We start from the raw sequence: 107,757 nt of genomic DNA, 5'->3' as shown, positions 1-107,757 counted from the left end.
GTCAGGGCACATGCCTGGGTTGTGGGCCAGGTCCCCAGTGGGGGCAGGTGAGAGGCAACCACACATTGATGTTTCTCTCCCTCTCTTTCTCTCTCCCTTCCCCTCTCTGATAACAAATAAATAAAATCTTTAAAAAAAGAATACAACGAACTTATTTTAAAATTCAAATTTAAGAAATACTAGTTTTCCAATATTTCTTCTAGAATCTTCCAATAAATTTTTGTGGCAGAAAGTTTTAAACTCGGGGACGTACCTTTAAAAGCTTTTGGGTCCCTCGGACTCAGTGGGAAACCACCTGGTCTCTGCAGGCCGAGACCGTGTCCCTCCACTGCCCAGGTGTTCACATGCCACTGTCGTGGTTTTTGCCAGGTGTTTACCATTTTTCTCTGTGTACCACCTGCACTTACTACTTAAGATTTTTCTTTCTAACATATTTTAAGTGTTTCTAAATGTATTCATTTTTGAAGCAAACATTTTATCACTAGTGCAAGTAACCAATCAGTAAATATGATGTAAACAAAAACTATTAACTTGCTAGATACAATCAGACTCAGAACGTGAGGCCTGCTTTCTAAATTTAGAGAGAGAGAGAGAGAGAGAGAACCATGCAAGTAAGAAGGAATGAGGTCAGTTGTGTTTGGTCAGTGCTCGCCAGTGCTAGGCAATGCAGGAGGTAGACTGTCGCCTCCACTTGACACGGGAGGAATCGGAGGCTCCAGGTAAAGAGCTGACAGAGTCAGGACTCTCGAGGTGGCTGTCTGGAGTGAGTGCTCGTCTGGAGCTTGTAACCAGCACGCCACCCCCCACCCCCCGCCCCCTCAAACATAACAGGTCTGCAAAGAGAACTCTCTATTGGTAGACGCCATGGTGGCCTCTAGGGTCGCACTGGAGGGACACGTCCTGGTGCATTTTTAAATTAACATCTGGCTCCTACAGAAAGCCTCTTTTTTAATCCAGTCACATGATCCCTCTTTTGATTGAGTTGTTTAACTCACATTTGATGTTATTAATGATACAGTTAATGCAAACCTCGTGGGGTGCACTTTGGGGGTGCTGGTCTCAGAGGACGTCCACAGACAACTCCTGGGAAATGCTCCCCCCCACTCATGCACGTGGAAATGCTGCATTCCACCCCACTTCGGATACTCGTAAGTTACATCAGTATCTAAAAGGTTCTGAGGCCTGCAGCAACGCTTACAAGCTTTATTTAATGCAGCATTTCTCGAGCTTATCTGATCTTAGAACCCGTTTACAGAGGAATGAGGATTGGTATCTCAGGGGACAGGGATGTTTCGTGGAGCAGTGGGGAATCACTGCTCAGTGTTTAGGATGAAATTCATGTCATTCAAAAATCTTTCCCTTACTTGTGCTTAAATATTCAAACAGGGTTTCTGTGACCAGGTGAATTTCCTCGTGCCCTCACCCCAGATGACGTCAAAGGGCCATCCGCTTTCTAACACCTCTTCCAGGTCCTGTCCCTGCCCGGGGCGCAGCGGCGGCAGCAGCAGGTTCTAGCAGGGGGTGTCGCTCCTGGCTCCTGGGACCGGGAGGTGACACACGCAGTCACAGGCAAAAGCAGCCTGGGCCTCTGAATTCAGCACCTGAGCAACCACCTGGGTACTCAAGCAAACCTGGAATCCACTTCACAAAGCTCACAATTAAGTAAGAGAGACAGACTGGGGAGGGAGCAAATCAGGAACTGTGAATTGTCACCACAGACACCTGGTGACCAAATTTAGGGAACTCCACAGGTTCTCCGTAAAGGAGAGCCTAGCCCACGACGGTGGCTCTGCTTATAGGGAGAGACTCGGGGCTGAGCACGGGCCCCACTCACCTGGACCGGCAGGTAAGGGGAGGCCCCTGCTCTGCCCGCCGCATGGGTGAGGCATTTCGCTGGCACAGGCACGTTTGGATTCAGAGCTCCCAGTGGCTCCATCCACCTTCCCAGGGGTCTCATGGTGAAGCCCCCTGGCCAAGGGGGCCCCTTCTTCCCTGTGCACCCCCATGCCCAGCACCCCAGGGCGGGACTTCTCTGCCCTTTGTCCCTCCCTAAGGGTGTGGCTTCAGCAGGAAGCAGCCACGCCCCTTTCCCTTCCTCATCTTCTCAGCCATCCTTTCAGTCCTTCCTAACTCACAGAGAATCGAGCCTCGGACCCTGGCACGTTGGGGTCAGCTCCTTCAGCTTCCCCAGTCGTCCGTTACAAGGAGGTGGTGAGGATTTCTGCAAGGAGCCCAGGGAAAGGGAACTTGCAAGCTTACCATACACTCATAGCTTTGATTTAGGAGTAGTGCAGACCACTGAAAGAAAGGATCTGATTTAAGAGGCCAGAGCCAACATTCAGGAGTTGAGTCTCCAGCCTGGAAACAGAGGGCAGAGTTTTCCACAGTTTTCCTCTTCGGGACTCAAACCCCCAACGGCTGCCACCATCCACCTCCCATAGCTCCAAAGTGACTTCACTAAACATATGGAAGAGTGATTCCTTAACGGATAAAACTAAAACTAAAACAAAGAAAGACAAACAAACAAACAAACAAAAACAACCAGAAATAACTAAATTCTGAAACTATAATCGCTTGAACATTTATATTTTTATTGAAGTTTTGATTTTTTTTTTAAAATTTCTGCCCGGCTATGACAATTAAATAGGAAGCCGCAATGACAACTCACGAACTGTGGCAGGAAAAAGAACACACCCCCCCATCGGGAATGACACCGAACCCTTTTCACTGTCTTCATTCAAAAGAGTCCACCACACAAGTGTCGAATGTGAGCCCTGTCCTTTTTTTCATGGGAGGGCAAAAAACATTTATTCTGGCAGCACTTTCATAATTCCAGGAAGTGGTTTTGATACCACAGGTTGCAGGAATAGAAACCATAACAAACTTGGAGGGTTTTGTTTTTTTGGGTTTTTTTCTTTTCAGGCCAGGCCAGGGACTACTGGCTGGAAGGCTCCCCTTGTGCTTAGTGAACCACCCGTCCACCTCGCTGGCTGGGTCTTCCCAGTGCTGAAAGAGGACGGATTGTCCTGCCCAGACTCGAAAATTCCCGGGGAGCAGAGTGTTTTCTGTATCGTCAGCCCTCCCCCCAACCTGAAGCAAGGTCTCAAGCTTTTCTGGAGCTGCTGTCGGTCATGTGACCCTCTACTGCGGTGACTTTCACTTCACCACACGGAACGCCAAGATCCCTCCTCACTCTGCTTCTCTAGGGTTCAGCTGACAGCACAGCACATCACTGCCAAAACACGGCAGACACTGAGAACGTGGGCACTTATGACCACGACACCAGCACACACTTTGCAGGGCACGTCACCCACAGGACACTCGTTTTCTCATTTAATATGGTCCCTTGGAGAACTAGCTCAGAGTCACACACGTAAGCGTCTTTTCCAAAGACAGGTCAAAATCAGTTAATTGGACAGTTTAGGACCCATCTCTGGCCAATGAAAAAACTTCCAAGCCCAACGATCCACTGGTCTGTAAAGCAATGAAACGCTAGCGTTCGGTTCACACTCACACACACCGGCACTCTCACACGCGCACACGAGAGCTGCGACAAAAGGACTAGTCCGATTAATTCCGTGACCGTGGTTCCTAAGACAACGAAATCGCAGACCGGAGGTGTCATCTTCAAGTATTTAAAAATGGAGAAACAATCTGACTCCCCTTGATTTTCTGACCCTAAGACATCGTACTTGTTGAACTGCAGGTTCTAGAGTTAGGAAAGTTACCTCCCGGGGCACAAACTATTCTGCAAAAATCGCTTTGTGATGTTTTGCGGTGTAGCTGCTTGCTTGTTTGTTATTTCTTGTAAAAAATCTTTTGAGGCTTTGTGTGCCGTGGCATTGCAAGAGGCAACACTTGATACAAGAACGCTATCGGCTGACTCGAGTTCCCTGCCTTACACTGGTGCGGAACGGCCTCGCACGTTTTCGGCCAACGGCGCAGAGACGGCAGGGACAGACAGTCCTTCACGCTCCTCGGACACAGTGTGTCGCTGCACAGTGTGTCACAGTGCACAGTGTGTGCACAGTCCTGCAGCGCCCGCTGGGTGGCCCCCTTAGGGTCTGAAGAGAGAGCAGTACGTTTGGTTTACTTTTTGAGTTTTGCTTCATGGAGATTTTAGAACAAGACTTTTATTAGTTCTTGGCAGTAGGCTGACCAATCTGAGGTCCTGTGTTTTCATAAATAACCAATGGGGGACCATGCTCTCCAATTTGGCCGTTTACTGTCGTAAGGTCTGACAGCCAGACTGGAGGGCTTTCCAAGTGCTCTGCTCAATTTCACAGGCTCTGTCCTTGGGGGCGGGGGGTGGGGAAGAAAGCACTCATTATCAGAGTTCTTTGCATGTTTCAGAACTGACTCCTGATTATCTGAAGCTACGGACAGACTCAGGTTTCCCATGGGCTCGGCGACCCCTTTGCCTTCCTCTGCTGAAGAATCCTAACACCAGCCCTCGATCTGCAAATCACCCAGGGACGAGGCACAGGCAGCAGGGGAGCCTGGAGCCAGGGACGCTCTGCTTGGAGACGGGAAGAGGAAAGGAACAATCCCCCGACCCTGCCCGACCTGAACAAGGGTTTCCAGGCTGGGTCCTTTCATTAGAAGAAGGAGAGGAGGAGGCATTGCCCGAGGTGCGCCTTGAAGATTCTTGCATATTATTGGCAACCTCTAGCAACCAACACTTAATCCATGGGCAGAGAGAAATCTTTTTTTTTTTTCAATCTGAAAAGGATCAAAAAATAAAGAATGAATAGGTCTTATGCTAAAGTAGGAAATCAGCCCCATCTTGGCACAGTTCTCATGCGGAATATTGCACCCAGTGTTAACTAATGCTAGAAGCTTCCAACTGTATAAATTTAAATGTATTTGCATATTATAAAAATAAAGATAAACATATACATATTTTACACTCGTGACGGAACAGCAATGAATGGTCAGTCGATCCCTCTTTCACATTTAACAGAACTGAAGTCCGCATGCTCTGGACACTGCCGCCTGTTCTGGAACTATGGCTTGTATGTGCACAGAAAACAAAATCCCTGAGAAGCCATTCGACTTTTTTTTTTTTCCTTTTCTTCAAGTAGCGCTCTCCTTGGAGGACCACAGTTCTGAGGTTCGGGTTGTAAAGCGCTTGCTCCATGTTCTCTCCCTTCCTCCCCCCACCCCTCGTGACCTCGTCGGCAGGCCAGGCGCACTCCTTCCTCTGGAAGCAGCTGGACACTGTGCGTTTTCAAGTTCATGGAACACACTTGGGAGCGTGGCAGGTGTACCAGGAAGGAAAGACGGTCCGGGTGAGTTCTGAGGCTCTCTTTTCTCCTCCACGGAAATTCCACGGCCGGAAAGGTCACTGGTGTCTGTGCTTTTCGCCAACGTTCTTCCTGTGTGGGCAGAGGAGAGGAAAGTCCAGAAATGACCATGGGTAATGATTCTCACTTACAAGGACAGGGGGTGATAGTCTGCATCTATATTTGCCTGTGCAAATTTCATTTCTTTCATCTCTATTTCTAGAACTCCTTCTAAATACGGAAATGTCAGGCAACTAACATTCCTATAAAGGAAAGAATTCTCTTACCAGAACCTGTCAAGCATTTCTGTTGGTGACATGAGGTTCAGACACAGATGACACTGATTAGACAGAAGCACTTATTCCACTGTGATCTCACCGCGTCACCAGATTTCTCATCAAGAGCCCCAGACTCACACACAGAGCTGCATCCCTTCCGAGACTCAGGCAGACACAGAGAGACACGCCCTGGATAGGCCTCCAGGCGTGGGATAGGCACTGAAAAGTACAGCTGGACATCTACCTGGACTACACGACATGGTTTCGCATCAAGTGTTATAAGCAAGGCTGTCAAACTCAACCCTGGAGTTGAATGAATAAGAATGAAGAAACTGCTGTGTCTTCAGCTCATTAAACGGAGTGACATTCAATTCAGACAAAATGATTCCAGGAGCAAATGGCAAGGGTCCCCCCCCACACATCCCTTATTTCAGCTTTCCTATAATGAGAAGCAGCACAGTAACATTTTAAGAACTGTTTCAGCAACACTGAATAAAACATACAAAGGCATAAAGGGGTTACGATCTGCTTGCCTCACTCTCTGCCCTCCATCTCTCGTGAGGCTACTTGACTTTGGGGGGAACTGATGATTTAGTATCGACCTAATACATCTCTCCAGCCAGTGGAAGAATCTGCTGAACATAACATGAATAATAATGATAATATCACCAAAAATGTGCACTTCCCACTTACTACTGACTTACTACATGCTGGGAATAGCGCCACTCACTGTCCTGCATTATTCCCCGAGCCATCAGCTCCTCAGTCCCACCAGGCAAGTGCCACCTTCCCCTGCATTTCACCAGGAAGCAGACCAAGGTTCCAAGAGGTTACATGAGCTCCTGGAGGGTGCACTCCAGAAAGTGGCACAGCCAGGCCCTCAAGAGGGTGATCTGCCTCCAAACCCTGTCAACAGCGGGGGACAGTCTGGGCCCCAAGGACAGTGCCCTGTTTCTATGGCACTCAGCCAGGAGGACTCTTTGAAGACCTGTTAATACAGTAACTTCACGGTGGAGAGAGGTTTGAAGACTGCCTCAGATTCAGGTAACAGTATAATCCATCTCCCTGCACAGGGGACGGCAGCGTGAACATGCCCGGTACAGCCAAGCAGGCACCTTCGGTGGTGGGAGAGGTGGGCTCGTGGGAGGGACGCGCTACGTCAATGCTCTTCTCACCGACTCTAGGGACCCTCGGACATGCAGACAGCTCGTCCGGCTGTCTGCTGCCCCGAGCCACGCGTCAGGCTGAGAAACACAGGACACCCCGATCGAGGGCGCTCACAGGGAATATTCCAGTGCTGAAGGATGTGAAAGGAAAACTGGCTTGAAATTCCTTCACATTAACACCACTCTTCACATTCAGGCTCTTAGAGAGGAAAGATCCGTCAAACCACCCCTCTCGCCGCGTCCCCATGCTGACACTCGTCCTCCTCCGTCAGTCGGGACCCACTCAAGTTCCTCAACCTGGCCCCGGTTCTGGCTGGTAGCATGCTTGCTCTCTCTTCTCTGTGCCTTCAAGAGTCTGGTGATGCCCCTATCGCGGCAGGTATCATGTTTTAGTTGTCATTACTCACAGGGTTGTCTGGAGCTATCTCCTGTTCTCATTCTCCCCAAGGAGGTATTTGATTCCTGAGGGCAGGGTCTACTCAAGTTATTTCTGCATCCTCAACACCTGGCGTGACGCCCAGTAGAAGGCAAATACTCAGCAAAGATCTGCTGAATGAATGATTAATAAGATAGCATGAAAGAGTCATAGGTAAAAAAAATAGCCAAGCTACTATGAGCTCATCACTATAATGGAAATGTATACACAAGAAGTACTGAAGAGATGTTTAGAGGGACCACTTATAGTTAGAAGGGCTGGGGATGGCTTTTCAGAAGGTAGCACATGACCTTGGCCTTAGGAGTAATGGGCCTTCACTGGGCAGGCAAGAAGTGGTGGCAGCCGGCTGAGGACTGAGACCCAGCCAGGGGCGCGGCATGGCTGACCCCGCCCACAGTAAGGGAGTATTGCACGTGTCAGCAAGGTGGCTGGGGTCTGATAGTGAGACATGCCCATGAGTTTGAACTTGAGACTATAATCACTAGGACGCCATTCAAAGCTTTTAAACAGGGAGAAAGGGATAGGGTCTGAGTTGAAAGATAATATTGGTTTGAAGGACAAAAAGACTAGAGGACAGGAGGCCAGTTGAGACTCAACCACGGGAATCTTGGCAGACAGGTGGGAAGATGGAAAATATGGAAACAGGTTCCTAGCTTCACAGGTGGGGACAGAGCACAGGCTGAGGAAGACAACAGCTCATACCTAGGAAGCCTGCAAGACACCCAAGGGGGCTGCTGGGCAGGAAGCTGGAAAGACAGGCCTGGAGGTCAAGGCAGAGGTCAGCTTGGGGGTCCCAGACCCAAATCCTCTCTGGCTACTGCTGAGCATGTGTTTCTGGGATGCAGCAGAATTATTCAAGGTATTCCGGAGCTTAGGCTGACACGGAAGCCATACCTTGATGTACTGACCAGTTCTTTTATGTCCTGCATCCTGAAGCTTTGGCGTCCAGGGCCCTGCTGCCCCCGGAGGGTCTGCCCTCCCAGTGCTGGCTGGTTCCCAGAGGTAGTCAACACCTCCAGCGTGAGCACGCCTCTCAAATACTGTACACACCCCTGGTCTGGAGCCCACGCCCCAGCCACCTCCTTTATCGGCTCTCACACACCTGCCCTAATCACCCCAAGCACCCGGTACCAGCAACCAGGGACAGTCCCTGTGCCCCAGAGCCCGCTGAAACTATCCAAACTGGCTGGTCCTAGGCCTGTTCTCCCTGCTTTGTCCCTGCCTTCCCACAGAAACCACAATACAAGCTCTTGGCCACAGTTCCTCCCTCTCTCTCTGCCTCATGACAGGCCCGGTGTTCCCCCTGTAGCCCCCCCCCGCCCCCCCATGGCACATCGGTCCTCCAAGGACACGTGAGTAATAAACTATCTTTCCACAGCAGCCACTTCCCGATCTGCCGGCCGCACTGTCCCTCCGGCGTTCCAGTGATGCGCCGTGCAGTGAAGCAAACGTGAAGGGAAGAGTCTACTGTGTGGACAGCACCGACCCGGCAGCCATGGCGTGGACTTCAGGCCCAGCCGCGCACTCAGGAGCCCGGGCTGTGGGCACGTGGCTCAGTCTGGGGCTCAGTGCTCCCTGCCCTTGGGATGTGTGGGGTTGCCGGGAGGAGCAAATGAGTCGGGGTCCCCTTCCGAGTTTATCCAGGCACAGTAGTCACATGTGACTATTAAACGACAGACATGCTACCACTCATCTCCTCCTCGCTCATGGAGGCTGAGCTGGGAGCTGGTGTTCTCTGCGTGACTGACTGCAGGGGGCCTTATCCGCAGCCCTTCATGGGCTCTACCTGGACCCCTGCACGGTCATGGGGGGGCGCTCACGCCGACACCCTGCCCTGTCTATCACTCACGTGGGCCTTCCTTGGGCAGGCACCTCATTAATAAGCTAAATGCTGCTAGTAAGTCAGAGGGTGGCTTTTACTCAAGTATCTCTATTTGCATTTTGACATTTGGTTCCTTGCTATTACCTTCGTACATCGTCTGCAGTGTGCACCACTAATAATTCTGAGTAGCAATGGCAGTGCCTGAATTTACTGAGCGCTGTTGACTCAGTGTAGGAAATGATGCTACATGCTGTCCCTGCAGGAGTCTCTGTTCTGGCTCAGTGACCCCACGAGGCCTGCACCTGGCAGGTGCCTGCCCCACAGCGGAACAAGTCGGGGAGACCCAAGCTCGGGAAGTTAACTCCAGAGCCCATCAAACTGCCCGGAGAAAATAAATACAAACACTGCTTTTAGAATGCTATTTGCTGTGCTAATCAACTGGAGCTTTTCCTGCTGTTATTATGCTCTTGCATAATATTTGTGTCATTTTTTAGATGACTTCTTTTTTTCCCCACAGTGAGCTGATTACTGATTTATGCAATGTTATAGTAAATTAGGCAAAAGAATCAAGCAGTTCCCTCATCCCTAATTCCCAAATGCATCTTGATCCTGGATAAGTAAAAGATCTGTCACCTGTCCTGCCCTATAGGATCTGTTCATCCCAAACCCTATCCCGCCCCCTTTCCCTAAACTCTCCAAGTCCAGAGGGAGCCCTTGTCTATTTAAGAAACCCTCTCTGCTTCCCAGAGACTTACCCTTAAAAACTGGTGCTCCTAAAGTCACAGATCGGGCACAGTAAAAATGATGGCATAGGGAAAGTAGCACTATCTTTTCCACTTAATTTTCCAAGAAAGTATGGAGATACCTAAGCAGAGAGGGAACAAAGTCCAGCATCAGTGCGGCTGATGGGGGACTGAACGGTCAGAGAAACCCTCCTCCTGCTCACCTGTGAGAGCCACAAAGGACAAGCCAGTCAACGCAAGTCGACACGCTGCACGCCCACGGGGCACCCTTCTCCGCCCCCCACGTTCCCAGCATCCTGTGGCCAGCGACAAAGCCCCCGCTGTGATACAGCCACATTGCCCCCTCACTCCGCTGTTTTAAAATTTTCTTTTATCATGTTCGTATGAATCTGAGTGCGGTTAAACATACTTTGCCTGTTTATCTGGCGAGATAAAGGCCACCAACTCTTCACCCTACTTTTTATAAAAGGCTATTTCAATAATATCCCTATGTCACAACAATATAACTGCCGACATCCCTATGCAAAGTGACCGCTACATATCTGAGAATACGTAGAGCAGGCAGAACTGGGGGGGACTTGGGGGGCCTGGCCTGAGGGGGAACGCCACCACGTGCACACAAGAACCCCCGGTGAAAGGGCAGTTTTGGAACGTGGAGGTCTCAGCCTTGCCGTTTGTTATCAGCAGCACTTTGTGGGAAAGGAGAAAGCTTAGCCCAGCAACGTTCAACCCAGCCCCCCTTTTTCTTCTAATTCTGCAATGCACGACCTGCCAAAATCAGAATGAAGTCCCTCTTTCAGCCCCACTGCTCCGCATCAGATGGAGCCCAGACAGACATGCACCAACAGCACAAGAGAAATGGCAACTGTCAGCAAACGAAAGGGACATATTCCCATCTCCTGAGCGTTCGACAATTGGGCCACCGAGAAGTCATATGGAAGGACATGGGCTGTACCACCCCCAGGTAAAGTGTTTTCATATGCTCACCTATTGTGTTCTGTCTTCTAAATGAAAATCAGCAGATACCTTGGTATCTAGCAGATTTTTCAGAATACATACTTCAGTTGGTAGGAGGTTGGTGTGTTCTAAACCTCTTTGGAAGTGAGAGAGAGAAACATTCTACAGGGCACTAACAACGAGATGCGTAAGCTGCCCTTTGCCCACAGCTCACACCTTCCCTTCTGAGTTGGAGTTTTAAGTGGCTCGACCTGCAGGGCCAGAGGATGGAGACATGAACTCACACATAAACATTTTTAAATAACACTTGAAAACCATCCTCCTACTTTCTCCTTGCTTTTCCCACAGAAAGGGTAGGTTTCCCCCTTATGACTCCTAATGTCCCAGGCTCAGCATCCCTTCCTGTGAAGGCTGGGGACCGGCGAGGCCGCCATTCAGGAGTCCCGAGGGACCAACTTGGGAGGGGGTGGGCGTGTTCATTCACCGGGTGGGAGAAATCCTTCCGCAATGTACACATGTGTTAAATTGCTGCAGCGTGCACTTTAAATATCTTACAGTGTTGCCTGACAATTATTTACCTGATAAAGTCGAAAAGAAAGAGATCAGTGGTTGCTCAGGGCTAAGGGAGGGGGGATAAACACAGGAGCACAGAGGACTTTTAGGGCAATGAAAATCCTGTGGACGACACTGTAATGTGCGTGACGTGAGTCATTACATGTGTATCCAACCTCGCGGAATGGGCGCCACTGAGAGGGAACGCCAATGTGAACCCTGGACTCCGGTGTGATGTGTCAGTGCAGGTTCATCAGCTGCGACAAAGGTCCCACTCTGGTGGGGGCGTTGATGGCGGGGGAGGCTGTGCATGTGTAGAAGCAAAGGGCATACGGGACCTCCCTGGACCTTCGGCTCGAGTTTGCTGTGAACCTAAACTACTCTAAAAACAACGTCCATGTTTGAAATTGCTCTCCCCCCGAGCACTTCTAATTCCCCTCTATCGTCCAGGAAAGAGGGGGCTGCCAGTGGAGGGTGCGAGTCACTTCGCTGCCAGCCATTAGACTAAACTGGGCCAGGGTTAACAGTGTTCGTAAGAATTTCTTTAAAACTACAACCCTGTTTAATACCAACACATTCCTGATACCTGTTTAATACCAAAACCATTCCTGAAAGCGATACTGAAAATGCGCATTGACTGCACGGAGGTAGGTGTTGTGTTGGCCACAAGTGACTACAAATGGTGGGTGTTTCTCTTTGCAGTGATGAAAATGTTCTGAAATTAGATTGCGTTGACAATTGCAAATATATTAATAATCATTGAGTGGGCCAGGGTATACCTTACTAGAGCTTTTAAAAATGTATCAAGGTCTGCCTGAGTGGCTCACTGGGTTGGAGCATCATCCCATACACCAAAAGGTTGCAGGTTTGAGCCCCGGTCCAGGTGCATACAATCCCAGTCCAGGCATGCACAGGAGACAACCGATCAATGCCTCTCTTCCTTCTTCTCCCCCTCCCCCCTAACACCCCCCCACACACACACACAAATCAATAAGCATATCCTTGGGTAAGGATTTTTTTAAAAAATGTATTGGAATCTATATCCTTAAGGAAGTCAACATTTTTAGAGCAACCCAGCAAATCTGCCGCTAGATGAATTTTCATCTCATCTCCAATGCAAATGTCCTCGAGAATCAGCCCAGGACAGCCAAAGTACGGAAATTACTTACGTCTCTATCTGATAACCCGCCGAGGGGACGAGAAGCCCCTTGGCACCGAGGTTTCCCCCTGGAGGAGAAGGTGCGGGAGGAGAGGCACTTCCCTCCATCCAGGACAGGCAGCCCCTCCCCAGGGGAACATCCATACGGACCTCAACCACCAACCGCTGAGACAAGTTACGAGAGTAAACGACATTCTCTAAAAAGTCACTGCCTACTTCTTACTCTCTGTCACTCCTGATTGGGGAGTAAGACACCTAGAACACTTTTAAAATGAGCAATGGAGATGTTTAAAATCCATAAGGAATATCCAATCGAATAACAGCACCGTTATTGTGTGCGTGGTCACAGGCAGGCACCTGAATGGCAAGCCTCTAGCTTGGCCTCCAGGGGAGAGCAGAAAACTGGTCAAAGAAGAGCTTGTTTTAGAATGTTGTTTTAGAAACCACCCTAAGACCCAGATCGATGACCTGAGAGCAGGGTGACTACTCTATGGCCTGCGACAGTTCTGGTTGATGCCTACCGTCCTGGCATCATAATTACGGCTGGCCTGTCCCTCTCAGGCCTCCCCTGATTCGAACAACAAATTACATGTTCAGCCCTCAAGGTGAACTGCAGGTGGGACGGGTTGTGCTGACCCCGGCAGCGTGGATCGGCTCAGCTCGGCGCTGCCAATCGGTTGTTGGCCAGAGACGCTCTGCAAGGTCCACCAGCCACGGAGCCCGCGCTTAGGGCCCCCCACCTGCACATCATGGGATGACATTAGTCAACGATCACTCTACAGTGACCTGCTCAAGTTAACTTGGCTGGAGTCGCAAGCCAGGGAAACAGCCCCGGTCTCCCAGTCTCTCGTGCCTGCTGGGACCCCGAGTCTAACCCTCAGGCCCAGACGTGTGGAGGTACGACCACCTCCCATAGCAGCTTTCCTCATCAGTCTCCTAAGTCCCCTGCTCCCAATACACTGCCATCTACTTGTAAGTTCGACCTCCCCCGGGGCCTGGCCTGTAGCTGTTTGTTTCCGCAGATGTGCCTTCACTGAGAAATTGAGACCTCACTACAACCTGCCATTCATGGTATGACTTTTTTTTTAATCCATTTCAAAATAAAACCATTCACACAGGTCGGTGGAAAGCAGTTCAGTCCTAAAGGCGCTCCCTCCAGCATCCAGATGTCTGAGGCCAGGTGGCTCTGGTCACTTGGGACTTTAAAGACTTGTTCGTTTAGGCAGAATAACCTGTGTGTGAGAGAGAGGGGCCGACAGCATGCTTTCAGGCTGGTGTAGGGTGTGGGTGTCTTTCTGCGGCAGTACAACAAGGAGCCCGTGGGAACACACCGATAGTGCTATGGCGCAAGGCCGCGTCACTGCGATTTCTGTGCAAGCAGAGATGGTACGTTCTAACTCTGTCTTGCCTAGTACATGCCAAGTGTCTACGGCAAAATAGGTTAATGTCTCTCCTGGCTCAGGAAAGTCTACACCAAGTGCAAAGTGTATTGCACAACTGTTTCTCTCCATGCCACATGCTGCTGTTTCTGTAATGGCTCCTCGTTTGCACCCTGATGTATCTGGAAGAAAGAGACCAATTCAAAGAACAGCACGGTTTCTGCCGTTTGATGTATTCAGGACAGGGAGTTTTCTGGTTAACATGAAGTTACTGCGTAATCCTGCTTAATGTTTAAGAAGCACTTCAACATTTGACCATGTCTTTGGGTCGTGTTAGTGAGGAATTATCTATACTCGCGTTAGCGAAAATGGTATTCTGGACGTAATCGCATGAGATAAGAGTTCGCTTTGGGTGTTCAGTGATATTTCCCAGAAAAGAGAGATTAGGGGTGTTTTGTCTAATGAGTGACCCAGTTTGGAGAAAAAGGACAGCAGTCTGCCCTGGCAGCTGCTGAGGCAGGCCTCCCCCACCCCCCACCCCCCACCCCGCTCTGCAGGGAGCAGGCAGAGGGCAGGGGAGCAGGCACTGCAGGGACAGGACGGAGGCTTGGACCCCATCACAGAGCTCTCTGGAATGCAGCTGCGAGCAAGCCTCTCCAGGTGAGACGGCAGGTCAGCGTCCTCAAGTGCAAACTTCCCAGCCTCCCTGTAAACACTCACATGTGAAAAAAGTGTTCTGTGTAGGAAGACACACGCAAGTGTCCTGCATGGACACTTGGCTGAGAAGACAGCGCCCAGATGCAAGATCTGCTCCAAGCAGACCTGTGGCTGCGATTTGTCAAGATGAGTGGTAAGATACTTATCTTGGTTTAAATGTGGTTTTAGTTTGGTTCTTAATAGTACCAAAAAGAAAAACCAGGAAGAATTTTATCTATAACACTAAGCTAGTGAGGAGTCCCAAAGTGCATTCACACACAAACGTCCTCCGTCATTTGGGGGAAGATGACAGCAAACCGTACAGCCTCTGATTATCAAGGACCGATACAGACTCAAAGACCCAGGGGAAAAATAATCTACCACAGATTTTTCCGTGAGCTTGTTTTATTTACTGGGCCCTCACTGTTCCTTGAAGGGGGGCCCACTCACTTCTGCAATGCCCAAATTAAGACTATCCGTCAAAAAAATGCTCTTTTTTTTGTGGTTGTGTATATCTGCCAATATACTAAATGATATATGGTATATAAATGATATCTCAATAAGGCTGTTAAAAGTGCTCTGGCTTTTTTTCAGCAAAAGTTAAAAAAAATCACAAATAAGAAAAAAATAAAAGCTCCTTGTTTGCTACACAAGCCATGGCGGTGATTTCATCCAGACAGCTAGGTCTGTCTGGGGTGGGGGTGGGCTGCTTTTCAAGGTCTGCTGAGATACACTTTCACTTGGCTTTCTGTTCTCACAGCTACTGAGGCAGGACCGGGAGTTCAGGACAGCGGCCCCCACGGCGGGAACTCACTTGGAACAGGGGCTGATCACAGTCGGTGTAGGTGGGTAAACCAAGGCAACATTCACTCGCTCACTGCCATTCTTGGGGCAAATGATCTCTGCCACGCCCTCCGGTCTGGGCTGACTCAGCAGCTCCCCTGCAGGAAGAGAGAGAAAAAGTGCATTAGTGACATTGGCCTTCACAATGGGACGGGGAGACAGAGGGACGCAGAGCTGGGGTTGAAGGAAGTGAGGGGAAGGGAGGGCAGGTGGTGAGGAAGCATGGGGTCCACAGACAACGGGCCCCCGAAACAAAGGTGCAACCAACCGGAACAGCAGCCTTGGCTCGGCTCCCACGCGCACTGCCAACACACTCGTCGGCATCGTCACGGGGAGCATCCTGGGGGTCACGGCAGGGAGGCCCCCGTTCTGGACAAAGACAACACCTGCCAATATTCCCACCTTGCTTTTCACAGACTGACTGGACACCTTTGTCTATGTGTCATTGGGCAGGCAGAGCCAGGGCCCCCAGAGTCCCGAGGAACACGGGTGTTCCTGACGAGGACGGGGCAGGCGGGATACGGGCCTTTCAACAGAGCCCCAGGGAAGGACCTGGAGATGCAGCCACAAGGTGTTACCCAGGCAAACACCCAGCTTCACTCCGGCAAGAGGATTTCCTGGGGAGGGGGTCTGTGTGCACATTTGAAAAGACCAAACAATCCAATCTCATTGTCACGGGGTCTAGTAAAAACAGTTAACTAGCACAATGGGTTAACTATCACCATGCTACAAGGAAATCTGTGTACTCTGCATGACCTGGATGGAATTTCTCTCCAACTAGATCATTAAATCCCCGAGTCAGCAGCAATGACTTCTGTTCCTTTGTGTCCGCCCCCTTGCCCAGCGGCCCTTCCTCTTGGCCACGGCCGACACGGTGCTCTCGCTCCGGCAGAGATCAGCAGCTTCTGGCCGATGACGGTGCCCGTTATTGCGTAAATTTGCCTCCCTAAGCACAGGAAGTGAGTAAACAAACCAAGGACACAAAATGCATGATGGGAGAGAGGCGCTACTGAAATCAAAGCCAACTCTGTGGTAGCCATCGCTTGCTCCGCCGATTAAAAATTCTAGGGGCCCCAAAGTTCGTGATGTGATGACACAAAAATCCTTTGCCTCAAAAATCCCGTGTCTCTGAACGTCTCCCCTTCAGCAGAACCCACGCTAATGGACGTTCTCTCACGCCAGCACTGAACCGAGAGCTTGAAATGTACACCTGTTCCCATCCTGACAGTGTCCCTGTGGGGTTCACCCCCATTTTACAGACATGAAGCTATGGCTCAGGCAGGCTCTGTGGCTGGCGTACCACACGCCCAGAGCCAGCGAGGGGCAGACCTGGTGTGTGACCTTGGGGACCCATCTCACGGGTGCTCACCCTTCGCTACCACCCCCTAATTCCTCCCCCAAGTTGGGGGCTGCTTCTTTATATCAGAACACATCTTTCCCAGAAGAACAATCTAACAACACTATTTTTAAATAACGAACTAAGCATTGACATGGCTTTTATGAAAGACATTTACTTCCCAATTGGAACATTTTTTACACGGCTCTGCACCATAGGAATCAAATGCAATTTGAGTTCCTTGACCAAACTATGGCAAACACCAAAACTTACTGCAAAATTTAATTTACCATGACTAGCACATATCATAGATAGCTGAACTATACTCTAATACCAGTGAAGAAAAGACCCCAAAATGTAGAAGTGCAAGTTAAAAATGTGAACAGTAGGTGCTACCTCTGTGAAAAAAAGAAGCCGCAGTAACAGCATGTTAGACCGGCACTGAAACCTGGAAGTCCCCCAGTCCAAACAGCACTTGACGAGTCGGAAGCTCTCTGGGCTACACAGACTTGCTCCGAGGCCCAGAGAGAGCGGTGCATCTTCACACCGGCCAAGCCGCCATGAGCCATGGAGCTGGACCCGCCACGGGAAGGTGCTCTGGGCGCCCCAGGCCTCGTAACAGCCCTGGTCCTGGACTGCCCTCCCCTGAGGCCTCACCTGATATTTTCAATGTGCACGTTCTGTCCCACGAGTGCCCACAAGGCCTGAACATAGCCCGGCTGGACCTCTCTGGTTTCTCCCGAACTTTGCGCTCTGCCCGTGGGCCCAGGGTACAAATACAGATGTTGAGCCTGACCCCAAGCACCTCCCTGGCACCAGCCTGGCTCGGCAGGCTCCCTTGCTGGGCATGTTGTGGGTGCTGGGGAGCAGGCCAGATGCCAGAGCATTTAAAATAAGTTACAGTGGACTATTAAGCATTGGTTATTCATTTTTACTGCACCAGCAGCCTTACTGTCCCTGCCCCCACCACCCAGACCCCCAGCCAGTATCACGCAGCAGCACCAGGCAGCCGGTCTGGTCTGGGTCCTGTGCCTCGGAGCGTGGCCAGCCACCGAGATGGAGAACACTCATCGCAGGCACCAGGAAGTTTCATGCACGTGAGAAATGCACTCGACACTGCAGAGAACTGAGCAGCCAGCAGGACAGTTCATGATCTTTGGTACAACTGTGCACGCCAAAAAACTATGGCACGGAGACAGTCATTTGGGGGTTTAAGAAATGTGCCCAACTGCTCGATTAAGAAAATAACAGAAACAGCTTTTTCCTCTCCACACAAAACCTATCTTATCATGAATACAAAGTGTGGTTCATAGCATGTAAAAAAAAAACCCAGAAGCTCATCATCTCAAATTTCTTTAACAAAAATTTGATTAAACTACAGGACAGCCACGCACTGAGAATCCACATAGGGAGCCCTTTCTGTGCGCGAGGGACTGCAGAAGACGGGGGATGCGGGAGTCCACGGCAAGGTCCCAGATGTGGAGGGCCTCAGCTCTGGAAAACCAAATAAGCAAAAAAAAAGAACCCCAGTCCTGCACCATGGACGCCCTCAGGAACATAGAGAGGTAATGAGGACAGGCTGATACTAATGTGCAGGATTGGAAAAGACCTTGAGGAGTGAGGAATACTGACCCAGAAGACCCAGTCACATTCGGGTCAGAATGGAAAATAATACGAGTGCTTTTCACTGGGACCGTGGTGTCGTACAGATCAACCTGAAAAACGCCGATTAACCTCAGAAGAAAAAAATAATCACAATATCAGCTAATACTTATTGAACATTTATTTATTATATATTTTTACCATTTACCGTAAATGCATTATCTGAGTCCTGCTCACAACCCTCTGGAGCAAGTGTAACTCTCATCCTCATCATAAAGAGGAGAAAAGTGAGGCTCCGAGGGGTCATGTACTCATCGGCGACAGTCACAAGGAGGGAGTGGCAGTGCCAGAATCCGAACCCAGGACTGTGTGACTCCACTCTTACCCTCCAATGAGGACTGTCCTGTCTGTAGCTGGGATGTCGTATGCTACATTAGATGACACATGCAAATCTCAACATCGTATCCGGCATCTAGTAAATTCCTGACACTATTATTGCAGTGATCAGATTTTATAAGAGCTTACTGTTCCAAATATATAAAGAATTCCCATGAATATGTGATTGGTGCCCAGATTCTTAATGGCAAAGCGATACACAACAATTAGGCCGTAAATTAAGTGCAAAACACCGCCTCACCAGAAATTTGAAAACTTCACAAGAAAAAAATTTAGAATTATTTACATGTGTCAGCACAACCAAATAAAAAAGATCAATGCCTAAGTTACATTTACCAAAAAAAGAGAGAGAGAGAAAGGAAGGCGTATACAGTAACCTGGTACATTTCCATTTTCAGGAACTTGCTTCAAGAAGCAGGCCGGGCTTTCTGACAATAATTATCCGACAACTCATAGCAACACTGTTTATAAAACAGTGAAAACTTGGTAACCCTCCCACATGTAACAATGGGGAAATGATTAAAGCATGACACATTAATCAGATGGAATTCTCTGTCATCATTAAAAATTACAAGGCTGACATTTCGCTGTGGAAATGTAAACTTGAAAGTACATCCTAATTAGAAACATAAACTGACAGAGCAACACAAATGAATTTCGAGTGAAATGGGTCATTCCAGATGAAGAGGTCCTGAGACCGTTTGTTCACTTTTATGTTTGAGTGAATAACAAAAAAAGGCTGAAGCGTGCCAGTTTTAGCTGCTGGGGCCCCCTCCGCTGCTGGAGGCTTCCTGTGCATGCGCAGCTACGACGCGATCGGCCTTCCTGGCGGTGCGGGAATGTGGCCTGAGGAGCAGACCACAGTCTGCAGTGACTGAAGCTGTGTTAGGTCCCTGAACGGTTTCCTCGTGCCCGTTAAACCTATGGAAAGCTATTCTTAATTACGCTTGCTCAAGATTTCCAGCAGGAAGATGCTAGCAAACTCATCAAACTGCCCAGCTCCAACCTGTGAAAGAACACCAAGTTTTACCATGATTTTAAAAAAAAGCAACCAAGAATAAGTGAAACAAGCTCCACTTTCTCTGCTTATCATCAGAACTCTCAAATGTTAGACACATGCGAAAGTACTAAAGATTTATCACACTGATGACCCAAACCACAATACTAAAAGCCCCAAAACTTTCTTTCCAGTGCAAAAAAAACCCCCACTTCCTACTCCAGGATAATGATCTAGGTTATGACCAGCCCTCCAAACAGCAACTGTAGTCTTGAAATTGAAATAGGTATGTAGGTTCTATTAAATAAGATAGTCTCTAGGCGTTTTAAGGCCTCTTCCAGCTCTCATATTCTACAGCTCACACCCCTCCAGCCCGGAGTGCACTGCTGTCTGTTTATTGAGTGTGAATCTGAAGTGGCTCAGGGGAGACACCGACAGCACGTGGTGTCCCAGGCCTCCTGGGGATGAGGAGGCCGCATCCTGTGGACCAGGGGCAGGAAGGCCCCCCCCTTTGCAAGCCCAGCAGGTGTTCTGAGACAGCAAGGACAGGAGAACTCCTTGGTCACCTTTATACAGAACAGGAAATCCAGGTCGAGATAAAAGGACACTTTGTCTTCAGACAAAATAAAGTCCAGAAAGTACATATACACATGGGAGAAGTAAACACTGAACATCTAAAAATGTGCCACTGGGCCCACTTACGAGCACGCACAAAGGAAGCAGAAATGACGCAATGACGTGAGACCTGTTGTAAGGAGACCTCTGGCTGCTGTGCAGAGAGGCAAGCCGAGGGCAGGGACACCGTCGGGGGGCTCACGCAGGAGGGCAGGCAGGAGAGGGCGGAGACCTGGCCTGGAGAGATGGCAGGGAGATGGAGAGACCTGTGTGTTTTGTGGACAGTCGAAAGGACTTGCCAATGAAGTGGATGTGGGGGTCAGAGGCAGAGAAGGTCAAGGATGATTCCACATCTTTGGTTTGAGAAACTGGCAGATGGCGGCACTATTTGCAAGACTGAAAGGAAGGGTGGTTTGTGGGAGACGTGGAGACTGACTATTAGACAGAGGTGGGAATAGGTAATTACATGTGCTATTCTGACTTTCCAGGAGAAGGTTAAAGCTGGAGGCAGAGATTTGGGAGGGATCGGCCAATTAGGTGATAGTTAAAGGCATAGGAGTAGATGGCATTGCCTAGAAAAGTGAGTAGATGAAGAAGAGAAAGGACCCGCAGACAAAGCCCTGGGGGTCGGGGTGGGGGTCTGAAAATTTAGAGGCCCGAAGAGGGAACTGCCAGGGGGCAGAAGGGAAACAAGAATGTGGCTTCACAAAAGGGGGAAAAAAAGTAACCGGCTGTACCAAGTTCTGCTCAGCGGACAAGCAAAATAGCAGCAGACAAGGGAGCCCCGGCGGGAGGTCCCCGGGGGCTGTGGTAGCAGCAGCCTCAGCAGGAAGGTGGGGGTGAGGGTGCAACTGGCTGAAGAGTCTCCGCCTCAGTGAGGAGTGGGATGTGGATGGAGACCTTGACCAAAGATGCCGTGTCTTGCGTCGAGACGTTGTGACTTACGCCGTACTTGTCACTGGTGCTCCGTGAGCTTGGTGTACCACCACTGAAAACAAGTTAGGAAAGTGGACTCGTTCCTCGGGGTTTCCCCAAGGCTCCGTGTCTGAGCTACCAGAAAAAATGGGCGGGCAGATGGAGGCGCGAGTGGATGAGCGAAGGGGAGGACCCATGAAAGATCCCGAGGCTTGGGAGACGAAGACGACGAAGGACCCTGGCGGGCAGGCGATGACTGGACCGCTGTTTCGAAAAGATAGCCAGACCGTCCACTCCTTTGCTGTGATGCGCTTTATGAGAAGAGAGCCAGCTGCGTGGTAGGCGACTCCATCTTTAAAAATAGTGACAGTGAATAACAACTGCTACTTAAAATAGGTTTTTATCAAAAATGTAAAAGCAAACTGACGCATTTAATCACACTAATCAACCAGACGCACTTGCTGGTCCTTGGGAAACAGCAGGACGCAGTGGACTCTAGGGGCCGTCAGCCTTAGTTCCACTCCTGACAAGGTTTACTGGCCACACAGGTCAGTCAGGGTCTCGCCAGGAGACAGAAGGCACAGAGTGGGGCCTCGTAGAAACAGTTAGAGACTTTTTCACAGGAATTTACTATCAAGAGGAAAGGGTACTCTAAAGAACACCCTCAGGCAGAGGGGGTCTGTCTAAGGAAGAAAACCTTGGATGTGGGGGAGCCCTCCCCAGACCCGGTTGGACAGGGCGTGGCACAGCCCCCTAGATGGCGGGGAGGTCGGCTGGGTTGCCCCAGGCCGGACTAGTCCACAGCCAGCTGACAGAAGCTAGCAGGGACCTGTCCTCTGGGGGCCAACAACGTTCCCAGGAAAGCTGGGTGGGGTACCCGCAGATCCGACAGGAATCTTCCAGCTGGGCCACTGGGAAGTCAGATGGCGTGTCCACAGATGTTGTCCAGAACTCGGTCACATACACTCTTAGGGAGTTCTGGGATTCAGGGAGTGGTCCCCCAAACTGCAGGGATGCTGCATTCTCTCTGTGAGCACAGTTTGCTGTTGGCTCAGTTAGTTCCTCCTGGAAATGCGTCACACTGATAGGACCTCTTCACTAGCCACATCCTACGGGATGAATTCCAAAGGCAGCTGCAAACACATGCACCATCAGAAACCGTGAGCCTCTTCCAGAACTGCACTTTCAGTCTCCCCACACGGCCCTGCAGTTCTTCAAAAGGTCAAAATCCAGCCGGTTCTAGGCAATGTACCAGTGTCCGGCCATCGGTAGAATTCTCAAGTCCAGTTTTGATTGTGAATGCCGCGACTTCTTTTTTAAAAACACTCAGAAATGCTCTTGTGTGCCATGATCATTGGGGACAATTTGTAAAGTCTTATCAGTAAGACAGTATCATCTATAAGCCAAATAGAAGCAGGCCAATTGGGGTTCTTAAAGGTGCCCTTGAACTAGGGGCGGAACTCAGTATCTGTCTCCTGCGAGTTTGCACGGCCTGGTCATCAGCTACACGAAACAAACTAAACTGGAACACTTCGCTTCAACTTCTTCCCAACATCCTCCAAGGTGGTGGTAGTGGTGACAATTACGGGCAGAAAGAAAGACGAAGATCACACCCTGGACTACCTCTGTGACTTACAATGACCCCCACCTGTGACACCCTCGGACCCTCCTGACGGATAACGCAACTGAAGCCACACGCAGGCCCCATGGGGGCACAGATGACAGCTTAAATTTTTCCTCTGACGGCGTCTGCACTGAAGAAGCTGAACTTTCCCCTGTTCAGCCCAGTTCCTCACAGAGAAGACGGTCCTAAGAGTCACATCGGCTTATCATTACACAAAGCTTTCTTCTCGTTGTTGGTCTGAGGGACAGAAGATGCCCGGGTGCCTCAGGTAGGCCAAGCCAAGCCAAGAAGAGTGGGGTTTGGTCCATGGGGCGCCTCCCTGATCAATAACCACTCAGGTCTCTTCGGGATCACAAGAGTTGCGACCTCAGGCCACAGCACCTCTTCCAAAGCATCTGACTAAAGGTCCGACCCAGGATAAGAAACATACCTGAGTTCAGTCATGTCCTCCTCATAATAAGCTGACATGCCACTTTCCTATGTCTCTTCTTGCCTTTATTTGCACACGTCCAACTTTCTTTCCAATTGCTACCTCGTGCTCGGCTATCTGAAACCCCCTCTCCTGCAGCCCCGCCCCCTCATTCCGACACCTGCAGTGGGACGAAAGCCTCCCCCACGCTGTTCCGCCTAGACCCTCTCCACCTGCGGAAAAAGCCTCAGATCTCTGTATGTTTTGGGTCCCCCAGAGGTTTCCTTCCCCAAATCACAGCACTGGGATGAAGAGAAACTTCGGGAAGATTCCACTCTGAAGTGTGAGGCTCTCGCTGACAACAAAATGAGAATCCCGGGGCCCGGAATAAACACCTGGGGCGGCAGGAGAACCTGGCTCGTGCGGCCTTTATTAGTCTGTAGGAGAAATCACCCCAGGGAAGTCGCAGGACGCTAAGGCGCCTTCCCGGGAAGGGCTTCACTTTGGGTTCTAAAAAAGGGAACAAGAGCAAAATAAAAGATGGCTGGATATCAAAGTTCTCCCTACTTCCTGTTCTCGGCATCTTCATCAGCTTCACATTAGACCAGATAATATACCCACTGCAATAACCCCAAAACAAGAGATCCTGGCTTTAGGTTCTGTGTGAGGTTTTTCTAGAAGGGCTAAAAATGAACCACCCCGTGTCCTAGAAATGTAAAACCATGAGGCGTCACTTGAAGCTTAAATGAGGTGGTTTTATGACAAGAAAGCCTTCGTATCCATGGCAAGTGCACTTTCAAAACTCACTACCCAGGAGATGTGGGAAGGGTTAGCCCTCCAAGGTTAGCCCTCCAAATCCATGCAAGTAAATCAAGAGCGGGTCGCGTGGTGGGAAGGGAAAGCTTCCTTCTGAGGCTGAGTCAGAGACATCTCAGGCCTCCTACAGCACTCTTCCCTCAGTCACGACAAAGGAATGAGGTGAATGAATCATTCACATACATGCAGGGTGGGGCGAAAGTAGGTTGACAGTTGTTCGTACGAAAAACTAGACAGTAACTAATAACACAAGAGCAAACTCTGTGCTTCCCAACTGTCAACCGACTTTGGCCCCACCCTGTGCACACAGCTCACTGGAGGCAAGACCAGGAGTTAGCGGACGGGCTGCTGGCTCAGCCTCCGCTGTGCTGCAGTGGTCCTGCACAGAGACGCGCCCTTCAGAGAATGCGCGGAGGTCCTGTACCACCCTCTCCCCTGACCCTTGAGAGGTCAGACATCGTCTGACCACCGTCCAAGCCGACTCAGGGCAGAGGCACAGGCCGCCCTGCCTCTTCCCGCCATTCATTTGCTCCACCTCGCCTCCCCTCAGATGTGTGTGCCTGCCACTTGGATCCATTTTCATTGCTCAGGGTTTATATAAATACAAATCCACCCAAGAAAGGAAAAATATTTCCCTTTTTCCTGCTCTGGATAAGGTTCCAGCAGACTTGGCCGAGGATTAGACACGCTTCACAGATCAAAGTGTGTTTGGGAGAGGGGGCGGGAGGGAGATCAGAGTCCAGGCCCGGCCTGGCCTTCCCGTTCTCGAAGTGCAAGTCAGGATTGTGAAAAGCCCAGCGGCTGGAATGAAGTGCTTTCAGAAGGCCACTCTTCATTCGGATGGCCTGTCACCTCCTCCTTGCTGGAAGCGGCTCCAGGCTCAGAGACGGTAATGCAGACAGCATAAAAGCATCCAGACTGAAACCATCTCCCTCCCACATTAGTTTTCTTTTCAACTGAAAGTGGGAGGAACTTTTATGACCTCAACTGAAATTCGAAACACAGCCCGAGAGGCCTTATCGAAACCGGCCTGATTCTGAAATACTCAGGGAGCCATTGGACGGCCTCAGAAACGATCAGAAACCGTTCATTTTCTTCTTGTCTCCTAGCAAGGAAGAAGACACGAGTTTCTGCAAAGTCGTTTTCTCTGAGGGAGGGAAGGAGGAGGAAGAGGGGTGAATGTCAGGCTGAACGGGGAGCGGGGGAGCTCAGAAGGGCCACGGAAGTGAGAGTTGGACGGACAGCAGAGCTCTAAGGCTGCAGGGAACCTCACGATGGTTCGGCTTCCCACTCTGCACGTGAGCAGTATCTCCCACATGCACAGCCCAGCAGCACAGGGGACGTGGTCCAGCTGGGGCCTCTCCCAGCAGGAGGTTTTCTTCATCCACTCCCCCACCCAAGCTTCATTCCCAGAAGGTCCAGCCAGGACTGGAGGCCACTTGCAATGAGCAGAAAGCATCTGTGATGACTTGGAAAGCAGTAAATTGCACGGACAATCAAAACTGAGGTCTCCTTAGCCTCTCCAGCCTCTTAAAGGTTGTAATTATGCACAAGAAAGAGTTCTTTGTCCATTGCCATCCACCTGCGAGCCTATACCCAGGCAGACAAAGAGAAGGAAGGGTGCAGCCACGGCAGCATTACAGCCCGTTACCAAGGACGCCATGGCCACATAGGACTGGCTTCGTGGGAGGCAGGAGCAGTGCCGGGGGGGGCCGCTTCTGGGGGCAGCTCAGTACACAGCAAAACCACCACCTCACAAGGCCACTGGCCTCGCCACGGCCTCAGTTTACCTCCAGTCCTGAACTCTGGCCTGAATATTAGACTGAGATCAAAAACATCCATTGAACATCGCCGCCTGGATGTTGAAGTGTCTGGTCCAAGTCAAGCTCTTCTTGCCCACGGGCCCCGTCCCCTAAAGTCAGTCCTTTCCCAGGATCCCAGAGCCCAGCACACAGCAGGCCCTAGACAGACAGTGAATAATGGAGCCGACCACTTCATGTCGAAACAGCCTAAGTGCCCATCGGTAGATGAGTGGATTAAAAAACTGTGGTACATTTACACAGTGGAATACTATGCAGCAGAAAAAAAGAACCATTCCTACCTTTTGCAATAGCATGGGTGGAACTGGAGAGCATTTTGCTAAGTGAAGTAAGCCAGTCAGTGAAAGACAAATACGATGTGACCTCCCTTAGAAGAGGAATCCAGTGAACAAAATAACCTAATGAGCAAACTAGAACCAGAGACATGGATGCATCGAACAGACTGACAGCTGCCAGAGGGGAGGGGCAGAGGGGTAAGAGTGGCAAGAAGGGGACGGGGACAGTCAAAAACATGTATGAATGACCCCTGGACACGGACAACGGTGTGGGGCTGGGCTGTGGTGGGGGGCTGGGGGGAGGAGGGCAAAAGGGAAAAAACTGGGACAACTGTAACAGAAAACAATAATAAAAAAATAATAATAAAAGGAAAAATAACCCACTAAAGAAAACCGGGCCAAGGTCTGAACAGATACTTCACCGAAGAAAGCGTACCGATGGCACATAAGCCCAGGAAGAGACACTCAGCGTCACTGATCATCGGGGAGCGCCAACACACCCGCCGCGAGACCTCGCTCACACCTGCGAGGAGGCCGGGAGCCTGGAAGGGGCTGACGCACCCGGTGCCAGAGAGCGTGTGGAGGGCGCACGCTGCTGGTGGTGCTTCTTAAAAAGCTGACCTATACACCTACTATGTGACACGGCTCTTTACTCCTGGATATTCACCCCAAAGAAAAGAAAGCGTAAATCCATCCCAAGACTTAGACGTGCGTGTTCACAGCAGCTTCATGCGAAGTGGCCAAAAACAAACAGCAACCCGGACGTCCGTTGAGGTGGGCCGGTGACGAGCCGTGGTGCAGGGTGCAGTGAAGTGCTGCTCAGCAACAAGGGGACGGACTGCGGGTGTGTGCAGCACGGTGCATCTGGAGATCACGGTGCTGAGTGAACAGAGCCAGACCGAAAAAGGGTCCCTACTGTACAACTCCATTGTATGAAACTCCAGAAAGTGCAAGGTAACCCGCAGTGACAGAAGGCAGGTCAGTGGCTGCCTGGGGTGGGGGCAGGGGACAGGAAGGGACAAGGGAGAGGAACGAACAGGAGTGAGCGAGAGAAAACTCCTGAGGGAGACGGAATGGTTCATTACCTTGACTGTGGTGACGGTGCTGTGGGTACATGCGGATGTCTAAGCTTACCAAATTGTATCCTCTCCAATTGTGCATCTCCCTGTAGGCCAATACATCTCGACTCTGTCTCAGCTGCAACCAGACAGAGCCCTACAGTTAACCAAGGACCTAAACCATCACTGAGGAACATCAACTGGCGCCTCAGCACGAGCACCCTTCCCAAGCACAGGAGAGACCTGACAGAGCTCAGGGAGGGCGAATACCATTACCATATCCAAGGAGTTTCAGGCTAAAGAATCCAGGAATCTCATAGGTCAATCCACAAAGGCAGAAATGCCACAGGCGCATATACTGTTTGCTGAGGTACTTTTTTCAACTTATGATTATTTCATTTGTGCCTCACTGTGATATATAGAAAAGGAAAAAGTATAGATTCTATTAGATGAAATTCAAGCTGAAGCTCTACTCCATCATGTTGAAAGTTCTAATATTAACAATACTAGATACTACCAGTACCTAATAATAATTGGTAGGTGGTGCTACCTGCTAACAGCTATTGAAGCAGTAGGTCAGAGCAGGTAAAGAAAATTGGTGGCTATAAACTTCCAGGGAGCACCAACAACACAGAAATGTCCCAATGACCACCGCTGAAGGACACCAGGTGAGACCTACCACGTGCAGTAGGGTAAGTCAAGGTCAACACACTTGCACCGGCTCTGATCAGCTAGAGACACACGAGCGTGGCTTCCTCCTCCTCCTCATCCTCTTCCACTTCGGGAAGTCACTCTCCGCCCACTGCCAGGTGGGAAGTGAGCCGTGAGCTGTAGCCCACCCAAGCCCACCCCACCAAACATTCAGGTGGAGACGAGGCTGAGGCTGGGAAGCCACAAGGACGCTGGGCACTTCCGTCTGGAAGCAAAGCAGAACCGAGTGGCCAGCTCACGAGATTGGCTCAAAGGGCACCATCGTCTCTCCGTCTAGCCTGGGAATGACACCACTTTTGGTAAAACAAACAGAAAAATGAAGAACGACCATAATAATCCCTATCATCTATGAAAAAATGTATCCTGGCTTTTACGGGAGGAAGAAATCTCTTTATGTCTTGAGCTGAAAAATGACACCAAATTATATCCAAGCTCTTTCATCGAACCTCATGTGCATCAGGAGTTAGTATTCGTTTAATAAAGCCACTTGAAACCCAAAGTGGAGGCAGTTGCCAACCGACACACTTCTAATTTTTAAAGTAGTGAGTGGCCCGTTCCCCACGCAGAGATGTCTGTCACGCCCAGGCAAGCCCCTGCCACCCTCTGTCCTGTGTCCTCGGTCCCAGCCGCCCACCTCATTGCAGCCATGCCCCGTGTAGTACAGCTATCCACTCCCCGGTATGTTCCCGAGAGAACGTGGGCGCTCTCGCTGCTCCCGGCTTCCTCATCGCTGCGGCCCTGGCCCTGTGGACCGAGCGCACCGAGGAATGAAGTCCTCTGTCGCAGCGTCGTGGGTCGTATGTGCCCCTGTGGTTCGGCCCAGAAGCAGACGAGCCTTCAGAGCATCGCTGCTCCGGGGCGGCCTTTTCCCTCACAGGTAGTCGATGAAAAATAACTTTTGGAACACAGCCCTTTGTAGGTTAAGGACAATCCTTATAATCCAATGGCAAGTTTCCTCTTTATACCCCACAAATGTATGAAAAGGGACTTCTGAGGCACAAGCCATGTCAACGTGATAGGCCAACCATATGCCTAGTTCACTGCCCAGTGAAGCCCCAGGTTTTCCACAGTGCAAGAGCCACAGAGATTTCTAGTTGGGAGAGAGAGAGGAAAGGAGAGAGAGAGAATGAATCAGAAAGAGCATGAGTTCTTTGACAAAGTCAGAAATCTGCTTCTCCTCTCAGCATATCTATCCACTGTGTGACCTAGGGAAGGTTACTTAGCCTCTCTGAGCCTCCTGCTTGTCCCCTGTGAACTGTGGCTAGTGTGTCTACACACACACACACTTCACAGGAGTGCTACAGGAAGTCAGTGACGACATTTGTAGCGGACCTAAACCTAAGCCTGGCACATAGCAGCATCTCACTAAATGTTTATTTCTTCCTCAGAAAGCTTTCATCTGAAACAGAAAAACCAAGGTCCAGAGAGAAGTGCCTATCGGATGTTCCTGACACCTTCCAGAAGTCCCCGTCGCTCCCAGGCAGCGCTTCTCTCGAGAACACTGGTCCTTTCATTCGCTTCGGAAGGAAGTGCGCATTTCACCTCCCCTCTGGGGAGAAACGTGATGATTCCGCTTCAAGATATTTGTCCATGGACGTACCACACACGTCACAGGACACAGGCGTACGCATTTACTGTGGTGCTGTTTCTGAAGCAAAAGACCAAAAAACAACTCAAGTGCTCATCAATAGGAAGCTGGTCAAATAAAACCAGCGTATGCAACTGACTACTACACAACTGATTAAAGAAACAATCAGACAGCTCTGTATGTATCACTATGACCAGTGTGCAGTTTCAGTGAAAAAAAAAAAGATACAAAACAGTATTTCTATCATGTTACCATTTTGGAGGGTTCTCTCTTCTCCATTGTGTAAATATATACAAATATGTATGTGTAAAAACATACAGCATCTCTGCGATGACCCCACAAATCTGGCTAAACTGGCCACAGGGGGGCCAGTGGATGGCCATGGGTGGAGAGAAGACTTCCTTTTCCCCACGGAGGCTTTTGTGCACCCTGAATTCTGCACCGTGAACACAGACTACCCCTTACACAGAAAACAAAATAATCTACTCCAGTGTGAATTGCAATCTTTTCCCTGTTTTTCCTCCCTAAAATGGCTCTCTTGGGTTTTTTTTAAGTCTTACATTAAATTTATTTATTTTTAATTATAAGAGTCAGCCTGTGCTCATTTGAATAAGTAGATTAAAATAAGATGGGTAAAGCAGAGGCACCATTGCTTCCCCATGCTCCCCTGGGCAAAGATGCAGGGAGGAGCCGGTGGGCGGCCCCCACCACCTTCCTCCTGCTCAGACACACGGAGGAAGCTCTCACCCCAGTCAGGCTTTCCTTGCTCTCTCTGCCACTAGGCTGACTCGTGCTTCTGCCTTGGGCATAAGTGCCACATTCCTTCCTTTCGTCAGATAGTAAGTTATCTCATAGCCCTCTTAGAGTGAGAACTACCTTCTTCCCTATTCCTTCACTCCTCAAATCTCAGCCCCTTCCTCCTCCCTGTGCCTCCTCTGCATGCACTCACGCATGCACACACACACACACACACACGAACAATTTTATATAAATGGACTCATGCCACATGTTAATTTTTTAATAGAGTCCTTTCATCTGTTTGGCTTTTACTACCAACACTCCCGTTTCTAAACAACCTCGTGTCCCCTGGGAGGGTGAGTCTCGTGCCCACACCCCACCTGACCTGTCGCTGGTCCCCTGCTGGGCCTGCTTCCTCCCCTGAGGGTGGCTGAGGGCCAGGGTCACCCAGGGGCAAACTGCGGCCAGCCGGCCCATCAGGGAAACTGGGCTCAGGCGACATGGGCGTTGTGATTCCAGACTCAAGCCCAGGAGCCCTTTTGGCATCATGGAATCAAAGGATCTAAAAGGAGAATCCACAGGAAGCTTTTCATAAACCAAAATCACACATCTGATTAAGACAAAAAATAGCACAAGTGACAGAGAAAAGCTCCTCTCCGGCAAACCAAGCAAGCCTTCGAGTTTCAGCATCCCGCCCGGGCCCGCTTCCTCGAAAAGCCAACAGAGATGAGTGTCCAGTCAGGGACGGCACCTGGGTCCAGCTACACAGACCTCCCTGCTGACCACTCCCCAGGGTCCACAGCCACTCCCTGCCTGGCCTTGGCTGTGACTGGGAGCAGCTGCTGTGGAGCCACAGTGAACTGTTAGGGGATTAGCGGCTTCTGTGCAGAGTTGCCCGGAGGCCCGCGGGGCCCGTGGCAGGAGGTCAGAGCAGGGGGGGCCGGGGGAGGAAAGGAGAGCTCACTGGCTGCTGAGCCCCTTTCCACCCCGCATTTCTTGGTTCTTAGTGTTCATTGCAGCAAATTTCACGGCAGGCAGAAAAGTACTTAAAATCTTTGTCTGCAAGCAAGATGGTGCAGAAACGATGGCCGACCTCCCGAACAGACCTGCAGTTCTTGTGTCCGAACACAGTCTTCGGGGGCGGACGCCCGGGCTGTGCCAGACACGGGTCAGCCACCACTAATTCATCAAAGTCTGACTGATGCCAGAGCTTCATATTTTCTCTAAAAGGGGTGGAGGGGATATTTCAAAGCCAGCTAGCAAGGTTTAAATGTTTAAACCTTACTTTAGGGTTTCTGAAGGACTTGACTTACATCCAAGAAATCCTCCTCAGACCCCAAGCATGTGAAGCTGCTAGTAGCTACCAACCAGGGTTTCAAACAAAGTTTTCATAAAATCCTACTCATCTCAAGCCTAAACCGAGAGCTCAGGCGCCTTAACAGTACCTTCCACGCATGTGCCACAGACAGGTGGGCCTCCCCGGCATCAGAGCGCCTGGGCGTGTCCGGAACACCTGACTCATCTCCCGAAAGCCCAGGGCCGGGACCACGGGGCAGTGCTCACTCCAGGGGCTGGCTCCCAGCGCCACCCCCTCTGGGTAGCGGGACCCTGAGCTGATGGCCCTCAGGGGACAAGGCCTGAGTTTCCACATCCCCAAGGTTGTTGTGAGGCCTGAATGAGACCCCATACAGGGGCATTTTGCACAGGACCGGCTGCCCCTCCCAGCACTCCTGCAGCCCCCGCACCCCTGCTCCCAACAAGAGCAGGACTGGCCACCTGGGCGGGGGCAGCCAATTCCAAAATGTGGGAGGAACACACTGCGCGGTGAGAAAAGGCGAGGCGGGTGGACCGGAAGGCTGCCCGGGGAATTGGAAATGGGGTGAGAGACAGAATTAGCGTGTGGGAGTGGCTGAAGCAGAGAGGCTGGTCTGAGGGGACGAGGAAAAACAGGGCAAGTCGTTAGGGAGACACGGAAAAGGCACTGAGAGGTGACTGCACCTGAGGCGGAAGGACAGAAGACAGGAGGGGGAGCAGCTGGGAGACAGGGGACCGAGGTAGGTACCGGGACAGAGAGACAGAGGACGGAGACCAGGTCAGAAGGGCGATGGGCAAAGAGAGTGACAGACAGCACAGGAGGTCTAGGGCAGGAGATGCAGAGAGACCCCAGGAGAAAGGGACAGAGTGACCCAGACCAGTCCCGGGTTCCAGTTCACACACGGAAAACCCGCACTTCGCTTCCTTCCCTTGGACTCTGGGGATTGCTCTACCCTTGACATAACCCTGCTTTCCCCCCTTAAATTAGCTCAAGAGCTCTGACTAGAGCACAATCATTAATAAGTGGCTTTTTACTGAGCACACCCATTTCTTCCATTAACTATAAATTATTATCATTTGCAACTGATTATAGCTCTAATAAATTATTATTAAAAATGACTCTTGAAACCTTGACTTTAACAATAACAGCGGATTTCTCCGTCTCCAGGAAAACGCTCTGCCAAGGCTGGGCGAGCACGTTTGCAGGGCGGGGAAGGGCGAGGAGCAGGCGCGAGTCCCAGGTCCAAGGCCAGGGCTGCACCAGCTCCCTGCGAGGCCCAGACACCGCGCGACTCCTCTGGGCCTCAGCCCTCCAGCTGCAAAAGGAAGGAGCTGAACTGGTTTATCTTCAAGGTCTGCTCAGCTCAAAATAGTCTGTTCCGGCTTAACATACTGTGAAAATGTATTTTCTACTGAATTTTCTAAGCTTCTCAAGTTAAACTCTTTGCAAATTTAGCATGATATAAAGCAATCTCTTAAATAGGCCAAACAAATATGTCCTGGGCTGTCCCCAGCCACCCTTCCGCCACTTCCCCGACTCCCCACCCGGACCTTGGACCCCAGGGGCTGCATCCCCACAGCACCTAGGAGAGTGTCACCCGATCCACTTCCTCCAGAGACGTGCATTTTCCTACGAGGTTTGTTTTAAGTCAGGTGCAAAAACACGTTGTATGTAAACTCAGATATTAACAAGTTTAACGGCATGTAATATTTTAAATGTCTTAATTTAACCCTAAATAATTATTACTACTAATAAAACAAAGGGTACTTACAAAGCAGAGCTCCCTAACAAAGCTCATCAAACCAAACAGGTGACATCTCCTTAAGGGTACTTGTTACAAGTACTGACGGTGGCTGCACTTTTTGTCATTCCGTGGGAACAAACCCACCACAGTTGAAACACTCACTCACTCCCCTCAAGTAGCAATGCAGGGGCAGTGGGAACTAGCAAGGACCTTGTTGGACAGCCAAGTTGAGAACCCTTACTGAGACAAGGTAGTGCTAAGGCCCAAAGGGTTTTTGGTGGCTCACCCCAGGCTGCATGGACTGAACAGGAATGAGAAGCCCCTGGTTCTCTGGTTATTGCGGCCCCACCACGCCTCCCTGACCCCGACGACACCCCATCACTTTGTCTCCTCCCGGTGAACGGTTCAAAAGCCTTGATCTTGCCCCTCTGATCCTGGACTTGTCACCCCTCCCACCGCTCCACAGTACTGGGATTCATGCCATCCCGCCTTGGCAACCCTATGTAGACTTCCTGCATTTGAAGGAAGAGGGGTGTGTATTCTGGATCAGCACTGGAAATACAACCCCTCCTCCGTCTCAGCAAGGCGTGCAGTTACAAATAATCAAAGCCTAATTGTACGATGAATGAGGGAAATGAAGAGCGAAGCCATGTGGGAGGGGGTGTGAGCAGTCACTTCTGTTTCAAGGACTGATGCAAGTAACAGGACAGATGGACATCGGTTTAAAAGGGCTGCCCCGGAGGAAGCACTGCCCACCCTCTCATCCTCCTGAGCCTGTAATCTCAGAGATCAAGTTTGAGATACTACTAGCACTTCCTCGGTACACAGTAAAGCATTCAACTTCAAAACGGCTTGGGAGGCTGGTGGCACTCCTCCCAGAAGCCCGTCTCCTACAGCTGCTAACCAGCGTGGTCTGCACCAGCAGCACCGTGGCCCCTGGGACTCCGTTAGGAATGCAGAACCCAGGGCCTTGCCCCAGACACCCTGCAGCTGCAGCCATTGGAACAAGACACCTGGGGGACTCCCGTGCACAGACCTGATTGGGGAGCAATGACACAATTCTGGTAACCACTTGCTTTTTGCAAAGAAATCACTGGATGCTGCCTCATATGTATTCCCAGCTCATGTTCCAGAACATAAGGACACTCAGGGCATTCCCTGTGATCTCTCAACTTTCTCTTGTATTTTGGAAATTCTGATTTACAAATTAGGACCCGTCTTAACCAATATGAAAACAAGAAAGTAGGCATCCGGTTTGCATGTAGGAACATGAGAGAGAAAGGGGGTGTGTGAGAGCAAGAGAAATAAAAGGAGCGAAAGGTGGGTAGGTGCAGGGTAGATGGGGCAAGGCAGAGAGGGGAGGAGGAGCGAGAAGGGAGGGTAGAGCTGGCATCTTTCCCCAGCCCTTGGACTTGAAGACTTCACCTTGCGCCCCCTCCCCGCAAACACTAGCAAAGTCATCCATATTTCAGAGACTTGCAATGAACAACTAGCATTCCTCTTGAATTTAGCTTTTACACTAAGGTCAGTGCTAACGAACCAAACCCGGAAGGGAATTCTCTCTGCGTTTTATTATTATCTGAGGCAGAATTAAATTAAAGAGCAGAAATCTATTTTATAAGTGATTGTAGGAGCAGCTCACTACAACAACCTGCTCTTCTCCGGACTCTGCCTGCGTGGATGGCGTGCTGGAAGAAGACATGGAGGCACAGGTGCTAAGCACCTGGACGAGCGTGACGATGGAGAGGACGGGAAGCCGGGAATCAGGGAGGCCCGGGCTGCAGTGCCAGCCGCCTGCTCACCGGCAGGGCGACCTTGGGCTCAGAACTCAGTCTCGGCTTTGCCATTCAAAGAAATGGAGAAGTCAGATCCGATCATTTCCAAAGGTCTCTCCATTTCAGCCCTGATAACCACACGGCTCTGAGACACACACTCCTTGTCCCAATATTACTGCATCTCTTAAAAATGGGGAGAATAACCCACAGATGTTTTCGCCAGATGCAGGCTTCAAATGTATTATTTGTTCAGCTTGGGAAACAGGACAGCCCTCTTCAAAACAGGACTCTATTCATGATTAACCATATTTCTTTACAAAAATACAAATAAAATATGCATGGGCACGCACATCACTCCTGTCATTGTTTGAAATTAGCATGACTCTTGCACCAGCTTCCTGTCCAAAAAGATCTGAAACAACACAGTGACGCCAGCTTCCACCCACCGTCTCTATCATAACCCAGGAGGCTGGCGTGAGGTCAGATCTCAGCCTCAGGTGCCTTCTGCGCAGATAACCCCACTCACTGCTCCGCACCCCGACTAGGTTTCCAGACCCTGGGCCGCGGGGCTGCCGCCTGGCTCTCTCCACAGCTGGCACACACAGGCGCCCCACAAACACTGCTCCACAAGCACATGTAAGTTCCAACCCTGGTCACCTGGGAAGGCCCAAACACTATCAGTGTAACAAAGCACCTCTTGGGTAGAATTAAGAATAACAACCACTCCAAAAAGTAAAGATGGAAACAGAAAAAAAAGAATTTATTTTACTTGGAGTAAGAGGAGGACCATAAAGACATTCAATATAGACGAAGCTATAATCTCCCTCAGTATCGTGAATGAGGACACGTTTGTTTTCCCGTAAAGCTAGGGACAGGGGTCTAAGCTGGCTGCTTTCATCCATGTGCGCAGAAAATGATGCGGTGTTTGTTGTTGTTTTTTACATTGTTTCACTTGCCTTTCTTTCTCAGGCGCAATCAGGTGAACAAATAATAAAGCTTTCTAGGATAGTTTGTATGGAAGTCAGAAACAGTTCCATTAAAAAAAAAAAACAGAATAGAAAAGCTTCGTTTACAGTGAATACCAACATTGGCAAGACGACAGCTGATCTCTGACACACCCAAAAGCCCCATCTACTCCTTTGTGGTAACATCAGCCTCATCACATGGCACGCCCGGTAGCCACGTGCGAACCCGGGTGCACTCGCAGCCCGAGCCAGGCACAGCAACAGGAGATCGTCAAAGACACCTGTGAGGCTGTCAGGGACAAGGTTTTCAATTAGAAACCGAGTTTAATTAAATTGCCTGGTAAAGAGCCTCCTGCTGGGGCCCGTCATAGTCCTGGGGTGGGGGGGGCTTCTCCTAACTAGCCTTTTCGGGGCTTTACCATGAGCTTTTCTTTCCATCTTAATGTTTCCATACCTACAGTTAGTTTTGCCCTGAGATTTATTAACATAAGCACACTGATCCCTTTCTTTTGGAAAAGCATTGGGAAGGCTAAATGAGACAGTAAGAGTTTTTAAGAACCACCACAATAAAGAACTAGACAGGCCCTGTACTCAACTTTCGCTTTTTTAGTCTCCTCTCCCTGTCTTTCCCAGCTCAACAGATGGCGATTCCATCATCCTGGCAGCTCAGGCCAAAGACCTTATGTCTTCCTTTACTTCTTTCTCTCAAAATCCACAGCCGACCTGACCACAAACACTTTAGCTGTCCTCCAAACAGATGCAGAATATGACCACGTCTTCCCCGCTCCGCTGCTAGGACACGGTCAGTCTCGGGGCCGTGGGCCCACGCCTGGACTCCAGGCCGGGACTGCGGCACGTGCCGCACCTCCCCTCCCTGCTGTCCCTTGCCTACCCACCCCCACACCCTCCACGGCCTTTTAAAAGTATTAAAAATTGCCCTGACTGGTGTAGCTCAGTGGATTAAGGGTGGGCTGCACACCAAAGGGTCGCCAGTTCAATCCCCAGTCAGGGCACTTGCCTGGGTTGTGGGCCAGGTTCCCAATGGGGACATGGGGGAGGCAACCACACACTGATGTTTCTCTCCCTCTCTTTCTCCCTCTCTTCCCCTCTCTTTAAAAATGAATAAATAAAATCTTAAAAAAAAATAAAAAATATATTCAAAATTTTCTCAGCTCAGAAACCCCAATGGGCTTGCCAACTCTCAGAGACTTGGTGAGAGTACAAGCGACTCTTAATTTCCTTTCTGATTCTATGCGCTGGTATAAATATATGTACTGTCCCTGGAAGGGAGAGCCACAGGGTTTTCGATTTTTGTTTCCAAGGAACTCATTAAAAATGTCGTGAGAGAAAAAGATTTTTGGAAGTAGATAATTTATTTAAATTGTAGAGAGAAAATGTGGGCTAGACTAGGAATTCATTATTGATAAGACAGGTAGTGATTATACAGTAAGAAATAAAAACAACCTATATTTAAAATTCTCAGGTGTTAACCCCCTAAATGAGGACTCCTCATCACATAGGTACTGTACAACCAATTTTGCAGCCAATTCCTCGCACAATCTAGACCTTCAGAAAACGTGCAGTGACTAAAATTCTGTCATCATAAAGGGTGAAGGGAATATCTCCATTCTCAACCACTTCAAATAGCAGATGTCGAAAGTCCAATGAGGGCATGTCCACTCAGTATACTAAGCACACTAAGGACCGAGCAATACTCGGTGTAGCCGGAGTAGCTGAGTAACTTCCCAGCACGTTCATGCATAAGAAAAAAGCTTGCAAACCTCGAGGGGGTGTCTATCAGGCATGGCACAAACAGGTAAGATACATATAGAAAGGCTACACAGATACCCCTTCCTATTTGGGGATATTTCCCCCATCTCGACAAAAGGGGAGCAAGGGCAAAGGACAGCCCAGACGCGGGTTTAACTGGACCGCTCAGAAACTCACCTGGGGGCGCACGGCCAGACACTCCACCTGGTCCCTGTGCCTCTCCGTGTCCCGGAGCTGGACACAGAGGGTGTCCCACACGACACCAAAAGGCTTGAAAGGGCCACTTGTGTCCTGCTGAACTCGGATCTTTAATAATTTCCAGCACATTTATCATAACAGCACCCCTCCTAGGCTTTAAAGAAAGGATTATGGCCCCAGTTTACACACAGCTGAGCGTGTTAGCCATGTTGAGGGAGTGACTCTACTTTTCATTTGATAAAGAGCCAGTCAGGCTTAAAAATGAAAGGGAAGTCATCCAATTCCCTTCCCTTCGCCATCCCAGGCAGAGGAATAAAAGTGAAAGCCATTAATGTAAAGAGGCACAAATATAACAGCAAATGGAACTCAAAATGTCCTCGTTAAATCTGTGAAATCGAAATATTAAAATATTCATGAGATGAAGAAAGCCCTCTGACTAATAACAGAGCTGGATAATCATTTTGAAACAATAGTAAAATATTTAACAGAGAACTGAGGAAGCTTTTTGTCCTTAGACGAGGCTTTTTTTTCAAGCAGACAAATGAAAAACCCAGACCAAGTAGCAAGCCACCAGCCCCCAGGCTACGTTCCGTATTAACTTAGAAATGAACAGCCACAGAACTGCTTTTATCAAACGCATCACAATGCCAGCTTCCACCCAGAAGAGTAGTTTTGGGAAAAAGTGCTTCAATCAAACAATCATTGTCTTCGTGTGTGTGTTGGGTGGAGGGAGATTGACTTCTGATGTCAAACCACCACTGTGCTGACTTTCCTCTTTAAGTGCTGACTGGCTGATCTTACCACTTCCCCCCAAATACCACATTGGAGGTACTGCACAGAGCTACACACGGTGCAGCGTGCTGGAACGACTCCGCAAGCCAGTTCGGTGGGTTTTCTCTCTTCACCCACCCACGTATGAGTGTGCGTGTACATTCTGTCAGTACTATTGATTACTACAATGGCATAGTAGTAATACAGTAAGCTAACATATAGTAATATATTTGGTAGTACCCATTGCTAAATAGTAACATTATATATTTTTTTCCACGTCAGAAAGAAGAATGTGGGTTTACTGTAAAGACACATATCCAGTTGCACATTTACGCCTTCCCAGTGCCCTCAGAATTCAGCCCCAGTCTGGCACCAGAAGGGGCTCCCAGGAGCTGCAAATGCGTCTCCTGGACACAGAGCAAGGGGCGGCTTTACTGTGGTTAGGGAAGCTGTGCTTTTTTATAAATAGACTTTCCCTTTCTGCAAACCGCGAACAGGTAGGCGTAGAGAAGCTTCACTTTCTAGCAAGAGCAGCTGTTGTCTCCGCTGTCTTTCCCCCAAAGGGAGCCAAACCCTGGAACAGCTCAAAGTCCCCGCTGCCTGGCATGACCCACCCAAGGAGAACTGCATTTTGGGAAAAAGTACTTTCCTTAAACACTTTGGGGCACAAAGCAGCAGATCTCTGAAGGAGCCAGTGGGCTTTCTCAGGATGGTAGAAACTTTTAGAAAAACAAAGCAAATTAGGTCATTAACCTACTAACAACAGAGTTTCAAGTCCTTACCTTGAGCAACCCTGATAGCTAAAAAACTATGCCTGCGCTAATGAAGATAATTTTATATGAACCATCTGTGCTTGACTAGGTTTCAGGCAACAAAAACTAAAAATCAGTTGTAAACTTTTAAATCTAGTGGCAACTACCAGGTATTAAAACTAGTTAGCACTTATAAACTATCAACTCTTGGTTACACCTGTTGGTAAATGTTCACAGTCACTCCAAGTTCTCTTTCATTTACTGAAATGCAAACAGCTTAACATGGGTGTGACAATGCACTCTAATAATTTCCCACTTTTTAATAAAGTGCAAACAGCAACAGTAACTCTACCCTGGAAATGCTTCCCGCATTAGAGAGGTAGCAGTGGGTAGACCTCGGTGCTAATGTTTTCCTAGTGTATGTCCAAAGGACAGCAGAGGCTTTGAATTGAAAGACACTCTACAGATCACTTAACCCAACCTCTCATTTTAAAGATCAGGAGACAGGGCCAGAGAGTTCATTAGCAGAAATATCAAAAGACCCTGGAGTCCCAGGCCATCGCACTCCACACCCATCTGCACAACCTTGCACCACTCGGGCAACTGCAACAGAACTCTTTTCCCTCTCGTCCGTCTCCAACTTGCCACTCCCTCTTCCAGAGGGTTCCATACACATCCCAACAGCCCCATCAAGGCTCGCACTGCCCTTGAAACCGATCACCTACAGCCGGCCAGCTTTGCCTTAGAGTGAACCTCCTCTTCTTCACACTATAGAAGTCTTATCTAGGTTATGTCTATATGTTTCCCTCCAGGGCTTAGAAGAAAATTCCAGAGCTAGATGAATTACTGAAAATGAAAAGTACAAAGTCTACTGTCCCATTTTTATGAAGCTTGGGTTGTTTGCAAGATAAAACTCTACCAAAAGGAGGCTGCACCTTTCATCTGTGCTAGGATTTAGACCTGAGTGTCTCATTAATGGGAACTAGATTGTGTCGTCTGATCCCAAAGGTTGATCTTTAGTATTCTTCCAGTGCTTCATCTTGGCACAGTTTCTGCCACTCAAATGAGGAGGACACTTGGCAAGCAAGGAGGACACCGAGTCTCACAGGGACTCGTGACGTCAGCCAACAGCTGCTCCGTGGACGCCCGAACAGGCGCGGGAGAAACCTCCTGAGAGTGAGGTCCGGAGGCGACAGATCAGCCTCTGCAAGCTCCGCAGCAGAGCTTGCCATCTAAACAAGACACCTGATCTGTGGGCAGTTTAGCGAAAGCCATCATGTCACGTGGTGCTACAGAATGGGGTTTTAATGTGCTCTTAAGAGACCAGAAGATAGAAAGTTTACAGGACTTACCTACTGTTGCAAAACAGATGGAAACAAAACTACTCTTTAATATTATGCCCCTCCCGCTTGCCTTATTTTTCCCTTTCCATTCACTAAGGGACACTGTAACCAAAGAATGCACTTCAAATTAAAACAAATACAGGAAACTAACCTGAAGACACCCTAGCAGTGATGTTAAGTTAACGTAATGGGAAATAGGAAGTTTTGATGCCTTCCATGAAACAGGTTTTCTGACCTGTGAGACTTCAGGGCCCTACCTGACCTCCTTTCTCGGTAAGTCCTCAGTGATAGCTAATAGTTTCTTTTTTATTTTGTCTCATTTATTTATTTTTTAATATGCATTTTTTAAATTATATTTTATTAATTATACTATTACAGTTGCCCCAATTTTCCCCCCGTGCCCCCCCCACCCAGCACCCCTGACTCCCTCAGGCAAGCCCCACAGCTTTGTTCAAGTCCGTGGGTCATGCGTACAAGTTCCTTGGCTGCTTCAGCTCCTACCCTGCACTTTACATCCCCAGGGCTATTGTGTAACTACCTATTTGCACTTCTTCATCACCGCACCTCTTCACCTACGCGCCCCCTCCCCCCTCCCACCTGGCAACCATCAAAATGCTCTCTGTATCCATGATTCTGTCTCTGTTCTTCTTTTTCACTTAGTTTTTTAGATTCAATTGTTGATAGATATATATATATTTGTGCCATTTTATTGTTCATAATTTTGATCTTTTTCCTAAATAAGTTCCTTTAACATTTCATCTAATAATGGTTTAGTGATGATGTACTCCTTTAGGTTTTTCTTGTCTGGGAAGCTCTTTCTCTGCCTTTCAGTTCTAAATGATAGCTTTGCTGGGTAGAGCAATCTTGGCTGTAGGTCCCTGCTTTCAATGACTTTGAATATTTCTTCCCAACCCCATCTAGCCTGTAAAGTTTCTTTTGAGAAATCAGCTGACAGTCTTAAGGGAACTCCCCTGTAGGTAACTAATTTCTTTTCTCTTGCTGCTTTTAAGATTCTCTCTTTACCTTTAAACTTTGGTATTTTAATTACGATGTGTATTGGAGTGGGCCTCTTTGTATCCATCTTGTTTGGGACTTTCTGGGCTTCCTGGACTTGAATGTCTATTTCTTTCCCCAAATTAGGGAAGTTTTCTTTCATTATTTTTTAAAATAGACTTTCAATTTCTTGCTCTTTCTCTTCTTCTTCTGGTACCCCTATGATGCAAATGTTGGAATGCTTTAAGTTGTCCCTGAAGCTGCTTACACTATCCTTGTTTTGGGTGATTCTTTCTTTCTTCTTTTTGTTCTGACTGGTTGTTTTTTACTTCCTTATGTTCCAAATCATTGACTTGATTCTTGGCTTCATCCACTCTACTGTTGTTTCCCTGTAAATAGTTCTTTATTGCAATTAGTGAATCCTTTGTTTCTGACTGGGTCTTTTTTATATGCTGTTGAGGTCCTCACTAAGTTCCTTGAGCATCCTTATAACCAGTGTTTTGAAATCTTCATCTGATTGATTGCTTATCTCCATTTTGTTCAGTTCTTTTTCTGGAGTTTTCATCTGTTCTTTCATTTGGGCAATGTTTCTTTGCCTCCTCATTTTGGCTATCTCTCTGTGCTTGTTTCTGTGTATTAAGTAGAGCTGCTATGACTCCTTGTCTTGGTAGCATGGCCTAATGTAGTAGGTGTCCTGTAGGGTCCTGTAGGGTCCAGTGGCACAGACCTTTGTGTGGACTGAGTTCATCCTCCCCTTGTAGTTGAGTCTTGATCGCTGTTGGCAGGTCAATGGAAGGGATTTACCCAGGCCAGTCAGCTGTAAACACTGGCTGTGACCACTGACCACCAACCTCCACCCTCTGTGGAGGATCAGCTGTGCAGGGGCAGGGTGGTGGTGCTCTGACAAGGTCTCTAGCTGTCCACTGAGTGCATAGGCTTTGGGGTTTCCTGGGTGGTGCAGGCCAAGGCCAGCCCCCACCTGTGTTTTGCCCAGGGCCACCCTGCCTGGGCTATAAAGCAATCTGAGATAGTTGCTACTTTGCTGGACTTGGAGATTCCCAGGTGAGGCCAAGCTGCAGATCTAGGCTGGCTGCTGCTAGTGCTGAGCCTGGGGCCACATAGTAAGGGGAATGAGGGCTGGGGGCTCACTGAGCAGCATATAGTTTCTCTGGGCACAGATGAAGCTTACATGTAAATTCCAGGTCAGCGAGGGCATCCCTACAAAGCACTGAAAGCTCCTCTGAAACCCACGTAGAGCCCAGTTTCAGAGGTACAGGGAGCGGGGTGGGACACCAGCTTTCTCTCAAGGACGGCCAGCGTCAGGGCCAACACTATGTGAACCAGCCCCCACTGGTCACCCTTTCCTCCAGGGAGCCGAGGTTCAGAAGTGCCTGGCACGTTACACCTGTCATTAGGAAGACCCCTTAAAACATATCACACGAGGTTTTGAACCTCGCATCTGCTGGTTTCAGTGGCTTCAAAACCAATGGAAACGTTGTGTTTCTTTTAAGTGCTGTGCCCTCCACTAAGGCTGGGACTCCAGCCTCCGTGGCCACTTGCCACCAATGCTCTTAATCACCACACATCAATTTGGTTCTGAAGTCTAGAGAAAAAGCTTTCTATTTTTGTTTCCTCTAACAGGGAACAGGCAACAGAGCGCCCAACCCACCATGCAAAGCTCCAGAGTGACTGACATCAGAACAAAATCTGTTAACTGGTTTCTTACATCAGGACCCTGTTGTTTTTAGTCCTAATGAGACGAATTACATTCTGGAAAAGGGCATGGGTCCTCATGTCCAAAAACTTACTTTGTGGATGGGAAGAGGACCTAAAAACACCCTGCACCCCAAAGGGGGGGAGGTCTGGAGAGTACTCTCGGCAGTAACGACTGCCTGCCTTGGCCTTTGGACCCGCGCTCACACCCCTGACCTCACCCCTACTGCTCCACTTTCTCCTGCTGTCAGTATGGGGTAGGGCCACCCACTGGTACTCACTGAGTTATATTGTATATTTGCACTGACACATGCACTCACATCCACACACCCCACACAAAACCAGAGACTTAAAATACCCCATGCTGCCCTAGCTTGCTCTGAAGGTCTCTCCCTCTAACTCAGCAGATGGTGGGCCCCAGTCCTGCTTGCCCCTGCCCACCTTTTGGGAAGGTGGAATCAGAAACCAGAGTCCCATACCCCCAGACAACTCTATTATCAGGTAATATGTACGACATCCCAAGATAGCTGGTCACTGCCGGATGAGGAGCACCTGGGTCCTCAGGAGGAGGGCAGATGCACTAGCAAACTGACGAATCAGGACCTCGCTGCGCATTTCTGTGGCCCAGGCTACCCAGTCACTGTGGTGGAATGGTCTGTCTTCACTGATACTGTTGGTGAAGGAGGTAATCACCCCTGTTTACAGTTCCCGTCCTACATCCCACGGAAGAAACCAAGCCCAGTGAACACCTTGGTTTGTGTTAGTTGTGATCACATTGTACAATTACACCATAAGGTTCCAAAAAAAAGTTTCTAAGTAATGAAGTTTATATAGGGTTACCCGATTTAGCAAATATTGTAAAAATACAGAATGCCCAATTAAACCTGAATATTGCATGGGGGTATACGTATATTTATATTAAAAAGTTATTTGTTGCTTTACTACTGTAAAATGCAAACTTAACAACATATGTATATACGGGACAAATTTAGGATAAAACTTAGTTGATTTTTATCTGAAGTTCAAGTTTAACTAGCACCTTATATTTTATCTTGCAACCCCACCACTGCAGAGGACCTGGGAGAACAAAACGAGTAAGACGCGGCCCCTGACTCCTCTGTCTGGTGGGACCCAGACCTGAGCAAGAACAGCAACGCTTCCAGGGGAGGGTTGGAGGTGCCTACCGAGTGCTTTCGGGCACACAGGCAAGGGAGCCGTCAAACCTGACTTCGGCACCCAAGTCCCTATTCTTAGAAAATGAACGTTATGGAATTTCTTATTCGAGAACTCTCTATATCCTACAGATTCTATCATCCCGATTCGTGCACTTACTAAGTGTTCTACATGCCCTTCCCTGGCAGGACATCAGCCCCCTTTGGGAGTGGTACCCACGGCAAAAGCATTTTCTGAAACTTGGGGAGCTGTCTCCTTACCCACAGCTGTCTTGGTGACCCCACACGAGAGCCAAGAGCCATGTGGTTTGCATGCGGTGGGTAAGGGTCATCTAGGAAGGGTCACCTGGGTAAGAAAACCGAACTGCACTAACACCACGCATCTTCACATGTAACCGGGACAACCGTGAAGACCATGCATTATGCTTCCTGCCATCATGTCCATCTGAATCAGGTGACGGCACGGTCATCTGAAAGGAGTCAGAGAACACCAGCCACGGAGCAGGTCTGCAAAGACAGGTCAGAAAACACGCGGAGTTGTGGACACTGCCACAGGGGCCTCCTCGCTGGCACGCGTTGAGAGCCAGCGTGGTTGGAGAGCCGGTCCGTTCCGGATCCAGCGCAGAGGAAGTCCTCACCGTTTCTGCTGAGACGAGGGACTCCCCACATTCTACTCACATGCACAGTTCTGAAAGTAAGGTTTTGGGGCCCATATTTGGACAACTAACTTTCCTTTTATGTCTGGAGCTCTTTTTTGAGCCAGCAGCTGCGGGAGAGCCAAGCAAGGCACACAGCTGACTGGTCAGGTGAGGTCAAGCAAGGACAGCGCCCGGGAACCTGCCCCGGGCTCACATCGTTCTCCCTCCACGGCGCTCGGCCAGGCGTGGCATGCAGAGCCGGCACAGGGACAGCTCTTGCCTGAAAATCACCCGGACCATCTCGTGAAGGGCTACCTCCTTTCCCCATGATTTCAAGATCGTGGGAGAGAAAGCCAAAGGGGGACAGGGGAAAAAGGAGGCAAGGAAGCTAAGGAATAGGCGGTCTGGGCCCATGCTCTGCTAGGATGGCCAGAGGCCACGGAAAACAGGGCATGACCACTGCCAAGTGCATTTGGTACGGCCTTGGGGCCCGTGGTGAGAAACCTAGGACATATTTCATACCAAAGACATTCATTCGAGAACTTAAAATTGGATAATTAGCTGAATGTTACTTTACTTACAAGGTCTCAATGTGCCAGTATTGAAAATACTAACACTTTCAGGGTCCGGCTGCTGTGGCTCACTGGTTTGAGCACTGGCCTGAGAACCAAAGGGTCACTGGTTCGATTCCCAGTCAGGGCACATGCAGGCCAGATCCCCAACTGGGGGCATGAGAGAAGCAACCACACACTGACGTTTCTCTCCCTCCCTTCCCCTGTCTCTAAGAGTAAATAAATAAAATCTTTAAACAGAACATACTAACACTTTCAAAAATAAAATTGGCCTTCCATTCCTCTCCTACTCAAGTTTGCACCCCCAGCACTGAGCACCATCAGGGAGGACACTTAGCAGACACCCCCGTGATGTCTGGCCAGCTGACGAGTTAGTGGGTGGTGTCCGTGAACATTCGATCCCATGAGCCTCACCCCTACCATGGGAGCTCATTGGCTTACTACCGCACACGGGAAGCCTTGCGACCACGTGGTTTTGTTTACACGTTTTCCTAAGAGCCAAGGTGATTGTCCAGGTGACACAAAGAAATAAGTATACTCAGATTCTCAGCTTTCACGGCCCAGCATGGAAACTCACTCAAAACAAGATACTTCTACAAGTTAGAAGAGTAAAAACACTTCCACAGTACATCAACAACAACAACAAAAAGGTTAGCCTGGTTATAATTTTGTTTTGAGGGCAGTGCAGAAGAAAATATTTTGAAAGCACTGCCAAACTCTTAAAAAAAACTGTACAAGACCCCAAACTAAAAATTTACTCCATTAAACAAAGCATTAACAAACACACACACAAAGAAACCTGTTTCAATTCAAGGCAATAAAGGTTTAGACAGAAAGTTCATAAAAGATTAACAAGTAAATTCCAGATACGGCCCCACTGCTTAACTATTAAACAGCCAATCCAATACAGGGCAGGTTTGCTTCTAATTCAACACCCCGGTCACGTCTCTGACTTCACAGCGAGATCTTCCACGTCAGAACATGCCAGCGATGTCTGCCTTGAAATACACAGGTGAACTTTCTGGGTGTAGGCACTTTCCTCTTGCTTTTCATCCAGCCACGAATGCTCTAGCCACCCCAACCGCATTTAAGAGTATACGTAAGTAATGTATGCGTAAAAACATACGTCTGTGTACAGTAGCCCCCCCGCCCCCATCCACGGTTCCGCTTTCCACAGTTTCAGTTACCCACCGTCAATTGTGGTCCAAAAAATACTAAATGGAAAGTTCCAGAAGTGAATAATTTGTAAGTTTTAAATTGCACACCATTCTGAAGAGCACGATGAAATCTCAGGGCACACCCCCGTACCCCACATGGGACATGACTCAGCCCTCTGTCCCGAGTACCCACACTGTGAATACTCCCCACCCGTTCACCACCCCACGGTGGTCTTGGCGGAGCAGAGCTTGTGTGCCAGCCACCCCTGCTTCACTGAGCGGTGGCCCCGAAGCGCATCAGTGATGATGCTGACCGGTCAGACATGCCACAGAGGAGCTGTCAAGTGCTTCCTCTGAGTCAGGGGTGTCCAACCTTTCGGCGCCTCTGGGCCACACTGGAAGCAGAAGAGTTGTCTTGGGCCACACATGAAATACACCAACACTGACGAAAACGGATGAGCCTAAAAGGTCCGTGCGTAATTTTCATGATATCCACCACCGCAGAGAAGCAAAAGGTCCTCCCATAGTAACTCTACTTATGCAGCGGCCCTTCCGATAATCTTTTAAAATCATCGAGCAGGTCCCAAGTGTGTGATCACTAATATAGAAGATGTACATATCTGAGCAATAAAACTTAGCAACAAAACTAAGTACACTAAATTTACAGTTTTGTGTTGGGCCTCATTCACAGCCGTCCAGGGCCACATGCGGCCCAGGGGCTGGGGGTTGGACACCCCCGCTTCAGTGAAAGAGCCAGTACAGTATGTAAAACAAGATCTTTTAAGAGAGAGAGGGAGATCACACTCACGTAAGTTTTATTCCAGTATATGTTGGATTTCTTCCATTATATTATTAGTTGTTGTTAATCTCTTACTGTGCCTGATAGGCTAATGGTAATTAAAAAATTATCAATTACTGCACTTTTTTCAGCTAACAGGTTAAAAGCCCAGGGATGTGATGTTGGCTGTAGAAGGAAAAAGACCATTTGTAACTTCCTGCACTCAAGGCAGGCCCTTCTTACCACTAGTAAACGGAATTCTAGTTTCTCCGAGACCCAGTCCGTGGAAGGGGCCTCTCTCTCTCCTGAACTCCCGCGGGCACTGTGTCCAGAGCCACTGACAACGCACTGCAGCTGCGCACGAGCCCCATCTCGCTTTCTGGACCGAGGACCTCGAGGACAGGCTCTGAGGGAGATTCCTGCTGAACCCCCCTTGGCGCCCGCATGTGGCTGGAAGACGCCAGTAAATTCCTGCTGAAGGAAGATAGGACTCAGCAAATAAACCCCCTCATGCCTTCCTGCGCGTTGACTCTAAATGTTACCCCATCTCTCTACATGGCCTGAGCACCACGTGGTTGGTGTCTTTTAGTTAATAATACCGGCAAACGAAGTTAAACAAGTTTTCTGGCCAAGACTCTTTCTGTCCAGCTAGTGTGAGCTAAAACCATAGGGATCCCTGAGAAAGAGCGCCCCAGCATTTCTCAGCTGGCTGTTCAGCTGGGAACTGTGACGTGAGAGGCAGTTCTCGGCAGACTTGGACTTCCAAACAGAGGGAGCCTAGGCCTTGCGTTCCCCTCGGCCCCGACTGCTGGGATCCCGACCTCTGACCGTGCCACAGACGATCCTCTTAGGGAAGGTGAAACAGCTCACCAGCCCACAGTGCAAACCCTGGGAAGCCCGTCCTGATTAATCCGGATGGGCCAGGCGTGACATCTGCCTGGCAGGCTCTTCCCTCACAAAGTAGGTAGTCGTGGTCACCACAGAAATAAGCAACGTTATCAATGACTAAAAGAAGCAATGCTACAAGTGGCTTCCGCAGAGAGTCATCATTGCTTCAAGTACGATATTGAAACAGTACCTCTGACCGCATACTCAGACCCTAAAGGCATCATCAGGGGAGCGGGGAAGGGGGGCAAAAAGGACACACTAATTCTCCGCTGCATCCCATGTTTTTAAATCTCTCCAAGGGCAGCTAGAGTCCAGAGAAAATGAGTGGGAGCAAACATCTTGAGCCTGTTCTTAATCACTTATTCCAATCTCTGTTGTTTTATCGTGATAGGGTTAAAAAGCAGCTAAGGCTTAAACTGTTACTGTGCAGATGGCATAAAGATCTTCCTGGGTGCAGGGAGGAGGAAGAGGAAGGGGGCAAGAAGGGAGCTGCTGTAGAGCTGCCTGCTGGCAGCCAGGAGGAGGGGTGCCCGCTCACGCCAGGTCATTAGCCCAGCTGGCAGCTGTTAACACCCCAGGGGCGGCTCCTCCCACGCCCCCCCCCATCCTGCCCTGTGGCAGACCAATCTGATAATGAATAAACAAAGCGCAAACAAAAGCAACTAACAGAATAGGATGGCAAAAAGGGACCTTCCTACACCAAACAGATTTCTTTAATGGATTTGCTTTGACCTCTGCTTTCACAAGCACCACCACTGAAAACACGCTGGAACAAAAGAGGATTGGATAAGCACAGCCATGAAGAACTCCAGGGCGCAGGGCATGCATAATTCAGGAGGCAAAGCCAGCCGCCATCCACCGCACGCACCTCTCAATATTTTAAAGTGGTGACAGGTTACCAGATACTTATAAAGTCTCTTATTCTACACAACCCTTCCAAATTTAAGAATGGCGGGACTTCATCATTCTGCAAATGACATTCCTTACAAACAGGAGGCAATAAATCTGCTAGAATTCACTTGGAATCCATTATAGGAGGGCGGCTCCGCAACCCTAACAAACCAATTAAGTCAGCAGGCAGTACAGGTCAGCCCTCTGGAAATGAATCTTATCAAATCACTTCTGCTTTCTGTTTCAAAAACAAAAGCCCCAGATTTCTTCCCCCTGTGGTTAAAATTCATCCCACGACATCCACACACGTAGACAGGACTCTGAGGCCAGAAGACGTTCCTTGCTTGGCACGTCCAAGACCTCACAGCCGGGCAGAGGCCAGGGCTGCTCCTCCTCAGCATCCGGCAGTGCTTCCTCCAAGCCAGGACCCGCCCCTGGGCCTGGGTCACCATCCATCGACTGTGCGAATTATTATCTCAGGGGGCCGACTACATGCACACTCCCTCCCAGCCCATCTTCCACGCTGCCGCCCTCGGTGACCTTACCACCTGGAAGTTGGACTTTTCCCCACTTAATCCTTCAATATTTCCTTCTCACCCGAGGAAAAAAAATTCAAATCAAATGAAAATATTTTAGCTTTATATAGAGCTGCCAAGAGTTCTGTTCTGGTGGGGAAAAAAAATGTTAGCTGACAGGGTAGACAGGCTAAAAAATATTTACATGGAGTGTACACTTACGAGGAAAACTGCTGATTGCCAGTCAGTCGTCCGACCCTCTGCCCCCCACCCCACCCTCCATGGCCATTCAGGGGCCCTGGCGGTTTGCAGAGGGTCCCTTCGCATCCGCTCTGCTTCGTGGAGGCCTGCTCCTGTCCATCCAGCCCCGCCCGCCCGCTCCAGAAGGCTCCTTCCTCAGGCCTCGCCAGGCCCCTGAGGATCTTTTTATCTCAGCATTTCTCACCCAGCCCTGCAACTGCAGGCTGCTGCCTGCCCCCTGCCCCAGACCGCAGCTTCCCAGAGCCAGGGCCTGCTCCCCCCCAACTCCCCGTGACCTGCTCCGTGCCTCTCATTGCAGATTTCCAGTTAATGTCTGCCCAGAGATAATAAACACATGCCTTTCACACACACTATTCTGCTTTTTATTCAACTGGCCACCCAATTTTGACAGGTGGAATGCTATCGTTTTCCCAAGAGGCATTGTGTACAGGGTGGGGGCTGAGGGTGTAGGCTCTGGGGGAGGACAGCCCGGGGCCCTGCCAGGAACTGTGTGCCCCGGGTCGAGTCTCTCAGCCCTCCTGTGCCCCAGTGTTCCTCCGCTGTGGACGGCATCGTGGTGTTCAGAGCTATCGTTTATCAAGCGTTCCGTAAAAACCGCTCTGGACACGTGGCATCCGTTCATTCATTCATTCAGCCCTCACGACATCAAAGGCGGCTCTGACAGCAGGAGCAAGTGCTCAGGAACTGGCAGGATGCTTTCTCTTCTGTTTACAGATGAAGAAACAGAGGCCCGGGCTTCTTCGCTCCCTATTCCACCGCATTTAGGAGATCAAAGATGTAAGGCCTCTCTCTCTGAGGCTCCCTGTGCATCAGGCAAGAAAGCCGCATGGCAGTATTCATCTGCAGCTATGCAGAGGACATCTGTCCTCTGTCCCCCTCCCCGGAGAACTATGTGCACTCCTCGGGGTGCAGACCCGTCCTGTCCCAGAAATGAGCTGTGTTAGAGCAGGAGGAAGTGGGAAGCTATTCCTGTCTTAAGCAGAGCACACACCCAGATTCCGAGCATTAGCAACTCATCTGTGTAATTCCTGTAACTCGTGCACTTGTGTCCTCAGAAGGCCAGACTGTGTGTCTGTGCACGGCCCTGAACAAAGCCACCAACACGCCAGCAGATTCTCCAAAGGCAAATTCTGGTCTACAACTAGGGACACAGGATTCTTTCCTAAACAAAGAACAGCGCATGCCCTTTTCATTCCCGGTTCTCCTCCGACTTTAATGGAAATCCCCCCACGAGTTCGAGTTAGCATGCCTTGAGTCACAAATGGCACGATAAATCAGGAGATTTATGAACTGTAAAAAGGGACAGCGGGCGTGCCCCGGCCTTCCTGGGAACACCGGGGCCAGCTGCGCCGCCCTGGGTCACTTCCTGGAAGCAGTACCTGCTTTTTGGCTCAGCGACAGAGTTTGAACAGCCCCGGTAAGCAGCCAGGTGCAGTCATCCCTGCGACTCGCGCTGCCCCCTTTCGCACACAGAAGGCTCGGAGGGAGGCAGAGACCGTTCTCAGGAAGCGGCCAAGTGGTTCACACAGCCTCAAGGAGCCTGGCCCCAGGGCCGCAAATGCAAATTCCTGAAATGACCACAGGGAAACAAGTGGATGTCCTCCTGCCTACACCGAGAAAAGAAGATGGAAACACTGCAGCAACCAGAAAGGATGCACATTGCATCAGAGTGACCAGAGGGTGTGCAGGTGTGTTTTTCTTGGGGGGGAGGGGAAGGCATACAGTCACTGAAGCTCAATACAAGAGAAAATTCCAAAGAAAACACCTGCCCCCACTTAGAGGGCCCGCCACCTGGGGGTGAGCGGTGTCGGCAAGGGGACAGGTGCCTCCTGCAGGGCCTTCGCATCCCAGGTTTTGTTGCTGTACTTTGGGCACGGAATGGCCCCCCTCTCAGCAGACCACGGCGCTACTTCGGGCGTCACAGTGTTCTGGAAAGCTCCCATTTCCCTCTCGTTCTTTCCCACGCAGTTCGTGAGCCACAAGCCCCCGAATCAGAGGCACCGCAGCCTTGCCACGCAGAAGTGTGGCCAAGGTGAACCCAGAGAGGCCCAGCAGATACACGTTTTTAGTAACACATTTGGAAACGTGGCCTGCCCTTTCCTCCTTACCGCCTGCCTTGATCTGGACACGTCGTGTGAGGCGGCAGCGCCTGAAGGCGAACACTTCAACGAGCCCTGGGAAACGTCTCTTTCTCCGAGAACCTCTTGGGTGAAATTGTTAACTTTAAACAACATGGACAATTAAGTATCTTTTCAACACAAAAGCCACTCTAGCAGGATTTAATTGTTTACTTTTTAACAGGCCAAACACATTGTAGCCTGCTGGGTTAGGCCCATTCTTCACTTGTTACACTCACAGAAGAGCAAACAGTGCAGACAATCTCTTAAATTTTGAGCCCCTGCTGGTGCCAGGATGCACCCGAGGCACATTTCCTGGGCCCAGCTCGCCAAGCTGCGGTGCGGGGCGCTGCAGGCTGGCCATGGGGTGGGAATAAGAACCGCCCCACTGGCCCAGGCGGGTTTTCCTTCACCAGACAGTTGAGGTAGAAAGGCAGAGGCCAGGTTTTGAGTCAGTGAGACACAGCTCACTACCGATTGTTCTTCGTTAATTTCTCACATCGACACAGCATTATTCTACGCTACTGTCTTATTTTAACCAGTGGTGTATTTATTGGTACACATGTAAAATTTGTAATTATCGCTATGTCTAAACATTACATCACATTATAATGGATGAATTAAGCTGTGAAATGCATAATTATGCTGAAAAGCATGGAATTCAATATGCATCACAAAAGCCAATTACAAACGATTACTCTTATTTTAAATCACAAAGTTAAGCCTTTATAATTCCCAAACCCCTGTTTAAGCCCTACCATTCTGACGCAGACATTTGTCTTTTTTTCTAATTGCATCTCATCAGTGCTCTGAGCACAGAAAAGGATTACCCACCCTGAAGGAAAGAACACTGAGCATTTCTCCAAATTCTGTGAGGTGCAGAACTTAGTTTAATGTCTGTAAAAGAATCTGGAAAGAATCAAAAGTCTGTTAATACAGAACTAACTAAGCGTCCATTGGCAAAATATTATGATATATATGTGTGTAGATGTATAATTACATACAGGTTTGCAACTGTTCACACAGAAGCATCTTCAAAATGTATCTTAAGTGACCAACAGCAAGACAGAACAATGACTACGCATGATCTCTTCCTGGCTGAAATATAGGCAAATATGTTTTTTTTTCTTAAAAGAAATTCACAAGAACTACGGCACAGAGCAGAAGACAACCTGGGGAGGGGACTATGTATGAAAGATGCGCTTTCGCTTCTGAACAGATATTATTTTTTTATTGCCAGTCAGGTTTACATGGGTAGAGACATTATGGTACACTGTGCGATGCCTTTTGCTACATCTTTGGATTTGGAAAGATAATAATAATATTTTATTTAATCACAAAGGAAGCTATCAATAAATTGTACTGATGAAATTTCAATGTTTTTAAACATCAAAAAGGTAAATAAGCTAAAAAATATCTTAAATATGATAGACAAAAGGTTATCATCTTTAATGTATAAAATGTTAATATGAACTGAACTCTGTAATTATAGGAAATCACTGTGGTTAAAAAACGTGCCACTAATATGATCACATCGAAAGACATGATCACACAGCTCACAAAAGAAGCAACACAATGAGGCAACATTCACAGAGGAAAACGTTCACATTCACTAATTAAAATCTGAGCCATCTGTGAGATACTGTTTTCCATTCATTGTTAGTGCATTTTTTAAAGATTTTATTTATTTATTTTTAGATAGGGGAAAGGAGGGAGAAAGAGAGGAAGACAAACATCAATATGTGGCTGCCTCTCGTGCGACCCCCAGTGGGGATCTCTCCCACAACCCCCGCCTGTGCCCTAACTGGGAATCAAACCGGTGACCCTTTGGTTCACAGGCCTGTGCTCAATCCACTGAGCCACATCAGCCAGGGCTGCTAGTGCATTTTTTTAGCTGGTACCCAGTGCTGGGAACGCAGTGAAATCAATCCTGCATGCTCCGCAGGGGGGCTTGTCTTGAAAGGCAATGTCACCATGGACTGGACCTTACACATGCTTTGCCTTTGATTCAATGACCCCGCTCCGGGGATTACTGCCCAAATAGGAGAGAGCTTTTATGGAGAAATACAGTCATCGCAGAATCATGCATAACAACAAAAGCTTGCAACAACCTAAGGGTCCAATGGTTGAATAAGCAAAGGTAAAAATCCTTTGATGTGCTACTTTTTAAGCATGTATAATTACTATGTAGTTACTAATAACACAAAACCATATTCATGAAGCTTAGGTTTAAAAGACAATATTTAAATTATTTAAACATTATTATAATTACATATTTTACTAAACCTAATCTTAAGGGTAAAAAAATTGAAAAGAAATAAAGCTATATATATAATTAATTACATTAGATACTGGGTATGAGTGCTTTTTTCCTTCTTCTTTTTTCTTTGCCCTCCAAACTTGTATTTGTTTTAATGATCAAGACAAAAAGCATTTTTAATCATATTTATAAATAGGAATCACACTGTAGTATTCTGCGATGAAAAAACAGGATTTTTATCCATAAGTTCATCAGATTTCCAAATACAGAAAGGGACAAAAGTAGGTTTACAGTTGTTTGGATAATAATACAATAATTAATAAATAACAAAAAACAACCCTGTGTTTCGCATACTCACAACTGTAAACCTGCTTATGCCCCACCTTGTACACGTTTGACCCTGAGCTTTCTGGAATAATTGTACGAACAGCAGCAGCTAACGTCTCTTGGGTGCCTGCCACATGTCAAGCCTTGTTCTAAGCCTTCTGCGTGTATTAACACCGTCTTCATGACCTCCACACGCGCTAGGAACTCTTAGGGTGCCCAAAGTCATGCAGCGAACGAGTGGTGGGACATGGACTTGAGCCCAGCGGTCCCCGTCAAGAGCTTTTGCAACTAACCACTAGATGATAATGTTTCCATTTTGAAATGCAACACGAAATTCCAAAAGTTTCAAGTCAACATATAAAGTAAATATAAACAAAATACACAGTAAAAATGTAAAGTATCTTACACTTCCTAGAATTTCAATTACAATGTAACTAAGTATATTTTGATAAACTTGAGGCAAGGGATACAAGAAAACACTCTCCTACTGTAGTAAGTAGGGTCCACATGAGCGAAATACATAAAAGATGGTGTTCAGCTAGTGCAAAATTAATCTGAAAAAAACAGTAATTTTAGTCTGTCTGTGACATCACAAAAGAAAAGCATGGGGTAAAGACAGTGAAACTCAGTCTACAATTAAATGCTAATTGTCTTGTAGCCAAATTTGCCTTAATCATAGGATCAGTGATGGTTAACGTGTAAAGGAAGGAAAATTGAGGTCCTTGGATACATTCCCAGGGACTGCAGAAGCAAGCGGCCACCTGGCCGTTGGGATAACCACGACTCCTGTTCTCCCCGGACTCAGCGTGGAGGAAGGTTCCGGCGGCACACTTAGACCTGGAGCTACACAACAGGTGCACCGTCAGCCCGCCAGCAACTTGAATGTGAGTCGGAGCAAATCCTCTGACACCACCCTTGCGTTCTCCCAGCTGTAATTCTCTTCCATGGTCTCGACAGAGCCCTGCCCGACGGGAAAGGACCAGGCTAGGACACTGCTTCCAAAACCCTGGTGCGGGAGCCAGCAGTGGTCACTGGCAAACTTTTACAGTCCATACATGTGACTTCAAGAAAGAAGCTTCTTCCTTATTACAGTTGCTAAATGCTAAAATGCTTTTATGCACGCATGCCCACCCCCAGACAGAGCATGCCGAACTACCTGTAACCCTGCTCCCCCCACCTTGTAAAATGCCATTCTAATTGGAAACGCCTGTCCCCTCTTCTCCACGTGGTTAACTAGAGATCACCCTTTGACACTCATCTGCTGGGTGGCCCTTTCAGAAACCCCTCTGAGACCCCGCCTCTCCCCTGCACCTGACCATGACCTCCACTGACCTCCACATGGGCAGTTCCCATGCATTACCAGACCCAGTGTGCCCGGTAGACACCTCAATGCCCAGCACTTAGTGATATGGAGTGGATACATCTAGGAAAATGGGTGGGGTGGGGGAGGTCGGGTACGTTGGAAAGAAGTGAGCAGGGTAGCACAGTGGGTAGGAGCAGAGGGTCTGGGCTCTCGTCCCAAGATGCCAAGATGCTCTAATTCTGGGGAATTAACTTTCTAAACCTCAACTTCTCCACCTGAAAGTGAGGACAACGCTAATCCCCAGCGCCTAGGTTTCCTGGGAGGGTTAAGTGAGATCGCCCATAGAAGAAGCACTTAGCACGGTCTCTAGAACATGATGAGAACTCAACAGTTGCCGACGCTCGCACAGACGCTCATATTTCTCCCCAGCCGTCGACTCCCAGCAAGACTGGTGTGATGATTAATGCACTAATAACCCCTATGGCATGAAAAATGAGAATCTTGCTGAAACAATAATAAAGTTGATAAGTCGAACAACAGCACCTAGGAGAAATGACCTTTTTCTGATTTTATCTCTTCCTCCTCCATTCCTTTGCTTTTTAACTCCCTCTTTTCAAAAAAAGAAAGGGAGGGAGGGAGGTTTGTGCTTCTAGCACAAAATTCACTAGCACAGTAACAATGTACTAATGCGATGTTAATTTAGGTGCTTCATTTTAGCAGTGGGGAGGATCTAAGAAAATTAACCCTTTGATTCCCTCAACATTTAAGATGCTAAGAAGGGAGAACCACCTCAACAAGGCATCTGTCATCAAAGAAGTCTCTAAGTAGCCGTCATACAGCTTCACAGTGACAGTGTCCAATTTAATTATGTGGTCTCCGGAGTCAGCGTCCGCTCAGTCCTGGGGTTCGGGAACCACCGATGACCTCAATCCCTCTCCAAACAAAGGCAAATCCATAAACAACTCTGAGAGATGGAAAGGCTTCCAAAAGAGGAGGCATTTTTTTTTCCATCAAAGTGCTGATTACTTCTGGAAGCTTACAGCAATCCTGAGAGGCCACGCATTTCCCTATTTCAGGATCCTGCCTTTTGAAGATCTGCCTGAGATCTCTTGCAAACAAATGATCCAAATGGCAAATCGATTGAAAAGCATGACTGGGGCGCAACTTCCCGCCTAACTCACCCATGCCACGCAAATTCAAAGCTGTGGCCGGTTCTTCTCAGTGTGATCATGTTTTTTCCCCCAGATATTCAAAGCTCCCCCCCCCACCCAGAAATTACTGTAACATGCAAATGAATTTCTCTGTATGTGGTCAGGTTTCATATACACAAGAATCAGCAATCACATCAACCCAAGTCCCTACTCAGGTCCCCGTGGCCAAAGCTGTGTGTTTTGTTTCATTCTCCTGAAACCCCCAGCTCAGAACAGACCTCTGTACACAGCAGGTGTTCCGCAGGGAGTGATGACAGAATCCCGCTAACAAATGTACGGTGCACTGTGGTCTAATTTGGTACTGACCTCGTTTTGAATCAGCGCAACCTCCAACCCCCTCATCTCTCGTGTCTGCCTGCGGCCTTACCAATCACTCGACAGCTGTGCTCAACATTCAGGTGCAGAAAAGCACCCTGCAGGTGACAGCGAATGCACAGTCCTTGTGGGTGCTTCTCTCCCGTGGGCTCTTTAGGTGTCAGACCCCCCCATTAAATCACACAGGCCACAGAACAGACGAGAGGCCCCATATCCTTCCTCCCTTCTGCCCTCTCACCAGCACTGAGGAAGAGGGCTTCCCTTGCAGCCAGGTAAAAAGATGGTTAATGATGTGGCATCTTGAGGCTTAGTCTAAAAAGCCCTCCTCTCCTTAAGCCTTGCCCAACAGAGCTGTCCAACCTGCAGCCCCAGGATGGCCATGCATGCGGACCATGCGCCCAACACAAAATTGTAAATTTACTTAAAACCTTTTTTTGTTAGTGTTAGTGTATTTAATGGCTGGCCCCGGGCAACTCTTCTTCCAGTGTGGCCCAGAGACACCAAAAGTTTGGACACCCTTGCTTAGAAAGTTATCACAAAAACATTGCAAAAAAAAAATTCCCAGTCAGTTCGCCCCAGGCAGGAAGGCACCCACGTCACAGGTTCCTAGCCACAGCAGGAGCCTGACTTACAGGTGTGGTTGTATGGCACCATGAATGCACTAAAAGCCATGGAGCTGTTTGCTTTCAAAAAGGTTGTGCTGACGGCATGTGAATTTCTGTAAAAGGAGGAAGAAGAGGAAGCAGCAGTAGCAGCAGCCCTCTGTCAGTAAGCCGCCCCACCCAGGAGCAGAAAGGCACACACTGACCGAAGGGCGGTCTTGACCCAAGCCCAGTTTTCCCTTCCTTCTGGCCCTTCTTCCAAGTGCTCTTGGGCACAGATTTGCTACAGCAAAGGAAGCAGCTGGAGCAGCCAGGGTGCCTGGGGCTGACTGTCCCTTCCGGAGACAGAGAGCCTCCGGGCCCCCAGCGCCCTGGGAGCCCACCCGCTCCGCCCCCCAGGCCTCTGACCTACTCCAATTCCTCCCTCCAACTCCCTTTCTGCTTCTGCAGTCTTTGCCGTCTGTACATCTACAGCCAAAGAAAAACCAAATTGGTGATGGCATTTTTGTGTGGCGTGGAGGGGGGGTTGCTTTTGTTTTTACTAATTTACTCTTTAAGAAATGAAGCTAAGAGATTGTGTTGAAGGAGGAAAACGAGGAAATGTTTTCAAGCATTCAGTGCCAAAAATAAAAAGTAACGAAAGACTTTCCCCTTGCCCTCCCCACAAGTGAGTCGGCCCCGCTTGGCCACAGAGTCTGGGACTTGTCCTCCCAGGAACCCAGCCCACGTGGGACCACCTCCGGTTCCGTCCAGGCGGCAACTCTTCCAGGGTCTTCCATGAGGCCAACCCAGCAACCTTCACTCGGTACAGAGTTTCTAGAAAGCAACGGCACGTGGCAGAAGGGAAAACAGCTGGCACAAACCACGGAAAAAACATCTTTCCTGCACCATCACCATCACACCTTCACCCTCTTCGCCATCTGCCGTTTCCCTCTTCGTGAGGCCAACGTCAAGGGCGGAGTGGGGTCAGGAAGAATGGGCTGCGGAGCAGCAGGCTTTGGGGGGGGGCGTGCGAAGGCTCTCTGTGTTGGGGCCCCTGGAGGCTTGAAGACATTCCCTCGTGTCCCTTCATTCCCCTTGAGAGTCGCCCCTGCCCACTCGTGCACCCACCGCCCAATTTCTGGGAGAGTTAGGAGTTGGATACGGAGGGCAGGAATACATGTACCAGAAAAATCACGTGGAGAAATTATATATGCCTACCTTAAAGTACACACTGTAGGACAAAGATCATAAACAATGCAAAAGGCACTTTGCCAAGGAATCAATTACGAAACACCAGAATGTCTTGAGTTCTTTAAAAAAATAACCACTCCACTTTGAGCTCCTTCCTCCCCGCTGTGCCCTGCCCCAGCGCCCATCTGGGGGTGTGAGTCCTGCCATCCCATCCAACACAGACCTCGGACAAGACAGCACGCACCTGCAGAGTGGCAGCGCCACACCTGACGTGGGCAGGGGGCTTCTTCATTTGACAAAGGTGTGCACGGCATCATGCATGCTCTGTGGCTGCCTGGGATGCCTGTCACCCAGTCCGGGGTCTACAGGCCGTGCAGACCGGAGGAGCCACATGGGGATCAGCTTCATTAATGAGAAAGCAGGACTGGGGAACGCAGGCCGAAATGGGGCCTCCTCATCCCTCCCTCCCTCCTGGATGAAGCAGGGGAAGGCGGCCCCAAAGGAAAGCAAACCTGGCCGCCGCCCCTCAGCTGACCCAGGGAGAGTGGAGCCCCGGCTGGGCCTGCCCCAAGCGGACCCCACCTGGAGCGCTTTCCACGGAGCCTAGAAACACAGGGCGACTCTCTGCTCCACCGCAGGCACAGGAGGGCCGAGGGCGCAAGAGACAGGAGAGGGCAAGAGATGAGGATGGCACCTGCCTCTTGGCAGCAAAACAAAAAACCGATAAATAAAAATAAAGCATGCTAATGGAGAAGTGCTCAGGTCCTTAATCCTAGCAGGTCCCCAGAGACAGAAGGAAGTCAGTGGGCGGATGGAGACAGCACCCAGAAATGGTCCCTCCAGCACCAGCCTCCACTCCCCACCCCCCCAACCCCCATATAACAGAGCAGAAGGCCCTCACTTCCTTACAAACCCACGGGGAGTAACCATTTTTCTCAACACATTCTCTCACCCAGCCCCTGAAACAACCCTGCGAAGTACACACCGTACGTGTTTCAGGTGTTAAAATGAAGTCAGTGAGTAAGAACGAAAAGAGTGGGGTGAGGTTTACTGGGGAGTAAGACGAGCAGGCAGCAAAGTGTGACACGAAACCTCTGTTACCAAAAACTGCCTCCTCTAGGCAACCCCAGCTACCTGCCCAGGGATGGACTTGCGATTCTGCTCTGCAGCTGAAAGAACAGGCACCTACTACTTAACATAATTTGTTCTCCAAAGGCCTTTCTCGGCTTTGAATTCTACCACGCACGCACGGTACTTCTTTCCGCCACTACATGACTAAGGTTTTGATTTTTATAGGAAGCAAAGCCCAGGAGAGTTCAAAGGGGATTGTTCCCAAAACTAAAAGCCAAGAGGCATCAATATTAATAAAACTAACCTAAAAAGATAATTAATAACTTCTGTGGAATTAAAAACGATGACTAACTCCATCCAAACAACTAGGGCTGTGCTCAGCACCTCTCAAGCTGAGCTACGATAAGGCAGGAATTTTGCTTTGCTTGTGTGGTCACCACGAAGGGCCTATTCCAGGGAAAGAGCAGCAATGCAGTGACCATGGGGACACTGGGGCGTCTGGGGCAAGGGGAGAAGGAGGCTGGGACACAGGACAAAGCAAGGCCATGGCTGCAAGCAGCACCTGGGAATGTGACAGAACATGTGAATAACAAAGAAGACAGACATGTCTCACAGAAGCCCAGTCCTTCGGCCAGCGTCTGAGACCCTTGGAGAAGCCACGAAGCCTCGGGCGTGTCTCGCTCAGAGGGAGCAAGGGAACGACCTAATCAAAGACAAACCGTGTCACACACTGACTCCAGCAGAACAAGGCACAACGCGCCCAGGGCCTCCGAGCGGAACCCGGTGTGCAAGACCCTGACCTTGGGCAAAAGACACCGAGTTAATTAGCAAATGGAAGAAATGGTCTACAGACCGCATACCAATTCTGTGTCTAATGCTTAGGGTTGCTTCCCAATTATTCTTAAAAAGAACATTTAAGAGCCCTGGCCGGGTGGCTCAGTTGGTTGGAGCATCAGCCCGTACACCAAAAGGTCGATTCCCGGTCAGGATACAAACTCAGGTTGTGTTGCAGGTTTGATCCCGAGTCAAAGCACGTGTGACAGGCAACCAATCGATGTTTCTCTCTCACGTCGATGTTTCCTCTCTCTCCCTCAACCTTCTTCTCTCTCTCTCTCAAAAAAAAAAGCAATAAAAACAACAACAAATAGCATGTAATAATTTGGAGAGTAGGATAATCAGTGGGAAAACTACGCAGAACCCAAGTTCAGCTCTCTAAGACGCACTCTCCCAATTTAAAAGCCCGCCGCATTCATTCAGATGCCTCCGTGGGAGAGCAAAGGGCTACAAACTCGCTGCAGGCCCCTGGCCTGGCCGCCGCAGCTCACTCAGGAACCCACATCTCCAGCCTCAGGAGTACTCAGCTTCTCTGGTTTCCACGCCAAACTGGTGGAAATGAACAGAAGCGTGAAAAAACATCGCACAGGAAGAACCTCACTCCAGACGTGCACACACGGAAGGCGGAGGGAAGCCTGGCTGTCGGGTGCTGGCCCCATGGTCAGCTCGGCAGAAAGCAGGGGAGACTCACCCCCTGACCTTTGGGCTCATTACAGGCCCCGTGCGAATTTCCAAACGCACCTCCCGTCACTCACCCCATTTGTCTGAGATGGAACCAATCGATACTCTCTCTGACGACACAATCAGATCTTTTTATTTTTTTTTTCACAAGGACCTTTAAAACCAAGTGGTCATCAGCTGAGGATTTTCCAAAACACAGCATTTCTGTCATTCATCAAAATCCAAAGGGAACTTTCTAGCACCATACTTCCCTCCGCCAACCACACTAGTGCGACCCAGGCCGGGCTCGATGTCCTGTTGGCAGTGACAGGGCCACCAGGGCCTTCCCACCAAACAGGGTTTAAAAATATGAAGGCAACTTTGCATTTCTTCTGCACAAAATCAAGGGAGGCAGTGATTTGCTTGTTACTTTCCATGTTCCAAAAGGGAAAGATAATTTAAATTCCAGTTTTTCACATTGAATCAAAATAGTTAACAGGGGAACTTGACACTTGAATAAAACTTAAAACTAAGTATCTAATTTTTCAATGTTTCTAAAAAGTAACTTGTCTTTGTAACTTCTTAAAAAGTTACCAATAGATCAAAGGTGTCTGCCAACTTAAAATAACCAGGGTCCGGCAAGTAACACCTGCTAGAGTGTGGTTGGTAGGGTAATAATATGGGTGTAAAAATTTATAGTTTCAATTTGAACATTTCACCTAAAATGTCATATGGTGTGCTTGAGTGTGATATTGTTACATTACAGGATTCCATGCTTATGATTTTGTAATAAAAAGGGGGCATTATTTGTTCCGGACTCTGTATTTTAATAATGTAGGGACTAGATGAACATATTTAAAATGTATGTCCTAACTACTTGAACACACAACATTCTGTTCCTACATCACTTTCTAATTTTTTAATTATTTTAGCTGTTCCCAAATCCTTCAGAAATGTGCAAATACTAGCAAATGATGGCTATCACTGAAAAATATGAATAAGGGAAATGCAGTTTTTTTCCCTTGTATCAATGTGATGAATGTACTATCCACATATCTTCTTCTACAGTTTTTGTGCTCTCTGCTACTTTTAGAAGAAATACAATCCTAAACAAAGCAAAAAGATAACTTCTTTCTCTGACCACAAATAAAACAGAACTGTACAGTGTCTGTGTTATCAAAACTCCTGATGCTTTGTTCCTATTCAATGTATAAGATAATTTTACCATTGTCAACCATGTATGCATTTGCTATGTGGAAAATAAGTCATCTCTTCCTTGGGCAGAGCCTGGGCTGCAAACCAGGTGTGCCTCCTTTGACAGGCAAATAGGTCCAAAGAGAACAAGAGAACGGACTTGTTTGTGGAATGTATGAGTATTAAAAAAAAAATAAACAGCTGAGGTTAGGGAAAAATAATTCCAGCCTCATTGTTTACTCCTCAAAGTTCTTGGAATTCCTCTGCACAGATCTTCCCTTGTTTAATAACCTCTGTTTTCCTCTTGGCTGTTAATAACATCAGTTTCATTAATGTTCCATCTGGATTAAGAACTGCCTTTAGGTAGCTCCTTCGGTGAGCCACTCTGTGAATATGTAACTCTCAACCACTTTGTTCAATTTGGTAACACAATAAAGAAGTATCTGCTTTCGTGAAGAAAAGACAATGGCAACTATAGAGTGAACTGAAGAGTCTACCAAGTCTCAGCCTGTGACAAGGCACCAGATAGTCGTACAGAATGGACAGCTCAGTTGACCGGTAACTGAATACGGTGGCCTTTTCCAAGCTGAAGGATTAAACTCGGCCTAGATCTAGGGCAACGGGAAGATGTTACCCTCGGAAATGTGGGTGTCTGATTCCTCGCTGATACTGGGGCAAGCTGCATTCAGACAGGGACAAAGATCGCAGTGGTGCCCGGTCTCCCGTTTCCTTAGCTCCGACCGTGCCCTGGGGGTCGGGGACCGAGGGGAGACACTGGCAATGATACCATCGTTAGGCTCGTCCTCAGGACACTGGGAACGCTGTTCACTGAGCCAGCTCCACAAATACCTGAGTTGTGTGAAGACCTGCTTCGAAGAATGCCTTCCCACGTGGGAAACCATAACAGGGATTCTGGTTAACCAGGCTCGAAAGTCCCAGACAATGCATCCCAGAGCTCGCTGGCACCAGAAAACAAACCTGAAGACATCTGCGAAGCACCACGTTGCCTGGAAATCCCCGAGGAAAGTCCCCTCAGAGATCTTGTCTGTGGTCCGTGCCCGCGAGCGTGGTGAGTGAAACAGTGACCCCGAGCTTAGTCACGAGCCAGGCTGAATGTTCTGTCTTTACTAATAATCCACCACCAACACCAGCAGCCCCGCCTTCACTCATCCAGACCCGGTTACGAAACATTCCCCTCTGAAGCTTCTTAAGAAAAGTGAGCAAGAATTTGTACTTCATGACTACACGCTGAGTTTAAACAAACAAACAAAAAAAAAAAAACGATGACAACAGCCATGTTCAACTCAAAGCACCTCAAACCCTTCGGGATGTGTCTAATAAGCATCAGAGCCCAGGCTCAGGAAGAGACTAACTCCAGACACCACCTTCTGATCAGCTACCTGGAGTTTCCTCCCGGGAAAGATGGGCTACATGGGGTAGAGGGGGGAAAAAGGAGACCCACATGTTCTGACTAGAACTCACTCTGGAAGTCCGAATCTTCCTTGGAGGAGAGTATGAGACAGGGCCTCATATTTCATATTGCTTGTGTACTTACTGCCTTTCGCCTGTCCCCAAACTCCCCCTGTATTTACCTAGAGACGCTTTCTGGGAAGCCTGTGAGGTGAAGCAAATAATCTTATGAATGAGAAACAAAAATCTTTTTTTAAACAAATGCATCTTAAGTCACAGCACGGAAGAGCCACCTCCCGCTCTGCCCTTACCTGGGAACGCGTGTGGATTGGGCGACCCTCTCTTAAGGCACTTAGAACAGAGGATGTGCACGGTGTAGTGCAGTCCGGGCCACTCTTGAAGGAGGACATTCAGTTCCTCCACCAAGGGGGTGATGGCTTGCCATGCCGTCCATATATTTGGTAGTGACGCGTGGCTGGCAATGGACAGAGTGTCTGGCTGCAGGACCCCCTTGGCAGGCCTGTAACTCACCACCACAGGAACCTTCCCTCTGTACGCAAAGATCTGAAGTTTCCCGTCCGACCTGTGCACCACATGGCTGTTGATCTGGACGCTGTAGCGTGCAAACAACCCAGGTGGAAAGGTAAAGGGGAAACTGTATTCGATCTGCAACTGCTCAGCCACAAAAGACTGCCCGGCCAGGTTGGTCCCGTTAATCCAGGCCTCTGCATGGGGCACCTCGTTCTGCACATAGCACGGGAACTTGTACCAGGCTGTGGACCCATTCAAAGGCTTGCCCTTGGGTTTATTGAGGCAGTAGCAGAGTCCCATCTTCTCCAGCAGCTCCAGCAACAGCTGCAAGTCCTGCTGGGCCTGGACGTGAGGCTTAAGCAGCAACCGAATGACATGGGCCGGCAAGAGCCCGTGAAGCAGAAAGCCCTCCACGTAATGATGGAGCTGAGTGGCCCGCAGCAGGTCCTGGCTGGGCGTGGGCAGCGCCATCACGAGGGAGTTTTCGCCCTCACCCTCGCCCTCTCCATTGGTCCCCAGGAGCAGCTTATGCAGCAACAAGGAAGGATCCCTCTGGAAAAAGACATTGAGGATGTCAATGAGGCGGGTGAGGTTGTGGAAGACGTGTTCCTTGAGGGCCGGGCTGTCCTCGAAGTAGAGCAGCTTGCCGCTCTCGTGCAGGTAGGACAGGGTGCTCTGCAGCCGGTCCTCCGTCAGCCCTGCCTGCAGGCCCAGGCGAGCCGAGTCCCACCAGCTTAGCCACAGCCGTTGTGCCTGAGGTGGCTGGAAATGCAACTCCTCCAGCACCTGCCAGGACCGAGGCAGTACTCTGTGTAAGTTGGGGAAGATGTCCCGGTGCTCAGCCACCGACAGCAGCTTATCCCGAAGGCGCTGTAATTGGCGAGGGTCCCTGCAGCTCACAGGCAACACGGGGGAGAGGATCTGCAGCCTGTGGTTGAGCAGGTACTGAAAGTGGGCCTTGCGCCGCCGAAGGTTCTTGTCCGAAACACCGTAGTAGGCTGCGTGGGGGCTGGCCGAGCGCAGCTCGAAGTCCCGGGCCAGTGCCTCGTCCACCACCTGGGCCAGACGGCTCAGCCCCTCGGCATCATGCTTCTCCTGCAGGGCGATCTGGCGGTGGATGTCCAGACACTTCTCCTCCAGCTCGCGCTCCCCACACAGGTCTGCATGCGTGCCCACAATGCACACCACCGCATGAGGCACCCGGGCCCCCACCCGATGCAAGAAGGAGCCCACTGTGGTAGGAAATCGCAGGGGCTCATAGGTGGCCAGGTTCACCACCAACACATAGAGGGCCCCTGGAGAGAGGAAGAAGGGCTGGATCACCTCGTAACTTTCATCTCCAGCTAAGTCATAGACGATGAACCGCAGGCCCCGGGAAGCGTCGGCTGTCCAGCTGGTCACCTCTATGCCCTTGCTCACAGGAGGAGGTGAAGGTGGGTAGCTCTTGTCCTTGTCCCCTCCTTCACTTCCCTCCACTCTGCCCTCAGTGAGGCAGTGCCGGAGCAAGGTCTTCCCTGCAGCTTTGTGGCCCATCAGGAGCAGCTTGAGGCGGGGCTGCACCGCTGGCTGGGAGTGGGCCAGCTCCTTCTGGTAGGCTGCGATATAGGGGATCCCCTTCATACAGACCTCGTAGGGGGGCTGGATCAGTGGGTTGTCCTTGATCTTCCACAGGCCCACCCGGGAGAGCTGGCCAAAGTTGTCGGGCAGCACAGCGATCTGGTTGCCCTGCAGCACCAGCTCCTCCAAGCCACTCAGCTCTACAATGGAGTCCGGCAGGTATCGGATCCGGTTGTTATCCAGCCACAGGGTGAGCAGCCGGCCCAGGCCCGAGATCAGGGAGGGCACTGCGGTGAGCTGGTTGCGACTTAGGTAGAGCTCCTCCAGACTAGCCAGGGGCAACAGTGCGGCAGGGAACTCCTCAAAGAGGTTGGAGGAGAGGTTGAGCATTTTGAGCCGCTGCAGACGGCTGAACTGGGCGGGCAGAGCCTGCAGCCCGTTGTTGTCCAGCATGAGGCTCTCCAGGCTGGCCAGCTCACAGAAGCCCTCGGGCAGGGTGCCAAGCTCGGCCCCACTCAGCCAGAGGATCTTCAGGGCACGCAGGGCACTGATATCCTCAGGTAGGCCCCGCAGCCGGTTGCTGGACACGTCCAGTTCCTCCAGGGCCGCCAACTGCAGCAGCTGGAGAGGAAAAGCGGTGAGCTGGTTGTGGTCCACGTCGAGAGTGCGCAGGCGACAGAGGCAGGAGAGGGAGTCGGGCAGGTGCGCCAGCCGGTTAAAGCTGACATCCAGCTCCTCCAGGTGGGCCAGAGAGCCCAGTTGGTCAGGCAGGGCGGGCAGCTGGTTGTGGCTGAGGTTGAGTTTGCGCAGCTCGTGCAAGCTGCTCACCACCTCCGCGCCCAGGGAGGTCAGCCGGTTGTGGCTCAAGTCCAGCTCGGTGAGGTGGTGGCCCAACTCGGCCACCGCGGGGGGCAGCCAGGCAAAGCGGTTCCTACGGAGGACCAGGACGCGCAGGCTGCCCAGCGCCGACCCCAGCCCGTCCGGCACCTCCTCCAGGCCGTTGTTCCCCAGATTCAGCACCTCGATGTCTCCAATGTTAGCCGGCAGCACGAGCTGGGGGGCGTCGGGGGAGTCGATCTGGTCGGCCGCATCCCCAGGGCAGACCCCAGCCGCGCTGAGGGTGAGCTGGCGCAGGTTGCCCCGCAGCTTCCTGGCACGCAGGGCGGCGTCCCGCCAAAGCCTCACCGTCTTCAGGTTCCCACTGTCCTTCCCAGCCATGGCGGGGCCCCGGGCCGACACCCTCACGCGGGCGCGGGAACCCACAGCTACATGCCGCGCTGCGCCCGGGCGCGGGCCGGTCTCCCAGTGCCTCTCGCTCCTCCCTCCCCAGCACGCCTCGGCGACCAGCGGCTGAGGGTCCTAGCGCAGCCGGCGGCCGGGCGCCCGCAGCTGGGGAGCGGCGGCTACGCGAGCAGCTCCGGGGGGCGCCGGGTCCGCGGCGCGGGGGGTGGCGGCGGCGGCCGGCGGGGAGTGCCGCTCGCATTCTCCTTCCTCCCGGGCCATGGGCGCGCCGGGGCCCGCCGTGCCGCGGAGGGTGCCTGCTGCTCCTCCTCCCGCTCCGCCCGCGTCGCGGCGCCTCGGTGCCGACTCCGGCCCGCTACCCTCGCAGCCGCGGCTCCGCGGCCCGCGGCGGCGTCGCCTCCGCCCGCTCCCGGAGGAGGGCGGCGCTCGGCGCGGCGGCGGGCATGTTGCGAGCACAGGGCCGGGGTGCAGTCGGGAGGAGGGGGCGGCGGCGTCTCCTTGTCTCTGCTTCCCGGGGCCCGGGAGGGAGCGCGAGCGCCGCGTCCCCGGCACTGGCAGGTCGCGATCGGGAAGCTGCAGCGCCGCCCGGCCGGTCGGCCCCCACGTGACCAGCGGAGGCCCCGCGAGTTGCCGGCGCCGCCCCGGGGGCGGGCGCCCGGCTTGGGGCGACTCGCGGGTTGCGGGAGGGGGACGCACACGGCGATCGGCGCGGGGCGCGCGCGCGGGGAGTGGGCCCGAGGCCCCGGGGCCCTCCGGGTTGGGCTCGTCTTTGTTGACCCTCGGCCTCCGAGGGTTTCTTTTCTTTCCCCGGGTGCCAGCTTCGCTGTCTTCCCTTAATCCTTCCGTACCCCCCTCCCCTTCCACTCACCCTACGTCCGCACCGCAGTGGAGCTCACAGAATTCAGGGCCCTGGGTTTCATTGTGGGAGCTAATAACGACACAAAAGGAGAAATGCGGGCAACCCTTCATTCATTTGATAAATATTTATTGAGGCCCTATTTTGTGCCAGACCAGCTGAGACACGGTCGCAGCGCGCCCCCTGCCCCGGGAAGGCTTTGCCCTGCCTCTCAGCAGGCCCAGTTGGGGGTGGGAGAGGGGTGGGGGCGCAGGGTGGGTTCGTGGTTCTATCCTCACTTACAACTCTGTGAAACAAATACCGTCTCCCCAAACTGGACAGGATTTGTTATGCTGTAGGCTCAAGAAAATGGCAGTTGCTTGAGGCAAAATTCACAGTCCAGCACTCACTTATAAGGTTGCTATCCTCCTTGAGGTCACCTCTCTGCTAAGCAAATAATTTCTTCAGGACTTACCAGAGCCTTAAAACATATTTAATCTCCGGTTATCACCTCCATCACTGCCTCCAGATTACTGAATAATGAAGCGAATACTTCCCAGAGATACAAAACTGTGTTAATCGCTTAAATCTGCCACGTAACACACTGTGGCTAGCCTCCACACAGGACCCGTGTCCTGCACAGTTATTTTATAGTAATCGTTTGTCTCTTCAAAGAGAGCAACTGACCATCTCAGCTGGAAATCTCCCCCAGCGATGGTTATCAAGCCCGGCTCTACCTCCTGTAGCTGGAGCATGCTCCCTCCCACAGGCGGGTCCTAGAGACCTAAGGTGGGTGTGAAACCGGGGAGAGCTGAGCTGTGTTCACCCAAAGGACTCGGTGGGGGATCAGATTACCCTAGGGCTCCCTGGCCTTCCATCACAAGGAAAATCCTAAGTCCTCGGGGCTGGCCCTTTTTGCTTGGGAGGAGGAAACAGGCCCAACACATTAAGCAACTTCCGAGCCAGGTAAAGCGTTGAGTCAGGTATGCCAACTTCCCCTGTGGAGGTATCCCCCTGAATGCATCACCTTTACAGTCAGACCCCACATGTCCGCCCCTCGCCTCCTTCTGACTCAAATCTGAACCTCAGCCCGTGGAAGGAGAGTGGAGAAGGCACCGGCTTCCTGCCTCAAATGGATGAACTGAAGTCCCAGAGTGGCTTGGATTACATCTAAACAACCTGGGCTAAACTGTTTCCCTTTAGAAGCCATCAGAAAATTACACTTCCATTTGAAATGTCTGAAAATTGTGCTCTTCCTCTGCCAGGAGATCATGGGTAATTTGCTTTATCTGATGAGGAGAGCTGGCTAGGACCACACGAAACCCTCTCTGAAGCACCAAAGCCGGTGTGAACGAGTTTGCTGGGCAGGATCACTTTCGGAGCCCCCCGGCGTGCTGTGTGCTGTTGCAGCCAACATTGTGGGAAGCCTTGTTGTAAAAAAAAGTCTTGTCCAAAGTTCTTTGAAAGTCAGATCAGGAGAATGCAATCACAAAATAAAAAAATAAACCTCCAGGAGAAAAAACATGTGTCCAGCATGGTTCTTCAACCCAGACAAGAAGGATCCCGTCTTGGGTACCCAAGCTGGGCCTCCTGTTGCCTCACCCCACCCCTGTGTTGAGGCTTCTGATGGGTCAGGGCACAAGGGACAAGCCCCCTCAGCTTTACAGAACGTGCTTGCTATGAAGGACACCGAAATCCCTGTGCAAGCAGCTTCAAGCCTGCTTGTGGAAGGTGGGGCAGTCTGTCGTAGCCATTCAGGAGTGAAGTGTGCATTCCAGGCCTCCGGGGTGCGGATGGAGTTTGACTGTCCCTCTGCGCCCACAGGCTCCTTACTGTGCTAGTCGGAGCCCAGGTTACGGTGAGAGGGGCCTGGGTGAACCACATTCATTAGCCTGATGTAGCACATTTAAACATTCAAGCATACAGTGTATGGGCCTTCATTTGTAGCCTGGCCCTGGCCCTGAAAATGCAGGTGGCCCTGAGCCTGTCAGGGTTTCTGTAAAAGCATATGCTCGCGCGCGTGCACACACACATACACACACACACACACACACACACACACACACACACACAGATCATCTCAGTTTGGAGAAGAGGGACTCTGATTATTTGAAGTTTTCTTGCCTGGGATACTTATTCAATGCTATGGACTTAATCTATACTCTTTCCCAAATCTTTTCATTATCCTGTTTTTCTGACTCTGAGACCATTTTTCACTTTAGCTGGGATTGCAGTAACATCCCATGCACACTGGCTTTCTCCCAGAGTGTGGACCTTCTGCTAGGGCACAAGTCTTCTGGGGGAGCCAGAGAATACACGGGAAGAGGTTGGGTCTTGCGCTAGGTCTTTAAAGATGTAGGGAGCTGGAGGGGAGGCTGCTGGGCATTCTGGGCAAGAGTCTTCCATTTACATGTCTGTCAGTATCAGCCCGGATGGGCCAGGTGGCAGGGGCACTCTGCTCTCGCCCCTTGGTAGACTAGCAACAAGCTCCAAGGAAGCTTTCATCCCTGATTTCCTTGCTCGACTTTCCTCCATCCTGATGGATGTTTTTTCCTGACCTTGCTAACCCTGTAGCTACTGTCTGATTGCCTTACTTCCGTTGTCTGCCAAATATCTTCCATAAGTGGCCTGGGGCCAGTCTGGTTTGTCTCCACTGGTTCCCTCCTTGGGCCCAGTAATCTGGCTTCCATCCCCACCATGCCAGCACATGGTTTTCTAAAAGAAGGTCCCCTCACCCTTTTTCCTTCCTTGACCTCCCATCATTGAAAATGTTAAGCCACTTCCCTCGGAATCTCTCTCACCTCCGTGATTCTAAGCAGGTCACACCCTTTTTGGCTTGACTTTGTTGAAAATAAAAGTGGAGGAAATCAAGGGGAAGGAAGGTACAGCTTTTTAAAAAGGTTTCAGGCTTGTTCCAAAGAAAAGGATTAGAAATAAAGCCCAATTTGGCACAGGACAGTTTAATGGCAGGGGATCTTCAAGGTCATGTCCTCTAAAGTCTTGATATTAGGAATGGCTGGGGTGTCTAAGAATAATCACCAGTAATAATAGCTAACATGTATTAAAGGTGTCTTATGCACTCAGGCATTGTACTATATGCTTTTCATCTCCACAACAGCCTTGAATGGCAGTTTCCATTATTGTCCTCATTTTACAGATGGAGAAAAGTGAAGACAGAGCTATTGAGTGGCAGAATCCAGACTCAAAACAAGGCAGAGTCCAAAGCTCATGTTTTAATCACTGTGCTATTTCTTGGGGGTGGGTGGGGGTGGAGGGGACTGGGTCTAAGTTCACGGTCAGCTGACCGTGTATTTGAAGCTGTAGAGAAGTGGTACCAGCTGGACAGGCAGGCTGACTGCGCGCCTTCAGCAGAAAGTGAACTTCGTTCCTGCAATAGGTATTGAAGAATGTCATATCGGACAACCCAAAGCTCTAAGTAAATACTATCCCCAAACCACAAGAACTGAGTTTAACGTCTGTGATTAAAGGTTACAGCAGGAAACAGCATTTCTCTGCCATCTGTAGATAAACTGTGCTTGATTTGTTTCTTTGTGTGCTTGTTTTAAAGAGAAAGGATTAAATACAAGTGTCCATAAAAATCTGTATTTCAATTAGAGGGCATTTTAGATCCTGTCTTTTGAGAAGAACATTAAAAAAAAAGAGTAGATGAAAGACTAAAATATCCAGCTAAGATTAGGTACAAATAATATGTCTTTTGTGTAGGGGGCGGGGAGGGACAGCTTTCCTCGTCCTTCTTTCCCAAAGTTGGATCAGTCTGCCTGGGACTCGCTATGATCTGAGTGAGCGCCAGCTCCTATCAGCATTGGCCAGGAAGCCTGAGAGCGGTCACTTAGCTAACAACGGGGAGTATAAAAAATGCATGCGAGACGCTGAGCCCCCCTGAGAGCAGAGGCAAAATTGTACCAATATGTCTGTTGTTTTTCCTTTCCCTCGCTCCACAGAAAACAAATTTATCTTGGAATGCGCAGCATTGAATTTAACATTGGATCTCTTTGTGTTTCCAGGTCAAGTGGGAACACACATGCTCCCCGCTGAGGAAAATAAACTGCCATGTATTTTTAGCATCCGTTGGAAGTACTTTCAGCTGAAGCTACACAGGATCCAGCCTATTTCTCTGAAGGCCAAAGAAAGGGTTGGCTGCAATGTCACCTAGAATTCCAGAACTTGCCCCCCTCCCCACCACACACACACACCTTACCCCTGATCAATCACCACCCTAATCCTGGTGCAAACATTTTTTTCCCCCTGAGAAAAAGAAGGAAAATCATTCCAGTGAAAGAGAAATGAGAAACATCTGGGAAATAGTTATGACACAGGGAGCTAACTATAGCGCGCTGGGCATTCTGAGTGACGCAAGTTCAGAAGGAGGGAATAGAGAGGATGGGGCAGAGAGGGTGCCCGCCCTCCTGCTTCGTGCCTAATGCTGGAGACAAGTGCCTGACAGGGAGCCACCACGTGGTGTGTCTCTGCGGAAGGCAGAGCAGGCGCTGAGCCAGCAGGCCTGGCCGCTCTGCGCCGCGGTACTGCGGTTCAGGTGGTCTCGCCCTCGAGGGTGGCGTGTGCGGTATAAACTGTGCTACACTGGCCATGGACTTTCAGTCTCTCGTCTGAATGCTGTGTTTGCTCATGAGATTTGGGGACAGTCAGGTGAATGGTTTAAGACCTTCCTTATGTCTGTACAGTTTTGAAAAATATATCCTATTTTTTAAAAAACAAATTTAGGTAACTGAGCTTTTTAAAAAGTTTTTTTTTATTGTATCTTTCCATTATCATTTAACCCCTTTATACCTCCTACCCCCCGCAATCACCACACCGTTGTCCACGTCCATGAGTCCTTTTTCCTTTTTGCTAGATTCCTCCATCCCCTAACCACTCCCCTGTAACTATCAGCCTGCTCTCTGAGTCTGTCTCTGTTTTGCTTGTTAGTTCAGTTTGTTCATTCGATTCCACACATGAGTGAAATCATATGGTGTTTTTCTTTCTCTGACTGGCTTATTTCACTTAGCATAATGCTCTCCAGATCCATCTATACTGTCACAAAGGGTAAAATTCTCTTCTTTTTTACAACTGAGTAGTATTCCAATGTGTACATGTCCCATAGTTGTTTCATCCACTCATCTACTGATGGATACTCAGGCTGCTTCCATACCTTGGTGATTGTAAATAATGCAATGAACATAGGGGTGCTTGTCTTCTTTCAAATTAGTGTTTTGTGTTTCTTTGGATAAATTCCCAGAAGTGGGATTGCTAGGTTAAAAAGTAGTAACCATGAGCTTTTAAATAAATGATCCAGGGTTACTGTATCTTTTCTAAAATAAACACAAAATCTTGAATAATTTCTAAAATAAAAAAAGTTTCTGGTGACAACATACAACACTTATAAAGCACAGCATAGCATCAAAAAATGTGAAGTTTTCCCATAGAACTATAATTTTGATTATTGTTCTTGTAATAAAGCCATGTATTTATTAAAAGACAGGGAAGCCCAAGCGACCATTTATGTTCTTCCTGATATGTATTTCTCTTGTGCCAAAAAGAAAAGTTTCTGTTAGTTTTTCTGTAGAATAGAACAATCAAACCCAATTCCCTACCTCCCTTACTCCATCCTACGAAATCGTGAGACAGCCTGAGATGGCCAGGGGCCGCGATGTGCTCTCATCTAAGGGTCAAGGCTGGTCCCAGTCTCATTACAAATTCATCTGATGATCACGAAAGGCCCCGTGCAGGGCACCTGAATACAAGACCACCTGAGAAAGCTTCTGACTCTGTTCTCGTCATCAGTGCTTTATGTAAAAAGGCAGTAGTCTGGTGTTAATGATGACAGTATTCAGAAGCTATGATCCTCTCATAAGTTAGGAAAGTTCTATTTCAAGATTCCGACACAGGAAAACAGACATTCTCAGAGCAGACTTCACAGACATCCAGACAAGGTCACTAGCAGACTCCAAAGCCTGTTCCTTTGTTCCCAGCTTCAGCGGCTCTTCAGGTGTTCAAAACAATTTGAGGAAGCCCTTCCTTCCCTTCCCTTCCTCTGCAAGGTACCAGTGTCCCGTGGGTGTGGCTGTTCTCAAATCCAATTACATTAGCACTTAATTTACATGTTTAAAACGAAGAACATTGTGTTTATATATTAGGAGTTTGGGTGTTGTTCTAGCACAGGATATTAAATGTATTATTCTTTTCCTTTCCTTTGGCTTTTCAAGTACATTAAAAAACAACAACAACAAGTTTAACATGATGGACAAATTAAATGAAAATATGTTCCAAAGCAAACTGGAAAAATTATGAGTCTTCTACTTGGAATTTAGGTTTGTAGGAGAGGAAAAATGACTTTCTCTTTACCCTTCTGAATTCTTGGCCAAGACCTCTGTAATGAAAGACAGATCAGCAAGAGAAAGACAAACAGATGTTTATTAACATATATAACTCCTATACCCAGGGAAAAGTGACTAATTCCCCGAGGTGACTTAGAAGTCAGGTTAAATACGCTCTCTAGGGGCAGGGGGGAGAGCGAGAGGGCCTCTTATGGGAGAGTGAAGGATCTTTGAGGAGATGAAAGGGCCCTGATAAGAATACGTGAGAGGTGTGACAGTTTGTGACAAGGTGTGTCTGGGTGTGGCGTCAATTTCTAGTCCTTCTCCTGACGTGAGTCAGTCCTCCCTGCGTGCTGACACTCCTGGGAAGGGGACCTATGACAACTGTGTTTCTTTTGCAGAATCTTTAGGCAGATAAGGAGAGTTCAGAGAAAGGGTATCCCTGCATTTGCTGGTTTTTTAAGTGCCTGTAGTTCAAAGGAATTGACACGCCAAAGCAGCATATTTTGAAGAGGCCTGTGCTGAACTCCTACAGTCATGTCGTGGGTGGCGTCCTGCTGCTCTCGGGTCCCATGCCGCATCTGACACAAATGTCTACCCCCACTGCTTGTCATCATGTGTCGAAGGCTTTGTCTCTGCCAAACAACTGAATGGAACTAGGCCTAAACCCCCAGGGGGTGTTCCCCCCCTTAAATTTCAGTATTTCCTTTCTTGCAGATGATAGTCTTCAAACTTTATAGTTTTAGTTTACTTGTAAATTTCCTGATCTATAATGTTAAATCTGTGATAGAAGTTACAGGGCATGACTTGTGAAAGTATAGTGACTGTGATGCCTGACTGGTGTGTATCCGTGCAAATTTACGACAGCCTGTTGGGCCGCCTCCTGTCCTCCGCAGCCACGTGTGCAATGCGACCCCACGCTCTTACTCTCAGATCATTAGACCCAACGCAGGCACTTCACTGAGACTGGGCCGAAGTTCCTATCTTCGAATTTTAGATTTGGGATCGTAGGGAAAGAAAAATTGCCCTCTAACCTTCTGAGTTCTTGGCGAAGATTCCTGTAATAAAAGATAGATTCACAAGAGAAAAACAAAGAGAGGTTTATTATCATGCTTACCTCAGGTATACCTGGGAGATAACCAGGGGGAAATGAGGGATTGGAACTCTGACTCACACAGCAATTTCAGCTGACAGCCTACGGAATGTGGAGGAGAGGTCAGTCACAAGGCATGGGGGGGGGGCGGGTTATGCACATTTAAGTTACTACCTTCTCCATTGATAAGGGTCTGAAACTCTCCAGGGATTAAATTTCGTCTTTCCTGGTAGAGAAGGGAGTAGAGACACCTTTGAAAATTTGTGTCCTGCTTTTAGGCAAATAAGGGGAAAGTAGGGTGCTTTCCTTATATCTGCTTCTTCTTCATTGCCCGTAGGCTGAAAATAACCCTAATGCCAGAGTGGCACATTCTGTTACCCTTCAGGACCGAGACTGGGAACGTCAGTCTTTCTACGGGCCTCCTATGTCAAGTTCAAAGCCATGAGCAGCCTTCTCCCGATTCTCACAGGAACCTGGGAGCAGAGAAAACCAGTTCACCGAGGGGGTAGGGGAGGGCAGATAGGAAATGATAGCAGATATAAGAATGGGAGCATATTTCTTGGATTTCCAACAATATTTTGGTTTCTTGGGTCTTAGCTACATTCCCTGCCCCAAAGATTTATAATAAATCCTCTGCTTTTGCTAGCGTGCACTTGAATTAGTTTCTCTTCTTTGAAATTTAAAAAAATCTTAGCATAGAAAATTTTATCTGGAAGTGAGTTTGCAACGACCTTCAAAGAAACCAGTTATGGCAAAGCAGATGGGGTGGGAAGTGGGTGGTCCTGGAAACAAAGGAGAGCATGTTAATGTTCAGTTTTCGCAGCCTTTCACGGAAGTGCAATGAGATCAAGACAGAGAGAAGCTTCAGGCCAAGGCTGCCTGGCCAAGAGCAGATAGCGAAGCAAAGGAAGAATGCAATTATGTACCAGGAGCCTTTCTGACTGTAGCCAGCCACCTAACAATGCTCAAAGTCAGTCTAAAAGGCATCTAAAAAGACACAAACAAATACAACTGGGTTCCATATTACAACCATTTTGAAACTAAAATCGCTGTGTTTATTGAGAAAAACGTATAATCTCGACAATTAGAATGGGGCTATCTGGGAGAAACCACAGGTGCTGAAACCAGAGGTGTTCAGCTCCAGAACTTTGGCTTTAACACCCCAAACCCTCCATAAGTGCCCCCTCCCCGGCCTGTCCCACCAGATAAGGGTGGTGGGGCTTGCCCCGCTGTAGAGCAGTTCAGCTCAAATGGCACAAGGGACATTTCAGGATACATTAGGGGGGAAGTGCCATCAGAAGTGAAAGAAAATGACAGGGGAAATATTTTCAATACATACAATGTAGGGTGTACACTCAAGTTATACAAGGAATTCCGACAAATCAGTTTGCAAATGATACGTACCACAATCTAAAAAAAAAACTGCAAGGGAAACAATTTACAATAGAAGAAATACAGCTAGACAGCAAATATATAAAAATAGTCTAATCTCAAGAGAAATCAAAGCAATGCACATTAAAATAGGGTACTACTTTAGCCCATCACATTGGCATAGATTTTTTTATATAGCTACGAAACTTTATTTCTTCCAGTTATATTGAGATATAATTGACATATATCTCTATTTAAGTGTAAGGCGTCCAATGTAATGGTTTCACTTATATATATTGTGAATGACTGCAAAAAGTTTAGTTAGCACCCATAACCTAATGTAGTTATAATACAAAGAAAAACGGGAAAAAATTTTCAACATACAGTGTCAACAGGAGAAGGGAGAGGGTGCTCCCAGGCATTAAGCAGGGATGTGCTGGCACAGCTCTGTGTAGGGCATTTAATGATGAGCAACAAAACCCTAAAGAAGTGTGCTACTCCTGGGGATCATTCTAACGAAACAGAGATCCACACGGAAGGGTATCTAGTGCGGAAAACTTAAAACGCCCTGGATTTCCAGCAGCAGAGTGGTGGGTCAATAAATGTTGGCATGCACATGTCATAGAATCTGCAACCATTAGAAATTGTTTTCCAAGAAAATCTAATAACTCTAAAAAATGCCTATGTTATAACATTTGTTGAAAACATCAAGATACAGTTCTTCATATAATACCTGACCTCCTTTTAATATAAATAGATACATACATAAGGATATGTATATATGTGAGTGTGTTTAAATGTATATTCATTTAAAAAACCTGAAAAATAGATGCCTCAAATTGTCAGTAGTTGTTACCTTTCTTTGCTGGAATTACAATTTTCTTTCCTGTTTTCCAGATTTTCTATAATAAGTTCTATCTTTATCATTAGAATACATTATATTTCAGAAGAAGTTCATATATTTTGTTCAGACCATCACAAAAGACACTTATGTTTAATGCTATATTTCTGTATTGTAACTGTTGATTTGTTTGGGGGTAAATATGTCCATAAGCCATCTTTCCTGGAATATCAATCCAAGCTTTTTTCTTGGCCTCAACAAAACCCTTATCCAGCACCTGCAAGTTTCTCCAAGTTCACCGCACAAGACTCGATTGAAGACTTTTAAATACACTCCCACAATACCGAGATTACGGTTGCCTAGTATAACTAGATAGATCATTTCCAGAGCTCTCACTTCAGGCTGCAATAATATTTGAACCAGATGAAGTTCTGGAAATGCTGCCCTTGCTTAACTTTATCTTGCCGGAGAGAGCTTTCTGCCCCATCCCCCCTTTTTAACACCAGATTTCTCTAACCCCTCCTCACTGTTCCACCGAGTTCCTCCCGGAAAAGCAGGCAAATGCATAAATGTATCAGGGTCAACAGCAGGTAAGGAGGCCAGGAGTCCCAAAGGAGAATTCCTGAAGAAAGAATTGGGGCTAGTGACCTACATCATACTCCAGTTTGCCTCTACCTGCCATTTGGATGGAGGACAGTGATCTGTTCACACTAACACAGATGTGCTACCCGAGGACCTCACGTGTGAGAATCTAAGGCATTGTGAGATCTGGGCAGGGAAATGCATTTAGGCCAATGGGGCCTCTCACATTAATGATCTCACTTAGGTGAGCTCTTACTTAGAAGTTTCATAAAGTGATAGTAAAAAGCATTTTGCGACTAGAGTGAACTCTCCCTTTCCTCACTCTGTGGCTATGGGTGTGTTATATAGCCACCGTGATTCTCAGTTCCATCAGCCATAAGAGGAAGGGGTTGAATTACATCTGATGCTTAATTTGAAATCTACAACAGGCATCAGAAAGTCCATGAACATGTGAAATTATAAGCGAAATTACCTGTATGCACTATTTTTTCTAGAGGGAAGATCATAGCTTTCATCAGGTTCTTAAATCATGAATCCAAAGAAATTATGGCTTCCTGAAATGTATAATCTTTAAATATCATTCAATATTAATATTCTGATTTCTGCATATTTTGGACAGTGTTTTTACTTTATTAAAGGACTTTATAAGGTTAAGTTTACTCAGACTTCAAATTGGTAAGACTCCCATTGGTAAGGCCAGAGAAGTGAATGTTACTATTTCCTTTCTCATTCACAAGGAGTTTTGCGGGGGTTTGTATATGTCTGCACACACAAAATGCAGAAAACTTAGTAAAATTGTTAACCATCTGGTATATTTCATGGCAGTGATGGAAATTTTGCCGTTATGTGAAATTAGATACAATGTACTAGTTTAGTTGATCTAATTAAAATATTTAAAAGTTAGTATATGTTAAGAACAATTTTACACAGTATTATCATTATATGATCCTAATTCGGACTTTATGTTTTTAAAGACTAGGTAGAAAAGAAGTTGGGAAAAGTCATAGAACTGTGATTCCAAGACCCCAACCTCATCAATATACAATTAACTATAATAAATTCAGATTCTTCAGATTTTCATTTCCTGCTTGATGTTGTTAATCAAATTGTCTGTTCACATCAGTCTCTCTGAAATTTGCTCACTCTTTCCAGAGACTGCACCAAAGTGACCTGATGATGACACACATACAACCTCTTGTTCCCCCGCCAGCTGACTTCAGGTGCTTTGGGGAATTCTGCCTGGGAACCAGCCCCAGCCGCGTCTTTGCTGGGGCACTGGGTCAGCGTGCCAGAGTGCTGTCCTCTTCCCGACCCGTCAGTCTGGGCGCACAGAGCCAGCCTCACTGGTTCTGGGTCCTCGGCAGTGCTGTCCTTCCCTCTGACAGACACCATCTCTACTAACAGAAGAACAGCCTGACCCTGGAACTGTGAAGAGCGGTTTGTTTTTATTTTTAAAGTGGTTCACTTTGAATTGTTAGAGCTCCTATAAAGGTCTTACCAAGGGTTTAAATTCTGTCATTTGATTCTTACATTTCTCATCTCTTTGGATTTTGAAAAATATTACTACCACATATTTTATGTGCAGCTTTCTCTCCAAAGAATTAAGTGGATTTTTGAATAAAGACTGAAATTTAAAAGTTAAAAAGAATTGTGAAACAACTGGATAAGCAAAATGTGGTGTATACATAAGTGAAATATTATTCGGCCTTGAAGAGGAATGAAGTGCTGACAGATGCTACAACATGGATAAACCTCGAAGACACCGTGCTGTGCGAAGCAAGCCCGTCACCAAAGGACAGACACCACAGGAGTCAGCTTACATGAGGCCCCTGGAGCAGCCACCTTCAGGGAGGCCGAAACTCGAATGGTGGTTGTCACACTTACTCAGGGAGGAAGGCAGAGAAGCGTTAGGAGTCAACAGGTAGGAAGCTTGAGTTTCGTCGAAGATGAAAACCTTCTCGAGATGAATGATGGTGATGGTCGAACAACAATGTGAATATATTAATGCCACTAAACTGGATGCTTGAAAATGATTAAAATGGTACATTTCATGTTACGTAAATTTTACCACAATTTTTGAAAATAAAAATTATGAGACAACACAGAAATTTGAACACTAACTAAAGAAAGTATTGTTCTTTTTTTTCGAAGATGGTGTCTTTTTAGAGAGACACGAAATATTTACAGATAAAAGGATGTGTTTGTCACTCGGGTATAGAGGGAACAATTCTGGCTATGAGTTGATTAAATTCAGAAAGAGAAAGAATAAAAGATCAAAGCTGTAAACAGGTGTTGCTGTTAACCTGGTAAATGAAACCAAAATGTGGATTGTAGATTTTTTTATCAAAGTGTATCATCCATTATGTTAATATTTATTCTTTTTTGTTTGTCTGAAATATTCAATATTTTTAAAAACTTTTTCTTATTATTTTGATTGTAAACATTTAATGCTTTCTTTGTTCAGTACACTAGTCTGTAACATGTAAATTTCTAGAAAGAATTCTCTGTGTTCTTTTGAATGATTTTTCAGCTTAATTAATCTAGTTACTTGCTTGAGATCACAAAGAAAATAGAAATTGTTTCCATTTGAATTTTTAGGACTTACTTTTCTTTACAACTTTGCTATATTAAAAAAAATATTATATAACATTACCATAGAATCTGCCTAAACACCAACACAAATTTAATACTAATTTTATTTAGTTTCCTCATCCAAGCTGAGTGAAACTATGTGTGTGTATGTGTGTGTGTGTGTGTATATATATCCACATATATATATATGTATATCCTCTAAATGCTATACTTCTTGAGAACTAAATTTGTATATTTCAATCTAGAAAATAATAAGTACCAAAAAAATATTTGACTGAGGAAAGAATACCCAGGACTCCATTTTTGGAATTCCTTTGCTGACCTGTAAACCAATGTCATATACTTGGAAAATGAGTCTGGGTACATTACTTTAACTCATATGCATGGACTGATATTAATTTAAAATAAACCTCACTTACTCCATCTTAGTTGTAGTAGCCTTTGTATTATTATTATTTTTTAAGATTTTATTAATTAATTTTAGACAGAAGGGAAGGGAGGGAAATAGGGAGAGAAACATCAATGTGTGGTTGCCTCTCACACACCCCTCACTGGGCACTTGATGTGGCCTGCAACCCAGGCGTGTGCCCTGACTAGGGATGGACCTGGTGACCCCTTGGTTCACAGGCCAGCACTCAATCCACTGCGCCACACCAGCCAGGGCTAGCCTTTGTGCTATTCTTGAAGCTCCCGAGCACATTTCACTTTTGGCTCTCTGTTTGGGAATCTCTGTCCTAAGATGTTTGCAGGAACCTCAGGAACCTCTTCCCCCCACTATTTCTTGTAGTGTCCCCTAGAGCCCGTCTCTAACCACCCCAAATGAACTGGACTCCCACTCCCGCCCTGTGTAACTCTCTACTCCTTTACCCATTCCATCTACCTCCTCCCCAAGCACTTATCACTACCTGGTAAATGTTTATTTGTTTGTTTGCACATTGTCTGTTTCCCACACAAGGTTATACTTCACAAGGACAGGGAGTTTTCTCCCACCGCCAAATAGCCTAGGCCCTGACACATGGCAGATTGCAACTGCGTGTTTGCTGAATCAATGAATAGACAAAGAGATGAAAATGAACATATGGCTAAAGGGAGTCAGACTTCTAGCTAGAACAATGAACGCAGTCATATCGCCGGCGAGCCCCACGGGAATTTTCATGAAATTCAATTACATGTATTTTTCATCTTCAAAGTGCGTTATAAATAATCATTTAATGCCTCCATGAAGCAGATGCTGATAGTCCATTATCCAGATGGGAAAACTAAAGCACCAAAACCCTAAATCCTTAAAGAACAATGAGTGTGTCGACGTCAGAGATAGATTTAGAGAAGAATTTTAAATATTTCATTTTTGAGGAAGTGACTCCCCAAAGATGTTTATCCATATCTTGTGCTTGTTACAACTCATTTAGAAGCATTTACCATTCCTGAATTTGAAAGTCTCTCAGTTCAGATATTGGTTTGTTGGGATTCCATTACTGTAAATGTTCTCTCAGAAACTTGTTCCTCAATCTGGATCCAGTGATTCACAAAGTAAGTTGCTATCTTAGCAGAAATACAGGGTCTGTAAGTAATTTACCAATTATTTTGATTAATGTGGTCCCTCAGTTAGTTTCAAAATGGGTTAAGCCACCCCAAATTTATTGCAAATGTGGGGGAAACCTTTTATGTAGTGTCTATAAAATATTTTCTCAAAATCTAATTTTTAAAAAATATTTTGTTTGTTTATTTTTAGAGAGTGGGGAAGGGAGGAAGAATGAGGAGAGAAACATCGATGTGTGAGAGAAACATCGATCAGTCACCTCTTCCACATGCCCCAGCCGAGGACTGAACCTATAACCTAGGTATGCGCCCTGACAGGGAATCGAACCAATGACCTTCTGGTTTGTGGGACAATGCTTAACCAACTGAGCCACACCGGTCAGGGCTCAAAGTCTAATTTGACTGTTGATTGTCAAGTGTTACTAAAAATGATATGATCCCAAAACTTAGTATGCCAGAAGGATCACGCAACCCTATTTTTTTTTATCAAAAACTGTTTTATGCAGGGACAGTAGTTCTCAAATTTGTCTGCGTGCTGGAAGCACCTGGAAGCTTTACCAATACTGATACCTGGATTCCACCCACAGAGATACTGATTTATGTGATCAGGGGTGCGGCCTGGGATTTAAAAGAGGATGCAAAAGCACAGCCAAGATGGAAGAACTTCTTCCAGTATGACCTGAGAACAGAATCCAGGAAGGAGGCCAAGCCAGAGGACCATGGATTTAGTCGTTTCTAGATTTCTCTTTAATTCCAGCTATTTTCAACTATCTCAATACTGTTAATATCATATGGTTTTCTTCACCCTGGGCTCATTTCTTAGAAGGATCTAGTTTTACATGTCTAAGATTTAAGTTAAATTGGGCTAAGGGGAAAAGGGTGCATTGTGACAACAACTGGGAAAAAGTGTATGAATCACTCCTTACAATGTAGCAATCTATCAAAATGTGAGCTACAATCACTATTTATCAAAATCTCGACATGCTACATGAACCATACAGGACCAAAGTAGCCATTTGTATGGTATGAACTGCCTCCAACATAATTCTTAGTAATAAACAAAATTCACTTAAAATGTGTCACCTTTTATTTTGGACACATGTTCTTTCATCATCAACCACTCGCTTGTAGGGGAATGAATTTAGTTTTCCCCGCCTGAAAGTTCTACCCCTTCTCATGCCTACAGCTGAAAGTAAAACAACCCTGCTGTATCACACTAGTTATTACACTGAACAATGCAGATCCCTCCAGAACAAAGCTATTATGAGATTTATACCTACATACGGTTTTCATTTGTTTTCTGTCAAGGTCTCACACTTGGCACTTGTTTGGTTTGCTTGCTTGCTTAATTGTGAATGGTAACAAAGACAACATAGAAACACAGATACAAGTGAGGAAAAAAACGCAGGAACTCGGCTCTCTGAAAGCAAGGACCAGACACCCTGCCTCTCTCCCTGTCTCATCCTTGGCATCTATCTTGTTGGTCGCTTCCAGCACCCAGTTCTCCCAGAGCCCCTCCCTTCCGCCACTGGCTGTGGTGTACAGTCACTGGATGCCTTAATCTCTTGGAAAGACTTATTTTCCCAGCTCCGCTCCAGGCTGTTGGGCTTGCATTTGGTGTAGGTTCTCTGAAGCAAGAGGCTAATGTCATCATTTAGCACTCCTATTAAAAACTCCCTTAGTTCCTCCTGTTTAGTCTGGCTCACTGGGTGTTGCCCATTAAAAACAGTTTGGCTTTTGTAATCACACTTAGAGCAGGGTGGTGTGACTAATCAGTCAGCTCCCTGCGTCTCTGTTATCTTCTGCGACGTGAGTCAGTTTGTGCTCACGCGTCACTCCCTTCTCTCTGATGTTCAAGTCTCTATTTGTCCAGACTCTGGATGTTTTCTATTTGAAAAGGGCTGTTTGTTTTCTTTCTAAAGACATGTTCTATACTCCCTCTCAGGAGTGAAAGCAACTCCACAGGCATTTGGAGAAATTCCCGTAATTCGAGTTTCTATACAGAATGTGAGTTCCCTCAGTTTGGGAAATTGTATCAATTATACAACTACTTCAGGTCAACACATGCCTACTGAGTGTTTACAATGTGCCAAGTACTCTTCATACAGTGTCATTTTAAAACTAAACTTTATTTTAAAGAAGTTCTAGATTTACAGAAAAATTACAAAGAGAGTTCCCATATATCCCACACTCCGTCTCCCTCATTATTAGCATCTTACATTAGTACAATAGGCACATTTGTTACAATAATATAATGATACACTAGTGTATTGGTGCTGATGCATCATCGTTAACTAACATCCATATTATTCATATTTCCTTAGTTTTTACCTATGTCCTTTTCCTGTCCCAACATCCCATCCTGGTACCTTACTTTTAATCATCATGTCTTCTTAGGCTCCAGTGGTCTGGGACAGGTGCTGAGACTTTCTTCTCAATGAATTTGACAGGTTTGAGGAGCACTAGTCAGCTATTTTGTAGAATGTCCCTTAATTGGGATTTGACTAACGGTTTTGTTTTTTTTTTTTTCTCATTAGACTGGGGCTCAGTGTTCTTGAGAGGAAGACCACAGAGGGAGAATGCCATTTCCATCACGTCACGTCAAAGGGTGCGTACATCAACGTAAGCATGATTTATCAGCGTTGATGTCAGCCTTGGTCACATGGCGGAGGTGACACTTGTCAGATTTCTCTGCTGTCATTTTACAGTGACTTTGCCTCTTTTCCCCTCTCCATCCGCACTCTTCAGGGAGAATCACTCTGCTCTACTCACGCTGAAGAAGTAGAGAATTATGGTCCACCTTCTTGAGGGCAGAGTAATTAGTATGAATTTAAGGATTTTTTGAAAAATTCTTTGGCTTATAATCCTGCAAGCCCTTCTTTGTTTACTTTCTTGCTCAAATTTTTCCAGCTTTGGTCACTGGAAACTCTTTTTGTTGGTTCCTTGTCCCTTTGACATACTCCTTCATTGTGGATTTTTTTTTAGCACTTCCTTAATTTCTGGCTTTATAAAATGCTCCAGGCTTATTGTGTATGTTTCCTGCCCTAGACTTAGAGTCACAAATATCTCTAGGAAGCCCTGTTCCTTTTATTGGAGAATGGTACTAGAAATCAAGACCAGGGTGACAGATATGCCCCTTGTTACTGGGGTGTTTTTGCTTCTCAGTTGAAAGAGAAAGGAACTATATGTGTGTATACTAACTCATGTATTTACATAGCAACAAACATTCTTACATGTAACCATTGGTATCTATATTAGGCAAATCATGAGTTAATACAGTTGTCCCCAACTCTAGTCCATTACCGCATCGATCATTCCAGCCAGCTTCCCTTGCTCCCACCGTCCACCACTCATTTATTTGACTGTTGAGTCCCAGTACACATGAGTAGCAGGGTCTGACTTGTTGTTAACCAGTACCCTGGTAGGAGGCAACTTTATCAGCTGGAGAAGTTTTCCAGAGAGTCTGGGAGACATTATTCCGGACCGTCATGAGCTTTGCATCATCCAACAATCCTGTTGCCCAGGGAGAGGGGAAGAATCAATAAGAGAAGACAATTAACAGTCTTCACCACAAAAAGTGTTGGAGTGGCGGGCCAGGGAAGGGAAAAACACATTGATTTTACTTTAAATTTGAGCTGAGTTTCTATGACAAGTCAGTTATTTTCTTCTTCAGACATCAGCCTTTTGATGCAGAGTTCGTTTCCTCCCTTCTCCGCAGCACGAGTTCGGTCTCCCTTCAGCCTGCACAGCCCCCATCAGCCACCCCCGGCAGAAGGCCGGGAGAAGCCTCGCTGAGTACAGCGCACAGCACACTGCGAGGCGAGGCGAGAGGGCGGGCTCATGAGGCGGCGGGGGATGGATGCGTGGAAGCATCCGCTGATTGTGGGGCAACTTAAAGTAGCCGAGATTGCAAATAGGTGCTGACTGATCCCAGATATTATTTAATACAACAAGGGGAAAGAAGTGTGGCCGACGGGATGGGCTTTTCCCATGGACCATTAGTGACGCCCCTCGCGCCAGTTTGACTGGCCTGTGCCTTTCACTGGTCTGTTTTCAAACAGCACAGAGCGCTATTCCCACCCAGTGGCAGTTGGCAATTCCAAAAGCAAACCCTTTCATACTCGCCCTCTAAACTTGACCTGCTGTCTAGGAAGTGCTGTGCCAACACATGGGAAAGAGCAAGTAACTCTACCCAGGAAATCTAAAGTTTTCTCTGTCGAATGAGAAGATGCAGAGTTGAAGATGCTTGAAAAAAGGGAAGGGTGAGGCAGATGGAAGGGGGGCTCTGGAGTCCTGTTCCTCTGGGGTTGGACCCTAGCTCTGCAGCTGAACGGCTTACAACCCTAAGCAAATGACTTGCTGATGTTTATATTAAATAGAGATTAAATTACTGAATTATGAAATATAATGTATTAAGATGATATCAAAATGATACAGTTTATTCATGTTTAAAATATGTGACAGAACCCATGGCGTTTTGTTGCTCAAAGAGTGAGCCCTAAATGCGTACAAATGTATCAATCCTTCAGGGGTTGGAGGGGCCCCAGGATGGAATGTAAAACGGCATCACGAGCGCATGAAACAACGCCACCGGGGACAGTGGCCGTCTAACCTGGAAGACTGCAGGCGGAAGGAACCACACAGCAGTGCGGAGCTCTAGCAGGAAGTGTGCTGTGAAACTCTCAGTAAGTGTCCCTGAAGGAGGGGCGGGACCTTCTCGCTTCTCCTCCCTCCTGGGTTGCTGCCTGGGTGGGGCACCCATCTTGGACATGAGGTGGGAGACCAGGGTGGAGGGTGATACAGCAAGAAGGTAGCAGCCTGTTTTAGGATTGTAAAGCCACTGTACCAGCTGAATTTACATGAAAAGAAAAGAAACCACTGCCTTGTTTAACTCACTCTTATTTGGTCTTCCTGTCACCAGTGAATCTAATACCAGCTAATACAGATTTTACTTGTATATTTCCCTCCACCCATTCTTCAGTGCCTCAAAAAATAAGGTTACATAACTTTCTTAAGTACCTAATTCTAGGTAATGACAGGTGTGTAAAAAAGTAGACCTTTGCTCACAAAAAGATTATGCTTTTGCATGGAATAATAGTAATTGTTCAGTAGCATAATTAGTATTCTCACAAAGGCGTTATTTAAATGAGCCAAACAATGTAAATTTAGCTTTAATTTCCTTTACAGCAAAAGTGCACACTTACTGAATTTTGGGAGAAATGCCAGGAAGTATAAGCTTTCAAAATGTAGAGCAACAAAAAATAAAAACACTAGCTTGTTGGTTTGGGAAGTGGTAAGTGCCATTGACCTAAAACAATGGAGCTATTAAGAAAATAGTTACTCATGAGTGTTATGTTAGAAAACATGTTGTTTTTCTTTCAAGCACTTCCATAAACAGGCACTAATAGTCTATTCTCTCTCTCTCTCTCTCTCTCTCTCTTTTCTCTTTCTCTCCTCACTGTGCCCCCACACCCCGGACATTTGATATTACTTACTCTGGATTTAGAAATTACAAGCCTCTTCATGGAATGAAAGAACAGGAGAGGGAGATGGCAGTTAATAGTTGCTAGGTGTCCATTTCAAAATGGTTACCTAGCAACGGTTCCAGCCCATAGCTACCAGGAGTAGGGTCAGGAGCTTACAGTTGAAAAGCATGCTTGAGCTACATACTTGCTCCACTAACTATCTCATCTACATGGTTTTCAAAATTAGAATCACCTTCTGGTGTCATGAGGGCAGGTGCTTGAGTGACCATCTGTGTTACCTGTCTTGTCTCAGGTTCAGAGTGACTGCTCACTGTGCTGATACAAAACCACTTAGGCTGTGGAGGGAAATGTCTGATAGTATTTGAAGACATAGATTTAAAGATGCAAAGTCCACTTTCAAGTAAGAAAAGTCAGAGTTTACTTAAACCCACAGAGTAAGTGTGAAGAGTTTAGATCAGCATTAAATAAAATAATTTTCACTAAAGTTAAGGACCATTCTAAAAGCCCTCTAACTACTGTATCCTCCCAAGTTTTTATCTGTTTATGTTCAGTGCCTGGAAACCAAGGCAAGTATCCACAAAAGAAGAGATGCGGAATGTGTTAGAGCGGCTGTATTCTTTTGGTATCTGTATCCTATTATCAAGCCACTGCACCTTTATTTCTTTTGTGTTCAGCTTCTCTCTTTGTTTACACCTATTTTCTATTTTGTAAATTGTCAAATTGTATTTCAACATTGTAAAAATATTTTATTTCTATTATTTCTTTGTAAAGCCTTTGGAGATTCAACCTGTCAAAAGGAAAACCTCTCAAGAAGGTTTAAATACATATCACACATGGGTTAAGACATGAAATTTCTATTAAAAATCAAATTGGAGCCCTGGCTGGCGTAGCTCAGTGGATTGAGTGTGGGCTGTGAACCAAAGGGTCGCAGGTTCGATTCCCAGTCAGGGCACAGGCCAGGTCCACAGTGGACTCCATGCAAGATGCAACCACACATTGATGTTTCTCTCTCTCTCTTCCTCCCTCCCTTCCCCTCTCTAAAAATAAATAAATAAAATCTTTTAAAAAAATTAAACGCATGTATTTGGGCCAGACCCAATAATAACAGTGCCCTGGTGTTCTCACGGGAGAGACTTACGCGGAGAGAAAGAGCCGCCGCGGTCATCGCTGTGATGCGCGCCCGTGTCCTGAAGGACGACCGCATAGTGGAAGCAGCAATTCCTGCCTCATTCTTGCTGGGAAGTCTGACATCTGGTAAACCAAAAGTTAAGAAAAATTGAAAACTGACTCTTTTGAAGGGACAAGGGGCTGTCAGTATGTACTCTAACAAATATTCACGGTGTTGGTTTTCATTATCCTTTTCCCTTCTATGGCCAGACATTTCTCAACTTGACCTAGCCTAAAGGATTAAACAAAGCATATTTAAAAGTGAGCTAGACTTGAAATTAGACTTTGCTATTGCTTCCCTTAAGCAGAACTTTCATAAATTATACAAGACTTTTGTAATTCCTGTGCAGTGGTATAATTACAATGGGTATTCTCCAGTTTTCTCCTCTGGGACCTAAACGGGGACACTGTAGTAACTGCCACAGAGAGATGCTGCCATTTCAGTTTTAGTGCCATGGGCTAATCGCAATGGAATCCAAAGGAAGACCAAAATTTTAGGCTCTCCTGAGTCACAAACTTAAAATGTATAGTTTTGATCAAGGTGCCTCATTTCACTTAAAAGCATGATTTTCATATTTTGATATGCATTTCCTTTGTTTCCTTGTTGCAGAAGTAAAGTGTATTGATTATAGACAAATCAGGAACTATGTGTACACATAGCAATTCCTAGGCGCACTGGCCCCACAGAATTCTATCAAAGAAGCCCGGGAGGCTGGCATGTTGCCTCTAACGGTGCTGTGCTGATTGCGTTCCATGTTCTGCACCCCATTTCCTCCAACTGCAGCCCCCCAACCTTCTCTGTGCAGATGTATCCTCTCAGAGGCCAAGCCTCACACAGTGTACCACGCAGGTCTCCTGTCTTTTTGCTCCTTGGGTTCAGCCAACGGGAGGACTAGAATCCCCGGGTCTCCAGCATCCCAAAGAAGTAGCCACTTCCCAGAAGAAATACAGTTATCTTAGGTGGGGCTCCACCAGAAACAGATCTTGAAACAAAAATTTGAATACCAATAGTTTATTTTGGAGGTGATCCCAAGCACAGAGGTAGGGAAAATGTGGAAGTGAAACAGGGAAGAGAAGAAAACAAACAAAGGGGGGTATTATCATGCAAATCAGCCCTATGGGCGACAGACTGCTCAACCTCTTGAGGGAGATCTTGGAAACTGAAGAATCTGCAGCTTCAAGCTGCCTGGAGGTTTGGGATCTTTAGCTCTCATTGACAGAGGGGCTTTAGGAGGACACTCATGTTGGGTCATGAGCACAAGAGAAGAGCAGGGAGAGATCAAACATGAAAAAGCTTCATGAAGACACTGAACCATACCCATTGGTTCCTCCAAAGAAGTTGCTGGACGCTCAGTCTCAGTGGAGTGGCAGGAGCTAAAGCAAGGATGTCTCAGAGGAGGAAGTGAAGGTAACATGTGTGGACCGTTCCTTCGAGAAACTTGATTCTGAAAGAGGAGAGAGTAAGAGGGCTGCAGCTGAAAGGCTATGGGGTTAGAGCAATGCTTTTCAAACTGGGACCTTTAAAAGTGTTCTTGGTCCATAAGAGCTGAGAATTTTAACACATACACACACACCATATCCCTGGGATGACCACTTATAACTGAATACTGTTTCAGGATTTCGGTTTCTTCAGTTACATCTGTGTTGGCAATCAAGTGACAGCCAGGCTTTTAAAATTGGGGTTTGAGCAGAAACTGCTCATGCTGCACCAGAGAAGGATGGTCTCCATGAGCATGACTGCCTGTTTCTTCGGTGACAAGGAAAATCAAGACCTTGCCTTACGCGCTGCTGTCCCCACTTTGGAGATGTTTGAATTCGATTGGACATTCCCAGTGGACACTGCATATATCCTAGAAAAGACAATCAGACTCATAATAGAGAGCACAGGGAAACGGAGGGAACTAACTATGGGGATGAGAGGTTGGTCCTATGAAAACAGGAGCACAGGCCAAAAGCTGAAGCTCGTACAGCTATTCAATCGCCCTGGCCGCTCCAGAGTGCCTTTCCTGACACTTCCAACCACGAACTACTCAGGGACCTGCTTTTCAGAGACGAATCACTTTTGCGGGTATATAAATGCAGGTCTCAAGCAGGCTGGGCTCCCTTGTGACCATGACGGTGTTGGAACTGGGGACACAGTAGCCAGATGTAAAAGCCACCTGTTTGGTCACCCCAGAGCACCTTCCTGTCGGAATAGGAATGCTGACCATACATATGATTTGTGTGGATCTGCAAAAAGCAGAGGAGACCTATATTATAGGTGATCTCCAGATTTGATGTCTGTTAAGGAGGCTGAAGAACATAGCTTCAATCATTAGGATACACACATAATCTTAAAAAACGTTCAGTGTTTAAAAGAGTTTTACAGAAACACGCACAGACATGTAACCCTAGAGAAAAACACTTTGTTTTAACAGAACAACTGTCTGCAACTTGTTATAGTCTCTCCGATCTAGATCTATGGACCTACGGTTTTTAAATCGTTGTGGTCAATGAGCTGAATATTTCATGAGTGACCGAGACAGTCCACTCTAGCTCTACTTGTCGGTTTGCTCATCAGCAAATGGAGAGAACAACTTCTCTTTCACAGGGTAGTTCTGAAGAACAGTGAGATAATGTAATATGAAACAATTTGTGAACTCTGAAGTGTATAATTAGAGGTATAATACACGTGATTGCTTCTTATATGCTTTTCTGTGGGTCATCTTTATCGGTTACATGTTGTTCTAACTGAATTGCTATCATAGTTTATCTAACCTCTAATTGTTACTCCTTCTTGCCTTTTTGCTATCACAAAGTTGATTATAATTATCTCTGTGATTAGCATTTGCCCCTGGTGAAATATCTCCTTAGGAGGAATTCCTGGAACTGGGTCCAAATAGTAGCTGAGACGGACATCCCTCTTTAGATGATGTGCATCTTCTTAGTCCAACCTTCTCCCCCCGAAAAAGTAAAAACTTCAATTACGGTGTATCATAGTTCAGATGGACTGAAAAACTAAATCAAATCCTGGTGGTGGTAGCAAGTCAGCACATACAAAACTGTACTATCGGAACTGTCGGAAGGTAAATAGATTCAATTTTCTCTGATGCTGAACGTGTCTCTTAATGGTTAAACATCCTCTTCTTTGAATGCGCCACAGACATTGAGGAAATACAAAGACCCGGACTCCGCAGCCCTCTTTTCCTTTGTTAGAACCCTCTATTTTACGAGAGACCTGCTTTCCAGAGGGTAACTTTCTTGCCGTCTGAGGCTTCAGGCATCTTTTTTTTTTGTTTTTCATTTGGTTTAGATTCAGAGCAAAGTAGTTTTGGTAAAGAATGGCTTGTTACACAGATTTTAGGATAAATTCCAGAAAGTGAATTTTGTGTTGTGTGCATAAAAATACAAAAATGTATTTCTCATAACTTGGCTCCAGTTTTCTGAAAATATTATTGTAATATTTATAAAGCACATGCATATTCTTAGACTCCTGAACTGTAAATGTTTTTCACATCTGCTATCTGATACCATTTTCTGGAGATTTAAATGCTCAGATTGGCAAGACTTCTCTCTGCCCAAAAGATTCCCTATTGGGTGGGCATCTTGCATTCTTCTGGGCCATTTCTTTGGGGGCGGCCACAGGAATCAAGGAGGAAGGAGCTAACCAAGCTACAGCAGTTCTGTAGAAACTTTCCCTGTAAGATGTTTCGGGGGAATTTTACATATACTATTAAACAATAAACTCTGCTTGGCTTGTTTTATTTCTCTAGGTACTTTTATTTTGTAATGGCTTGAGGGGGAGTTAAGAAGAAGCATAAAGGAAAAGTGCTGGCTAAGAGACTCAATTTATGGTTTCAGCGTTGTCTCTCCCTAGCTATATGGCCAGACCCACGTGACTTTACCTGTTTGGGCTTCCGTCTCTTCCACTATAAAGTTGAAGAAAAATATTTTTCTTTAAAAATATAGTTGGCACACAATATGATATCAGTTTCAGTTATAAAGCATAGTCATTCAGCATTTATAGACCTTACGATACGATCACCATAAGTCTGTTAACCATCTGTCACTGTTCGAAGCTACTGTGATGCACGGACTGAGTCCCCGTGACTTCTTTATTTATAACTGGAAGTTTGTACCTCTTATTCCTCTTCACCTCTTCCACCCGCCTCCTCAGCCTTGTCCCTCCGACAGCCATCGGTTTGTTCTCTGTATCGCTGCATCTGTTTCTGTTTCATTTTGTTTATTCTCTTTACCTATGAGTTTGTTTGTCTTGTTTTTAGACCCCACATATAAGTGAAATCATATGGTATTCGCTCTTCTTTGCCTGACTTATTTCACTGAGCATAATACTTCCTAGGTCCATTCATGTTGTTGAAAATGGCAATACTTCATTGTTTTTTTTATTGCTTAACAATATTCCATTGTACTTTTATATATACCACAGGGGAAGAAAAATATCCTGAGTCTAAGATCTGTTCCAGATCAAAATCCTTCGTGGTTCTATATGGAGCAAAGACCATTCCCTGGGACGTAGTAATCCTCTAAGAGCCAAATAACTGAGAAAAGTCTTTTCCAAATGTTGTGTTGCTGCAGTGGCAGAGTGTGTGTGTGTGTGTGTGTGTGTGTGTGTGTGTGTGGAGGGGTGAGTGAGAGGAGAGATTCCAACTCTCTACGTATCAGCAGTTTAAAAACCGTTTGAAAAAACACCGTGCGCTCCTGGGTTTGGGCAAACAGACATCAGGCCACGCTGACCTCAGGCTGCCACGGAGACTGACCGCCAGGAAGCCTGCGGAGTCCACCCAGCGCGGCGAGATGGCGCGTTTGGCAGAGCCGAGAGGAAGCTGGAAGGGGCTGCGCAGAGCTAATGCCTGTAAATGGGTGAACACGGTGCTTGGCCAGGGTGAGGCAGGTACAAAGTGCTGAATTAACACCTGCCTCATTGCCGCTATTAACACTTTCGGAAATAGCCAGTAGAGTCATCTGGGGAGGGGGGAAATAATTTCAAGGTACTCAAACCTCCCTTCAGGTGCATTAATCCTTTTAAAAAATAAACTGCAGCCCTGGCTGGTGTGGCTCTGTGGATTGAGCACCAGCCTGGGAGCCGAAAGGCCGCAGTTGGGTTCCCAGTCAGGGCACAGGCCTGGGTTGTGGGCCCGGTCCCCAGAAGGGGGCGCAAGAGAGGCAACCACCCACTCAAGTTTCTTTCCCTTTCTTCCTCCCTTCCCCTCTCTCTCCAAAAAAGTAAATAAATACAACCTTTTTTAAAATATTAAACTTGTAATACTGCTAATATTCCTTTCAGATTCAAATTCTGGCAGCTGTTTATTTATATCTTCCTTTGGTATTTTTCTAGCACTGCTGTCAACTCTGAGGTCCCGCATGGGAGGGAGAGCGGCTTCGATGTACTGTTATAGGGGAGCCGAGGGGAAGCGAGTCCTGGTGTCTCCCGAGTTCGCCCTTCCACCCAGTGGCCGCCTTCCTGTTCGGACCCCTGCAGTCCCAGGCCCCTGGCTTACGCAGTCTGCACGCCTCTGCTAATACCTCTTTCTTCCATCCCTAAAACCTCTCTGGCCTGCCTGCTTATCCAGCTCTACCTGTGGTTACTTCTTCACACACACCCTTAGCTCCATGGAAGATCATTTGCTGCGGGCTTTCGAGTGCCCTTCCCTGGCTCCCTGCCTGGAAGGCTTTAGTTAACTCTATTAAACTGTTTGTTGGCCTAGTAAACTCATACACCTGCCAACCTTCAAGACTTAGCTCAGACTTCTCTTCCGGGCATCGTGCGGCTCCCTCCTCCGAGCTGCCTCAGCACCCGAGACAAGGATACACTCAGGACACGGTGCGTTTCTTGGGGCCATGCATTTCACTTTGATTTTTGTATTTCTAGCACAGATTCTGACAAATACTTAGGTGCTCGATAAATGCTGGATACAGAATTAGACCTACATTCTAATACCGTCATCTTCAGTTCCTGTTTAGAACAAGGTGAGGGGATTTAAACAGAAAAAAATCCCCTGTAAACTAACATGAGGGAATTTATATTAAATCATGTTTGTATTTCAATTGGCTGTTTAGAAACTCATCTTCAAAGCTGAAAGACGGGACCAGATGACCTGGAGTCCCTTTTAGTTTCAAAAGTCTTACCTAAGAGAAAAGTCCCTCAACATGCCCCTGAAAATCCCCACCGTGAACTTCTGGTATATTTTCTACCAACTATGGGCTCATTTAGGTGAACAAGTTACTCTTTCGGCATCCTTATTATTTGCTAGGAAGGCCCTACTTATGCATTGGTGGGAGTTACTTTAAATAGAAATCCTCCCAGGAGATCATGAGAAACTGTGGCGTTCACAAGAGAAGCAGGACAGAGCCATGCTCAGGACAGTGGGCGCTGGACTGAGGGCTCTTCTCTAGGATGCAGAGAGGCACAGCTCTACTGCTCGTTGGTGCTCCTGAGCTGCAGTCCACGCTGAGCCCAACTCCCGGCCCCTGAAAAGCCAGTATCTGGGAACAGCCTGAGCATCCTTGCCAGAAAAGCTAGTTTCAAACCCTGCCTCTGTCACCTACCAGCTCCGTGACTTGGGGTAAGTTACCTAAGTGGGTAGATCCTGTATTTCCCCACCTGTACAATTGTGGTCATAACAGTAACGCCTCACGGGTTGTTGAAAGGATTAAATGAGATGATGGGCTGAGGTCCTGTCCCACATCAGGTGCATGTCAGTGGGAACTGTCATATTTTTTGCATGACTCTGGGGCCCCCTGCACCTCTCAGGAGGGGATTTGGGTTGGTGGGTTATTGTGCCTTGTCCCCAACTGGAGATGGGGTGGGGTGGGGTGTAGTTTGGTCATAGGACAGGAGGCTGGGGAATATGGCACACTGTGGCAGCCTGAGGTTTGATCTGCTAAGGGATGTGGTATTCCAAGAGCTGCAAGATAATCAAACCCACAATCTGCCAATAAAGGCAATCATTCAGATGGGGGGTGAAGGGCAGTGATGTTCCCCGAGCATCTGCATCCCTCCAAGCAGCCTGTGTTCAAACATAGCCCATCCATGCATTGCTGACACCATGGACCTATTTATATTCTGACCATGTACTATACTGATTGAATCATATTTTATGTGCTTTGCCTTTTCACAGAATTCAAAGTATTATGAAAAGAGATACAGCATCTTTAAACTGTCATGGTATGATTTATGTCAATACAGAGGCAGGAAGTCCACATCTCTTCCTCCCTCTCATCTCCCCTGCTCCTTTAGTGACAGATCCCGAAGTTTTGGTTGGTGCATTGTGGTCCAGTCAGCACAGGACATCACCCAGGATCCTTTGCAGTGGACTTGGTCAGAGGACTCGGTGCTTGTGAGTGAGAGCATCGTGGAGGTCTTCTGCAGCAGGTGTCCTCACGAAGAAAGCGTTTTGTGTTCACTCTTCCTCTTCTGCGGCTGCCTGAACCATGGCTGACAGGGCTGGAGCACCCGTTACCTGGTTAGGTGATGAGCCCAAGGGCCATTCCTTCAGAGATCCCAGAGTTACAGCCAGTGGGAGACCGAGTCCTTAGTGAATTTTGGGCACCTGGCCACACCAACCCTGAATCGCCTGCTCATAAACTCCCTTTGCAAGAGAAACTGGCCAACTGTTACATGCAGCTGATCTGGACTGATACAAGGTATAGTTAAATCATGTTTCTTTCATGTTAAATTCATATGAATGAGGTTTAATCACAGAAAATTAATGCGCTGATTTCATGATGATAAAATAGTTTATAGTCTACTAATTGTACTGAACTGCTGACTGAATGAAACATTTTGATTTATAATGCAAAATGAAAAATGTTAGGATAGTTCAGAAAGTGTAGCTGACCCAAAAGGCCAATTTTAGACAGCAATAAATAGCCCTAAGCTTCTCTGGACACCAAGGATTTCCTCTTAAGGAAAGCATACAAAGAAACACCATAATCCAGTTAACATAGAAGCGTTGCCATTGGTTCTGTAGATTTTACTAGCTACCTTTGTTTTAGGTTTTAAGTAGATTTTAACACATTTATCATGCTACAGTATAGCAAAAAGGAAAGTCTCTCTCCTAGAAACATACATATATAATTTTTTTTAATGGGCGGAGTGGGAGAGAAACAGAGACAGTCTGGAGACTAAGGGGGAGGCCGCGAAGTGGAAGATCATGGTCCTGGTCAGTAGGAAAACTGGGACAAGCAGGACTTGGAGGAAGGTGATGACAGCAGGTGTCCCATGTGCTGGCTAGGACACAGGGTAGTGACACCATCTACTTCAGTCACTCACACATACCGACTTTTAGGTCAACGACAGGCTGCAGGTACGAGTGTGGTCCCATCAGATTATAATGAAGCCAAAAACTCCTTTGCCTAGTGACATCACAGGCAACAATAACATCCTAGCTCAGTGCATTACTCATGCCTTTGTGGTGATGCAGGTGTAAACAAACCTACTGTGCGGCCAGTTGTATAAAAGTGGAGCATGCACAGTTACAGGAGTAGGCTGTATCTCCTAGGTGTGTGTGAACCCCCTCTGTGCTGGCTGCACACGGTGAAACCGCCTGATGGTGCATTTCTCAGAATGGCTCCCGACCATGTTTGAGTAACAGATTTCTGTCTGCAAAGCCTGTGAATTACCCTCAGAGACAAGGTGCAGGAACACAGGGAGGGTTGTCAGGGCTTAGGGGGGAGGGAAGGGAAGACTGAAAAGGAACGGCAGGAGGCAGTGATTTTTGGATGACAGAAAAGTACAAAATCCACACGTTCCAACCGTCCAGGGTAACCAATGCTGGTCACGTGGTCAGTCATATTTACGACCAGCAGGAAATGATTCAGGTGTAGCTTCTCACCCTTATGCTGTCTCAGAGAGTCTCTTCGCGAAAAACACACAATTAAGCTCAGTGTCTGGAAAGAGACCTATGCAAGCGAGAGTTGCTGACTTGTTAGTGCCACCGTAAATTCAGCTAGTCCTTATTTATACATTAAAAACAATCAGAACAGGGACCATAGTATACATACCCTTCTGTAGACTCTTCTGCTCAAATATACATCTTGGGTACCCTCCCCTGTCAATACATATGATTCTAGCTCCTCTTTTAAAATAATTCTGTGGCTGTCCCAATACTCATTATACCCTCATTGAATGATATTTAAGTCTTATTTCCACACTTGGATCTTCTCACCGGGGGATGCTCTACGTAACAACAGAGCCTGAAATATGGTAAGTCCTAGGTAAACATGTGTGAGATCGGGTCTCCTGTTCTGAGTTGTCGAGTCTTCAGGTCTGATGGATTTAAAAGATGATGATCGGTACTCTGAAGCTGCCCCTGGCTAGGGTGCTAGGAGAGAGGAGAAACCCCACACTCTGCTGCTCCTGGAAGCCCATCCTTCCCCAGCCTGGACCTTAGTGAGAGGACGGCAACCTCGCTGAACAGGTGTGGCCGCAGGAGAAGGCCACATTCCAGGAATATGCTCCAGTTGTCCCTGCGCTTTTGACTTTAGAGGGAACGTTGCCTGAACATCCTTTCCCCTGACCAATGATAGCCAAGTTCCAACATTAAAATCTGCAAAATAGTGGCAATCTGAGGGTCTCGAGTACCTGTAGCTGTTGTGGACCTGAAAAACAAAGAACATTAGAAATGAACAAAAATTTCACAAATCAAGGAGTGTGGGACTCTAGAAATAAATTGTTCTTTATATTCTCATGTGATAAAAACAACCGTGAATATATCCACTTAAGCTGGACCACGAGGCATGACAATTCTTTTGTAATCAGAGATGTTCTCCAGACATAATCAGCAGACTGAAAGGACCAGCAAAAAAAGAAAAAGAAAAGTTTCAATACTTATCGTCCCAGAATTGTGAATAGAGTTTTGGTGTTTTTAGTGAGAAAATGTGCATGCTCATTTCTAAAATAAACCTCTACAGCTGAGAAAAGGACACCCAGCTTGCCTAAAACCACCTAGTTCAGTAGTGAGTGCTATGCCCGCTGGTCTTGACTGCTCCCGGATGACTGGACACAGGTTCTGAGTCTCCAAGAATCTACCAGGCTCTGAACCATAAAGAAACATGGTCCTCGGCAGCATCTGGGGGATCACACTACCCAGTCCGAAGAACACAGGTAAACCTCTCCTTTCTGCTAACAGAGAGGGTAGATGGCAAGAAATGACCTGTTTGACCTTTGTTGGAATTCATACTGCCTTTTCTAAACATACATCCTATTCTAGGGAGAGCCCTTTCAGGTTTACTTGCTCGTATTCTATTAACAGTACACACGCTGTGTAAATATATTATTGCTATTCAGCCCATGTGACTGATGAAATATTGACAGCATGTGACTTATATGTGCGGAATAACACAGCTGGAAGACTATTTGGCTGTAATTACTTAGGGTTTTATTACCCTTTCTGTGAAGGAAAAGTGTGAAAATGTGAATGCACCAATTTTTCCCAATTACTGGCAGTAGTTTCTGTAAATATCTAATCCCTTCCTGCATTTTTATTAGTCAAATTGAAAGGGAAATGATCAGATTCTTTTATAGATTTTTTTTGTGGCACAAATACAGATATTCTACATCAAAACACTTCCAATTCTGTATATATAACAGAAAATGTGGCTAAACCCATAATAACATATCTGCAAAAATTCAAATGAGAATTTAACTTATGGTATAATAATTTCCCATGATAGAAATAATCAAAACCATGAAATATAAGTACGAGCAAGAGATGTGAGTGAAGACCATGTCTTGCTGGCTCACGCCACCTTCACCCCAGGAGGTCACCCACATTCCAGCCCAACTCCCTTTCTGCGCCATCCTGGGGTGGGCTTGTGTGGGGACGTCACACCTGCACGTTTTTGGCTTATTTTATGGAAGGGAAAAGCTTCTAGGAGACCCTGCACCTGCACATAAAAACGCTCCAGAGCACGATCTCGGCCTGCCTCCTGCACCGCTGGGGAGCCTGCTGTCGTGATGCTTCTGCCTCCTGTGCAGTGCCTGTCACTAGCATGGAGGAGCTCGGCCAGGGATACCTGTGCACTCAGGGCCTGGGCCTCTTCCACATAGTGCGCTCAGTCCCTGGCCTCAAACTAGTGGCGTGTTCAGGGAGGCCTGGTCCTTACCAAGGCCCCACTAAACCACAGAACTCCCCGGATGGAAAGGGCCCTCCAGGTGATATGCCACCAGGGCATCAGGCTGAAGTTGGTCTCAGGCCAAACGTCTCCTGGGAGCCAAGCACATGGCTGGGACCAAGGGTTAGGTGGCCATGGGGCGTTTGTGAGGATGCTCTTCTCACTGCTTGCAGCTTCTGGGCTCATAATTTTGATGACCACTTCAGTGATTGGATAAATGAGGGTTGGTATCAGGAACTTTTTCTTGAACAGGTACCAGTATCTTAAGCCCAGCTCACGTGACAGCCACACGTAGATGACCACTTGGGGTACATCGATGGACACCTTGAGGCTCGGTTTGGGTGTGCATGTGAGTGGGGTCCTGCAGGTTAGGGAGAGGGAGACACCAACTGTCCTTGGTGGAGGGGGAAGTCCAAGGCGAAGATTTTGGTCTTAAGGTTCCTAGGTGAAGCAGTGCATACTGTTTGGAGTCACCCTAGATTAGGAAGCGAGTCCACTTAGAACTTGTATGGAGGTGGGCGTGAGATGAGGGCACTCTTGTTGTTGGTTATCAACTGCCTTCCGTGGAGCATAAAGTCCATGGTGGAGTCCACGGGGCAGGTCTTAGTATCAAGGTTCATAGGTAAACTAGGGCACATGATGCTGGGACTGCTGTTCTGAGGTTGCCCTCCAGCTGGTAGAGAGTCCATTGAGATCTCGTATGGTGACGGCCAGGGGCCCAGGCACTCTCACTGTTGCTCAGCAGCCACCGTCTGTAGAGACCAAAGTCCAAGGTAGAGAGACCAACGGGCCAATATTGGTCTTAGGTTTCCTAGGTGAACCAGGCCACACAGTGCCATGACTGCCATCACGTAATTGCCCTCGAGTCAGTAGGGAGTGCATGACAGCATGTATGGAAGTGGGCAGGGGTCCAACGTATTCTTCTTGTTGATCAGTGGCTGCCCTCTATGAAGCAGGAAGTTCAAGGTGGGGTCCAAGGGGCAGACCTTGGCTTTAAGGTTCCTAGATGAACGAGAGCACACGAGGCTGTGGCTGCTGTTCTGAGGTTGCCTTCCAGTCAGTAGGGAGTCCACCAAGAGCTGCCATGGTGGTAGACAGGGGCACAAGGGACTCTTGCAGTTGGTCAGTGGCTGTCCTCTGAGGATCAGGAAGTCAGTCAAAAGTGAAACCTAGAGGGTAGAACTTGGTTTTGAAGTTCCTAGCAGTCACATGGTGCTGTGACTTGTTGTTGGTTCAGCAGCAATGTTTTGTGGAGCACAACGTCCGAGGTGGAGACCAAGGGGCAGATCTTGAATTTCAGGTTCCTAGGTGAGCGAGGGCACCTGATGCTATGACTGCTGTGCTGTGGCTGCCCTCCAGAAGGAAGGGAGTCCTACGAAACCTTGTATGTAGGTAGGCAGTGGTCCAGGGCACTCTCGTTGTTGGCTGTGGTCTGCCCGCTGTGCAGCACGAAGCCCAAGATGGAGTCTAAGGCGGTAGGTGTCTTCCCACAATGGTCCAACAATACAGTGATGTTCAAACTTGAGTGATCAAGATGGCTTTTAGAAGAAAAAATCCTCCTAGAGGTTCAAAGAACCAATGTAAACACACCAATATTTCATTCTATAAAAAGACTTTCGATTGTAAACGCTCACTTCAGAAGCAATGGTTTACAAGAAGGAGAGTTCTTTTGCAACTGGATCTTCTAGAACCCCCACTATTGCTATCATTTCCCTTAATGGAGTTTAGAACTTATTCCCTGTTGCCATTTTCAAAAAAACCCCTGCAGATGTGCTTGTAGGTATCTGGTAACTTTGGCCACCAGGGAAGACAAAGGTCACTTCCTGGAGAAGGGATGGCATCACCAAGAACGCAATGAAAATGAAAGAATACAAACGTGACTGATCTAAGAATCTGCAGCTGGAGGTGAGATGAGTTAAGCCGGCTTCCACATGCTCTGCTGCTCCAGGGTGACATCGGTGTGCTGCTCACTTAGTGGAGCTCCAGGGACCCTGGAGCTGGGAGCCACTCGGGAGCAAAGTAATCAAAAGACTCTCTCATCGAAGATGCCAGAAGGAGGATTTAAAGTAAGTGTTCCATTTGACTTTATTTCCAAAAGCATTTTTTTATAAACAAAAGGAGAACACCTTTTAAGAAATAAATTATTTACACACATATTCCAAAATATATACAGGGTGGGGCAAAAGGAGGTTTACAGTTGTTTGTCTGGAAAATAATACAAGAGTACACGGATTTACATACTCACAACTGTAAATCTACCTGTGTCCCACGTTTCTATAATAATTAGATTTAAAGCATACCATTCTCTGCACGCAGTCTGCGCTAGGAGAGAATGCGGAAGAGGCGTGGAAACAACGTGGGGCGGCAGCCGAGAGCCCAGATGTGTCTGCGCGCAGCAAGTCGTTAATAACCACGTCTGGTTCACAAAGGCTGGTATCGAATTTACTTCTGATGTGTAATCTCTTAATTACAGATTCAGCAAAAGAGCCAGTAACTAATTGTCAAAAATTGGAAGCAAGCAAGATCCCCTTCACTAAGTGAATGGATAAACCGAGAATAGAACATCCATGCAATGGGATATTATTCGGTGATAAAAAAAAAAAAAAAGACCTGCCAAGCCATGAAAAGACACGGAGAAACCTTAAATGCGTAAGTGAAAGCAGCCAATCTGAAAAGGCTGTGTACTGTGTGATTCCAACTATGTGACACTCGGGAAAAGGCAAAACCACTGAGAGTAGCAGGGTCAGTGGTTGCCGGGTTGGGGGAGGAGTGAAGGCGCGAGGGAAGAATTCCTGGAGCGCAGGGGATTTTTAGCGCAGTGGAACGATTCTGTATGATACTGCACTGATCGATACGTGACATGCATTTGTCCAAACCCATAGAACGGTACAGTACAAACAGTAAACCCTAAGAAAAACCATGGGCTCAGTTAAAAATATTGTACCTGGGTTAACTGGTCATTTGTAACAAATGAACCACACTAAAGCAAAGTGTTAATTGAGAAACTGAGGAGAGGAGAGAAGGGGCACATGGGAATTCTCTGTATTTTCTGCTCAATTTTTCGGTAAAACTAAATCTGCTCCTTAAGAAGTCTATTAATTTTTTAAAATAACAATGCCTTTTTAAAATATTTATATGTCATAAAAGGCCAGTAATAACATGATGCGATTACAAACCAGCATTTCAAAACCAAGCCTGGACTAGGGTGCTCTAGGCCATGTTTTCACACGGTAAGGCGCCGTTCTTCGTTATCTGGTTTGAACACTAGCCGTCCGGGACCCCTTTCAGGTCCTCCCTCGGGCGGAGCTGGCGCGGACCTGGCGAGCGCTCACCTCGCGCGCCCTCCACCGACCGCCAGGATCCCTCTGGTTCCCACCAGGATGCAGGGCGCCGACGGCAGCTCCGGCGTCCTAGCGCGTGCCTCTAACACCAAGGTTTTCCCCGCGGGACACCCCGCCCCACCCACCCGCGCACGCCACAGCTCCGGCTGCACATCCCCACCCAGCCCCACGTATCACCAGCACCCTGTGCCCTACGATGGGTCACGAGGATGACAAAGGCACTGAGGGACGAGGTCGGCTGTGAGCCCTTCTCAGCGAACAGCACAGCTCTGCCTACTGGGTGCCGGAGCCCCAGGCCTGGAGCACCAAGAGCGCTCTGGGCGGCGCGGGGCGGGGCTGGTTTGCTTTTCCCGCTTCTCAGGCCGGGCTAAAGAGCCTAAACCCCCAGTGCAACAGACGCACAGACACACACACCGCTGTGGGCATTCAGTCTGTCACTCGTAAGCCTGAGCAGTGGTGCTTACAGCCTAAAAATAAACCCCTGCTTCCCTTGGGGGCACTGGGATTTATTCTATTTGAATTGCACAGATTGTTTTAATTCCTTGGTGTCTCAAGTATTGAAGGCTGAAATCTGCTTTCCAGCTCTTCGCTGGTATTTGTTTTAGCGATGGACTCAACCCTGCAACAAGGGCTGCTCCTATGGCAACTGCGACTAAACAAGATCCGGCTTCCACCAGGGTGGGAAAGGAAAGCTCCCCAGAAAGCCAGGCGCCGCGGCCCGGGGTGTGGATCTCCCTTTCAGGGCCTGGTTGGGAAGGGAGGGCCTGATTAGCAGGCCTTGCAGAAAAACCAGTAGGACAACGACGATTTCGTGATACATTCTGCATTGTGCTAACGCAGGCGAAATTTTTCTAAAGCATGTCTTATCTTTTGTGTTAAAAGGAAATATTGAAATTCCATGTTAAGGCTTATTTCAAACAGTCACACGAAGGGAAAGTACTCCACCTTAGTTCATATTCATATAGTTGCATACATTATCCTTGATGTTACCGGTATATATTATATAATATATATTATTCAAAAGTTCAGAAATAACAGAGGTAAAACCAGTGAATCACCGAAGTAGTGATTAGTAAAAGCTTATTCTGCACACACCAGAGACACAATAAAAGCAGGAGCACTCAGCGCTCAACCCAAAACGGGGAATGAGACGCAGGGGTACACGGTTATAAAGCAGCTCACACGTAGTGAGAAAGCAGTATTTATTCTTCACAGTGATCGGTTATGAAACTGGAATTTTCAGTGGTTACCTCACACTAACCCTGTGAAACAGTTCAAGTTTTGCATGTGATTTCCAGAGGGGTAAGCAAGAAATGACCCAGATTAAGTTAGTATTGCAAAATAAGCTAAATTAAGCTTTGTTTGTGTGACCAAACTGGTTTTGTCTGCTCTGGGAATTTTCAAGGCTGGTCTTCGTTGGATATTGTTTGATATTATGTGTATATATACACACACACAAAGCATATAATATATAGTGCATATGTAATTATATATAATATGTTGTATATGATATAATTATATAACAGTCCATTTACTTTGAATCTTTGTGCTTCCAAGCTGATACTATTTGGAAAACCCTTGCACACTTTACACCTTTGAAGTTTACCTTTTGTTCTTCTATAAATATGGAGTTGAGATTCAACGCTCCTCTGGATCCGGCCTAAAAAGCACGGCTTCATTTTCTTCTAAAGGAAGAGTTTTCAACTCTGTTAGGCCCCACTACTTACTTTTCATAACAAATATTTTTAGCACCTCCTTAACTATTCTAAAATGCATTTCATAGGTAATATTATTCCCCTATAACATACTTCATTAAAAATCAATACAATGCTCTCACTAAAATATAAAGGAGAAATAAGAAGAATAATAGTATAGTAGAGGGGCATGATAGAAAAAAATAATGAAGTAGACGTATGCTTGCCCTTATTTGTAGCATCACATATGAAATGAGAACTACAAATAAAGGCTAATATGGGTATTTCATATTGGTGAGTAATATGCCCCAAATCAGTGATAAGATTTGATGAAATGGCAAACGAGCGAAACAAAGGATCATCTTCGCTCTTTTTACTTTGTAGTTGCAGTCATAGACTTCAGTATATGTTAAAACTGCACAAAAGATACTTTGTGTTTATGTGTAAAAGGGAGTTGGGTCTAGGCTCAGATAACCATAAACAGGGTGTTTGATTTATTTGATTTTCTTGCACAAATATCTGATGGGATATTCAAAAGTTTCATGCCAATGGTTTACCAAATATTTCAGGCAACCGAATATGGTGAAAGGTAATTCTCTTTCCTACACAGATTTCCAAAACATTCCCTGGGGGCGATTCCAAAACAGCCTACCTTTGAAACCACTCTTCTGCAAAGATAAGACTGTGGCTCTGACAGGAACACGGTGTTAATGTATTTTAGTCATTGACTTGAGATCTGAAGCAAAGAGCGAAATGCAAAGTTGCCGAAAACCAAACTGTCTTAAAATCAAAGGGTGATGAGTTGATCACAATGAAAGGCATCTCTTTCTAGCGCTTGCCATTTTCAGGAGAGGACTGAAACGACTAGTTTATGTACAGACAAAAAGAACTATTTCTCCAAAAGCTTTTCTGAGCATTTTTTAGTGCAGCTGGCCCCAAGGCCGGCTGACACCCTGGGAGCCCAGCCGTGGGGAATGACAGCGCAGCAAAGACTTGACCGGGGTTGAACTACATGAAATGGCAGGAATTAGAGGCCGTGTTCTTAGCTTCTGCATCTCCAAACAGCTGCCTTCTGCAGAAACCATGTCGGGCTGGCTCAAACACAGCATCTCTTCAGGGGGGCTAAGTGTCCTTTGCTCGTCTGGAAACAACATAAATCACAGGAGATTCTACATGCCACATGCCAAATAGTGAAGTGGAGATGTGCAGGGGTGTGAGACTGGATTAAGAGGGAAGAGGGAAGGCAATGAATCTTAATCCTGTACGCACACTGGGACCTTTGGGAGGCCTTTAAAACATATTGATGCCAGGATCCATCTTTATGGTATCCTCCCCCACCACCCCTGGTTAATGTTAGCTAATTCTGTTAGTTTTATATTCTTATTTTTGTATACTGTCTGTCCCCAGTGGGATTATATTTGAGAACTTTCTGTACATCTCAATGTTTTTCTCCTGAATTCAGGGCTCAGGATTTTATGTCACATCTTCCTTGGAAACAGAAAGCCAGTGACTCTACATTTGTTTCGTTCTCC

General features: G+C 47.6%; 1 protein-coding gene across 2 annotated transcripts; it reads right to left on the bottom strand.

Annotated features, from left to right (window-relative positions):
* Positions 1 to 2,570: 2,570 nt before the first annotated feature.
* On the bottom strand, positions 2,571 to 68,225 carry MFHAS1 (multifunctional ROCO family signaling regulator 1). Of its 2 annotated transcripts, XR_006783656.1 has the most exons (4): positions 65,216 to 68,225; positions 15,288 to 15,414; positions 9,743 to 9,852; positions 2,571 to 5,378 (listed from the first exon to the last, which is right to left on the bottom strand). XR_006783656.1 is itself a non-coding variant. In XM_045821336.1 (3 exons), the coding sequence occupies exons 1-3, from the start codon at positions 68,208 to 68,210 to the stop codon at positions 5,345 to 5,347; spliced, it is 3,156 nt and encodes a 1,051-aa protein (XP_045677292.1). In that variant the 5' UTR covers positions 68,211 to 68,225; the 3' UTR covers positions 2,571 to 5,344. The 2 variants fall into 2 exon arrangements, 1 of the variants encoding a protein (XP_045677292.1); XM_045821336.1 differs by lacking the exon at positions 9,743 to 9,852.
* Positions 68,226 to 107,757: the final 39,532 nt, after the last annotated feature.

Source organism: Phyllostomus hastatus, unplaced genomic scaffold (assembly GCF_019186645.2).
Source record: "Phyllostomus hastatus isolate PE091 unplaced genomic scaffold, TTU_PhHast_1.1 phas_scaffold_46, whole genome shotgun sequence".
NCBI classification, from domain to species: Eukaryota; Metazoa; Chordata; class Mammalia; order Chiroptera; family Phyllostomidae; genus Phyllostomus; species Phyllostomus hastatus.
This window is presented reverse-complemented; position numbering and strand designations above follow the sequence as displayed.

Bases quoted from the DNA above. Each gene is read 5' to 3' on its own strand.
- MFHAS1 (XM_045821336.1), bottom strand. From the start codon at position 68,210: ATGGCTGGGAAGGACAGTGGGAACCTGAAGACGGTGAGGCTTTGGCGG. The intron at 15,415-65,215 runs GTAAGGGCAGAG...CTCTTCCTGCAG, and splicing joins CAATCCACACGCGTTCCCAG to GGGAGCTGCTGAGTCAGCCC. The intron at 5,379-15,287 runs GTGAGTTCCCGC...CTGCCCACACAG, and splicing joins GTGATCAGCCCCTGTTCCAA to GAAGAACGTTGGCGAAAAGC.